Source organism: Sminthopsis crassicaudata, chromosome 4, assembly GCF_048593235.1.
Source record: "Sminthopsis crassicaudata isolate SCR6 chromosome 4, ASM4859323v1, whole genome shotgun sequence".
In the NCBI taxonomy this organism is placed as follows: Eukaryota; Metazoa; Chordata; class Mammalia; order Dasyuromorphia; family Dasyuridae; genus Sminthopsis; species Sminthopsis crassicaudata.
Window position 1 is genome coordinate 353,919,562 of NC_133620.1, and position 139,295 is coordinate 354,058,856.

General features: G+C 41.6%; 10 protein-coding genes across 25 annotated transcripts; 8 read left to right on the forward strand and 2 right to left on the reverse strand.

The window, feature by feature from the left end:
- The first annotated feature begins 12,630 nt into the window (after positions 1–12,630).
- Positions 12,631–15,438, forward strand: RAMP2 (receptor activity modifying protein 2). The gene is made up of 4 exons (XM_074261619.1): positions 12,631–13,306; positions 14,127–14,204; positions 14,584–14,698; positions 14,940–15,438. Exons 1-4 carry the CDS (start codon positions 13,213–13,215, stop codon positions 15,196–15,198), a joined length of 546 nt encoding a protein of 181 aa, XP_074117720.1. The 5' UTR covers positions 12,631–13,212; the 3' UTR covers positions 15,199–15,438.
- Positions 15,439–24,412: 8,974 nt separating this feature from the next.
- VPS25 (vacuolar protein sorting 25 homolog) lies at positions 24,413–28,226 on the forward strand. Its single transcript, XM_074261654.1, has 6 exons — positions 24,413–24,569; positions 24,899–25,044; positions 25,682–25,735; positions 26,139–26,227; positions 27,014–27,089; positions 27,597–28,226. The coding sequence occupies exons 1-6, from the start codon at positions 24,517–24,519 to the stop codon at positions 27,707–27,709; spliced, it is 531 nt and encodes a 176-aa protein (XP_074117755.1). The 5' UTR covers positions 24,413–24,516; the 3' UTR covers positions 27,710–28,226.
- Positions 28,227–29,346: 1,120 nt separating this feature from the next.
- On the forward strand, positions 29,347–44,047 carry WNK4 (WNK lysine deficient protein kinase 4). Of its 7 annotated transcripts, none has more exons than XM_074261638.1 (19): positions 29,354–30,156; positions 31,973–32,145; positions 32,376–32,596; positions 32,990–33,147; positions 33,533–33,621; positions 33,756–33,972; positions 34,557–34,821; positions 35,144–35,265; positions 35,525–35,583; positions 35,697–35,814; positions 36,035–36,151; positions 41,331–41,468; positions 41,639–41,693; positions 41,852–42,549; positions 42,628–42,685; positions 42,781–43,189; positions 43,290–43,489; positions 43,632–43,729; positions 43,842–44,047. In XM_074261638.1, exons 1-19 carry the CDS (start codon positions 29,536–29,538, stop codon positions 43,842–43,844), a joined length of 3,819 nt encoding a protein of 1,272 aa, XP_074117739.1. In that variant the 5' UTR covers positions 29,354–29,535; the 3' UTR covers positions 43,845–44,047. The 7 variants fall into 7 exon arrangements, with proteins under 7 accessions (XP_074117746.1, XP_074117739.1, XP_074117740.1 ...); XM_074261639.1 differs by having other exon boundaries at positions 41,642–41,693; XM_074261641.1 differs by having other exon boundaries at positions 29,354–30,150.
- Positions 44,048–45,034: 987 nt separating this feature from the next.
- COA3 (cytochrome c oxidase assembly factor 3) lies at positions 45,035–47,913 on the reverse strand. Its single transcript, XM_074261655.1, has 3 exons — positions 47,837–47,913; positions 47,007–47,443; positions 45,035–45,587 (listed from the first exon to the last, which is right to left on the reverse strand). The coding sequence occupies exons 2-3, from the start codon at positions 47,218–47,220 to the stop codon at positions 45,484–45,486; spliced, it is 318 nt and encodes a 105-aa protein (XP_074117756.1). The 5' UTR covers positions 47,221–47,443; positions 47,837–47,913; the 3' UTR covers positions 45,035–45,483.
- CNTD1 (cyclin N-terminal domain containing 1) lies at positions 47,476–53,653 on the forward strand. 5 transcript variants are annotated; one of them, XM_074261649.1, is made up of 7 exons: positions 47,476–47,730; positions 49,067–49,142; positions 49,376–49,550; positions 50,134–50,296; positions 50,783–50,924; positions 51,533–51,629; positions 52,310–53,653. In XM_074261649.1, exons 1-7 carry the CDS (start codon positions 47,559–47,561, stop codon positions 52,478–52,480), a joined length of 996 nt encoding a protein of 331 aa, XP_074117750.1. In that variant the 5' UTR covers positions 47,476–47,558; the 3' UTR covers positions 52,481–53,653. The 5 variants fall into 5 exon arrangements, with proteins under 5 accessions (XP_074117750.1, XP_074117754.1, XP_074117751.1 ...); XM_074261653.1 differs by having other exon boundaries at positions 47,476–47,678; XM_074261650.1 differs by having other exon boundaries at positions 47,479–47,730; positions 50,170–50,296.
- BECN1 (beclin 1) lies at positions 53,168–61,729 on the reverse strand. 3 transcript variants are annotated; one of them, XM_074261646.1, is made up of 12 exons: positions 61,551–61,729; positions 61,186–61,314; positions 60,669–60,736; positions 59,145–59,203; positions 58,427–58,517; positions 58,161–58,297; positions 57,773–57,967; positions 56,185–56,331; positions 55,684–55,833; positions 55,345–55,405; positions 54,712–54,854; positions 53,168–53,935 (listed from the first exon to the last, which is right to left on the reverse strand). In XM_074261646.1, exons 2-12 carry the CDS (start codon positions 61,310–61,312, stop codon positions 53,767–53,769), a joined length of 1,347 nt encoding a protein of 448 aa, XP_074117747.1. In that variant the 5' UTR covers positions 61,313–61,314; positions 61,551–61,729; the 3' UTR covers positions 53,168–53,766. The 3 variants fall into 3 exon arrangements, with proteins under 3 accessions (XP_074117747.1, XP_074117749.1, XP_074117748.1); XM_074261648.1 differs by lacking the exon at positions 61,186–61,314 and having other exon boundaries at positions 61,551–61,725; XM_074261647.1 differs by lacking the exon at positions 61,551–61,729 and having other exon boundaries at positions 61,186–61,451.
- A 2,921-nt stretch (positions 61,730–64,650) lies between these two features.
- On the forward strand, positions 64,651–71,006 carry PSME3 (proteasome activator subunit 3). 2 transcript variants are annotated; one of them, XM_074261658.1, is made up of 11 exons: positions 64,651–65,233; positions 65,996–66,028; positions 66,177–66,239; positions 66,611–66,715; positions 67,520–67,568; positions 67,895–68,007; positions 68,227–68,295; positions 68,579–68,646; positions 68,746–68,800; positions 68,945–69,031; positions 69,316–71,006. In XM_074261658.1, the coding sequence occupies exons 1-11, from the start codon at positions 65,192–65,194 to the stop codon at positions 69,394–69,396; spliced, it is 765 nt and encodes a 254-aa protein (XP_074117759.1). In that variant the 5' UTR covers positions 64,651–65,191; the 3' UTR covers positions 69,397–71,006. The 2 variants fall into 2 exon arrangements, with proteins under 2 accessions (XP_074117759.1, XP_074117758.1); XM_074261657.1 differs by lacking the exon at positions 64,651–65,233 and adding an exon at positions 65,705–65,855.
- A 1,842-nt stretch (positions 71,007–72,848) lies between these two features.
- Positions 72,849–80,336, forward strand: AOC2 (amine oxidase copper containing 2). Its single transcript, XM_074261656.1, has 4 exons — positions 72,849–74,570; positions 77,727–78,012; positions 78,196–78,325; positions 80,052–80,336. Exons 1-4 carry the CDS (start codon positions 72,983–72,985, stop codon positions 80,316–80,318), a joined length of 2,271 nt encoding a protein of 756 aa, XP_074117757.1. The 5' UTR covers positions 72,849–72,982; the 3' UTR covers positions 80,319–80,336.
- Positions 80,337–81,003: 667 nt separating this feature from the next.
- On the forward strand, positions 81,004–88,831 carry LOC141539231 (amine oxidase [copper-containing] 3-like). Of its 3 annotated transcripts, XR_012481225.1 has the most exons (5): positions 81,004–82,774; positions 84,973–85,258; positions 85,679–85,808; positions 87,425–88,308; positions 88,458–88,831. XR_012481225.1 is itself a non-coding variant. In XM_074261659.1 (4 exons), exons 1-4 carry the CDS (start codon positions 81,052–81,054, stop codon positions 87,701–87,703), a joined length of 2,418 nt encoding a protein of 805 aa, XP_074117760.1. In that variant the 5' UTR covers positions 81,004–81,051; the 3' UTR covers positions 87,704–88,831. The 3 variants fall into 3 exon arrangements, 2 of the variants coding, with proteins under 2 accessions (XP_074117760.1, XP_074117761.1); XM_074261659.1 differs by having other exon boundaries at positions 87,425–88,831; XM_074261660.1 differs by lacking the exon at positions 81,004–82,774 and adding an exon at positions 84,714–84,837 and having other exon boundaries at positions 87,425–88,831.
- Positions 88,832–122,487: 33,656 nt separating this feature from the next.
- G6PC1 (glucose-6-phosphatase catalytic subunit 1) lies at positions 122,488–132,851 on the forward strand. The gene is made up of 5 exons (XM_074261661.1): positions 122,488–122,803; positions 124,221–124,330; positions 126,580–126,685; positions 128,192–128,307; positions 130,896–132,851. Exons 1-5 carry the CDS (start codon positions 122,574–122,576, stop codon positions 131,405–131,407), a joined length of 1,074 nt encoding a protein of 357 aa, XP_074117762.1. The 5' UTR covers positions 122,488–122,573; the 3' UTR covers positions 131,408–132,851.
- The last annotated feature ends 6,444 nt before the right edge of the window (positions 132,852–139,295 follow it).

Below are 139,295 nucleotides of genomic sequence, written 5' to 3' on the forward strand. Positions count from 1 at the left end.
AGAGCACTTGGATCCCAAAAACAGATTAGAGATTTGGAATTAACAGAAAGTCATCAATTCACCATCAGCTGAGAAATCAATAGTCTTGAGTTAACCGTTCTGCATAAGTCTAGCACATTTGCCAAGCCATCACTTTTGTCCATTATATTCCTGCAGTGGCTAACCCTTTGCAGGACTGCTCATCCACTTTGGTGTCTACCTAACTCTCACCTGTGGTCCCAAGAAGTTGTAGCATATTCAGGGGCCATATCCTGGTAAAATTATCTAGGCAGATGAGTTAAACCAGGCTGAGAGTAAATAATAGCTTTCAAAACCATTGGTGAGTTAATGGGATGTCTACCCCAAGCAAGTAAAGACTTTCCCCTGTAAAAAATGGGCAGATGAAAACAGTTTGTTCCAACAGCCATGAAGGAGATTGAAGCAGGTGTTCTGAAGCACTTAGAGCTTGGAGAGACATTGAAGATCCCCAAGGTCATCTACTATATCCCTGGACAACATCAGTCATTTTGATTTTTGTCTTGTGCTAGACTTCCCTGATTCTGGAAAAGAGAATGAAACCGATAACTTTGTGCAATTCTGCCTCACTTAAATCCAATCCACTCATAAGTTGACATTACCCCATGATGTCATTGATCTTCTGAAAATAAAGGATAAACAAATGAGGAGCTAGGTGGTACAGTGGATAAAGTGGTGGCCCTGATGTTAGGAGGAGTTGAGTACAAATCCAACCTCTAATACTTGCTGGCTATGTTTAGAATTTTGCAAAAATGAACAAATTTCTGTATTTTTATATGAAATTATGTTAAGTATACTTCAAATCTGCTTAACTGTAATAATTGATTTTTGTTAGATGTTTCAATAATCCCTTTGTTCTCAATACTTGGATTTTTATTTCAAAGTTTGTCTTTTAAGTCTTTTTGAGTATAGATTTGGAAAAAGGGGAAACCATTAAGCTCCAGCAGTGTACATTAGAGATAGATTTTTTTTCTTTATAGGAGGAGAAAGCTGGGAAGTGTTTTTCTTCTGTCATCCTTTAATTGGGTCCAAATGTTGTGTTTTACACTGTTTGACTTAGGACATGGGATTCCCATAGGTCAATGGGGATAGTACTAACTCTCTAACAGTGAAGAATTAAGAACTAGCTATTGTATTCTTAGCCTCATCATCTATTCTGGGCTAGGTCTGATTCATACATACCTCTGGTAGTTTGGTTCTGATATTGAAATGAAATGAGGCAGCCATAGCATGTTCAATAATAAAAGAAGACTTATTTATCGATAACGAAGTTCCTCTGCCTATAGGCTAAATACTGTGGTCCACTAGCCAAGTACCAGAGAGAAACCAAAGTACCTAGTTTTTACTGGGAATCAGGAAATAATTATGTCTCTATGCCAATTAAGTCTGGGGGATAGTTTTAAACAATTTAAGAAAAAAATTACCCTAATTTGCATGAGAAAGACAGAATTAGATATTGCTCCTACTACATTATCCATAACAAGATTGTTTTAAGCTGTAAATATAAATTTAATTCTAGATACATGAATTCTGTGCATTTGTCAGTAATTTACCATGAAATTATTCACTTAGAAAATATTAACTATAAATGGTAGGAAAAGTGTACAAGAGAGTCTGATTGAATCTGCTACCTGTAGAAAGCCCTGAAAACCCCAATATTAAGTCAGTTTATCACCTGCTTTCTGCTTAGTTTGTGATGATACATTTTTCTGGTTCTTCTAACTCTCTAACTGCTCTTTTTCTGTTTTGTGGTTTTTGGCTTTTCACTTTCTTTCCAAAGCATTGAAATTTCCCAGGATTTGTCCTTGGTTCTCTGTGGTGACTGTTAGCACCCTGGGTACTTTAGAATCAGCTTGAGTCAGGATAAGGAAGTCTTTATTCTTGGTCTTTAGCAGTAGAAGTGAAGAGAGTGGACGAGTAGGATCTCTGCGACCTTATTTCGTCATCCTCTAGAAGAAGTGACCCTGGCTAGTCTCCCTGCACTTCCTAGTCCCTCCCACAATTGTCTGTATACACCAAACGATTGAGCCAGCACAGGATAGTGGGAAGGGCCATTTTCCAAGCATATTCTTATAGAGTATTGTCCAATCAGTAATTAGCCTCAAGTGCTCGATTGTCCAACTGCACTAACTCAAGAGTGTTAGCCCTTTACATCTCCCGCTTTTTTTTCGTTTTAGAACACAGATGATCATGCCCCCCTTGACATCTCAGGAAGGGAGATGAAAAGCACCAAAGGAAAGTGGGGATTGCTAGTGGATTTGTGGGCTGAAGGATCCCATTAAAAACAGGTATGCACAAACTCATCAGCATGGGAGGTATTTCACAAGCACATAGCAATAACGCAGAGGCTATTAGTGATGATTCCCCCACAGCCAGTGCAGACTCGATGTGGTGTAACAAACAGGAATTGTACATGCAAGTAGTGATATAACAAAGAATATAAATCTACATGGTGTTGTAAAGGATTTCCAGAAGTCCTAGAAGGAGGGTATGTAAACAACAGTCACACATACACCTTCTTCAGCAGCCAAGAGATAGTCCAAAACCAATCTATTGTCCATTGCTTCACATGTCAGGGAATTCAATGATCCTCACAAGTTTTTGAAGTCCTGCAAGAGTCTTTTTATGTGTTAGGGAATCCAATGATTCCTGAAGATTTTGAAGTCCTGCAACAGTTTTATCATGTCTCAGAGAATTCAATGATTCCTAAGGGTTTAGAAGTCCTACAATAGTCTTATGATGTCTCAGAGAATCCAATGATTCCTGAGGGTTTTGAAGTCCTACAATTCTTGATGTCCAGGAGTCAAACGCCATAACTGCCAGGTTCTTTTAGTGGTGGGCACAATCAGCAATGGAACCATCCGATGTTTCTTGGGTCTTCTTCTTCACTTCAAGGGTCTGTTCCTTCTCTCTCCAATGGACAAGGTGAATACGGCTCATTGGCACCCATCTGATTCCTTCTCCATCTCTAGAGATACAAGCAAACCCTCTCCCCCAAACAGTTAACCTATCTGGTCCCTTCCATTCACCCCTTTCTGGGTCTCTCCACATCGTCTGGTGATTATCTAAAGATAGTGGAGCTGCAAGCACTGGACACTGCCCTTCTGATGGGTTATAAAACCTGTCTGCTGGAGCCAGTGCATCTTTGTCAAAAATCGAGAAGTTAATAGTATAAAAAGCTAGATTTAGAAGTTCTCTAGGGTTACCTGTGGCTCCCCCTTTCTTTTGTTTTTGGAAGATCATCTTAATGTCTCTGTTTCTCCTCTTCTACTATTGCCTGTCCTTGAGGATTTAAAGGTTTACCAGTGGTGTGTAAAATCTTATACTGTGCACAAAGTACAAAATGTTTAGAAGTATATGTAGGTCCATTGTCTATTTTTATTGCTTGTGGCACACCCATAATTGCAAATGCTTGTATGAGGAATTCAGTGACCACTCCGGCTGTCTCTTTTGCTGCTGGTACTGCAAAAGTGAATCCTGAAAAGGTGTCTACCACAACATGGATAAAAGACAGATAGACGATCAAAAGATTTATAATGGGTCATATCCCTTTGCCAAATTTCATTAGGTCTCGAACCATGAGGGTTCTTCCCTGAAGGGAATGTAGGAGCGTGGAAAGGAATGCAAGCTATGCTCCTAGCTTCCTCTCTTGTTATTCCAAATTGTAAGCGTAAAGCTCGAGCAGTCTGATGATATTTAGAATGAGATTCTTGGGCTTCTTGAAACAAAGGAGTACTGCTCAACATAGTTAGAAGGCTATCTGCCTTTGAATTACCATCAAAATAGGACCTGGAAGTTCACTATGAGAGTGGACATGCAAGGTATAAATCTTACCTGGATGCTTTCTCACTTGCTCTTGAAGTTCCTTAAAGAGTTGAGTATATATATGTATTATTTGGGCTGTGGCAATTCTTTGTACCACACCTACTGAATAGGCCAAATCAAATATTATATTTATATCTCCTGGATAATAAGTAAGAGCTAGAATGATTGCATACAATTCATTCTGCTGAGTGGACTGAAAAGGAGTTTTGTCTGCTCTCTTTATAATTAAGTCATGAGAGTATACAGCACAAATATTATGTTTGGATGCATCTGTAAAGATAGTCCTTTAAGAGGAACTTTAGAAATCTTTTCTTCAAGAATCCATTGCCAATTATGTAATAGTCTAGTTATCTTTAATGGAAACCCGTGTGTAAAATTTGGAGCCATGGCTAATAAAATTTGCCACTCTGGGATGGCTTCACAGCATACATTAATTTGTGCATTGGTATAAAAGGTGTACATCTTATCAGGTCTTATCCCATATAATTGTACTGCTCGCTTAATGGCCTTTAATAAAATTCTAGCCACAAGCACTGGGTAAGGAATAAGACTTTGTTCTGGTTGTTCTGGGAGGTTCGCCCACTCTATCACACTGTCTCCTTGATGAAGGACTGCTGTGGATGCCTCTTGTGTAGCAAAAACTGATATTTCCAAGGGTTTTTGAGTGACTCTTTTAACCACATTGGATAAAGCCAGTTAAACTTCTCTCAAAGCCTCTTGAGCTTCTTTTGTAAGCTGGCATGGTGAATTTAAAGCACTGTCTCTCTTTAAAATGTCATATAATGGTTGCAATTGATAGGTAGTCAAGCCTAACACTGGATGCATCCATTGGATATCTCCTATCAATTTCTGAAAGTCATTTAAGGTATTTAGCTTCTCTTTTCTTAAGGAAAGTTTTTGTACTGTAAGTACCTTAGGGTATACTTCATATCCTAAATATTGAAAAGGAGCATGTCTTTGAATTTTTTCTGGAGTTATGTGCAATTTGTAGTTCCTTAGTGTTTCCATGGTCTTTTGTAGACATGCTTCTAACATTGATTCCTCAGGTGCACATCCTAATATATCATCTATGTAATGTAATAACATTACTTTTGGAAATGCTTTTCTTACTGGAGTAAGAGCAGCAGCAGCAACATACATTTGGCACATAGTAGGGCTGTTTTTCATTCCTTGTGGCAAAACTGTCCATTCCTATCTTTTATAAGGCTCAGCTAAGTTAACTCTGGGCACTGAAAAGGCAAAACTTTTCATATCCTCCTTATCTAGAGGGATAGAATAGAAACAATCCTTAATGTCTATAACCAACAGAGGCCATTCTCTAGGCAACTGAGTAGGAGATGGAAGTCCAGGTTGAAGAATTCCCATAGTTTCCATCTGTTCCTTTACCTTTTTTAAATCAGTCAACATCCTCCATTTTCCAGATTTCTTCTTTACAACAAATACTGGGGAATTCCAAGGACTTAGAGAAGGTTGTAAGTGTCCTTGGTCAAGTTGCTCCTGAATTTTATCACTACCTAAGGGCCACTGTTCTCTCCACACTAGTGTATCAGTTTTCCATTGGATAGGAACAGGTGAAAGTGTTGGCAGGCCTTCAATAGCAGCCCTGCCTAAAAAATTGAAGTACTCATTTTTAATCCTAATTGTTGTAAAATGTGCCTTCCCCACAGATTGATAGGGATTTTTTTCAACTATAAAAGGAGTAAAAACTCATTTCATCTTTAAATATCCATCTCAAAGGGGTAGCACTAACTTCAGCTGCTATTGATCCTCCTACACCAGACATGCAGGTGTCTGCCTTAATCTTTGGCCAGTGACTAGGCCAGTTGGCACCTCTAATGACGATCTGCACCAGTGTCTACCAAACCTTCTAATGGTATGCTATTTATATAGATAATGAGCATAGATCAGTCAGCTGTCATAGCTGCTGTCCAGTATATTCCTGGATTTTGCTGCTTGGAGTCAGAATCTGGGCAACTATCATCAGATTGCTTATTAGGAGTCTGTATCAGTAAACCTGATGCAACTACTTCTCCTGGTTGATAAGTCACACATTGTCTACCTGTATTAGTGACTGGGATATTATCTACACATTCCCCAGTTTCCCACATCAGTGTATGGATGGTCACTGTTTTGTAAGCACACTCAAGAGGTGAAATGGTCAAGCCTACTGTGCCTGGAGGCAAGGGATCCATAGGCTGGAAAGGAACAGATTTCACCTCTCCAGGGGGTATCTCAGTTGTCCCAGCTGCAAACAACTCTATTCTCACCAATTGTAATCCCTTTCTCCCATCAGGTTGCTTTCTGCCTGATTGGTTGTATAACCCCTTTCTCCCATCAGATGGCTTCCTGGCTTATTGGTTATGTCGAGATACTGAACTTCTAGGCACTCTCTGGGTATAGCATCAGCTGCCATCATGCCCCAAGTATTTTTTGCCTTGGGCTCTGGAGCTGGGCCCCTCATCCCGTTTCCCTGAATCATTCTACATTCTAATGCCCAATGGAAGCCTCTGTTGCATTTTGGACATGGGGTATTGGGTCTTGTTCTCCCACCCTGTTTTCTCATTCTGTCTCTATGACAACATTGAGCTTTCAGATGCCCTACTTTACCACATTGAAAACATTGACAAGTCTCTCTGGAAGTCCCTTGCCAAAAGGGACCCTCACTTCCCATGTTGGGATGTTGGGAAGTCTGTATCATAGCCTGGCTATAAAAGATATTTGTGCCCACTGTGCCGCAGCATCTTATGGGCTCCTCTAAAGGAGCATCCTGGCATAGTCCTAATATAATCCTTCTACAAACCTCATTAGCATTTTCTTTAGCAAATTGCGTTATCATAATGTCTGTTACTACATTTTTACCATTAGTTCCTATGACAGCTGTCTGCAAACATCCCACAAAATCAGCAAAGGGTTCATTTGGCCCTTGTGTTATTTTTGTGAAGGCCTCACCCTTGTCGTTTTTACCAGGGAGAAAAGCCCATGCTTTGATAGCAGCAGTAGCAATTTGCTCATATGCTGCTATGGAGCAATTAATCTGTACTGAAATGTCTGCATAAGAACCTACACCTGATAGTTGGTCATAGGTGATTGGAGGATTAACTCCACTATGACTATTTTGTTGGGTTTGTATCCTACAGAGCTCACTATATTCAGAAAGCCACAAGTTTTGTCCTTGCTATAGATTTCCAGTCCCTAGGGGTTAAGATTTCATAAGCCAAATTCTGTAACAACATCTTAACATAAGCTGCTGTAGCCCCATAAAGAGAGCAAGTCTTTTTCAGGTCTTTGAGGATTTCTATATCAAAAAGAGTGTATGTTCTACTTTCTTGACCTGAAGAGGTAAACTGTTGAATCATGGGATACATACTGATTTTCAAATCAGCTAAATACTGCCCTTCTTCTGTGGCTTTAAGTAATGTGTTTTGCAATTTAGTCATGGGAGGGGGTGATTGCTGGGGGGGAGGTTCTGGTGATATCACTGCCCCTCCCACTACTCCTTCTCCCTCCATTCCTGAAGGTGAAGTTGATCTGGGCATGTCAAGAACCAGTTCTGGTTTAGGTAGGGTTGAAGCTGCCTGGTCAGAAGGAGAATCACCACATCCTTCAATACACCTTTCATCCCCACTTAACTCCACATGCCCTCTAGTGATATTGGTATTAATCCATTCATTGTCTTCCTCTTTTTCTTCACACTTCCTTATCTGGCTATTCTTAAAACTTTTCTTTTTTCTATAATTTGCAGAATTCTTTAAGGCCAATTGTATTATGTTGTATATATAGAATGTTTCCTTGGAAATTGAATGAGGACCTTTATCATTGTAGTATTCATAAAGTTATTGTCCTTCCAGCTTCCAATTATCTAGCTCTATTTTTCCTTCCTTTAAGAACCAAGGGGATGTGTTTCTAATGTACCCAAGAGTCTAGTGATCTTCAACAAAGTTATAATTAAGCCTTGTCCCTTGATCATCTTAAGCATGCTTTCTATAGCGTCCCCTTGGGGTGGGGGTGGGGCTGTGGCTGTGACTGGGGAGAATCTTTTCCTAATATCTGTCCCATTTCAGCTAGAAAAGGTTATTAGTTTAGTCCTTAACAAAGCAAGTTCCCTGTTTGTCTATTAAAATATTCACTCTATTTTCCGAGGGCTTCTTCAGTGAAATTAGGATCCTTGGACCTGCGTTGGGCACCAAACGTGGTGACTGTGTTAGCTCCCTGGGTACCTTAGAATCAGCTGGAGTCAAGATAAGCAAAAGTCTTTATTTTTGGTCTTCAGTGTTAGAAGTGAAGAGAATGGATGCTTGGTAGCAGCTTGCTCTGCTACCTCACCTCGGTGTCCTCTTAAAGAAGTGAACCTAGCTAGTCTCCCGGAACCTCCTAGTCCCTCTCACAATTCTCTGTATATACCAAATGATTGGGCTAGCACAGGATAGTGGGAAGGGCCATTTTCCAATCATATTCTTAGAGAGTATTGTCCAATCAATAATTAGCCTCAAGTGCTCGATTGTCTGACCCCAGAGTTTCAGCCCTTCACAGTTCTCTTCTTTTCTCTCTGTGTTACTTCCCTTTTTACCTCATTCACTCCTATAACTTCAGAAGTTGTTTGGTTGATTGTTGTCCTTGTTCTTAAAAAGGACCAAAATGACATCATTGTGTTGGGATCAAGGTAGAGTGTGTACAGCTGTGACTTATCAGACTAATAAGAATATGGAAGGCTCTACCTCAGGTTGAGCATAAGTAGTCCATGTGAACTTTTGGAGTTGAAAGATCTCTAAATGTGTGCATTTCAAGTTTCCTTTGAGCTATTGCAATTTTGCTTTGCTCATAGAGCACATTGTCTTCTATGATGTGGGCATGCAATGTGTTTTTTGCCAATATCTCCCATGTCATACAATCTATTCCACAATTCTTCAGAAAGATCTTGAGATTGTTCTTGTATGAATTCCTCTGACCTCTGGGTGGACACTTGCCTTGTGTGAATTCTCCATAAAAAAAAATAGTCTTTTAGGCAAAGTAATTTTAGCATTTGAACAACATAGTCAGTCTATTGTATTTGCATTCTCTGTAGTAGAGTTTGAATGCTGGGCAATTCAGTTCTAGAAAGGAGCTCAATCTCCAGAACCTTATATTGCCCGATGAGCTTCAGAATCTTTCTACGACAATTCAAATGGAAGTGATTTCATTTCTTGGCATGGTGCTGGTATGTTGTCCAGGTTTTACAGGCATATAATAATGAAATCAGCACGACAGCTTTGTAGACTTTCAGTTTGGTAGGCAGCCTAATACCTCTTCTCTTTTACACTTTTCTTCAGAGCCACTGAACTAGTTCTGGCAGTGCATACCTCCACCACAGCATCTATGAGCACATCCCTGGAAAGTATGCTGCCAAGGTAAGTGAATTTATCTACAGCATTCGTAATTTCTCTATTTTCTGTAACTGATGGCTCCATGCATCAATGGTGTGGTGCTGGATGGTGAAGAACCTGTGTTTTCTTTGAGTTAATTGTCAGGCCAAAATTAGAACAAATAGTAGAAAACCAATCCATACTTTTGTATCTCAGCCTGGGAGTACAGCAACTTTTTTGTTTTGATTTGTGGTCTTTTCAAGTTAAGTTTACCTTCAGTGCGGTAGCTGATCTTGATTCCATTTTTGTCCTCTTTGAAAGCATCTGAAAATGCTACTGAAAATATCATGCTGAAAAACCCAGGAGGAAGCCCATAGCCCTTGCTTCCTTCTCTTGTTGAATAAGAAAATATGAAAGTATTTGTCCTTTATCCAGAACCCCTGCAAGCAGTCATCATTGAACCGGAGTACAATACTGATGAAATTCTCTGAGCAACCAAAATTTGCCATGATCCTCCACAAGCCCTCACAGCTGATGATATCAAAGATGGCCAGATCGAGAAATGTGTGCAGACCTTTGTTCTGCTCCTGGCATTTCTCCTGGAGTTGTCAGATTGTCAGGTAACATATTGACCATTTCTGGACCCTTTCAGAAGCCACACTTCAAGGTGCCAAAAGAGGACAAGCTTCAACTATTACTTTTGTGCTGATGATTCTCAGATCTGTAGCTTTAGTCTTTTTTTTTTGTATAGCTTTTTATTTACCAGATATATGCATGGGTAATTTTACAACATTGACAATTGCCAAACCTTTTGTTCTAATTTTTTCCCTTCTTCTCCCCACCCCCACAGATGGCAGGTTGACTAATACATGTTAAATATGTTAAAATATAAGTTAAATACAATATATGTATACATGTCCAAACAGTTATTTTGCTGTACAAAAAGAATCAGACTTTGAAATGTTTGTACCTTTAGTCTTAATCTCTCTTCTAAATTCCAGAAGAATATATAATCTTCACCAGGATGTCCTACTTCTTTTTAAACTCATATTCAACATTTCTAAAACTAAGCTATCTTTTCCTTTTAATGCTCCCCCCAGCCTCTAGGGCTGCTTTCTAAACTCCTGATGGAATTTAAAGAATAGGTTTCTAAAGAGAGCTCTCTAGGGAAACCTGAAGGAGTGTATTTCTTATACTAGTATGGATGAGACCCATGTTCTTCACAATGATAATCAGTCAGATGTAATTAGTTGTGATTTTGGGTATACTTTTTATAAAGAATAGTTTAATTAGTAAGGTAGTTTAATAAGAACATTTGGTACATAAAAACCTGTACAGATACACAGAATCCAGAGGAAGAGTGGACTGGTTGTAAGGAAAATAGGATATATATGGGGCAAAGGTGTAAATTCACACCACCTGACTTTTGGATTACATAGACAGCATTATTTTTTGATACAAGGGGTCTAGGTTCCTTTTAGTTGCTTCCTTGAGTGGTTATCTTTCAGTAGCTATGTCCATTTTTATCCTTAGCTTGTTTCTTTCTGCTCTTAGCTAGATGCCTTGTCTCTTCTCTCCAGTGACATGATTAATGGGGATGGGAGCGGGGGTAGGGAGTACGAGGATGGGGGGTAAGGGAGTGGGTAAGAGGGAAAAGGAAGAAATTCTCTCCTTATTTGAAAGAGTGATTCCCTCTGAATCTGCAATGACTCTTTGAGAGATGACTAGCCTTGGTCTACTACTGGAAATCCTTTGTTATATAAATTCTCCAGGGATGTAGTTAAGCTTGTTTGATTAGCCTATTGGCTGTTTCCTTCTTGATCCAATTTGCACTTTGTAGAGAAATCACAATACTAAACTATCTTATTCAGACATTTAGAACTTTATCACTGTGACTCTTATACTGAACATCTTGTAATTAATTGGAATAATTGGAGTAGAGATGTAACCCTATCCTTACATTCTTCTGACTTTTCTTATATATGGCACAACTGTTCATCCACTGTCCCATGTTCAAAACTCTAATATTATCTTTGACCGTACACTTTACTTCACCTTCCAGATACAGTTGCCAATTTTGTCAATTTTATTTCTGTATTTATTTCCAGATCCTGTCTTTTCCTATTTTGTTCTCTTTTAGTGAAAGTCTTTATATCTTACTTACCGTTATTGAAATGAGCACCAAAACAGACTTTTTACATCCAATTCAACATCAATCTTTCTCTAATCCTTCACATTACTTTCAGACTAATCTTTATGCATATAAAAGAGTCAATCATATCATTCCCACCTAAATTATAGTATACTATGATCTGTCCAAAAAATTATTAATAATGCATTCTTATGTTTTAAGTAAAACCCTGTCAGAAACCATTTTTATTAACATAACATTATTTTCCTCTTCCTTTTGATGTTGGTTGTAATGCTAGTAATAATATAAGACTTGGATATGTAAAATGAATCCCTTTGTTCCCTGAACTGCCTCAGGAGATACAACTCCTCAACTCCAATTCTGAATTCCCTAAACCTCAAACCAAAACCATTATTCATCTGAGTATTTTCATCAGCAAATATAGTAGAATCTAGAAAAGAGGTGTGGGAGGGGAAAGGTCTGAAAGAAGGAGGGAAAATTACTAACTCATGGACCCATTAAGTGGACTTCCAAGAGTAAAGATATTGAGAGTAAACATTCAGACACATAGATGTCCATAGTAATAAATTACAACTTCACCAGTCCCAGGTATGTAAATTGAACCTCAATGATGGAGGTGAGTTAATCCTAACTTTCACTTCAACCCTATTATAATACATAATCCAGAACGCCAATCCTAATTCCAATCCACATCCTAGAGAAGTAGATCCAGTGGCTAAAGATTTAGTAAATCTGAGAAGAGAACCCAGACTTATTCATAGCTTACATTGAAGCAAGAGGATGCTTGTATCTACTAAGTCGTTGAGTAACAGTAAAATCAGGAAACTTGTTGGGGTAATGGGAACAATTTAGGGTCATTTTCAGGGGGAGATGATTTTTGCTTTGACAGCCATTATCCAGATTGGGTCAGCACCTCTAACCTTACTTCCTTCCCTACAGGTTTTGTTTAACTTCACAGAGCTTCAAGGATTTGTTCTATCTGTTCCTATCTGTCATGTTGGGTCTTGGACACTATCCTGAGAATCCATTCATATTCCTTTCTTTGATGCTCTTAAGTGCCAAAAGCTGATCCCAGTCGGAGCTCTCACCTTCCTTTCTACTAACCCACAACACATCCTCCCAAGAGCCAGACGCCCTAGATAGGGAGGATAACAAGTCTCCAGTCCCCCCTTGCCCAGGCCCTTTCCCCGCCCAAAGAGGCCCCTTTCCCTCCCCTTCTCTCCAGTTAGACTGGGCTGACATCAGAGGGTGTTCCCCTGGAAAAGAAATTCTGAGTTACCCGGCCCAAGGCCCAGCTCCAGGCAGCCCCTAGCTAGTCCCTGTTCCCCACCCCAGTCTGCTCAAGTGCCCAGATCTATACATTAGTTTGCTGAGACCAGCGGCCTTAGCCTGAGCCCCCCAAACTCCGGGCACCGAAACCAAATTCCCTGTTCTCAGACCCACTAAGGCAGCTCCAGTTCCCCCACTTCCAAGGAGGAAACGGGGTGACCAGGGACAGAGCAACGAGGAGTCCGGGAACCTGCGAGGCAACGGCTAGATAGTACAAGGGTCCAGGGCTGCTGAGACTGGGGAACTGATTACAATTTCCAGGCTTCCAGGGGGAGCTGTCCAGCGAGTCGGGGTGCCTCGCCTTGAAGGGGGTCAAAGTTTTGGCGGGGCAGGAAGAGAAGAAGAGGCCACGGGGTGGGGAGGGGAAGCTGACTCCCCTCTAGCCGTCCGGTCCAGGGCGTCCCCCGCCCCCCACGTGTCCGCAGCTGCCCCAGCCCCTCGGAGGAAACGGCGCCGCTTCCTGCGGCTCCGGCCGGGGATATAGGCGTCCAGCTCCCCCCGCCCTGGTCCCGGCTCTGGGTCCGCCAGCTGTCTCCCTGCTTCGGCTACACCATGGCCTCAATCGGGACCGGCCGCTCCGCTTCTCATCTCCCTGCGACCCCAGCCAGACTTCGAAGCCCGTTCTGGCTCCTCCTCCTGCTCTACTGTGAGTGAGATGCTTGTCGGGGCCAGGGGAAAGGGAGCCAGAAAGAAGGGCGAGGGAGAGAGGCAGGAGGAAGGATGGGTGTGAGGGACCGGGGTAGGGGAGAGAACACAACTTGGGGGGAGAAATGACTCTGGGTTGGGAGAACCATGTGTCTTGAATCCCTCCATCCAAGCCCCTCTCGAGGAAAGTCCTAGCACCGGACTGGAAAGTATAAGCAGATGTGCGGGCTGGAATGCCTATCAGAGGATGAATTTTGCGGGGGAGAAGTGGGGGTTCAAGGAAGCCACTGTGGCCTGACTTTTCCATGGGGCCTGTCCCAACCAATTCTTTCTTGGAGCTTGGAGAAACCATGTAAGAAGCAGTACTCTCCCCTACCCTAGCAAACTAGTCCCAAACCAGATTAACTTAGTCTTTCCAGAAGCTAAATAATGATAGCTTACACTTATATAACAGTTTGCCGAGTACTTGCTTTGAAGCAGCCCTTTTCAGGAAGGTATTGCCCCCATTTTGCGGAGAAAAAAAAAGGGGGGGGGTAAATGGAGGCTTTGAGAGTTTCAGTAACTTGGCCATTGCCAGCTAAGTGTTTGCCTTAGGTATCCATATCCTCCTTACGTGGAACTTCAACTTACCTAGGCATTCTGAAGTCAAGTCTACATCATATCACCCTTCACAGGTCCTCCCCTGTCATCCTTTCTCCTTTCCCTTCTCCACTCATTAATCCTTGCCCCTAACCTTTCTGCAGTCTCCCTTCGGGACTTGACTGAGGTTGATCCCCACGGTTTGCTCTCTCACTTCAGTTCATAGCTTCCTCTTCCCCCAGCTATTCTAAATACCCAAGGCTCTGATGCTCAGACAGTTCCTGATGTCAACAACACAGAAACCTCTAACTGGCAGAATGGTGAGTTGTCCAATGGAGTAAAGGGATCAATCCCAATCTATGCTTTCTGGGGGTATTCCTTTCAGATTCTAAATTGTTCTCTCTTTCTAGCTGCCCCACTTCCCTTCCCCAGTAAACATAATTATTGCTCTTCTACTTTGTTTCTCTTTCTCTCTGTGCTTTTTGTTATTTTAAGCTTTCTAACTTCCCAGCTATAATTGACTTAAGGAGTTCCTAAATTGACTTAAGGATTTTGAGATAATCCTGGGCTTCCATAGCATTTTGATGTTTGAAAAGAGGGAGAAGAGATACCCTTGGTGGGGAAAATGTTTATGTTTGTAAGAGAGGAAAAACACAAAGGTACACAGGTGTAAGAGACCTTTTGCATTTGTGCTTATAGAGGTGACCCCAGAACAGTCATATGCACTAACAGCCAGACAATGCTGGCTTTTCTATGAGGAACACATGGGAAACATCAGCAGAGAGGACTGGTGTGAATGGGACATGATCAGCAGGTAGGAGGCAGAGGTTGGGCTGGGAACTAGGCCATGGACCAGGGTTAATGGACCAGAACCTAAGGGGTGGGACCTACTCCTAAGGGCTGAATATTGTCTTAAGGAATATAAATGAGGGCAGGGCCCTGGGTCTGGGGTGGGACTGTGGCACAGGAGATGGCCTTTCCTCAACCCTTCATCCTTCTGATTCTTTTTTTTTTTTTTTTTTTTTTTTTTTTAAACCCATTTCCCACTCCTACAGGCCATACAGCGACTTACAATACTGCCTGGAGAAATTGGCAGAAATTTTCAAACAGGGTTTCCCCAATCCCTGGGCTGAGCAGATCATCTTCCAGAGCCACCAGATGTACTTTGCCAACTGCTCATTAGAGCGCCGGCCCCTCTTCTTTGACCCCCCAGAAGAGGTGCTGCTTGCACTGATCATTGCTCCCATCTGTCTCATTCCTTTCCTTGTCACTCTGGTGGTATGGCGGAGTAAGGACAGTGAGGTCCAAACATAAAATATCCCCATTCCTCATCAAAATATCTCTTCCAATTTACAATTCCTTCCCTTCCTTTGGACTCTATTCCATCACCCCCACCCCATCCTGCCCTCAACCACCCCCTGGGTAAGATCAATCTGAACTGCTGGTGGGAATGGGAGCAGAAAGGGAAAGACAGGTGGGGAAATGGGCTCTAGAATTACCATAATAAATAAATCAATTGTTGGGGGGGGTTTCCCTCTCGAAGTTCTCCATAAAGCTATGTGTCTTCTCTCTGTCTCTCTGGCATGGGGTAGCAAGGATGAAAGGAACCAGATGAAATCCACAGCTCTCTCATAAAGATTTTCCTGATACTTTCCTCTATTCCTGCTCCTTCCTCTGAGAGTAGAGCCTTTCCTGACACTGCTCCTAACCCAGCTCCAGGAAACATTCAGGAAACAACTCCCATCCGCCCTGGATAGGGAGATATGGTGGGGAGGGGGAAGGGAGAGTATAACATCCTTGCTTTCTTGGTCTTAGTTTCCTTTTTAGGACCTAAAGAGCCAGCCATCTTGAGATGACTCCAAGGAGATTCATCCAAAGAGGTCTCAGGACAGAGCACAGTATGTAATCGAGGCTCTCTCCCAATTACACTGAACTCCCTCCTGGTCTCTGTTCTTCTGTCCCCCTCTAAGCCAGAGGTATTGTCTACAATTCTGCACACCAAACTGCAGCCCGGCAACATGCTGCCCTCTGGTGTCCACACAAATCAAGGACACACAAAGGTGGACAGGACCAATGAAATAGCCCAAAGACGGTAGATCTGACTCTCATGTGCCTCATTTCGTAGTTTCCTCAGAATGGAATTACTGACTTTTTATGACCTGACATCCTCCCCACGAAGACACCTGTCCAATTCTTTGAACATGGGCCCTCCTTCAGGTATACATCTGCCCTTGGACACTCCTATTTGACACCCTGGGAGTCATCCAGTCCCCTCAAAATACACACTTTTCCTCTTTATGAGCAATATCTGTGCGCCCCAGGTATATTCCCTGGGACACACCTATTTGTACTGTAGGGCATACCTGTCCTTCCCATATTTGTCTCTGTTCTCATGGATGTACATCTCCTAAGACACACCCTCTCTTTTCCATAAACATGTCTTTCTGATATCTGGAATACATTTAGACTCCTTCAAGCATTCTCCTTTCTTCTTCATTAACATACATGTATTCAAATAACCTTTAAGAGTTATGAGACAGAGTCTTACAAAACAAAACAAAACAAACAACAACCAAAAAAAAACAAAACAAAAAAAAAAAACCCAAAAACCTTCAAGATGCCTGGGGAAAGAAACAGAGCACACTCTCCCCTCTTAGTCTCTTTGCCAATCAGTTCTCAAGGGAAAAAACACAAAGATACAAGCACTGGAGACATTCCTGGGACCTTTTAGACAATGCAGCATGCCTTTCCCGAGCTCTAGAGGCTTACCTAAATTTGACTTTTTCTTTGCAAACCATACATGGCAGAGATACACCTAAACAAGACTGAGGGCAGGGCAGCCCAGTTATCTGCAAGTAACCCAATATTCCTTTTTAAATTTCCTCTATACACTATTGCTAGGGCAGCACTATTACTTCCAATTTCATCTTGGACTTCTTTGGTAACTAGAGGGCAGCTTGGTGGCTCAGTGGATAGAGTGCTGGATCTGGAGTCAGGAAAACCTGAGGTTAATACCTCCTAGCTATGTGACCCTAAGAAAATCACTTAACTGCTGCCTGAATTCAATTTCCTTAACTGTAGAATAGGGATAAGCTATTGGATTATGATGGATTGGATAATGAAATAAAAAATTTGTTGTGAGGATAGAATGAAATAATATTTGTAAAGAGCTTTGCAAACCTTAAAGAGCTATATAAGTGCTTGCTATTATTAGTACAGTACTGGAAATGTCTGCGGTTCAAAATCCCATCTCTTTAACTTCTTTATAAGAGATATGTTTGGTTTCCTCTGGATGGGGGAAGAGTGGAGTGTGTGTGTATGTGGGGAATTTGTTCACACTAACAAGGACATGAACATCCTTTATCTCTATTTAGTTGCCACATTATTTATATCTATCTGTTGTCAACTGGCTATCTTTCCTCATATTATTCTGTCTCTATTTTTCATGTCTCAATGTTCCATAATCTTTTTTCTTCTTCCCAGAAAGGCTGGCTGAATGGTTGGTCATAATGATAAATTATTCCATTATTCCCTCAGCTCCTTTTTGTATTTTTAGGCTTCAGAGATGATACTTTGGGATCCTGCCCTTTTTTTGCTTGTATCTTTCCCACCCGGTGTAGAGGCTTGACTTTTAAGAGTCTTGCTTGCCAAGGGCTTTTCCTACTCCTTAGAAACAAAGTTCCTTGAATTGCTGTGTACTCATAATGAGAAGGCTGTTGTTAGTTGGCCCTTCCCCAATCCAGTCCAATCCAATCCAATAACCTTTTTTTAAAAAAAAATTTAAGGATACATTTTGTTTTTGCAGCAACTTCATTTCCAAATATATCCCTTTCCCCTCCCAGCAACTCATCACAAGGAATCTTTTATTAAAGAGAAAAAGAAAAAAAAATTTAGTGAAGTAAACTAAACAACATATCAACAGAACCTGACATTATATGCAATGTTCCAAACACATCATCTCTCATCTTTGCAAAGAAGTGGAGAAGGACATTTTCACATCTTTTCTCCAGTGCCAGACTTAGTATAATCTTGCAATGTCAAATTTGTTTGGGTTTGTATATTGTTTTATTCTTTCCATTTTCATTGTTGTTGCTGGGGTTCTGCTAATGTCATCCTATCTCAGTTCTTCATCTTCTCATAACAATGTAATATTCTGCCATCTTCTCATGACATAATATTTTATTATATTCCTGGACCATTCTTTGTTTAGACATTCCCAATGGAGGGATATCTACATTGTTTCCAGTTCTCTGCTAAAACAAAAATCCTTCTATGAAAACATGGTTATATATGAAAGTTTTCTATTTTAGACTTGGGGGGGGGACATATGACAGCAGTGGGATCTCTGCATCAAAGGATATGAACATTTTGGTCAATTTTAACATAATTCTAAATTCCTTTCCAGAAGGAATTCATCACTCCATCTGAAGTCTCTTCAGAATTGTTTCCATCTTTTTCATCTTTTTAATAAAGAGTATGAATGAAACCTTGAAAAAGTTTTGATTACAATTCTCTTAAACGATTTAGGGCTATCTTTCATATGATTGCTAATATTTTGCAATTCTTCTCGTGAGAATTGTTTGTTCATATCCTTTTGTTTATCCACTGGGATCAGGATCACAGTTTTAGAACTGAAAAGCAATCTAAGAGAATATTAAGTACAAGCCTCTTATTTTATAGATGAGGAAACTAGGTGCCAGAAATGTAAAGTGTCTTTGCCCAAGGTAAGTGGTATTGACAGGATTTAAACAGAAATACAGTTCCTCTTAATCCAAATCCTATGACATTTGCACTGTATGTACTATGTTGTCTGCATACTAATGAATGCCTCTTAGTCATATATCTATTGTCTGTGTATATTAGCTATTTTCTACTTTATATGCTGAATATTAGACCCTTGTCAGAGATATTTGATTCAAAGTTTTTTTTTCCAGTTAACCACATTTTATTCTATTGCATTGATTTTGTTAATGCAAAAGCTTTTAAAATTCTTTTTTAATGTTTTATCATCTCCATCCTTCTTTGATTAAAAACCCTCTACTCTTCTTTCTCCTAAACATTATTGTGAAGATTTCTGATCTCATTCTCTTCTAAATTTATTATATGATTATATCAGGTCACATATCTTTTTTGAGTTTATTGTGGTTTCTTCTTTGACTATGGTTAAACTCTTTCTAATTTCCCTGGAATTCTTATCAAATATGGAACTCTTCTCCAAGTTATTTATGTTCTAGATTTATTGAACAAACTAAATTATGGGATTCATTTTTTATGTCTTTTTTTAAAATAAAATTTACATTCCTATTTTCTAATCCGTACCAACTAATTGTGATAATTATTGCTTTTATAAAATGTAATTTCAGTTCTGGAAATCCTAGTCACCTTTCATTACAATTTGATCACTTTCTATGGGAAGTCTTTCTTGATTCCCTCAACTCAGAGTCTGACTTTCCTAAATTTTGTTGTTTCCTATGCTCAGTCAGTCATGTCAACTCTTTGTTGAACACCATTTGTGGTTTCCTTGGCACAGTTACCAGAGTGCTTTACCATTTTCTTCTCCAGTTAATTTTACACATGAGAAAATTGAAGTAAACAGGGTTCAGTAACTTGTCTAGGTCAAATAACTTTGTGTCCCAGGCCAGATTTAAACTCAGGAAGGTGAGTTTTCCTGACTCCAGACATTCTATCCAGCTAGCTATCTTGTAGTTATTCTGAATAAATTTATTATATGATGTACAGGTCTCAAACAATGTTTCTTCATAGTGTTTTTGCCACTTACTGCTCCTGTCTCCTTAGGTAAATTGCTTTACCTCTATGGATCTTACTTTCTTTATAACATAAAGAGTATTTGACTTAATAACTTCCGATGACTTCTGAGGCAAATCCCAATGTTAAATCCATGATCCTATAATTTCAAAAGATAAGTGGAAGAACAAAAGATCCAAAAATCTGAAAAGAAGAATTACAAACTATCAGACGCTCCTTGAAAGCTTAAGTAGTTTTATTTTTTTTCATTCACATTCTCAGCAACCCAGTACTGTGTGGCACAGGAGAAGCTCTTAAATGGCTGTTGGATTGATTTGACTGATTGATTTTTTCATTATTCTCTTTAAGATTTTGGACCTTTTGTTCCTTCAAACAAATTTTGTTATTTTTGGTTAGCTCTATGAAGCTCCACCTTAGTAGTTTGATTGGTCTAGTATTAAATTTGTAAATTCATTAGGTAGTATGGTCATACTTAACCAAGGCAATGAGTATTCTTCTAGTTATTTAGGTCATTCTTTCTTTTTAATTTTTTTTTTTTTTTTTACTGAAGCAGTTGGAGTTAAGTGATTTGCCCAGGGTCACAGAGCTAGGAAGTGTTGTGTCTGAGGCCAGATTTGAACTCAGGTCCTCCTGACTTCAGGGCAGGTGCTCTATCCACTGTGCCACCTAGTTCCCCAATTCTTCATTTCTTAAAGAGTATTTCCAACAAATAATTATAAAGCATCTACTAAGTACCAAGTACAGGTCTGAGTTATGGAAATCCAAAAGCAAAACCAAAATATTCCTTGAACTTTAAGAGTCTACTGGGGAACAGCTAAGTGGCACAGTGGATAGAGCACCAGCCCTAAAGTCAGGAGGACCTGAGTTCAAATGTGATCTCAGTGTGAAGACTATTAATCTATAACAGCAGTAATAATGGCTAACATTTAAGTATCAGTTTCTATGTGCTAGGCATTGTCCTAAGCATTTTACAATTATTATCTTATTTGATCCTTACAACAACCCTAGGAGGTTAGTACTAATGTTATCCCCATTTTTCAGATGGGGGAAACTGAGGCAAATGGAGGTCAAATGACTTCCCTAGGATCACACAGGTAATATGGCCAACCTGCATTTAGGCCTAGCATTTCATCCTATGTACCCAAGCAATAAATCTAGAAAGGCAGGTTATGACTAATATATGTTAAGCTTGTTTATATTTTTCCTGTAAATAATAGCAGCAGCAAATCTAGAAAAGAAGCTTATGGCTTAAGTATGCCAAGCTCAGTTTGTATTTTTCTTATGAAAAATAGGAAGTTATTGAAGCTCCTTGAGTAGAGCAGTGACATATATATGTATTTTAGGAATATTAATTTGGAAGTATAAACCATCCTCAAAACCACCTGATCTAACCTGTCAATCCAATTAAATATACAGGGATAAAATATCAACCATGTGCTAGCACCAGGAGAAACAAAGACAAAAATGAACCAATTCCTGCCTTCAAAGAGTTTATACTCTACCAAGAGACGCAAAGTAAAAACAAGTAAATATAAGGTGATTTGAGGAAGGAAAAAAACATTAAATAAGTGGAGCAGATAGGGGCACAAGGTGTGGGAAAGAAGGCCTCAGGTAAAAGGTGGCATTTAACATGGACCTTGAAGGAAGGCTAAGATTCTGAGAAGTGGTGATGAGGAGGGAACTGTGGGGAGGGACCCCAAAGATGGATTGTGGAGTTTGTGGAATGCCTTCTAGTCTGGTTTGGTTGGAACGTAGAATTCCTGAAGGAGAATATCATGAAATAAGAACAGAAAGCTAAGTAGGAGCCATCGTGTGGAGACTTTTTCATGCCTAGTAATATCTTACCTTCCTATTTTAATTAATATGGGAAAGAACCATTGAACCATAGGAAACAATAATACTGAACCTCCTCCAGAGGCTAGGGTCCAGAAAAGGCAATAATGACGTCCCCAGGTCAGTAGACTGGCTTCCTGCCATAGGAACAATTACGAAGCACTGCAAAAGCCACAAGACACTTGGGGAAGAGACATAGCCAACGTATCACAGTCCTCCATCCTAGGTAACTTGATTTCTATTCTAATTTATAAATCTATGTTCCTTTGACACTCTGTCCCCCAAAAGTGACCCCAGATAAAAATACAAATCTCTGAGATTGCACCTCATTTTAGTGTGTGTATTTATATAGTATGTACGTAGCTGTTTTCATGTCGTATCCTTTGTTTTCACCTTCTTAGTAACCTCTACCCTTGGCATAGTGCCTGGCATGTAGTAAACACTTAATATATTTTATTGATTGACTAGCTGACAAACATATCAAGGAAACACATTCCAGGCTCTCAGACAACACAACTGTGTCTTTCCTGAATTCTAGGTCTGACTTGCTCTGTGAAAAATTCAGCCCACCTAAATGCACCAAGATTGCAGCTAAATTAATAATCCACCAACAACTGATGCTATCTCTTCTGCTCCTTAAATGTCTCCTCTAATAACAATGTAGAATAATTGTTTAAAATACATTTCACCTGACCTTTATTCAACTTCTCTAATTATAGCATTAATAGCACATTCCCTGAGACGTACCTGCCCTTACTATGAACCTATCTCTTCTATCCATGGACACAGTCATCTTTTATCAATAGATACAACACTTGGCTGCTCAAGCTCCCAGTATTCTCTCCCAAGGATTTACTTTTTTTTTTTTTTTTTTTTTTCCCATTAACACATATGCTCTTTTCAGGTACTTTCCTGAGAGCAGTATTTGACTGCTCTGTCTTATATATCTATTCCTTCCATGAACATAACACATATCCAACTTCACACCCATTCTCTCCCATAAATATTCCTGGGGTACACTCAGGCTTAATCATTTCTTTTTTTTTTTAATTTAATTTTTTTTATTAATTTTTATAATTATAACATTTTCTTTGACAGTACATATTCATAGGTATTTTTTTACAACATTATTAATGTTGTAATAGCCTTAATCATTTCAATGAAATTATATTAAGTGTTCAAAAATGTAGGCCAGTGTATTTGCACTGGGGAGGTACAAAACTGGGTATTTATACTATGTTACCCTCTGCATCTGCATGAATTTTAACTCCTGTACAATTCAGTGGAGAGTCTTTGAGTCTGTTGCCAAAACTTCATCACTCTATGGCTTACCTAGATATGAGCCTCTCTAAATTCAGCTGGCCTGGTCCTCAACTGGCAGACATAAAGTTTGCCATTAATCCCTTTCTCCGGTTTGGTAGGGCTTCCCAGAACTAAGCAGAAGCACAATTCACAGGCTCTTTGAAGGTCTTGGATGTGAAAGACAGGGAGATTACTGTTGTATTTGCAAAAAAAAGAATAAAGCCAGGAGGGGCTGATTTGGGGATAAAGAGGATGGATTTAGTTTCAGACACAATGAATTTAGATGTCTTCTAGGTGGGGATATCTTGTGGGTGGTAGGAAATATGGGAGTAAACTACAAAGGGACAAGAGAAAAGGACATCAGAGGACCTAAACAAATAGGTATAATTTTTTTTAAAATGGTGTTTCCTTATTCAAATTATTTGCTAGGCACTGGCCTGGGCTCTGAGATTCAAAGATAAATAGAGCACAATTCATTCTTTTAGATGGGGGACAGTGTTCCGAGGACACAAAACAGCTCGGTTTGGTGGAGTCAAAAGTGGGCCAAAGAGGAGGAGGAGGAGGTGCTTAGGGTGGTGGTGGGCTCGGAGCGGGGTCTTTGACACCAGGGAAGGGAAAGCTTTGCTCCGTAGTGTGACTGAGCGGAGCAGTGACCCCCGCCAGGGCCGAGTGGAAGCTTGGCCTGGCTGTGGAGAACACAGGAGGCGGAGAAGAGTGGAGGCCCGTTCCTTTGGGGAGGCCATGGTGATGTGGCGGCCGGCAGTGCCGGCCTGTGGGAGGCTGGGGATGGTAGGAACAAAGCGAGAGGGCCGGGTGTGGGAGTGCACAGGGAGCCCTGGACAGGAGAAGTGAAGGAGGGAAAGCAGGAGATAACCGCCAGTCTCCCACGTGGGAGGCGGAGAAACTATTGTTGCGCTAGTAAAAAAATAAAGTGGGGAGGGGCAGGGAGGGAGGGGGTGAACTTGGTTTCGAAACCACAAGCCCGAGACGCGTCCAGGGGAGGTGGGATTTCCCACGGGGCGGTGGGAAGCTGCCGGGAGAGGGCAGGGCTGGAGATAGCACCAGGGGAGTCGGCGGCTGAGAGACTGCCCGGAGTCCCAGAAAAGAAGGCCAAGGACGCGGGGAGACGTCCGGGTTCTGGGGGAGGGCGCCCTGCGCAGCCCGCAAAGGCCAGCTTGGGAAACGAGGAGCCCGAGCCCGGCGGCATCGGGGTGAGAAGGAAGGCGGCCCAGGTTGGCCGGAGCACACGCTGGCCCCGCGGGGAGGCCAGCCGCCAGCCTCCTGCTCCAGCTTCGAGGCCCCGTCCCTTCCCTGCGATTTACCCCGCCGAGAGCCGTATGCCCGGATGTCGCTTAGAGAGCGGGGGCTGGCTTTTGGCTTGGTTTTTCTGCTTGGGCCGGGCCCCTAGCAGGCACTTTATAAAGGCCTGTTTTCTCCTCTGGTTAAAGGGTTTTTCTCAGCTCTAGGAGGTTTGGAGGCTCCGGCCGGCCCCGGTTCACTTGGCTTGGCTGCTTGGGTACACAGTGAGATCCCCGACAGTTCCAGGGTTCACCCCTCTTCTGCACCCCAACATATTAAGGGCGCCCGCCCACTCTCTCCCTCATGGCTCAGCCCCGCCCTGCTCGCGAGTTTCTCTAAGTACCCGGAACCTCCTGCCCGAGCTCGGTTCCGGAAGTGCTGCGCCGGGCCCCGGAAGTCCGTTCAGAGCGATTCCGGTTTCCCCGGGTGACGATGGCGACTAGTTTCGAGTGGCCGTGGCAATACCGCTTCCCTCCCTTCTTCACGTGAGCCTCGGACCCGCTTAGGGACCCCCCACTCCTTTTTGAGGGACTTCTCCCAACTTTCTCCTAAAGATCTCTCTCCATCCCCCCGACTCAGCATCTTGAATTCGGATGCCCCTCCCCCCGGGTGGGGGCACGAGGACCCTGCTGACCCCCCCACGCTTTCGTCCCTCCCCCACTCCCCTAGCCTTTCCATTCCCCTGCGCTCTTCCCAGGGGCCCCCCTCCCTCGCGCTGGGCACGCCTGTCTCGGCCCCACTCCCATTCTCCCCTCTGCTGCGTATACTGATCCCTCCCCATCCCCCTCGTCCGCCCGGGCTCTCCCCTCTCTAGGTTGCAGCCCAATGTGGACACCCGGCAGAAGCAGCTGGCGGCCTGGTGCTCTCTGGTCTTGTCCTTTTGCCGCCTGCACCGACAATCCAGCATGACGGTAATGGAGGCACAGGAAAGCCCTCTGTTCAACAATAACAAGCTGCAGAGTATCCTCCCTAAGGAGCCCCGCCCCCTCCTTTACTGCCCCAGCACAGCTACCCCCCACCTCCGTCCCCTCCGCCCCCTCCAGGTGGGCCCAGGGTTAGACTCAGGACAGACTTGTTAGCAGGCCAGAGAGGGGGAGTGTCACTCGGTGACGCCCCAAGGACTGCTTGCCCAGCTCGTTGTGGAGGAGACTTCTGGGTGCGCTTCTGCAGGAATGCCTAGGGAGGGTCTCAGACCTAGGCCATCAACAAAAACAAACAAACAAAAAAAATTGGAGCTCGGGGCTCAGTAAGTAGGTCTGGAGAACATCTGGGGAAATAGAATGACAAAGACAGAGGCCAGAACATGTATGTTACTTGTTCATGTCACACGTGGCACTGCGCTGGTGCTGGAGAAAGACAGACAGAAAACATCCCTGCCCCTTGAGGAACTTATGTTCGTTGCTGAAAATAACACGGAGTTAAATGGATACAAAGTAAATGTGAGCCCTCCTCCAAACTCTGGAGAATCTAACCTGATGCCATTTGGATATTCAGAATAATGCGGGTGGCGGTTTACCAGGGAGCTACCCCTGGGGGTTATTCCTTGTTAGGAGTAAAGTCACCTCTCAGGTCTGTCATTCCCTTAACCCTGAGTCAGGGAAACTCCCCATGGAATCCATCCAGATTGTGTTGGAGGAACTGAGAAAGAAAGGTGGGTCCCTGTCCTCCTTATGCGCTCTCTTCCATGATAGTTTTGCTTTCAAGCAGATTTTCTTGTGCCTTCCTTCTTTTTCTTTGTCGTTGTCCCGTTTTAAACTCTCCTTTCCCCCTTCTATGGCGAGAGTCCAGAGTGACTGACGCATTAATAGCTGTTTCCTTGATCAGTAGCCTTCCATCTGCCTCTAAAAGTGGAATTTTCCTACCCATCTTTTCATGCCTGGTGTATTTAAGTGGGAATAAGGCTGGAATAGTCTTTGATATAGGCAACAGTGGCTTTGGGGTGGGAGCTGGGTGTGGGAAGGAGTTAATCTTTCAGTATCCTGAAAGTAGAACTTCCTCCAGTGTTTTCCACCTCATTAACCTCTTAGCATCTCCTATGCATGATTGCTTTCTAGGGAACCTGGAGTGGCTGGATAAGAACAAGTCCAGCTTCTTGATCATGTGGCGGAGACCAGAAGAATGGGGGAAACTTATCTACCAGTGGGTGAGACACAGCAATAGTACAGAGAAAGCACCTCACCTGGGAGTAGAAAGGAATTAGGGTTCAACACTGAGTGTGCACATGTACTCCACTATGCAGACCTCCATACCAAGCACATTGGGATGGATTATAGAAGAAAGCTACATCTTGGGCATGGCTTTCCCAGTGCCTCAGTTTCTCTGGCCAAGTAATGCCTCCCTCTCTTTCCCTTCTCACCACCAGGAGCCAAGGGACTAGGCAAGGCCATATTTTCAGACCATAGTGGGAGAAACCACAGGCTGCTTTGTTGACCAGAGGCTCTGACCACAGGAGATAAATGAGGAAAGGGCAAAAAAATAACTTGAGTGCTCCTCCTTACACATATACTCACAGGGTCTGCCTCAAACTCACAGAATGCCAGTGAATTTCTTTGAGCCATTGTAGAGTCAGAACAGGCTCTCCTGAAACTTCCAGCCACAAACCCCAACCCCCACCAAAAAGGGAAGCATCCTTGGTAGCAATACAACATGTCCAAGACATCCAGCCCCCACCTTCATTCCTGAATAGAGACCTCACCAGGACAAGAGGTCCCTCATTAGACATGTGTGACCTTGTGGTTTGAATGCTGTGTATGCATTGTAAATATAGCTTCCCTTAGGGAATGTGGCTATTCAGCCACTCTTCCTTGGAGGCTAAAATCAGTTCTGACACCTGATTCCTCGATTAGAGGGGTGGGGTCAATGAGTCAGTGAGGTGACAACCCCAAAGACTTCTTGGGCCTCACTTAGTCGTCCTTTTCTGTGTCTACAGGTTTCAAAGAGTGGCCAGAACAACTCTGTATTTACTTTTTATGAGCTAACCAATGGAGATGACACAGAGGATGAGGGTAATAACTTTGAGTTCTCCCCCAGTTTGAATTTTACATTTCCTATTTTCTTATCCATCTCATTCTTGACCCCTGGGCTGCAAATACTATGGAAAAGTGGAGTGAATGTTGGGGAGGAGAGACTTAGGGAGGTTATTGGGGGACAGTGGATAATAATTTTCATCACCTGATTTGTGTCAACATAAGTGAGTTGGGGGGAATGGACAACCTAGCTGTTTCAGGTATTTGGGCTTTTGTCAAGAATTGGGTTCATTTTGATTTCTGAATCATCTCATCTTTTTCCCTATAAACCCATTGGAGTTCACCCTTTGCCCCTCCTCTGCCAGATACTGAATTGACAGGTGAAGTCTTATGCCCAGCTTACCAAGCATCTTGAGTTCAACAGCCTGTACCAAGTCACTAACTAGCAATGACCCTATTCATTTCCCCTCCAGTTTTGTGTGAGCATGTATGAGAAGAGGGTCCCCTGTACAGAGAGGCTCCCTTACAACTCTGCTTTCCCCACAGAGTTCCATGGGCTGGATGAGGCCACACTTCTTCGAGCTCTGCAAGCCCTACAGCTGGAGCACAAGGCTGAGATCATCACAGTCAGCGATGGCCGAGGGGTCAAGTTTTTTTAGTGGACCCCTTCCTTCTCCCCCCCCCTTCCTCAGTTCTCTGAAGGAGATAGGCTCTGTTCCCACAGATTGGAGCTTAAACCCAAATGTAGCTTAAAGGAACTTTTCAACTTCCTCCCAATTGTGGGCTGGGAGAACCATGGGAGAATTTGGAAAAGAAAATTCCTTTGTTACCCCACTGTTCTGCTCCATGAGTGGGTTGAGGTAATAACGCCAGAGAGAAATATGTGCCTAGTTTCTCCTTATCTTTCTACTCCCTCATTCCAGACTTTGGCTGATCCAGGGTCAGTATACCCATAAAACATAGTGACACATATCTACAAGTACACAGTACCTACACACCTCTCCCTTCAGGTTTAGCCTGGATCCTCTAGTAGAGGGGTAGAGGTTACATGGAGGACCTGGCTGCAGGCAGCCCACCGGGCATCATAGGAATAGGAGATCAGAGAGGGAGAGCTGGCCATAAAGCGCCAAGTGTGGCTCTGATCTATGTTATTAAAGCTGGATTGTTCAGCTCTCAGTACTTTTGTCTGGGTGACTTGTGTGTGTGGGAGAAGGGGATGAACTGAAGATGGGGAGAGCGGAATGTGAACGAATGAATCTTAGTTTAGAGATTGGAGGGGGAGGAGTATGGAGATTTTCCAATGTGAATTAGAGAAAAAGGTCCTGTGATCTTTAAAATGTCCACAGAGAATTTCTGGAACAGTTTTCTCCAAATTCTAGTCCGTTCTACTGGGGTTTAGCTGTTAATGCTTTCTTGGCCAGTATTAAAAGAAGGACTTTGCAACTTGAAGAAATAACAGATTCAAGCCAAAATGCAGTGAGAGCCAGTCCCGCTTAAACCCCTACAGGTCCTAGACACTGGGTGGGGCTCTCTCGGGTAGGCGGAAGCTAAAGGGTTAAGGCGGATTTGGACTTTGCTTCTTTGGAGAGGTGGTCAAACAGGAAAGCGCAGATGGCTGCAGGGTAGCCAACTGGTCCAGGTTGTGGTCCCTTGGTTGGGAGGAGGGCGGGAGAGGGTTGGACGTGGAGACGAAGCTTTCAGCATTGGAGTGGGTGATGGAGAGAGGCGTGTCCTGACAGGATGGCTCCTCAGCTGGAGCAAACAGCTGAGTGACCAAGGTGGGCGGGGTCCTGGAAAAGAAACCCAAGCGTTCTGTAGTCTGTGCCCTCTGCCTTTGCTTTCGCCTCTGGAACTACTCAGGCCAGTTAGTGGACGGGGGTGGGGCTGTCTTATCAAGGGTGAGCAGGCGGGTGGCGGCGTTAGCCCGACCCTGGAACAAGAGCTGCTCACATTTGCTCCCCTCCTTAAGGCTGGTGCGTTAGCTCCTTGTATTGGGGAGAAGAACCTCTCTATTCAGAACAAGAGTTTATTTCTCGGAGAAAGCGGGGAGAGGTTGTCCGCGGTGAGGGGGAGGGCGAATAGCTGTGGCAGATGAGACGGAGCGGGTCTTAGGAGGTGGAGCCTGAAATGAAGCAGGTTTAGCTGCAGCAATAACCAATCCCTTCTTGGCTTGCGCAGGGGGAACGTGAGAGCACTGAAACCCCGAAGGGGCGGCCTGGGGTGGGTGGGAGAGGGGTGGAGAATAGGCGGAGGTTAGGGAGGGAGCCCCCCAACAGAGGGGCCTGTAGGAAGGGCCAGAGTGGAGAAGGCGGAGCTCCGGAGCAGGATTGCTGGGGGCCGGGGCTGAAGCCCATTGCAGGAGCTTGAGCCCAAACCCGAGTGAGACTCTCTGAGCTAGCGCAGTTCTCTAGATATAGAGCCCAAAGCAGAGAGTCCTGCCAACCTTGGCTCCTGGCCTCGGTGCCATCAAACCCTTTCCTTCCTCATGCTGGCTTCCCCTGCTCCGGAGCCCCCTGTTCCTATGTCTCAGACCGAGGCGGACCTGGCGCTGAGGTCCCCGCCGCCTCCAGCTCCTGCCGGGGCTCCCCGCCTCGGCCCGGCACCCCGGCGGATGCGTCGCTTCTCCGGGAAAGGGGAGCTCCGACCACGCTCCACGCGTTTCAGCCGCCGCAGTTCAGTGGACCTGGGGCTCCTAAGCACTTGGTCTGAGCCCGCCCCGCCCCTCCCTGATCCCCCGGGCCCTCCGGATTTAAGCTGCCCGGGCTCCCCCAAGTCTTTACAGCCTAACTCCGGGCAGCAGGCGGAGGGCGCACCGAGCGAGGGTCCTGCAGGGAAGCCGGGAGATCTAGGGCGTCCGGAACTCTCAGGGTCGGGGGGAGGCCTGGGATTCGGGGAGATGCTGCAGAGCCCCAGTGGTGTGGCGCCCGAAAGACTACGAGAGCAGGAGGAGAAGGAAGATACGGAAACGCAGGCTGTGGCCACGTCCCCGGACGGCCGCTATCTTAAGTTCGACATCGAGATCGGACGTGGCTCCTTTAAGACTGTCTACAGGGGTTTGGACACGGATACTACGGTGGAGGTTGCGTGGTGCGAGCTGCAGGTGAGAGTGGGGAGGCGGGAGAGATGGGACTTGAGTTGTGGCAGAGTTCAGAGGACGGTAGCAAATTGCTTACAATCCGGGGACACCGGCACTCCCCCTCCCCTCAGCCCCCGTGGGAGCTTCGTGGGCCAGCTTCTGCATCTAGGGAGTGCAGCGGGCAGAAGCCTAAGTTTGTCTCCCTGCCTCTATCCGACCCATGGTCCGCATAGGGGGACTGCTGGTCCGATCGCTCCGGCCAGACCATAGAGCCAGACCCACCGAGAGAAAAAGACGGGAACGTGCCATGGGAATTCCTTGTCCCTTAGCGGGATCCCCCCGATTTCCACTTGTGCTTTAGAGCAAGAGAAAGGACCAGAGGAGAGTTCGTCCCCCAGTCCCCGCTGCTGGCCAGAGCTGTCCACACACAGCGGGTTAGGACTGATCCCGGGAATCACTTGCTTACTCTCCCTCTCACCCCAGTCAAAGATCCCTTTTCCTCAGCGCCCTCCTTGGAGGTCACTGGAGGTCACGGATGCGGAGTTGGAAAAGTTCGAGACCCTGGAAGAGTCTTCTCAGCGCAGGGCATTTAGCTGGACCTCGGAACGATATCTCTGAGAGTTTTTAGGAGTAGTGAAGAAAGGGACTCTATGGGAACTTGTAGAACCCATCGCCTCTAGATTGCTTCTCTGGCAGCATGGACCCAGGGAACCCCCCCCAAAAAAAGATCCTTGAAGCTTTAAGCGAGAAACCAAGAACGGGGATGCCGTGTCTTGGGTTGGGCGTCGGAACACCTTCATTCTTTCTTCGCCCCACTGCCGTCCCTCACCCTCAGGTGCGGGTCTGGGCTGCAGAGTGGGAGTCCTGGAAGGGTGTGAAGTCGCTCGCGTCTCCTCCCCCGGTCCCCTTTCAGACTTCACTACAGGCTTGAAGAAGAGGACGCTGTAGTTCCCAGCCCCGGGGCCAGAGAGAGGCTGCCTAGCCCCCGATACCTCAAAGAGACTGTGGGGGAGGAGGCCGGGGAGGAGTGGGCACCTTGAGGGAAGGGTCCTCCCCTCGGGTCCTGGCACCGGGATGGTCTCTCACTCCTGCCAACGCCGCGCCCTGGGACTAGGGCCAGGAGGAGAGACGGCCAAAACGAGGGGGGTGGAGATGAGGGAGGAGAGACGTGGGGCTGGGGCGAAGAGTGGAGGGGAGGTTGGGGGAGAGACAGAGAGAGGCTCAGGCTCCAAGCAACCTAGCCCAGGAACTTCGCACTCCTCTCTATAATCCAGCCTTGACTCTGGTCTACCCAGTTCCTCTCGTTCTCCTACCTTTCCTCTTCTATCCTCTCCATGCCCACTTTTCCTCCAACGTGCTTCCCCTCCAGTTCCCCCTCTGGCCCCAGGTCGCCCCCTCCCACTCCCACCTCCGGAGTCAGGCACAAAGACGGCATTGAACTCTAGGCCCCTGGACCGTACCACATAAAGGCGCTTGTGTTCGTCTGTGGGGGTCCGAGTACCACGTCGGGTGCTTCTGCGGAGCCGGAGCGGGAGAGGGCGGGCCGGGTGGGACCGGGACTCGGGAGCCTATTGGGCAAGAGCCCCACCCGCCCCCACCCCAGCCCCCTCCCCACCCCTAGGGCCCAGACCTCCTAGAGTGTCCGGACTGCCCCCCCGAAGTCCCATCCCCTCAGCCGCCCCCATTCTGTTCCTCTTGGACTCTGTCGGCCTGCCCCCTCCCTTTCGCCCCGAAAAGGACCCCACAGTTCGCTGCTACTGCTTATCCATGCCTTCTCGGAGTCTGAGGGGCACCCCGTGGGTGTCGGGTTTCCAGCGCCGTTCATTGCCTCCTCCCCCGCCCCCAGACTCGGAAGCTGTCTCGGGCGGAGAGGCAGCGTTTCTCCGAAGAAGTGGAGATGTTGAAAGGGCTGCAACACCCCAATATCGTCCGCTTCTACGACTCGTGGAAATCCGTGCTGAAGGGGCAAGTCTGCATCGTACTAGTCACGGAACTTATGACTTCGGGCACGCTCAAGACGTGAGTTCTGGGACCCTGGGCCAGCAGGGCGCGAGGAAAAGGAGGGATTGAAAACCCCGGGAAACGGAGGTGGGGGAGGATGGGGTGGGAGTATGCTCAGGAGCAACCGGAGGCGATGGGGGACTCCAGAAAGACCTCTCCCAAGGCCTAGTACAACGGGCTCGAATTCTTAGGTGACCCCTAAGTGTATCCTCCCCTCGCCAGGCTCACGCCCTCTTTTCTCCTCCCAGATACCTGAGGCGATTCCGTGAAATGAAGCCTCGGGTACTCCAGCGCTGGAGCCGACAGATCCTGCGTGGGCTGCACTTCCTACACTCCCGGGACCCCCCTATCCTGCACCGGGATCTCAAGTGCGATAACGTCTTTATTACGGGTCCCACTGGTTCGGTCAAGATCGGGGACCTTGGCCTGGCCACATTGAAGCGTACCTCCTTTGCCAAGAGCGTCATCGGTGTGCTCCCACCCTCCCCCTTACTCTGACAATCCCACCTCACCCCCACCCCCCCTTGTCCACTTAACCCACTCTAGACTTAAAGATTGGAATGGTCCCAGAATGCCCCAGCCGGGGAGCCTCATTTCAGACTGAGGAGTTGAAAGGCACCTTGGAACTCCTTGGAAGCGTGGCCAGCTGCAGAGAAATCTAACTCCCGATAAGATTAGAGGAAGGAGGCAAAAGCCAGCCCAGGCCGGATACAGATATGGGGATCAGTCTTAAACTTGACTTTCTTTCCCCTCACTCTCACCCCAGCCCACCCAATCTAATTCTTGCCCTGGTTAGAACTCCATTAGAGGGCCGGGGAAAGAATAGGGACTACCTGTTGATCCCCATTTTGCCCGCACCTAGGGACCCCGGAGTTCATGGCCCCCGAGATGTACGAGGAGAAATACGATGAGGCGGTGGATGTGTACGCATTTGGCATGTGCATGCTGGAGATGGCCACTTCCGAGTACCCCTACTCTGAGTGCCAGAATGCCGCCCAAATCTACCGCAAGGTCACTTCGGTGAGGAAACGGGAGGAAAGGATCCCTCCAGTGCTGCTCATTTCTTACTGCCTCATACCGACAAAGAGATACCTTTCCCCCCCCCCCCTTGGGAAAACAAGGGATCTGATCTTTGTGGCAGTCCTCCATTCTGAAGCTTGTAAGACAATTTAGGAGATGGCGGGTGGGCAACAAGGTGCCGAAGCAGACAGGGTACTGCCCGGGGGGTCAGGAGGGTCTGAGTTCAAATGACCATGGGCAATTCACTTAAGCCTGCTTGCTTCAGTTTCCTCATCTGTCAAATGAACTGGAGAAGAAAATACAAGAATCTTTGAAAAGAAACTCCCCAGTTGCTTGTCTCAAGTTCAGGCATGACTGTCTCCATCCCTTTTCTTCTTCTGCCCAGGGCACAAAGCCTAATAGTTTTCACAAGGTGAAGGTACCAGAGCTGAAGGAAATAATCGAAGGTTGTATCCGCACGGATAAGAATGAGAGGTGGGAGCTGGGAATGAAATTGTGTGAGATACTGAGGGTGGGACAGGGAAAGGAAATCCAAGAAGGGGATAGTGGGGGTGGGGAGAGAAAGGAGATGGTCCCAGCCTCAGCTAACCTGTCCGCCTGCTTTCTAGGTTCACCATTCAGGATCTCCTTGCCCATGCCTTCTTCCGAGAAGAGCGAGGTGTACATGTGGAACTGGCAGAGGAAGACGATGGAGAAAAGCAAGGGCTGAAGTTGTGGTTGAGAATGGAAGATGCCAGGAGGGTTGGTCGTCCTCGAGACAACCAGGCCATTGAGTTTCTCTTCCAGCTGGGAAGGGATGCGGCTGAGGAGGTGGCTCAGGAAATGGTGAGGGGACTGGACCTAAGAAAGAGGGAGGATGGGGGGGGGCAGGGCTGTAGCATTACTGGAAGGCAGGGCAAGATGGGGAAAAGAAAATGTGGATGAGAAATAGGGAGAGGAACAGGAGAGCGGAAGCTGGTTCTAGTCAGTCCAGGAAAGGAAGCTGGGCGGAGGTGGCTGACACTAATTTGGGAAAAGTCCAGGTTAAAGGGAGAATTCAAACATATTCTTTGGTTTAAGTAATAACTCTTCCCCATACTCAATTAGGACTGAATACTCCTTTGGTAAAATTGATGGGAAATTAAAGATGAGAGTTCGAGGTGTTCTCATCCATTTTCTTCTTTTTTATGCTATTAAATATACAATAGCATCATTCATTTCAATACTTGTACATAAAATATATCTCTCTGGGCCAGATGATTTGATATAAAAATCAAACCTATCACATTTTCCCATTTCCACCCCCAGAAGTCCTTTCTACATCAAGAGAAATCAGAAATTTTTGTGACATGAATATCTTCTGAGAAATAATGGCTATGTAAACTTAGTCTTTGCCTACGTAGGCACTGTTATTTTCCGTCTCTTATCAGGTGGCCCTGGGACTAGTCTGTGAAGCAGATTACCAGCCCGTAGCTAGAGCTGTTCGAGAAAGAGTCGCTGCTATTCAACGAAAAAGGGAGAAGCTTCGAAGAGCTCGAGAGACAGAGGCAGCCCCTCCACCCCCAGGACCCCCTCCAGTGGCGGCCACCACAGCTCCTGGTCCTGAAGCTCCCTTCCCTCCTGAACCTGAGGAACCAGAGGCAGATCAGCACCAGCCTTTCCTTTTCCGTCATGCTAGCTACTCCTCTACCACCTGTACGTCCCTCCTGCTACCTGGCACTGGGTAGTCCCCTCTTCCTTTGATCCCTCAGGAAAGGAAGAAATGGAACTGCATTTGGAGACTTGCCACTCAGACGTACTCCTTCCCTGTCCAGCACCCTTCCCTTCACCTGGCCCTTTTCAGGGGAGGGGTGTGAGAATTGGGTTAAGTGACTTGCCTAGAAAGCATACAGCTAGTGAGAGCTAAGTGTCTGAGGCCAGATTTGAACTTCAGGACCAATATTCTATCCACTGAGCTATCTGGCTGCCGCATTCTTGGCCCTTTCTAATTCCCTTTTCCTTCACCTCTCTCCTGCAGCGGATTGTGAGACTGATGGTTATGTTAGCTCCTCTGGCTTCATAGAAACTCCAGACAGAGGGCCCCAGCCCCCTGGAAGGGAGCCATCCAGTCCTGCTGATCCCCAGATCAGCCTGCCTTCGGTGAGAGAGGCTGAGGTGGGGAAAGGGGATGGTAGTGGTTTAAATCTGACTCATCTGTGACTCATAAACCCATGAGCCTAAATGTTCACTCTTACCTGATGCTTCCTTGGAACTTCACCACCCTTGACTTCATCCGTTCCCAATCTAATTCCCTAAGATGTCAGGATCCTTGACTATGATTCCCCAGACCCAGAATCATAGAATGTCAGAATGGGAAGGGTCTGTCCAATTCTGACCGCAAGTACCTGCATCCTTTCAGGCCTTTGCCTTATCCATTCCCCGATCTGGTCCAGCCAGTGACTTCTCCCCTGGTGATAGGTAAGTTGCTGGGCTAGGATGGATGGAGGGTTCAGGGATGCAACTGGAGGAGGGAATTGGGATCAGGGTGCCCATAACTTTCCTATTCCTTCTGTTTCCTCTGCTCTCTCCAGTTATACTTCAGATGCAGCATCAGGACTCAGTGATGTTGGAGAAGGACCAGGAAGAATGAAGAGGCCTCCTGGGAGAAGCCCAAAGCGTAGACCCCGATCCCGCCTACGTGTGACCAGTGTGAGAAAGGGATGATGGGGCAGCTGGACCATGGGAAGGACCAGGAGGGAACAATGGGAGTGATGGTGGGAAGGGGCTGAGCTCCCAGATTATAGATGGAAATGCTTGTTTCTCTCATCTGGCTTTATGGTGTGAGCTGTCACTCTTTCCCCAAATTTCCCAACTGTCACTTAGGGGGTGGGACAGTGAGCTCCATCCCACACTGATTCTGTACCCCAAGGTGTCGGACCAAAATGATCGAGTCGTTGAGTGTCAGTTGCAAACGCACAACAGCAAGATGGTGACCTTCCGATTCGACCTGGATGGAGACAGTCCTGAGGAGATCGCAGCTGCCATGGTTAGGAAGAAGGGAAAGAGGCTTTCATGAATGGACCCAGGATGGGTCGGTCCCTCTATCTCTCTCTCTCTGTCTCTCTGTCTGTGTCTCTCTGTCTCTCTCTCTAGTGTTTTTCAGCAGTATTATAGGCATGGTGGTAGAGAATATTAAGGAATTAGAAGGCATGATCTCTGTCCCTTGGAGGTCACTTGGGGGGGGGGGAATCCTGAAATCCACAAAATAAGGAAAAACATTAGGTAAAATTTAGTGAAGTCATTAGAATGGTAGGGACCTGATGACAATTTAAAGACACGGAAAGGTAGCATGAAAGAGTGGAAAGAGCTCTTGTTTTGGAGTCAATAAGTCAATTAACATTATTCCCTACTGTTAACACTCATTGTGTTAAGTGCTGGGAGTCAGAGGACCCAGTTAAAGTCTCACCTCAGATGCACATTTCCTGTGTATCACTTGTTCTCCTTGGGCCTCATAAACTGATCTAATGAATGATGACTTTTATAGCAAAGGCTGGATTTTTATTTGATCTAATCAGCATTTATTAAGTACTTTCTGCAGGCAGAGCACTAAGCTAAATCCTGGGAGAGATAAAAAGTGTCTCTTTCAAGCTGAGTTTCTCAGCTTCATATGATAGCTGCCTAATAAGGACTGAATTGCTGAATTGAATTTATTGGTATGTTACACAGAGAAAATAATATGCATAAGTACATTAGAGAATTAAACATAAAGGCTTTATGAAGTCTGAGAAATAGACTTTTTTTGTGGTTAAAGGCGGTGAGGAGATATCCAGGGAAGGCTCGGAGGAAGTACAAAATCTGGGCTGAGTAGGAGGAAGGAGGAATAATATTTCAAGTAGGAGGAAGAACATTAATAAAGGTAGAAATGAAGAATGGTAAAGAGGGTGGCTTAACTGTAGCACAAAGCATAATATTGGCCAACAGTGGGAGATAAGGTTGGGGCCGGCTGATTTTGGACTTGGGGTGCCAGGTTCAGGATGTAAGCTGATCAGTAATAATTTTTTTTTTCATGAATCACAGCACCCAGCATTCTATTTTACTTCATCCTGTGGGACGTGCAAAGGAAATATAGGTCATACTCTCTGTCCTAAAGCTTTTACATTCTAATTTGGAAAAATTAATTTTAGAAAAATTTGGATGAACACATAAGGGAGAAGGGAATAGGCATTTATATAGATCTTACTGTATGCCAAATAATTTTTTTGGATCCTTATAACCTATGTAGGTAAATGCTGTTATTTCCCCCATTTTACAGATGAGAAAGCTGAGGCAAACAAAATTAAGTGGATTGAGATCACACAGTTAGTGTCTGAGACCAAATTTGAATTCAGAAATTCTTGACTCCAGGTCCAGCCCCCTATCAACTACAGTACATCGATACCTCAAATGTAAGCCACCGAGAAAAGAGAATTAGTCCGAATCTATTTAGAATGAGCAGTTCTAAGTTTTTGGTAGATTGTAGTGTGGTCGTTCAGAAAAGGAAGAAAGAAGAGAAAAGAGAAGAATCTTCACAAAGAAGAGGAGAGATTAAAGCTCAAAATAGCTTTCTGGATTTGTTTAGGTGAAGGAGAGTGGGAGGCAAGGAGAGAGCAATCCATCTAAAACTGACATGAACAAAGGCACATAGAAATTAAACATAGGGTGTGTTCATGTGCTGAGGGACAGGGAGAAACTAGGACTAGAGGAAAGAGTTGCTGTTAGCATGGATTGGGAAATGGCATTTACATAAATCAGGGACAACCTATGGCAGGTTTTAAAAGCCAGCCAGAGAGCTCTGGAGTTTTTTTGTATTGATATGATCAGCAATAGGGAGTTAATGCAGATTCTTGAATAGGAAAATATCGTGATAGAAGCAATATTTTAGGGGATTTAGTCAGTTATGTGTGGAATATATTAGAAAAAAAAAAGACCAGTGGCAGAGAACTTAACTAAAAAGCTGTTGCCGTATCTAGGCATGAGATGAGTTGAATTTCACGGACATTTTAAAAGAACTGACAACTCAGTGGCAATTTGGATATAGTTCTTTGTACATAGGGCCAAGGAGAGTTGAAAAAAGGAAGGGAAGGAAGAAGAAAAGGGAAGAGGAAAAGAGAGAGGTAGATGATTAGACACATATAAACATACCTATGTGATGTGTATGTATGTGTGTGTGTGTATATATATAAAAAATGTTGAATATTGGGCACACAATAAGGGGAAGAATCAAGGATTAGTCTAGAATTTCTACCCTAGGTGACTGGAATAAAAAAAACTGCCATTAAAGGAAGAGAATTGGATCTCTAGGGAGAAGATTGAGAGGCTTGAGATTTATAGAGACTGAGGTTACATAGTGGAAAGAGGATTGACTGGACCTATAATTTCATTGATAAAAAGGGATTCCCAGAAGGGAAAAATCCCTTTACCAATAAAGATCAGCACCTTTGCAGACACTGAAAATCTTAGAGAGTTGCCTAGGGAACTGAGAGGTCAAGTGACTTGTCTAGGGACACAAAGTCAATAGCAGAGGCAGGGATTTGGGTTTCTCTGACTGTAAAGCACTCTCTGTTGTAAAGTGGAAAGACCACGGGATCTGGAGCTTAGCACAGGGCCTAACACACAGTAATCGCTTAATAAGTGTTCTATTTATCCATCTACCTATTTATATTCATTCGATCAACCTATCGAGCTATGTCCATCTGCCTATTAATGAATCTATTTATTCATCTTTTAATCTATTATCTCTTCATCATCTATAATCATCTATCTATTCATCCATCTATTTATCTACCCATTTATATTCATCTATTAATCCAGCTATTTATGTATCTATCTATCTATATTTTTATCCAAGCTCCTTACTGCCTCTGTGACTTTGCCCAAGTCACTTCAGTTCTTCCACCTCGGTTTCCTCAACTGTAAAATCAAAGGGTTGGATTAGATGAATGCCAAGTTTTCTTCCAGCTCTATGATGAGCTCATTCAATTAAGAATGCATTACATTTGAGGTAATATTTTTGAATAGAGAGAGTCTGGGAATTTACTGGGAGTCACCAGATTAGTTAAAGCTTTGCAAATGGACAAGAGATGGGGTGTAGAGGAAGAGGAGCAGAGAGCCAAAAATTGGGTTTTGGAAGATGCTGATGGTCTGGGAATGGGAAGAGGAATCACTGAAGGAAACAGATCAGGAATAGCTCAAGAGGCAGGAGATCTAGAAGCCGGTCCTATTGAGCCTAAAGGAGAAAGTGATTGAGAAAATTAGGCTGCCGCTAGCAGCTGACCAAGTTGAATAGGATCATCCTTGAGGAAAAATCATTTGTATTTCGCTGCAAGGTTGTTGACAGTGTATTGGAGGTGGTAATGGAGTGAAAGTCAGATTGCTAGGAGCTAAAGAGGAAATTTGTGGCAGAGGGACTAGAGTTTGCCTTGGAGGAGCTTGGGGTGAAAATACTTCTTGAATTGGGTCACTATCCATCCACCCCCAGTCCTTTTCCTCTTAAAACTCTTTAGTGGCCTCTTACTACTGCTTGCATGATAAAAGACAACTCCCTCACCTAGACTTTCCTGACTCTCCCCCTTCTGGCCCCAACTTTCCTTCCCACTCTTCTCTTTTACTATTTCCTCCCTTCCACGTATCCTGTACTCCAGCCAGACTGGGCCATTTCCCTGAACTGACCGAGTGAGTTCCCAACTGCATTCATGATGTCACCCCCAAGTAGAAAGCCCTCCTTTCTCCTTTCCACCTATCCAGAGGAATGAACGGGTGAATTCATCCATCCACATCTGAGCCATGCTTCCAGACGTATTTAAATGCCACTAGTTCTAATCTCAAACCTGCCTCCTTCAGGGACCATTCGTGCGTGCCATTTCTGAAGCATTTCCTGCCTTCCGATCTTTTTGTGCGGGTGTGTCTTGTAATCTTGTGTATCTCTATCTTCCCCCTCATCTGGCATTGGCATCTTATATAGAATAAGACCGGCTGAAATGAGAGTAGTACTGTGCTTGGAAGTAATATTAGGGTGACGCCCAATGCCGGAAGTGTGGGGTGGCAGACGGAATTGTGGATGCAAACTGTGGATGCACTGTGTGACCATAGGCTAGTCATTTCAATATATCAATTTTGTTGTTGCTGGTCAGTCTTTTCAGTCATCTCTCTCAGTGATCCCTTTTGGCATTTTTTTGGCGAAGATACTGGAGTAGTTTTCCATTTCCTCCTTCAGTTCATTTTACAGATGAGGAAACTGAGACTAGTAGGGTGAAGGGATTTGCCAGTGTCTGAGGTTGGATTTGAACTTAGATTTTCCTGACTCCAGGTCCAAAGCTCTATCCACTTCCCCACCCACCTACCCATCAATCAATTAACCATCCTTTGTTAAGGACCCTCAACAGTGCCAGGCACTGGGAATTTGATGACCAAAAGGTAATAGGCAACAACTGGCATTTATTGGATAGAAATGAGGGGATCAGATCTGTGTTTCAGGAATATCTCTGTCAGCTTTGTGGAAGATGGATCAGAAAAGGGAAAGACTTCAGGCAGGGAGCCCAATTAGGAAGCGGTTGCAGTAATACAGTGGAAAGCTGAAGTGAAAGCTTCAAATAAGGTGGTGTCTGTGTGAGTAGACAAACTTAAATTTCCTCATCTGTAGGGCATATCTCAAAATGAGCATCTATGAGTTTATGAATGTAAAAGGTTTTGCAAACCTTAAGAAATCATTTGAATAATAGCTAATAGCTATATTATCACAGCTATTGGTGATATTATGACTATTTATCAGTTCATAGGGTCATAGACTTTGGAACAGAAAGCTCATTTAGTCCAACTATATTAGAACCAGAGAGGTTTCTTTCTGCTCAGATAGTAACTGAGCAAATATTTGAATCTGTGACTCCTGATTCCATCATTCTTTCTCGTGCACCATTATTAAGGTATTGAAGGACGTTGGAAGTGATGTAAGAGGGAGAAGGGATGTGTATTGGGGAACACGTTTGCTCAGGAACAGGGAATGGTATTTGTTGGAGAGATCGGAGCAAGGGTTAGCTACCGAGAGCATAAGAAGTAACGTCCCATACCTGCTAGGCACTCGCGATTGCAGCAAGATGCTTATCACTCAGAGATTTGGAGAAATTTGAAATTTGGTGAGGGGGAGAGGGAGGAGCCCATTCCTCACTCTAATCCATGTTGAATCTCCCCAGGTATATAATGAGTTCATTCTACCATCGGAACAGAATGGATTTCTAGGTCGAATTCGGGAAATTATTCAGCGTGTGGAGACCTTGCTAAGGAGAGAAGGGGGCCCTGTGGAGGCCACTGGAGATGCCCCAGCTTCACAGGTCAGAATTCTTGCCACATCCATAACAGACACCTCATTACCCCCTTCCCTTGCCCCACTCAAGACACATTACAACCCCAAACCCTTTACTCCACAACCCCTTGACTTCTTGAGTCCCCTATTTCAAAGACTGGAGATCTTCCGCTTTGTGACTGAGCTCCCTGTTTCCAGCAGGAGGAGCCCATGATACCGGCTCTCCCTGGCCCCCTCTCACTCCCAGTCAGTGGTATGTACTGAGTCTTCCCTCTGCCCTTGCTGATCCCTATCGAAGGAAGGGGTGTCTCAAGGGAATCGCTTTGGGAAGGTGACCTAACAGGAGTCTGTGGTGGAAGGGAGGCCAGGGATTGAGGGCTGCAGTCTCAACCCTCCCCTTCTCCCTCACAGAGACCAAGAACAGCCCCTCTCTGGAACAGAGAAACTGGACATCCTTTCCTTCCTCCCCCTTGTCACCAGGGTATCCCCTGTCTCCTGGGAGCCCCTTTACTCCAGGCCCTTCCTTCCCCATCCCGCCCCCTCATTTACCTATTACTTCCTCTCCATATCCCCTCCCTTCCTCCCAGTTTGCTTCCAGTCCTTCCCAGTTTCCTATCACATCTTCCCAACTCCCAGGTCTCTCTCCTTTTCCTCTTAGTTCTCCATCCCCATTTCCCCCTAGCCTCTCCCAATTCCCTATCCCCTCCTCTCCATTTCCAAGTCCCTCTTCCTTTTCTTCTGCTTCACCTTCATTCTCCCCTAATTCCTCCCAATCCCCCATCATTTCCTCCCAGTTTCCCCCAAACACTTCATTTTTGCCCAGTTCTCCACCTCCATTTCTGCCTAGCTGCTCCCAGTTCACTCTTACTACTTCTTCCTTTCCTCCAAGTCCATCCTCTCCTCTTCCTCCACCCCCTTCAACTCCCCTCCTTTCTCTGGCTGGTGCCTTCTCTCTGGCTGTGATGACTGTGGCTCAGTCCCTGCTAACTCCTCAACCTGAGCTCCTTCCTCGCCCTTCAAGTCCTCCTGCCCCTCCAGCCAGTCCCCCAGACCCCCTTGTACCGTGTGCCTTGGAGAGTCCACTATCCAAAGTTGAGGAGCCAACTGAGGTGAGTGTGAAAGGGAGGACCCAGGGAGGCTTGGTGACCCTAATCAAGACATTCTTTTAACTGTCCCAATCTTTTTAGGCCCCGTCTAGTTCTCAGTCACTCCAGGGGGAAGCCAGGCTGTCACCCATCACAGAAGGTGAGACCTCTAATCTCTAATGACTTTGCCCTGTCTTGGTCAGCATCGAATTAATTCCTCCTCTTTCCCTCTCTGGACCTTCCCATTCACAACAGAAGGGAAACCACAGCTTGTTGGGCGTTTCCAAGTGACTTCATCAAAGGAGCCAACTGAACCTCTTCTCCAACAGCCCATAGTTCCACCTCCGGATTCCCCAGAACCTTCCACCCCTCTGTTGGCCCCTGAGAGTTCAGACACCGAGGACAGTGCCGGAGGAGGGCCAGAGACAGGGGAGGCTCTAGCTGAAAGTGATCGGGCGGCAGAGGGACTGGGGCCTGGAGCTGAGGGAGAGGACGGGGAGGAGAGGGAGCCATGGATGGGCACCAGCCCTACTCCTCCGAGCCAGCCCAGCCCAGTGTGGCTGAACTACACCTACAGCAGTAGCCATTGTCTGAGCAGCGGGGACTCGGAGAGCAGCGGGGAGGATGAAGAGATCTGGGCAGAGCTGCAGAATCTCCGTCAGAAGTGAGGGGAAATGAAAGAGAGGGAAGGACTAATGGCGGGGGGCAGAGTTTGGGATGGGGGTGAGCCTGCTCTCATCATCAACCCTCTTGCCCTGTTGTAGACACCTCTCTGAGGTGGAGACCTTGCAGATGATGCAGAAGAAAGAGATTGAAGACCTCTACAACAGGCTAGGGAAGCAGCCCCCACCCGGCATAGTGGCCCCTGCTACCATGCTCTCTAGCCGGCAGCGTCGCATCTCCAAGGGCAGTTTCCCCGCCTCTCGTAGAAACAGCTTGCAGCGGCCCGAGCCCCCGCCCCCTGGTAAGGCACCCCAGCTCCTGCTTCATCAACAAGAGTCTCTTCCCCAGTTTCTTTCAGGCCCTGAGCGTCCACCTGGGTTTGAATGGCATTCCCCATCTCCTCTCTCCTGGTTCCTCTCACTCAGTATCCATCCTTTCTCCAGGCATTATGAGAAGGAACTCTTTAAGTGGCAGCAGCACTGGCTCTCAAGAACAGCGACCAAGCAAGGGGGTGACATTCGCTGGGGATTTTGGCAGGATGGTGAGGGGGAGCTAGGGACTGAGGGCAGAAGGGGGGAAGATACTGGGGGAAACTTCTACCCGAAGATTTTTCCTCTCCCAAGTCTCTTCAGTCCTTTCTCTTTTCCCTTTAGTGAGTCCTGAACCGAAGCAATGTGGAACCAGGGTAGAGCTGATGCCCTCAGGACCTGATTCTTGATCACTCTAACTCAGAATGCTACTCTCCAAGATGGACTGGTGATGTTTTGGCAAAGACTTCAGCATTTGTTATCCCAAGTTACTTGGATTTGAATCCTCCATCTAATACTATGTGACCACCTGCAAGTCACTTTTAACTCTCTGTGCCTGTTTTTTTCATCCGCAATAATAAGGGTTATATATGTCCCTACCTCACAGGGTTGTTGTGAGGACCAAATGAAATGCCTGCATAATGCTTTGCAAATCTTAAAAGTGCTATATAAATATATAATTGTCAGCTATTACAATTATCACATCCCAGGAATAGGGAGAGAAAACCAGGGGAAGAATTTCTTTACCCTGTCAAAAGAGGCAAAAATTTGTAAAGCATTTTGCAAGCCTTAAAGCACTATATACATGCTAATTATTACTATTAAAAAAAAAAAAAAAGGCAGAGGAAGAGACTGTTCAGCAGTATAGAGTGTGAGCCCTAGGACTTTCAAGCACCAACCACTAAAACTACACAAGGTTGCTTGTGGAGAACTTCCCTAGCCGATCCCCCCACCCCCATCTCCCCAAGCCAAGGGCTAGGCACACTCATGTCAGACTTGTAAAGAAGCCAATAAAAATATTGGAAATGAGTCTATTGGTCTGTCAGCCCTGCAGGGGATAGAGGGTGGGTGGAAGGGCCTAGCCTTACCAGTGAGGCAGGGGGGAATTAAAAAATCTTCTCACAATGGGGAGCAGAGGTGGACACCCAGCCTCTTGGCATTATGCCATCAGCAGCTTAATTTCAAGGTCAACCATCCACTCCATCAATCTAACCTCTCTTCCAGCTCCCACCCTGGGCCTGCACAGGCAAGCTCAGAAAACTCTTGAGGGCTGGATGACCCCCATTCACCCTTCCATCCAGGGGTGGGGAAAAGGCTATTGTGAAGGCCCCAGGCAATGGAGGGAAAATGGAAATGAGGAGTGTGTTTGTGCATGAAGGATAGCTTAGCCACACACAGCCCAATGATTTCCATGATCTTTACCTGCTAATCAGGTGAAGAGATCGCAGGAAAAGCCATTCTAGTTAAACATTCAAGTTTCCTTAGGGCAACGCGATTGGTAAACCTTTCTGTTCTTCCCCCCCATTAAATTCACAGAGTTCTAGTACAAGAAGGATGATTCACTTTATTGTGAATCGGCCCTTGACCATCATTGCCAGTTTCAACAAAGAAAAGAGTTACTTTTCTTATCTTCCTCTCTTCTCCCAACAACAGCTTTAAATCTTAGACAGAAAGAAGTTATGAAGACATGAAAAAGCTGGAGGTGACTTAAACTGCACCTCCTTTCTATTTTAACAATGGCTCAATTTGGGAGGGAAAGGAGAAAGAAGGAATAGGTGTCTCTATCAAATTGGCTGGACACACAATTCCCAAAGCAGGGTGGAACTCCAAAACCAAATCACATCCCAAAGTCAGGCTGGCCCAAACACTCCTCATTCCCGTGGGAGTCTCCTTCTTGAAGGGGTGGGGAAGGAGAGAAGGTGGAAGCATCCCATTCTCATTTTGAAGAAGTTCCATCCAGAGTGGAGAGTCTGAGCACTCATTGGGTTTAGGGGGTACTGGTCCCAGCAGTTTTCACTCTAGCAGCTTTGGCCTTGTCTTCCAAGTCATCCAGGAAGCGCTCTTGGGACACTGAGTAGAATGTATAGCCATCTGGGAGTCGTGGCTCAGGAAAACCATGAGGAAATCAGAGCATGCCCCTCAATTTTCTTTCCCCAGCTTGTCCCAACTCCTCCTCCCAGTAGTCTTATGCTTTTTTTTTTTTTTTTTTTTTGCCTCCTTCAAGTGGTTCCCACACCATCCTGGAATTCAAACCACACCCCCACCCTGACCCTCAACATTCATACATGTTCGGTGTATTTGTTCTCTACCTGCAACCCTGATCCTAGCTCTTTTCTAGCTGTTCTCCTCTGTATATTAGTGGAAAAGAATAGCTTCTAACTCAGGAAAAGCTGGGCTCAAGCCTGGCAACAAACACACTGGCTTGTTAGCACAACAACAGTGTCTTGAGGTAGTACTGCATAATGGAGGGCAAGGCAGCCTCGGAGCCAGGGAGATATATGGGTTCAAGATTTGCTTGGCAAGTCACAGTCTCTGCACCGTAGAGCTCTAAGTGCTGACCTGCACTGGGAGTCTCCCCATCAGGGAATTCCCTAGACTCCAGCTGCTTTTTTTTCCCTCCTGAATTCAGTAGTATTTTATTTTTTCAATTACATGTAAAGATAGTTTTCAACATTCATTTTTTTTAAGATTTTGAGTTTCAATTTCTTTCTTCCTGCCTAAGACAGCAATTTGATGTTATACATGTATAATCATTTAAAACATTTCTATAGTAGTCATTTTGTGGAAAAACAAAAAATCTGAACAAAAGGGAAAAACCAGAAAAAGAAAAAAAGCAAACAAAAAAGGTTAAAAAATTACGTTTCAATTCACATTCTGTTTCCATAGTTGTTTCTCTGGATGCTGGTTAGACCCCAGCTTCTTATACAGTGGGTCATGATCCCATAAAGGGTCTCAACTGAATATGGGGATCAGTAAAATTATGATTTACTATCAATAAATATTTGATTTGTTCACCTATTTTATTATACCAATACACTCCATACAAACCAAAGGTGCCTGTAGCACCTGTTCTCCATGTATTCCTGGCGAGCAGAAAGCTCTATCTGGGGACTGAAGAATTCAAATTCATCTTCGGAATTTGTGTGCTATTAGGCAATCAAACCTGTTGGCAAACAGATTTGCCTCAGTCTCCTCATCTATAAAATGGGGGCAATACTTGATCAAATGAGGTATTTGGGGGAAAGTTTTTAGCACTGTGTCAAGACACAAGGAAGGCGCTATAAAAATGTTAAGTTACCGCTATTAACAAATTAGGTAATAATTGTTAATTATTATTAGGCAAGGCTAGGCTACTGTCTTGCACTGTGACCTTGGACAAATCATTGGCTCCCTCCGGAAGTTAAATGTGTCTGTTCGAATTCTAAGGCTCCCCCCGCTCCCTCTCTCTCCTTCCCCAGCCTCGGTTCTCTTTCTCCCCTCCCCTCCCCCAGCCTCCGTGACGGCGGATACAAATGGCCAACACGAGGGCCCCGATGCTCAGTCCGGTCAGGATGTTGCGACCTCGCCGCTGCGGAAGCGTTTTCTGCCACTGGGAGAGCTCCACCTGCCTCATAAAGTGCAGCTGGGCCGGGCTCAGTTTGTCTCGCGCCGGGTCAATGCGCTGCGCTACGGGGGCCTTTCCGACCTCTGATCCCGCAGCTCCGCCAGCACTGGTATCGGCCATCTCGCTCCTGGACCTATTCAAGAGCGGGTCAGAAACACGGCGCACGCCGGAAAGGACGGTAGCCCCTAGGTCGTCGTCGTCGCTGAGGATTCTGGTACTTGTAGTCTGGCTGACCTTTTCTTCGGAAGAATCCGAGATGAGGCGGAAGAGGGGCGGAGTGTGCTAGGCGCGCCCTCTGATTGGCTGAAGCTCCCGTGGAGCCCGCGAGCTCGGCAGTTGAGACCTAGAAAAGCCGTTGGGAGCACGAGGCCGTTCATAAGCTGCGAAGTTTCTGAGAGTCTGGGGGGGAGGGGGGAAGGGGGTCGTTGTCGTCTGGAGGGTCTGCAGGGCAGCTGACTATGGCTGGGGCCGCGGGGCCCAGAGCGTCGGCTTCCCTCTGCGACTTTAAGTTTGGCGCTGTGGACACGCAGACGATTGAAGACGCCCTGCTCCACCTAGCCCAAGAGAATGAGAGGGCGGTGCGGGAAGCCCGGGGGCAGGCGGGCAGCTTCAGGGAGACCCGGATCGTGGGTGTGGGCCCAGGACTGGGGGGAATGGGGTGTGTTGCGCACCCGAGGCACCAAAACACCCAACCTTGCCTCGAGGGCCTCAGCTCCTCCCCTTTTCCTTCTCTTACCCTCCTTTCCTCTCCCCCTCTTCTTCCGTTAGTCAGCAGAAAACCGAAGCCATTGCTCAGATCCTTAAGGTCCCAAAGCAAACTAGAAAACACAGTAGCGTTTTATTTTGGTTAAAATCTAGACATAATGTCTGAATTTTCATAGTCCACCAAGTCAAGATACATTTAACTGCATATGCCAAGCAATAGGGATACAGGAGATAATTGAATTAGTTTTCCACTGTCGGTAGCGATACCTGCGTGCTGCTGGTGGGATTTTGTGTGCTTGCCAGGATATTTTATGCAGGTGTGTTTATGTGCTAGAGGGTTGTGGGCTTGTCTTGGATTTACCACTGCACATTAGTCAAGAGAGATGGATTTCAGTGACGAGAGAGGTTTGGCTGCCGTACAGTTCTCTCTGCATGTATCTGACCATCTGCAGTCCCATGCTGATGGTCTTTTATGTATAACCCAGGGGTCCTGGAAAGCTCCTCTGTTGAGAACTGAGATTTTTCCTGGTTCCCACCCTATAATGGAATTGCAAGTTAAACAATTCCAACTGGGACTTTCCACTCAAAGGGAAATATTGGAGGCTGTTAGGACTAGTCTTTACCAATTTATTAGTGAAGTTTTCAAAATCTGTCTATTTAACAACCCTACAATGAAAAACACACAATAAAACTTGGTGGGAGAGGGGCAGGAAGGAGGGAGGCAAGGAATTCAGTCATCTTAGTTCCACTTAACAGACTAGAGGAATCATGCCCATTATAAAGGGGGTGGAGTTAAGCTATGCATGCATGGGAAATCTCTAGAGGAAAGTTGCTGAAAAAAAATTGTCATCAGCAAGATTAAAATTCAAGAAAGCGGTTTTGGTTTTATATTAAACTATAGGAATTGGGATTTCTTATCTATTCCAGAATTTCCCAGCAGTCAAGAATATGAGCAGGTAGAGGGTGGGAAGGGGGTAATGTGTATTGGTACCAAGCAAGAGTTCTTATCTGCTGAACCCTTGTCACCAAGGAGCTTGATCAGCTCTTGCTCTTGGCACACAAATCAGACTTCCCTTTTGTGCCTCTGATCAGTTTGTTGGCAGCAAAAGAAATTAGGCTCTGCCTTAGTTATTCTAGTCTCATCTTTCTCACCTTCTGACCCCCTAACTTGAGTCGCATCATGGTTTTTACACAACACTGATAGTTCAGGGTGGTTAGGATTGCATCTTGTGATTCAGGCTTTTCTTTTCTATTTTGGCAGAGTTCATTTTTCTTCTGTCTGAACAATGGTGCCTGGAAAAATCCGTGAGCTACCAGGCAGTAGAAATCCTAGAAAGGTAAAGTCCTGGGCATGAGGGCTTTGCAACTAGGTAGCTCTGATTAACTAATGTGCTCACCACTGTTGAAATGGTACCTTGGCATTGCTCCTGAGTTCCTTTACTTTAGTGTTAACCAAGTCTTAAATTGATATTGGTGAGACTAAGATGCAGCAATCTAAGGAACAAATGCTCCCTCTGGAATGTGTGGAAGACTAGATTGTTTACTCCTGTCCTCCCTCCCACTCCTGTAGGTTCATGGTTAAGCAAGCAGAAAGCATCTGCAACCAAGCAGCACCTGTGGTGAGAGGGAATGAGAAAGCAGAGCCCTGGAGCTGGAGGGCCCAGAAAGAACAGCTCTGTAATACATTTGTACTTCGACTTGTGTCATGTGTTCAGCTGGCAAGCAAACTTTCCTTCCACTACAAAGTAAGGAATTGGTCTTATTCTTTCCACCTTCACAGCACTGTGCTCAAAAGCTGACCTGTGGGCAACTAGATAGGAATAAATTAAAGTTTTCTACCAGGCAGCTCTGAGACACCCACCCCTAGCCTCGGTGATTCTATTCATATGGAAACTCCAGAGTACAATTACACCTCCTAAGCACCTCTACTAAACACAGCTGTTATAACTGGCAATCTTGTTCTTAAGAGTATAATAGCTGGATTAATGCCATCATATAAGTATACAGACAGGTCACCTTTCCTCCCTTTTGGACTCAAGGACAGTTTGCATAAGGTGCCTGAATAGTCAACATACTTAAATTATCATTAAAGGTAAGATTTATAAAAAGGAAAGTAGCTCTGGGCATTAGATTTGGAATTGGAAAGAGTTCAGATTCTATCTCAATTGCTCTCTGAACTCTAAACTGATTTCCTCATCTCAAATTTTTCTAGCTCCAAATCTATGATCTTATGCTGGTATTACTCTCCCCACCCCCAGTGTTTGTAACAAACCCCCAACTTATTAGAAAATCCTTTTTCTGTCCCCTCTCCCTCTTTTCTTTATTCAGATAGTCAGCAATGTTACAGTCCTTAATTTCCTCCAGGCTCTGGGGTACCTTTATACTAAAGAAGAACTACTGGAGTCAGAACTTGCCATTCTGAAGTCTTTAAACTTCCAAATCAATCTACCTACTCCTTTGGCGTATGTGGAGATGCTCCTAGAAGTTTTAGGTATATCATTCAAGAGATATCTTGGTGAAAATTAGACAAGCACAGTAGCCATGAAAGGCCAAATATAACTTGAAACTTCTCTACTAGAAGCATTTGTGCCTTCCAGGGCTCTCGATTGACTGAACAAAGGAGAAAAGCAACATCTTGAGTGCTATGCTTAGTAGTTTGGCAGCCAGGAAGGGGAGGGGGCAGTAATTGGCTTGGTGGGTTTTGGCTTTTTTTCTTGGAGTGCAATTCTGGAAGGACATTAGTCCTTATAGCTAACTTCTACTTAGAACCACTAAAAAACCCCAATTTTACCTTTGACAAATATCCAATCCACTGAAACAAGTCTACAGAAGAACTTAGTTACTAGGAAGAGTGGTAGCCTAATAACTTAAAACGTACTACCCTGATTTGTTAGGGATATGACCACATCCCTGGTAAACTATTTCCTTTGATGGAGGGACAAATGTAGAGACTTAACACTCTCCATACCCCATGCAGGGTATAATGGCTGTTTGGTCTCAGCCAAACAGCTGCATGGAACCTGCCTGACATTGCTTGACTTGGTCTATCTCCTGCATGAGCCTATCTATGAAAGTCTGCTGAGGGCAACAATTGAGAACTCTACTCCTATGGAGCAGGGGTAAGGTACTTCTTAAGGATTTACAAATAATGTGAGCAGTGTTCTGACAAGGACTTGAGTGGGTGAGACTCGGTAAAGCCAACTAATTTGTCCCCTCACTTTGGTATATAGTCATAATGAATTTGTTCACATAAACTTGTAATTTATGATCTTAAAATGTTTTGATGTAGCAAGTTTAACCCAATCAAAACCCAAAAGACTTTGAAGATTTTAAAATATTTAAATGAACTTGTCATTAACTAACTCGTGATCACATGTTGGGGTGCTTGGGCTGTTTTCAGAAAGAGAAAACATACAAAACAAACCAGTCATAAGGTTGCAGGTTTGACATAAGTGCCTGATTACTGTAAAGGCAGATGAGAGAAGCCCCACAAATGTGTGGTTGTAACAGACGGGAACACAAAAGGCCAGTAAATCAAATAACACATGAAGTTCATGTTTCATCCTGGTTGGGAGGAAGCTACCTCCGAGATAACCAGCTAGCTGGTTCCATCATTTCTTTCCATGAGAGTAATCTTATCAAATAATATAAATAAATTTCCACAACCAAATAACTTGGGCAACTCTCACCTTAGTTATAAAACTGAACTGTGATTTTAATTTTTCAGGGGAAAATTTTTATCAGTGAAAGAAGACTTCATGCTTTTGGCAGTTGGGATCATTGCAGCCAGTGCTTTCATCCAAAACCAGGAGTGGTGGGTCCAGGTATGCATTACTATGTGACATCATTATCAAATTCAACTAATAAAAAGCATTCCACAGTCAATTAAAGGGAAAGGCAGATTTAACTTCACCAGAAATAAGTGCCAAAGCCTAGCACAAGACAGATCAGTGTGCCAAGACAAATGGGCAGTAGAGAACTACATTTGGGGTTAGGTTGCTGATTAAAGCATTTTTAACTTTTTAACAAAGCAAAGTTGAAAATGCTTTGAAAAGGTACGTACTCTGGTCAAATATCTTGAGTATTCTTCTAAAAATGGGGGAAATTTATACCCTGGATGAGGCATGGAGTGAGTTAAGTCTCTACATTTGTCCCTCCCATCAAAAGAAATACTTTATCAGGGATATGATCATTTCCCTATCAGGAGTTATTAGTTATTAGGCTACCACTCTTCCTAGTAATTAATGTTCCTCAGACTAATATCTTTAAAAGTCAATCATATACCAAGTTTGAAGTGCTAAGTGTTAAGAACTATCTCAATTTTTAGCTCTGATAAATATAATTTGGATCCAACCTTCCAAAAAAAAAAAAAAAAAAAAATCAGAGGAACAGAAAGATTTAATTAGCATTTGATTCTAGAGGCTGTCCAGAAAAATTTACACTTGTATAATCTGTCAAGATGATTCAGAAAAACTTGCTGCTTCTATGTCTCTCTTTCTCTGAGGTTGTGGAGTACTTACACAGTATCACTGGCATTGCTACTGAAAGTATTGCTGAGTTTTCATATGCAATCCTGACTCACTCTGTAGGAGCCAGCACCCCAGTTCGACAGCAACCTGACCTGCACCATCTGGCAGTCAGACCACTGAGAGCTGCTGCCACCTGCAACATGTGAGCCTGACTGTGAGTTTCTAGAATATCATCAGACTCTCGGGTCATGACCACTTTTACCCCCAAATCTATTTAAGGTCAAAACCTAGTCAAGACTCTAGGCCATGACTTTTTCCATCCCCAATTTATTTAATCTAATAATCTAGTACAGAAAAAAAGCTCAGAAATATCTTAGGTCTTGCAAGTTTGATTTTATGTTACCATTTTTTGTTTGCTAATCTAAAGAGAAAAAGGGTTAATGTGGATATATTTTAACTTGGTAAAAATAAATGGGGAAGGAGGGAGAAGAAGAATGCTAGGATGAAATGTTTTCTCTTCAGATGTGATTTCTTGGTAAAAATAAAATGAATCCAAAACAAAGAATATGACTAGGAAGAAAAAAAGACTCCAAACTCAGGTGACCTTGACTTACAGGCCATTAACATGTTTTTGTCCCAAATATCTCAGTCCAAGTACATTCTCATTTGAGGATGGGACCTTTGCCCACTCCTTTGAAATAAGCAAACACACACACTAGCTCCCCAGAATTAGCTATTTTCAGTCTACTTTAAATGACTAAAAATACAAAATTTTTGACATGTCCCAACCTTTTTTTACATAGCTACATGTGTTTGGTTTTTTTCTAGAATACCAAGTATTTTATTTATAGGATAGTTTTTTTTTAAACAATCAGTGCACCTCAGCACAGTAATAGACTGCAGCAAATCTTTTATTAAGAATTATATATCTTCATAATGCCCCAAACATTATTAAAGTCTGTTCCATGTCTCTCTCTCTTCTGCCTTGTGTGTGTTGGCACACAGCAGATAGGCAATAAGCACTAAACTTTGAGAAAGAATTAAGTTTCAAGCTTCCAATCACATCATGTGGCCTCTGGGCCACATGTGACATTTTCCCATGTTACTTAACATTACATACAATTCATTCCTCTTAATATTCATATTTAAAAAACTATGCTGAATATGACTATAAGGGAAAGAGAATCCGTTGATAATCACTCAACTTAGGCTTTTTATGAAAGCAATCTTTTTTTGTTTTGAAGGACATTAGAAAGTTGTGAAATGGACTAGTGGAGAGTTATTTATACACATTGTTACTGCTCTGTACACTACTGCAATAGAATGTTATTCTTTTAAAATAAAGTGGCTTTGTGGATTTTCCTTTTTGGTACTGTAAACATGTTGTACTGTTTAATATTGAATGAATTTATAACATTTCTGCCAATAAAACATTCCAAAGCCATTAAGGCAGAAGACTCCCTCACTCTCATGGAGGAAAAAAATGAAAAAGTCATTTGTTATAAAATTGTGAAGAGACCCAAGCAAGACCCCACTTCAGATTTGTCAACATAAACTTGAGTGCCTTTGTCCACTGCTCCTCAGAGTTGAACTGGGTTTTGATGGAATAGGAGCCGCCACTGCCTCCTGTGTCTTCAATCTTACCTTTCTCCACATCCATCCTACAGAGGAGACACATCAGAGCTCATTAGTAATTGAGAATCAAGTCAGCTCAGGCAAACGGGCAGGGCCATGGTCATGGGACCATTCACGTCATTTTCTCCATTAAAGCACCCTTGTCAGGGAAGGGTGGTGTACTTTGGATTTGCTTCGAAAGCCAAATATCATGCTGGCTGTCACAAGAGCCCCATTGTCACAGCTGAATGCAGAGAGCATAGAAGCAAATGAAAGGATGGGAGCAGAGAGTGGGTGGTTGTGGGAGATGAGGGTTAGAGTATCCTTCACTAACCTCTAGAGCATCCCTATATCTGTGGAAAAGAAAGGTGAGAGGAAAGGAAATGCTTTGTTTTCATGGCCAGGAAAGAGAACTCTGCTCCACTGATGGAGAAATCTCCTGCCTGTTAACTAAGGGTGGTGCCAACATCTGATCAGAATGCTTATTTCCAGGAGCTTCTGGAAAAACCCTCTTGAAACTAAAGAAGACAGAGCTCCTTGCCAAGATAATCCCCAAACTCATTTAGTAACATCCTCCCTCCCTCCCTCCTCCCCCCTCTCTCTCCAGGGACTGGGGATCGCATCCTGCTCCATTCATAAGATCAAGGGACCTGAGCAAAAGATTCAGAGAGAGCAATACTCAAAAGTCCCTAACAATCAAAGCCAAGAGACCTAGCACTTTTTTCCAGCTCTTTCAGCCCTTTCAAGTCCTTGACACTATTCTGACTTCCTGGACTGTGAATTCTTTCCAAGTTGGCTCGGTCTGGTGTCACTGTACACTAACCTGTAAGGTAGGCAGAAGCGTGTCTCGCCTTTCTCCACCTCTTCTTTGAACTGCTGCACACAATCTAGGAAAGCTACCATTGCATGATCAAACTTGTTGTCCCAGAAAAACCGCAAACCTCCAGAACAGTATAATGGCAGTTCCTGCTCAAGAGGAGAGATTTATTAATTAGTACATGTGACTCCAAAACATACAGAATGGTTTCAGTCCTGCTGATTTTTCAATCCATGCTCTTATCTGAATTCCACTGAAAACAGGCAAGTCCTGGTGGCTTTCTTCCTGACGTAGAGCAGCTATGTTACTTTGGGCACTGACTAACTTCTTTGGGTCTGGTCTTTTCGTGCAGAAAATAAGAAAAATCTCCCTCATAGCTATTCCTTTCCCATGCCAATTTATACAACCTTCTCTAGCCCTCCCAAATAGATAAAACCTTAGGGACCTCTCATTCAGAATTTTCTAGCTGATTTTGAAAAACATTTAGTTTTAACTGCATCTTTAGATATTCACATTTTAGAGACCACCTGAGGCTGGCACAGAAGCTGAAGTGCAATATTAGAACGATATTCAGCTGTCTCGTTAGAAAATACCAGGATTATTCTATAATGCAGTTGAACTAGAGATACCCCAGAGCACCTTGGATTTGTCTGTAAGAGACTCCAGATATGAGTGATTTCCATAAGGAACAAGGCGATACCTAAAAAAAGAAAAAAAAAAAATTTTAAAGAAAGTGGATAACAGGGCTGCTTAAGAGGATACTCTTTTCTAATAAAAATGAAGCCATGTAGTTTATCAATTAATTATCCATGGATTCAAGAGCTTCTTCTCTCCTATAGATAAAACGCTATACAGAGTGAAAATGTCCAGGAAAGAGATGTAATCCTCACCCAGAAAACATCTATCAAATAGAGTGGGGTATTACTGAAAATGTGCTGCTAATCTATGGAGACAAAACAAAAAAGTTGATTATCCTACCTCTGAAATCTCAGGCCCATTTTGTTGGCTAGGGCATGGAGCAGCAACACTGTCTGTCCCCATGCAGCATTGATCTCATTCCACTCCACAGGGACACTAGGGAGCCGCCCAAGCCTAAAGTTATTAATTGTGCCAAACTGTCCACTATGCCTGTGGAAGAAAATAGGAAAAAAGAGAAAAATTTGTGACTCCAGGGGATCTTTGCCATAACCATGGGGAAATATTGATGTGGGAGCAGGGGGGCAAGAATCAGTACTCTGTGACAGGACTTAGGTGCCTAGAAGACTTTGCCTAATTATTCTTTTCCCCTTCAATGTTGGATAATTTTATGCCCTAGAATTAGGTGAATTCATACCCACCCCATTAGCACCGAATTAAAACAAAATATGATGCAACACTTAGTTCCTGTTTTGTTGGGGAGAGTGTCTTTGGAGCTCTGTAGCTAAAATCCAGATGTGTCTTGTTCCCCACCCTCTCTTCCCATACCACAGTCCATATTACCAGATGTGGAATGTTGCATTAAAAACATTTGTTTTCTTCAGTTTGTCCAGTTGAATCTGAGCATAACGCATCTGGTTGTCCACACTCTTTAGCTCATCATCTAGCTCCAACTGTTGTCGTTTAAATTCACTATATTCCCTCTGGTATCTGTTGAATAAGGCAAACAAGCTGGTGTCACTTGTGGATAAAGCTCTAAATTTTATCATTCCAATCAATCAATGAATTATTTTGGCTTTGAAGCTGTTAGGGCCTTATGAATTTGGTTTAGGGTCACCAAGTAGGACACAACATTGAGTGTCATTCCTCTTTCCCAGTGAGAGGAGGAAAAGAATGTAAAGTTCCATCTGTTTGGGGCTGGGCATGCCCTTCAAAAAAGGACAAAACACAAATCTTTTCAAAAGGGCAATTATGGGAGACTTGACTCCCTAAGACCATATTGGACATATACACTATCCTGGGTTGGCTCATTTGACCTGTCCTGAGTATTTACACTAGTATAAATTTGTTACTTTATAAAATCCCTGGCTCAATTTCTACCGGCTGAAACAGTTAAACACCCAATGTGTACTTTCCTTCATGGAACATAAATTATTCTTTGTTTTAATATTCCCAAAGCCTAGCCACAGTTAATGGTAAAACTTAAAATGGCTTACTTTACACATCTTCCTAACTATAAGTGCCAAAAAAGGTTAACTTTCCCCCATCAGATGGAAAACTCTTCTAGCTTCATATAACAGGTACCTAATAAGAATGGGTTTTTCCTTCACTATTATGTAATTATAAAATTCTAAGTCAGGAAAGGACTTTTAGAGATCTTAGCAATTACTGAGTAATAGTGAAATCATTGGATTTGAAATCATATGTGGCTGTGAGATGACGACTAGCAAAATCATTACAGGTAAACCATTTTATTCCCTAAGCCTCAGTTTCCTCATTTCTAAAATGATATCTGCATATTCTAGGATTGTTATGAGGACTAAATGAGAATGTATATAATTTATTTTAAAACAAGTAAATACCATTATTTTACAGGTGAAACTGAGGCTCAGTGAGTTTATAAATATTCAGTGATTCCTTACTGCCTCTTAAGATAAAATGCAAACTTTCTTCCATTCCTGGTATTCAAAGCCCTTCATAATCTGGCTCCAACCAATGTAACCAGACTTATGTTAGTCCCTTTTTTGTTCTCTGATCCAGCCAAACTAATCCATTAGTTATTTCTTGAACTTCTATCTCCTGATTTTCTTCCTATGCATAGGCTAAACCCCATCTTTTACCATCTTCCTTTGAGGCTTGGCTCAAGATCCAACCTCCAAATGATTTTTTATGACATATTTGTGACCTTAGCAAAAACTGAACTTTAAAACAGGGCCTGTTTGGGTTTTGTCTTTGTACTCCCAGTGCCATAGAAGGCACAGTAGAGAAAATGCTTGGCTTGAAGTTGGGCAGACAAGGATTCAAATTTCGATTGTGACTCCTAGACAGTCATTTAATCTGTGCCTAAGAACTCTCCAAGGTACATTCAAGCTTTATTTGTTCTCCTCAGTCTTGAAGGAAGGGGGTATGCACTGAGATAGGAATTACTTACTGAGCTTCCTCCTGATCTAGTCGCTCAGTCTCTGCCTGGACTTTCTCAAGATTTTCTGCCACAATTTTTCGGTTTTTTTCTACATCTTCCAGTTCTTGGATCAGCCTCTCTTCCTCAAGTGCCAACTCCTTCAACTCCAACTTTAACTTCTCCTCATCATCTTCATTCATTTGCTCCAAGATCTCCAAACATCGCCTGTTGAAGACACCATATTTAATCTGAGGGAATCTGCCATTTATACTACAGTATTTCAGCTAGACTCAAGGAAAACCTGTAAGAAATTAATCTGGGATTCCTTCATCCAAGCCGCACTTTGGACCAGCAGAAAGCACCCAGTTGTTTGGCTCTGATTCAGAATCTCATTTATCAGATTCTGACAAGAACTCACTTGTAGTTCTGACATTCGTTTTCTGTAATGTTGAGCTGGGTATCCAGCTGATCCAACAAGGTATCTGTACATTCCTCACATAAAGGGTGATCCACATCTGTCTGGCCTGACATGATATCAAAAAGGTCTCCAGTGACCTGAGGAATAAGAAGAAATGAGTGAGCTATGAAGTTCATTGTGAGGAGTCAGTGAGAGTCATCCTCACACTGACTGATCACATACTCCTCCACCAGTTCAAACCATACCCCCTTGATGGGCAGACTTGCCTTTAGTCTTCGGCTGAGGTTCTCCATGGTACCTCCATCGGATGCCTCCCCAATCAGAGTGAAGCTGTTGGCACTTTCTGTGGACATCATCCTATAGACAGTCCCCCACCCACCAGCCACATGAGGGAGCAGAGAGGTTCTCCCTCCACCTCCTAACGTGCCAGAGGCAAGACTCTTAGGTAGCAAAGCCATAAAAACTCTTTTGAGAGCCAAATCTATTCCCCCAACTCTGGGTTTCTTTAAAGTCATTCTGATCTCTTCTCTTGGTAATATATAAGCTAGTATTATTGAATTGAGAGAACAACCCATGTCATCAACCTGAGGCTTATGCCACAGAAATTTCAGTAGGTAGAGTAGCCAAGAAAGAGTACTTCCTATATATACCCCCTATAAAAAAATCCAATTTAATAAATACCAATTAAAGGATAGTCATTTTCAGATTTCTTTTTCTGTTCCCTCCACTCCAGTGAATTAGATTAATTTTTCCCAGTTAAGTACTACTTAATTTGCCCTCTCCACCCTAATAGTTGCCAGAGGGAAATTTTGGATTCACTCCACAACTGTAAAGAACTATGGGAGAAGGGAGACAGGAGACCTTGATTGTTGGAGGGATTATGTGGTTGTTCACTGGCATCTGATCCTAAGACCTTACACAGAGAAAGCCACCCTAATTCTATGTGCCTCTAGTATGGAATAGGGACTAAGGCATAATAAGTACCTGGCTGGAGGGATGTATCTTCGGGAGACACCATCCTGACGAGTTTCAGCAAATGGCTCCTGAAAATAAGAGAGGACAATATTATCTTGCTACCTTGACTATGGTACCAGTTAGTGTCCCAAACAATAGCCCTGCTCCCCTGAGTATAACTGCTTGTCCTAGACAAGTATTTTCAATAAAGCTCTAGTTACTATGTTAATCTTTATTCTTCTCCTCTGGCCAAATCCTTCACAACCTCAGAAAGACTAATTACCACTGTGCTAGTACCCTTTTCTCGATCTCCTCCAATTCTGGAACCAAGAACCATATGTCAACACAAGTTATTTTTCCTAAATTGGGTGATCAGCTCCCAAATAGGTCAAGCTTCTCATTCTAGTAACACTACAAACCACCAAAGTGTTTCTTTATCCCAACTACTCTTCTAAATGTAAAGTCAGCTCCATTAGAATGTGAATTCCTAGAGGGCAGGGATTGGTTTTGCTTTAGTAATTAAATCATCAGCATTAACAGAACTAAAGCTGGTATATGGAAATACAGGCAACCACTGATTAACAGCACTAACAGATCAGAGAATTTTAAAAATCCTATTTGGCTTTAAATATCCTTATTTGAAAGGTGAAATGTTTGTTTCCCCCCCAAGGGAAGGAGCAAATTTACCTAATTATAGGTCAGATCTAGATATATTTCCATAACACATGTTTATATAAGTTGTAATATAGTAAAAAGCTGGTTTTCAAAACAAGACCTGACTTTTAAATTTTGTCACTGAAATACATTGGCTGCATGAACCCAAGGAAGCCACTTAACCTACTGACTTGTAGAGAAGGTGGCCCAGCCTCCCCCTCTCCCCTCAACCTCTAGTCCTCATGTGGCAGTTTCCTATACCAATGAAACCATAGTTACTGAAAAGTTTGCCTAGAATTGGGCTGGCAGTGGGACAGCTAGTCAGTGTAGTGGCTGGAGCGCCAGTCCTGAAGTCAGGAGGACCTGAGTTCCAATGTGGCCTCAGACACTTAACACTTTCTAGCTGTGTGACCCTGGGCAAGTCACTTAACTCCATCTGCCTCAGCCAAAAAAAAAAAAAAAAAAAAAAAAGCTGGCAAGATCAAGCCAGCCTAGGATTAACAATAATATAGTAAGCCATAAAATAAATAATTCGTGTGTTTATGACAAAAACATATTCATACATTACTGCTTTTTATATTAAAAGCTAATACTAACAGTGCCATTCACCATTTATGTTAGAAATCAGTGATCAAGTAACAATCTTCTCCAAAGTGTTATTGTTGCTTCAATGAGCTCCCCACCATAGGCTAATACTTGTGGACCCTCAAATTGTCTTCTACTTCTCTGTAACTATAGAGATAAAGATGCATTTGTTTCACAGACACCTGAAGTAGAATATTTCTCACCTATAAATAAAGCCTGGGTAAGTTCAAGGGAACACTATAGTAGAGCAGAAGCTCTGAATATTTTTCTTAGGCTGGATTCTATCTTTGAGAAGTACAAATTGTATTCTATTACCTCTCCTGAGTTAGCTTCTTCCTCCTGGGTCTCTCCAGGTTTTGTCTGAGCTGTGCTGAGTAGTGGAGCTAGAGGAAGAAGAAATTGCTCCAATCAGTGAAAGTTTCCTACTCCAGCTGTGAAGTTAGCCTTGTGCCCCTCCCCCTCTTTTAGAGAATTTGCCGTTTACATTAGTTGGAATTGTTTTCTTTCACTTTACACATCTTTACATACAAAACAAGCATCAATTTTAGGTCATTTTCATTTTTTTTTCTCATTACTTTCACTCCACTCCTCTCCTATTTTTACCCAATCACACCTCCACTTTATATTCAACACGAATGAAAATGAAGTGGAAAAACTCAATAGAATTCCAGAACTTACACAGCATTAAAACTGCAAGGAGCCTTAGCCATCTCAACCTCTTTTACTCAAAACGAAAAAAATAATCCTTAGGCAAAGCCCTGCGGCTTGCAATCAGTCACTGGTCCACTTCTAAGGGCAATGGCCCTCCCCCAACCCTTAGAACGGAGCAGACCTGTGAGCTCCCGGATGGTGACTTGGTCTAGGATCTTGAAGGACGTGTCCAGTTTCAGGGGCTGGCTGCAGCGCTGGCACACGAAGCTCACCTGCATGGTGCTGCTCGATGACTTCGACCCCTCCATCCCTGAGGGGACCCGGCTGTAGATCAGCGTGGGGTAGGGGTTCCCGGGGGCGCTTCTCTGGCCTAGGATTCTCACTCCAGCCCTCTACCCCAGGATTCCAAGGAGTTTCCAGTCCCAGGGCCCGGGAGCCCACTCTTGGCCGAGGTGCAGAAACACGAACTAGGCGACGGCGGGGTCGAGGCCGGTCTCGCCCCAGGGTCAGGGCCCCAGACTAGGACCACCGCCGCCGCCTCCTCACCTCTGCGTTCCAGAATCTGCTGACCAGGCCAGGACGAGTAGGGCCTACCGCGGCGGCACCTTCACACCTCCAGCGCTCTCCAAGATTCCGGTCTCCCCGACCCCCATCGCCCACAGCCCAGATATCTCGGCCCTCTCTTACTTCCCGGTTCACTGGGCGGGACTTCCGCCCTTCAAAGGATGTGACGGAGGACTCGAAGACCAATCTCAGGCTTCGGCTCTTCGTTAACAGAGAGAGGAGCGCGACAGCGGCCTCCACAGCTAGATTTAAGAACTGCAGTTAAGTCCATAGACCAGCCCAAGAGTTGCGGGAAAGCACAAGAGCCGGAGGGTAGGAAAATGGAGCAATTGAAAATTCCTGAATTCTTCTGATGCAGATGCTGAATCCCAGCATCTTCAACCTTAAATGAACCAAATTCCTTCAGACTTTCCTGAGATGTCAGGGTTGAAGTCAGAGGAATAGATTTTGGAGCCACAGAATCTGAGTTGGAATACTGCTTCTGCTATTCATGACCTGTGTGACCTTGGGTAAATCACACCCTTTCTGGACCTTTTCATCAATTATAAACTGAGAGATTTTGGCCTGGATAGTCACTGAGGACCTAAATTCATGATTCTGGGAGAGCAGGAAAATAAAGTTTAACTTTTCAACAATGAATGCTTGAAAAAAGAAAAAAAACTACAAGCTATTTAGGAAGATAGAAAGTGAGTTTAGGTCTGAGTATAAGCAGTTGTATTATTGAAAGGATTATTAGATATGTATTGGACTAGATGCAGTCCATTCCAATTTAGATTCTATGATCTGAAACTCCCTGGCAGAAAAGAGCATAAAACAGATCTAAAAATTTTGAACTATTCCAACCATTCTGTAAAGCAAATTTGGAACAATAGCTATAAAACTGTGCTGTTCCCTTTGATCCAGCAGTGTTACTGCTGGGTTTGTATTCCAAAGAGGTCATAAAAAGGAGAAAAAGGACTCACACATGCAAATGTTTGTAGCAGTTCTTTCTGTAGTGGCAAAGAATTGGAAATTGAGGAGATACCCAATAATTGGGAATGGCTGAACAAATTGTGGTATGTGATTGTGATGAAATACTATAAGAAATTTCTGTGAACTGATGCTGACTGAGGTGAGCAGAACCAGAACAAGGAAACAGCAACATTGTGCAATAATCAACTACATGTGGACTTAGCTCTTCTCAACAATACAATGATCCAAGACAATTCCAAAAGACTCATGATGGAAGAATTTCAAAGAAAGAACTATGGAGTCTGAATGCAGAACAAAGCATATTTTTCTTCTTTCTTGTAGTTTTCCCTTTTTGTTCCAATTCTTCCTTCACAAAATGATTAATGTGGAAATGTTTAACCTATATCAGATTGCTTTCTCTCTTAAGGAGAGTGGAAGGGAGAGAGGGAAGGAGAAAGATTTTGAACTCAAAATCTCATAAGAATTAATTTATATGTAATTGGGAAAACACTATTAAGCAGGGGGAAAAAATCTACAGTGTTAGTACTTTGGGCATAGTAGTCTGTCTTCTATGAGAGACCCTTAATGAAAGTAGTCCTACACCTTTACTCCCAGTGACATACTCTTTTATCCAGTGACTTTAGCCTCTTTGTCATCCAACAAAAAAGACACTCTCAGCTTCAGGAATTTTCTTTGCTCCCTTCCCTATGCTCAAATGTTCTCTCTCCTTATTTCTGCCACTAGTTTTAAGTACAACAAAAATCCTATCTTCTACAGGGAACCTTTCCCAACTTTTCTTAATTCTAGTGCCTTTTTTCTCAATTATTTCCTATTCTTCCTGCATATAGCTTGTTTGTACATATTTACCTGTTATCTTGTGTTACATTGTGAACTTTAGGGCAGGGACTGTTTTTTGTTTCTTTCTGTATCCCTAATATTTAGAACAATGCCTGACACATGGTAGGATTTGATAAATAGTTACTGACCAATTGACAAGAGCACTCAGGAATGAGTACCTTATGGGGTGTCAAGGAGGGCTGAATTTGACTGGGGGAAAAAACCCTAACAACCACCCTGGGTTCACATCCAGCTGAGAAACCCTGAACAATTAACTTTTTTCTAAACCTGTACCTTCACTCTTAAAATAGTATAATCATAGGGGTTGTATTCAACCGGCTATAAAATAAAGCTAACTCTTTACACCTTTCTTTCCGCTAAATATGAATAATAAGTTAACAGCAGCTGAATTTGAACTCACTTCCCTCACTCCAAATCTACTAAGAAAAGACAACATGGGTTGTAGAGTCAAACAGTGCAACTTCTCTGTCCTCAAAGAACTCTGAAGGTCCTTTGCATATATATATGTGTGTGTATATATATATATATATATATATATATATATATATATATATATATATATATATATATATATATATATATATATATATATATATATATATATATATATATATATATATATATATATATATATACATGACTCTAATTATTCCAACTCTCTTCTGACACAAGGTCTAGCTCAAAAACATTGAGGTTTCTCCAGTGCAAAGTAATCTGCTTCTAGGTGCTTGAGATTAAACAAAAAAAAAGAGAGAGAGAGAAGACCCTTGACACCCTCATAGAGGTTAGTCAAGTGGGGCGTAAGACCTAAATATCGATAACTGTACTAAACATTAAAGAAGGAAGTATATTTCAGAGTGACAGAATAAAGAGCTGAGGGAGAAATCCAAGGAGAATGACTTCGATGGCGGGGGCCCTACACTTGCTAGAGAGGGTGTGGTCTCGTTTGTGGCTCGACCCACTGCAGGCGTCAGTTTCTTTATCTGTAAAAGCAGCACGGCGGCGTAGGCATTGGACGAGATCATCTCCCACATTCCCTTTGTAATCCAACTTTCTCAATCTATTGGTGATGATGGGCCTATCGCTGTCTGCAAGAGGCTCCCGGATTAAGGTGAATGAAAGAGGACGAGACGAGAGCGATTACTCAACGCGCACCGGGAGATTGGCACCTGGGCGAGCATCCCGGGGCCCTGAGGTAGCCCGCCCCGGCCCGAGGCATGCACCTGCTGGCTTCCACTGACAGCCCAGGACCTGGCCCGCAGTATTGACGTCATTGGCACACGACAGCGCGCTGGCGCCCGGCCTCCCCCAGAGATGTGAAGACGGCCGAAGATGCCCGGGCCCCCCTGGCCTCCCTCATTAGCCACATAATGCTCTGGGGCGCAGAGGAGGAAGGCGCTATCTCTCGTTAGCCTCCCAGGTCGCCCCTGACTCCAACTGTTTACTCGGAGCACGTCCGGCGACTACCGACGAGAGAAACCACAACTGCTTGGCCTCCTGCCCCAGCCGGCGCCGCGCGTTAGGGCACGCGTGCGTAAGAGCGCGCGCCAGGCACGTGCCGCCCGAGAGCCTGCCGGCGATTGGCTGTGACGCGACTTCCGCTGTAAGCGGCGGAAGCCGGGCGGGCAAGCGAGTGAGCGAGCAGGGAGGCAGGCAGGAAGGCAGGCAGGCGCCCGGGAGGCAGGCAGCGAGGAAGCGAGGGAGCCAGACAGGCCGGCGGAGGCCCGAAGGAAGCCGAAGCCTGCCCCCGTGCCCAGGTCCTCCGGTTTCCCGTCCCGGAGCCCCCAGCGGAGCGGACGCGGCCCGCCCCGGCCATGGCCTCGCTGCTGAAGGTGGATCAGGAAGTGAAGCTCAAGGTAGCAGCCCCCGCCTCCTCCCCGCGACCCCGCCGGGCCGGTTCCTGACCCAGCGGCGGCCGCCTTTGTCTCCCGGGGGGACTTCCGATCCCGTCGCCCCCTCCCCCTGCCCCGGGCCCGCCCATCCTGCTAGCAGCCCCGGTTGGCTGTCGGCTCTTCCTGGAGGCGGGCGGAGCGTCGCTTCTCCCGGGGATGCTATTATTCCGGGGCCGCTGCAGTTTGTACCGGCGCCGGGCTCAGGGAGGAGAGGGGGAAGGCGCTGACGGACACGTGTTGGGCCGGGTTCAGATGGCAAGCCGCAGCGAAAACCAACCTTCCCTTTATCGATTGTGCGGCGCCAGCCCCTTCCCCCTCCGGGGGCCAGCCTCCCCCAGGGGCTGGGGGTTGCCCTCGCATCGTCACTGAGGGTTGGGGGGTGCGTTTGTGAGATCACAGCCCCCAAGTCTCCACTCTCCTACTACCCCCTTATCCCTGGGAGCAAGCTGACATAGGGAGGGAGGAAAAACCGACGAGTGTTGGCCCCTATTCCGTGGGTACCACCCCCAAGATGGAAAAATGGATCCTCAAAAAAATAAAATACTTAGAATCTGGGGGTCTCTCGTCTTCTCATTACAACTACAAGGTGAGCAGAGGTTCAGCCACAGTGTTGTGGTGTGTGTTTGTGGGGTTTGGGGTCTTTTGTTTTGTTGCTTCTGAGAACACCCGTTCCCCCTGCTCCCGGACCCTGGAAGAAGTTCTGATGTGTGTTCTTGCCTTTTGCAGGTTGATTCTTTCAGGGAGCGGATCACAAGTGAGGTGAGTGATGTAGGGATGCTGCTTGTTGGGTGGGAAGAGAAGACTGACTTAGTTGGGGATACCCAAAAGAGGTCACCTGGGGAGTGTGTAGATTGGATGCTAAGAGCCCTCAGCAAGCAGTAAGTCAACTTCACTGTGTCCCTTTCAGGCAGAAGACTTGGTGGCAAATTTTTTCCCAAAGAAGTTGTTAGAACTTGATAGTTTTTTGAAGGTGAGAGATACTTCCTTTCCCTCCCTTCCCTTCTCTAGCTACCTTTATCCCCAGTTCCCTCAGGATGCTGGACTCCATAGCAAATTGGAATTGTCTGCTTTGTGTTTGATTCTAGCACATACATTTTCCTTCCTTGCACCTCAAAAAAGAATTCTTATTCCTTTTCTTTTAACATTGAAGTCATTTCCAGATATAATTGTACCTCTGTTCCCCTGAGTCCTTCCTTATAATGAAGAAAAATAATTAAGCACAAGCAGCTAGCAGTGACCACGTCTGACAGTGACATTCCATACCCATAGCCCCTCACCTTTCCACTTAAATCATCTTTACACTTCTGTTTAACTTAGAAACATATTTTTTCCTCCTTCCAGGAGCCTATCTTAAACATCCATGATTTAACCCAGATCCACTCAGACATGAATCTCCCTGTCCCTGATCCTATCCTTCTTACCAATAGCCACGACGGATTGGATGGTGTAAGTTTCTCTTTACTACTCTCTGTTGTTGATCTATAGATGCACCTGAACCAGAGTTCTGTTTGTATTAAAGACCTGTTTCAGGGACTAGGAGCCACTTTCTGAGAGTTTAGCATAATCCATCTTGTTTCTGTATTTGTAATATGAGAAGACTCTTAACTATCCTGTTCCTAAAGCTGTTGTGACATCCAACAGTACTGAAATCAACATACGCATTCTCTAGAGGTTATAGGATATCTGGGCCTGGGTAAGACCTTTTTTTTTTTTTTTTTTTTTACCAGTTGGTATTTCATATTCTGTCAAAGATTAGGAAGTTGTTGCTGTCTAAGCTCACCCTTCCTTCTGACTTGTATTTTTGAATATAAAAACTTGATAATATGTGTGATGCACTTTGCAAATCTGAAAAGAGGCACTGTGTAACTATCAGCTATTTATAGAACTAGTATAGGTCTAAAGCAAGAATACCCGAATAAATTCAACACCCCCATTGATCATTTCTTTGTTTAGTGTTCATTAGCATTTATTTATATGAAGTCAATATCAAATCATCTCTATCATTTGCTTAATGAGTCTAGTCTTTTCAATTAAATTATTTCTTGAGAACAGATTGTTTACTTGTCTTTATCTGGGGTATTTTAGCACAGTGCCATTGACATAGGCACATAAATGTTTATTGAATTGAATGGAATCAACAATGAGGGACTTTCAATTTAGGTTTCAGGACTCTATGGGAAGAATAGGGTAAAGTAATTTAAAAATTGATGTCTTTGAGGAGGATAACACTTAACCTCTGCATGTCCTTAGCCCACTTTGAAGAAGAGGAAGTTGGATGAATGTGAGGAGGCCTTCCAGGGTGAGCACTATCTCTTTCCCCAAATCTATTCCTGTAAGCCCCATCTTGGTTGATTGGTATCCAGAATGCTACAGTCTGATTGTATTTTCTAGAATTGAATGAATCTGAATTTAGAATTCTGAGCCACACAAAAACTGCTTTTCATTGAGGCAAGGGAAGTCCTGACCTGACTTTAGGGTCAAGTTGTTGGGGGAAGTCCAGGGGTTGTGTGGGTGAGAATGTTGAGGAAAATAAGGGTGGCTTATGAGGCTTTGGGAAGAAGAGAGAGAAAAATGTCTATACCTGTTCTAGACCAAAAAAAATTTTTTTATTTCCTTTCCTACCAGGTACCAAGGTGTTTGTGATGCCTAATGGGATGTTAAAAAGCAACCAGCAGCTGGTGGACATTATTGAAAAGGTGAAACCTGAAATCCGGCTATTGATCGAGAAATGCAATACGGTAAGGCCAGAGTGGAAATGAAAATCATGGTGGATGGGGAAAAGTCTTAATGGGAAGAGGAAAGTGGTTTTGTATTTACTTATTTTTATTTTTGTGGTAGAAGGTCAGTTTCTTGCTTCTCTGCCAAGTTTGTGTTTAGTGATTCTTTTCCTTTCTTCCTTCACACAGTAGTAGTTTTCACATAAGTAATGTTCTCATGTTGCTCTGTTCTCTTTCCAGGTCAAAATGTGGGTTCAGCTCCTTATCCCCAGGATAGAAGATGGGAATAACTTTGGTGTATCCATCCAGGTAATGCCTTCCGATTAGATGATAAACTAAAGGATATGATCTCAAGGAGTTTATTTCATTTAGTGCAGAAATTTGGTGATCTTTACATCTGTACCTGACATGACTTAATACACTTTTGCAAAATACAGGTGTTTGGTTGATTGATAAAATCCTTAAATGAACATCTACTTATGTAGTCAAGCATTTTCTCATCTGCCTTTTTTGGGACTTATTAGCTGGTATCCTTTGGGGTGTCAGTAGGAATGGATTTGCTTTCACACATCCACCCTTTAATCCCTCATAGGAGGAGACTGTTGCAGAACTAAGGACTGTGGAGAGTGAAGCTGCATCTTATCTGGACCAGATTTCTAGGTAGGACTGTTGGGGACTGGCCCAGGGGACTGTGGGGGGAATAGGGTCAATTTTTGATTTCTCCTCATACTTGCTCTTTCCTCTTTTTTTTTCTTCCAGATATTACATTACAAGAGCCAAATTGGTTTCTAAAATAGCCAAATATCCCCATGTGGTAAGTGAGAAAATTTTGTTGGGTGGAGGTTGAGAAGTATGAAATTGGAGAAAAGCCTTGAATAAGCCCACCCTCCTCCTGGTCCTGAAAAACAGCCACTCCTTTTTCCTTTCCCTTTTCTTTCCTTGTTTTCCCATTCTTCAGGAAGACTATCGACGCACAGTGACAGAGATTGATGAGAAAGAATATATCAGCCTTCGGCTCATCATATCAGAACTGAGGAACCAATACGTGAGTGACCCCTTTACTACATAAGTCTCCATTTGCCCTGGCTTCTCTAAGCACTCATTTCCAGAGAATGGGGGTGGGGGGTAGGGGTAGGGGTGGTGGCGGTGGCAGGCTTAGGGTTAGGGTTAGATTCTGATTCTCATCTGAGAGCTCAGGGCCATAAAGTTGGTGCTTGATATCCAGTGATCCCATCTCCTGACCTGAAAACTGTTTGAAGTCCCTATGCCTAGGTTGGATGAGAGCCAGGTGGGTGATTTTCCTTCCCCCTCCCCCAACCTCTCTCTCAGGTCACTTTACATGACATGATCCTGAAAAACATTGAGAAGATCAAGCGGCCCCGGAGCAGCAATGCAGAGACGCTGTACTGAGGCCAGGGCCAGAGCCAGGGGACTCTGTGAGTCTGGCTCAAGACCGACATTGCCTTGGTTTGTTACATGACTATCGAGATGGGGAAACTGGCTGGAAATAGTAATCACACCTCTCTTCTGTTTTTAGTTAGAGTCTAATGAAGCTCTCATGTAGTTCTGTGACGTGTTTACCTCTTATTTCAGGCCTCAGGAACTCTCCTACCCTAGTGCCCATTCCCAACTTGCCCTGTCAAGACTCGTTTCTGGAGTGTTTGCATATGTGTGTTCATGCACACATGCACTTTCTCTTGAACTCTTTCCCTCACCCCAACCCATCTCTGGTATCTTGGTCTGTTTGTCTCCTTTTCATTTAGTTGGTTAGATATTGGGGGAGTCAGAAGTGAAAGAATTTAGTTTTTCTTTGAGGGAATTGGGGGGGGGGGGTTTGCTACCGTTGCCTCTCTGGCATAGAGGATCTTTGATTATGGGAATGGGGAGAGAAAGAGGGAGAGGTTGTATTTCCTAAATTGTATCTCTCCCTACCATGGGACCTTGGGAAATATACCTTCTACTGTCTTTCTCATTTTTTAAAAAATGTCTTTATTGTGAGGTTTTCAGTTTTTCATATATAGTTTTGCTCACCACACATACTCCTGACCTTATTACCCAGACGTCCCATCTTTTAAGAGTTCATCCTAGGTTCAAGAGTCAGGCGTTCAGACTAAAGGAAGAGGCTTCAGCTGAGAGGCACAGTCTGTTCACCTGAATAGAGAGATGGGAAGAAGGGGAGAGGGCAGCCACCAGTCCTGTGAACTCAAGTTTTGTTGGGAATTGTAACAAAGATTGCTGCCCCAACTGTTTGGTTCTTCTTAAATCAGTTAAATAATGGGAGGGGGGTGGTGTTTTTTGAAGCTTAGATCCAGATGCTACTTTTGGGCTTCTTCCTTTTGGAATGTTTTTATTTATATTTTTTCCCAAGAAAGATAAGGCATGTGTTGTGTGTGTGTGTGTGTGTACATGTGTGTATGTGTGCGTGTATATGTATGTGCATGCATGTGCGTGCATATGTGCACACACGCATGCGTGCGTAACTCTGGGATGGAGCAGAAACATGGAAGAGTTGCTGTCTTTCTCTTGAGAATTCTGGATATATTCCATTATTACAGGTTCTTCAGCCTCTCCCCTCCTCCCTCAGCTCTGTTACCTCTCAGAGAGAGTCTGCTTTTTTTCAGCCAATCAACCCTTTTCCTACGTGTATTTCCATCTTCCCTTCTGTTTTTCTCTCTCTTCACTTTCCTGCTGGTTTCCACCTGGGATGCATCACTGTCTGTTCCATTATGTTATAGTGAAGGAGTCAGGACATTGTCTTCCCATGAATAATATTCAGTAACAAACCAACTGTGTTTTAGTTGGGCCTCTCCTAGATCCTGTCCCTGTGCCAGCCTATCTTCTCCCTCTCCACCATGTGTTTCTTGGTGTTGTTTGCTTTTTTGTTTGTTGGATTGTTCTGATGTCCCCAACCCTGCTTCCCCAATCCTTATCCTATCCCAGCTTCCCTGGATCGTAATGTAAAATCCTTTTACCATGTCAAGAAATTATTAAAAATACAGGTACTTTGACCTTTTTTTAAAGTCACAGACCCCAGTGCGATCCTCAGACAACTGAGGCCAATCTCCATACACACACACACCTCCTCTTAGGCTGACTACAAATGAGGTGAGCAACCTCTACTCCCCCTTCAGTGATAAAAAGATTGACCTAACAGCTGTCTTCCAGTATTAGGGGGAAAGGTGGACCCTTTCTCTGATGGCCCCACCGTCTGTCTTGGTTTATGTTAAATAATGGCACTTCTAGGAGACTTGAGGGTCTCCTCCCAATCCCCCACCCCTTCTTTTTTGGCATCTGTGCTCACTCTCCCAATGATTCTCAGGAGCTGCCAGTAGGGGCTGCTGTGCTCTCATGCTGTTGGTGCAGAGCTTCCTTGGCATTGAACTTCAGAGGCCTACAGCGTTTGAGCTGGAAGGTCATCTGAACCCACACTCCTGTTTTATGGAGGAGCTGACACCCCAAGAAGCAGAATGACTTGTCCGAGGCCACGTTAGCTGGTTAGTGCCAAACCAAGACTCAGACAGCAGCAGTCCAAACTGGCTTGATTGGTGCTCTATCTGATGCACCACCATGCCCTTTGCTGTCCCTTTTTCCCTTGTGCAAGGGATGGGTCGGAAGAAAGCCAACCTAGTAGCATGCTATGCCTGTGATTTCGTTGGTGTGGGAGCGCCCAGCCAGGACCTTCATTTACCATTGTAGATCTTGAACTTCTCTGTCAACTCTAGTATTAGAGAGTTAACGAGAACACCAAGAAGACATTAAGTGACTGGCTCAGGGATATGTTGCCCAGGATATGATCTCTGATTTTCAGAAGGGTATTCTCAATTCCTTAAAAACTTTGTATATTGGTACTTAAGTCTATATATACTCACTTCTAGGAGTTTTGGGGTTTTTTTGTTTTTGGTATGTTGGCTGGAATTCCTTGACTTACATCTTGCAAGTATACCTTTCATTTTCCAGTCTGACCTTACTGCCACTGAAAAAAACAACAAAAACTGTTTTTAGTTAGGATTTGTTGTCTTCCACCTATCAGAATAAGTAAAAAAAAAAAAAATTATAGTGTGGGAAAATAGAGATTAGACAAAAGGGAGGGCTTCCTAGGATTGGGAGGCAGAGACACATGTGGGGAAGAGTACCTGTCTTTTGCACTGAATGGTCATGTTCTCTAGTCCCGGAGCTCAGGAGTTCCCTTTTCTTTGAAAGGCTTGCCAAGGATTTAGCTTATTTTTACTGAGGGAAATAGAAATGGGGATAGGAAAGAGGGGTGGTACAGATGCTGGCTCCCCTTAGATTATACTAAAATGGAAGCAATGAGAAAGGTGTAGTGTGTATATGTATACACACCTGTATGTATACAGCATCAGAATTAAGGAAACTTTGGAGATTTAACTATTCCAATTCTTATAGGGAACTGAGACAACCTCCCCATCTCCCTTAGCCTCACAAAGGTAGAGTGACTTGCCCTGTGACTTGAGGATATTAATATTTCCTGCAGATGCATCCTTTAGGTTCTCTCACTTGCAGTCCAGTGCTCTTTACCTCTGCACAAGGATGCCCTTGTAAGGAGACTTAAAGCAGGAATCTTATTTCCAGCACCTGTTTGGTTGTACTTCAAGATTCTAAAAATTTCTTTACCCTTGATCTATGCTATCCTTCAACTAAAGGAAACCCCTAAATTAAAAGTTTTTAACCAACAACATTGGTAGTGATGAAAAGTACCTACATTTTTTATTGTTGTTGGAGCCTGACTCACTGGTGTACTGGGGCTGGGGGTGGGGAGAATAGGGGAGCCGGGGATGGCAATTGGGAAAGCCAAACCACAGAAGAGGAAAATGGAGAGGGCAGGACCAAAGTATGGAGAAAATTACATATCTAGACCAGGGGGTGGAGAGCTTTAATCCTGTCCCAGGGAGTAGCTTTCTCCCCAGAGTTGGTTCCTGGAGCTGGGAAAAGCAACTGGGAGAGCTCTTCCCAGGACTTGATCTGTTTGGTATTCACTATGAATACAAGGGTGATTCTGATCCTCCTGGCTCTCTCCGTTGTCACCATTTTTGCTCTGGTTTGTGTTCTGTTGACTGGTAGGGGTGCCTCCAGCCAAACTCCTTACTGCCCCTCACGGACCCCTGTCAGTCAGTCTGGGCTGCATTCTAATAGGAGCCGGCTGTTCTCAGATCTGACTCGGGAGGAGTTGGCTGCAGTGATGAGTTTTCTGGCCCAGCAGCTGGGGACAGGGTTGGTAGATGCGAGCCATGCCAGCCCTTCAGACAACTGTGTCTACTCGGTGGAGTTGCAGCTGCCCCCCAAAGCCACAGCCCTGGCCCACTTGGACGGGGGAAAAGCGCCACCCCCCCGTGAAGCTCTAGTTGTGGTCTTCTTTGGCCGTCAGGCCCAGCCCAATGTGAGTGAGTTGGTGGTGGGGCCACTGCCAAGCCTTTCCTACCTTCGGGACGTGACCATAGAACGCTGGGGGGGTCCTCTCCCATATTATCGGCGCCCCATGCTGAAGTCTGAGTTTGCCCAAATGTGGAAGCACTTGAAGGAGGTAGAGCTGCCTAAGGCACCTGTCTTCCTGGCTTCGGTCTTCAATTATGATGGCTCTTCTTTGGCACCTGTGCCCTCACCTTCTCATGGCTTTGGATCAGGGGAGCGTACTACCTGGCTTGCCCTCCACCAGAATGTCTCAGGTGCTGGCTTTTTCCTGCATCCTGTGGGGCTGGAACTGCTGCTGGATCATGGGGACCTGGATCCAGCTCGATGGTCCCTCCAGAAGGTCTACTATCAAGGCTACTACTATGAGGACTTGGGCCAATTGGAGCAAAAGTTCAAGGCTGGCCAAGTGGATGTGGTTAGGATTGCTCCACCCTTGCCAGATGGGGCATCATCTTTGAGGCCTAAGGTACCTCCAGGTCCTCCTCCTCCTCTGCAGTTCTCACCCCAGGGTCCCCGTTATAGTGTCCAAGGGAGTCAAGTAGCATCTCCATTTTGGACGTTTACCTTTGGCCTTGGGGTTTTCAGTGGCATGAGGATTTTTGATGTATGGTTCCAGGGGGAGCGGGTGGCTTACGAGATCAGTGTCCAGGAATGTCTCTCCATCTATGGTGCTCATTCACCAAAGACAATGATGACCCACTACCTGGACAGCACTTACGGGATTGGTCGGCACAGTCGGGGGCTTGTACGGGGAGTGGATTGTCCCTATTTAGCCACTATGGTGGATGCCTATGTGCTGGTGGGCCAGGGGACAGCCCAGTTGCTCCCTGGAGCATTGTGTGTATTTGAAGAGGCACGGGGAATGCCTCTTCGAAGACACCATAACCAGGCACAGGGTCATTACTTTGGTGCTGTGACTGGTTCGGCTCTTGTTATCCGGTCAGTGTCATCTGTGGGCAACTATGACTACATCTGGGACTTTGTATTACACCCTCATGGAGCACTTGAGGGCCGGGTCCATGCCACAGGCTACATCAATACAGCCTTTCTAGGTGGGGGAGAGGATACTCTTCGCTTTGGGAACCGTATAGGGGGACAAGTCCTGGGAACACTGCACACTCATGCTTTTCACTTCAAGCTGGATCTGGATGTAGCAGGTAATTTGGGGTTGGATAACAAGGAATCTATAAGGAGAAAGATCCAAAATACCAATCTTTGGAAGGAGGTTAAAGGGATAAAGTTGGAGCACCACACAAGTAGAATAATGCACTTGGTGAGAGTGACATGAGCAATTGTCCACTTTATGAAGTATCAGGTACACAGTTTATCACATATCTGTACGGGGTGATGATCTTTGCTTCACATTCTCACATTAGTTGGAATTATTAAATTGTTTTAGGTTTTGTGTTTTCTGCATAAGCTCTGATCTCTGCTATTTGCAGCGTGCTCTGTGATCAGTGATTCAACATGGGAGATACAGGCAGCTACATAAACTTACAGGGGTCATGATGGTTTGGGTGAGTTGGGTGGTTACCTGCAGCTGGCTGTTGTGACCAAAGAGAAGGTATGAAAGAAGCCTGTGCCACCTTATAGCTAATGTTGTAGAGCCCTCAAAGACTATTGTTTCATCTGAACCTCTCAACAACCCTGTGAGATAAGAAAACGGACACTATTCCCCATTATACAGATGAGGAAACTTGAGGAGATTTGACTTTTCCCACGTGTCCATAATTTGAACCCAAGTTTTCCCAATTCTTAAAATCAGCACTTAAGAGCATGCATTTATTATGTAGCACCTTAAGATTTTGCCAAGTGCTTGAAATGTATTATCTCAAGGGATATCCACCTGAGCCTAACTATAAAGGCTACCAGTGTATAGCAAGGTTGAATGAAGATGAGGATTTGGGGAACATAGTACAGGATTTCTGTGGATCTAGGGTCTTCCCTTTAAGAGATCTCCTCAACAGTTATGTGAGAGAAAAGGCATCTCATTTTTTTAATAGAGATGAAATGACTTGTTTAGGGTCACATAGCTATAAGTGTGTGGGGAAGGGTTTGTGGATGGATATCCCAAACTCAGTCCAGGGTTCTGTACACTGAGCTATCTAGTTGCTTCCATGGATATTACACCATAAAGAGGGATGGATCTGTGATTTCACTGAACTAGAGAATTCCTGATGAGGAAACTCCCTTTGCTGATGCAGGTTGGCCCCTTCTCTGCAATTTGTAGTTTTAAAAAATTGCCTATAACTAAGAAATTCATTGACTTGCCATAGCCAAAGTTTAGAACTTGAACCCTAGTATTCCAAGGGTAGGGTCCCATAACATTTTCAGCCATTTAATTCTTGAATATATAGATGGGTTTCCTTTTTTTCTATTGCAAATAAAGCAATTATTAATATTTTAAATATAAGCATCCTTTTATAATATCTTAGGGCAAGGGTTCTATAAGAATTGTTAGAACAAAAATTAGCCAGTTTTCTGAGTTTCATTAAGTATTGACATATACCTCTGCAAAATGTTTGCACCAGTCTGCAGCTCTATCAACAATTTATTAAAAGCTCCTGTTTTCCTTGTAGTTGCATTAATTTTGATTTTGATTATATTTTGCTATTTTTCTCATTCTAGTTGGGTATGAAGTAGTAGCTTAAGGTTTCTTGGTTTGCATTTTTTATGGTTATTAATCTTGTTATTAGCAGTTTGTAATTATTTTGATTTGTTCATCTCTCTTGGTCATTGTTCCATTGGTCACGTGTGTGTGTATGTATAAAATTTTATATAGAGATGACAATATATACAGAAGATCGTTATAGATTTTATATGTTAGACATATAATTGCACTAAATGCTTTTCCTCTGATGTCACTAACCAGTCATACACATAGTAAGCAGTCTCAAGATTTGTGCCCACATTCTTTGATTCAAAATTCAGTGCCTAGTGTGGCTGGGTAGAATCCTTCAGAAAGATTTCTTGAATGAGATGGTGTTTGAATTGAATTTTTAAGAGATGACTAAGGATTCAGTAGGAAAACTCAAGAAGTGAGGGTATCTCCACAGAAAGCATTGCTTTTAAGGGCAAATTTATAACAGCATGAGCTGTGTGTGTGTGTATGTGTGTGTGTTTAGAAGACATAGAATATTTCAATTTGGCTATAAGCGTTCAAGGTGGGAGGAGGGAAGGAGAATAACAAGATAAGTCTGGGAAAGTATAATGGTTACAGAGAGTGGAGAGTGTTTTGAATATCAAGCAGACAAGTCAACTTGAGAAGACAAGAGGAGCCAATGATGATTCTTTGAACAGAGGAATGATATGACTAGAGTTGCTAATAAAATAATGCTGGCAGTAGTATGCAAGGTGAATTTGAGAGCTATAGGGCAGGAAGAATAGAAATTGGAGACCTATGAAGAAGTTATTACAATTGTCCAGGTAAGTGCTCCTCAGGGCCAATACTAAGGTGGTGATTATGGAATAGAGAGAGGGGAGAACAAATTGGAAGAGTATAGCTATGTAAACATTAAGTCTAGGTAACTGGTTATGAGAGGGAAAAGAGAAGGGAATGGTCAAAGGTAGCCTCAAGGCTATTATGAATGTGGGAAATTGATGGTAGGAAACAGTGGGTGTCACAAAGAGTGGTCAGAAGGGGAAGGAGCAGGTTAAGGGAGAAAAGTAATAAGCTTAATTTGGACATACTACATTTGAGAGTAAAAGAAGAAAGCCAAAAAGACAATAGCTTGATAAGTTGTAAGGAAAGGGAAGGTTTAATTAGGGTAAGGGAAACTTAAGCATGTCTACAAGCAAATGTGAAAGGGTCAAAAGATGGATATGAAGGAGCAAGTTCTGTGACTGGAAGACTGGGACAGAGGTAGAGGGATTTAGCCTTGACAAGAGTTGTAAAGGAAATATTACTCTGAAGACAAGGAAGGAAGGAGTGGATGAATATGTGGCATTTTGGAGTGTGGAAGTGAGATGAGAGGATTAGTTCACAAAAGAAGAGTCAGGGTTAAGAAAGGAGATGGAGAGGGGGTGGAATTGTGAGTTTAATAGAAAGATATGAAGTAGCCTTGTAGGGAATTTGATAGGGAGTCAGAGATGAGTTGTTCATTATATTGGGAGTCAATCAGAGATGAATCGTTCATTTTTTAAAATAGTATTTAATGTTGTTCTAATTACATGTAAATGTTTTCAGCATTCATCTTTGTAAGATTTTGAATCATTCACTTTTGTGTGTGTGTATGTGTGTGTATTATACAATTTGTCTGAATTGATCTCAAACGATGTGTAATCCCAATCCCTACCCTGCCTCACCCCTGCAGGGCTAGAAAATTGGGTGGTGGCAGAGGATGTGGTGTTTGAACCCATAGCTGTGCCTTGGAGTCCTGAACACCAGCTGCAGCGTCCACAGCTGACAAGGCAGATATTGGACAGAGAGAATAAGGCAGCCTTCCTTCTGGGAGATGACCTTCCCAGATATCTGTACCTTGCCAGCAACCATACCAATACCTGGGGTCACCGCCGTGGATATCGGCTGCAGATCCATAGTCCTGCTGGAGTGCATCTACCCCAGGAGACCAGCATGGAGAAGGCATTCAGCTGGGGAAGGTGAGGAAGGGAGGAAGGGATCTGGGTGGGAAGAATCAGGAAAAAAGGGTACAATTCGTTAGCTCCCCATCCTTTCCTCCAGACCAAAGGGCAAAATATCTCCCAGCATCTGGAGAAAAGACTATATATAAAATCCCTAACTAAGGCCCTCAGGCTTATCTGGAGCCCCCACCTCATGGATAGGTACCAGCTGGCAGTGACTCGCCGGAAAGAGGAAGAGCCACAGAGCAGCAGCATCTACAACCAGAATGATCCCTGGACACCAACTGTGGTTTTTGCCAACTTCATTGACAATGAGCTGCTCTCTGGGGAGGTCAGTTGCCCTAAAGATGGATGGGGGTGGGAGAGGAGTTACCAAGTCTCCAAGTTTGTTCAGTTTTTTTGACTAACTTGCCAGTCCTTAGACTTTGACTTTGGGTGTCTGAGGGGGGACTTCTTTGATATTCAACACCAGGGCCAAGAAACCACAGTTATTGTTTGCTATAAGCAAGATGCTGGGGTAGAGAAAGTAAGTGGCAAAGCTAGGATTCAAACCCACATGTCCTGAAGCAAAATCCAATTCTGTTTCTATTATTTAGATAATCACAGGTCAAAGTAATGCACAAGTACCCAAAAAGTGCACAAGAAATCATCAGGGAAATTGTTGAGATGACTAGAAGAATCAGAAGGTTTTATGGTAGAAATGGCTTTTGAACTGGGTTTTAAAGGCTACATTTATCAAGGTGCAGATTGAAAACAAAGTGTCCAAAACACCATAAACAAAAGTATGCAGGTAGCAGAGTACAGACAGATTCAGGAGAGAGGTCCAATTTGACTGGAGTGTAGTCTGTAGAGGAGAATAGTATGTGATAAGGTTGAAAAAATAGTGTTGCTATAGACCATGAATACCAGGGGAAGGAATATGAGTTTTACTTAGTAAACAATAAATAGCCTAAAAGACATTTGAATAGTGAAATTGATGACTGAATCAATGCATAAAGTTAAATTGTGGCAGCAATGAAAAAGAAACTTGAGAGTAGCAAAGGGTGAAGGCTGAAACTGTGGGAAACTTTTAATATTCCAGGTACATGGTAATGAAGGTTGGTATTAAAATGGTGAAAGTAGGATGAGAGAGATAATGACAACAGATGTGTGAAACAAACAACAGAATTTGGTAAGCTGATTGGATATGAGCAATAAGGGAGCTTTAATCAAGAAAACTGGATGTGTCAGTGACAGAAACGTTGAGGAAGAGTGTTGAATAAAATTCTATTTTGGACATGCTGAGCTTGAGAGGTTTGTCCAGCGAGAGACAACATAGTAGACACAGATGTGGAGCTTAGGTCAGGGCTGGAGACTTAGATGTCTGAATCCCTTGAATAGAGGGAGGGAAGGGAAGAGAGAAAGCGATAAGTATTTTTATATGCCAAACACTGTGCTAAGTGCCTTACACATATTATTTGAAGGTGTTAGAGGTTAAAGGAAAAGTATAGAGGAAGAAAACCAAGGATGGATGTGGAACCTTGATGTTGAGGTACCAGCAAAAAAGACTGGAGCTGTTGGAGTGGAGGGAGGAGAACCAGGGAGAAGGTGATGCCTCAGAAGTCAAGGAATGAGAGGACAAACAGGAGGATGTTGTCACTAATGTTAAAAAATAATGCAGAGTTTAAGGAAGATTGGGGAGGGGGGAAGACCCTTGAATTTGGCAATTGAGAGTTAGCCTCTGAGAGCAATTTCAGCAAAGTTGGTGGGGATAGATGCTACAAAGCCTGGGATAGAAAGGAAACGGAGGCCCCTCCTACCCTCCTGGGATGATTGCTCAGACGGGAGCACAAATCATCATACAGCTGGCTTACCAGGAGCAGCTAGAACAATGGATCCTGTGGGAGATGGGGAAGTACAGTTACATACTGGTTGATACACCCTGAGTTTTACTGTTAAGCTAAGTGTGGGAGACTGACAATATTGGGGGGGGAACTCCTCCTCCCTGCCAGGTGTGGGGAGGGTGGGCAAAGTCCATCCTCATAAGCGAGGCCCTCATTCTTTCCTCTTTTTCCCAGGACCTGGTTGCCTGGGTTACAGCAAGCTTTCTGCATATCCCCCATGCAGAGGACGTCCCCAACACAGTGACTCCGGGAAATGGCGTTGGTTTCTTCCTCAGGCCCTACAACTTCTTTGATGAGGACCCTTCTGCCTTCTCCCCTGATGCCATTTACTTTCGGGATAATCAGAATGCTGGGGTCTGCGATGTTAACCCCATTGCCTGCCTCCCGGATTTGGCTGCCTGTGTGCCCGATTTGCCTCCCTTTTCCTACTATGGCTTCTAATTCTACTTAAAACCCTGACATCTGGGTCATGTCTTTTGTAACTACCCCTGTCTCCAGTCATTCTTCTCCATCCTTTTCCTTTGTCGCAGCTGGTCCACTTACCTGGCGCATTCTTCAAGTCAGCCAGGAGTCATTTCATGCATCCCTTCTGAATCATCCCCACCCTGTTCTGTAATTCTTTCATGTTCTTTATTCTTTCTCATTTCCTCTCCACTTTGGTTCTTTAAGAACTTAACCTTTCTCTGCCCTCTCCCTAGATTTCATGGGGGGGAGGAAGCAGGGGACTTCAGGAGGAAGAAAGCTGGGGAGGGGAAGAGTCAGAATTTTGATTTAGGAGAAAGGGAAACTAGGAGGATGGGGGTGCATGAGGAATACATTTCCCTTGGAGGCTGAACAATATTTTGCAACTGAAGGAAAGGCCACCTCTGGATGTGGGAGGGAGGGGGAGAATAGGGTGGAAGAGGGGGAGAGGGAGGCTGGAAAAGGGGGGCTGGGAGGTAGAACAGAGGATATAGCACCCAGGCCCATCTCCCTCTTGTGTTCCTTTCATTTTCCTTCTCCATGTGTGACCCCCAGCTCTGCCTCTGGAAGCAGGACCCCATATGAAAGACAGATCCTTATATGGTTCAGCTCAAGCTCCCTCGGCCCCTGCTTCAGTTCCGCCTCTACCCCCGGAGGCCCGCCCTTGGTCCTCCCATCCCTCCGATCCTCCCCCCTGCTGTCTCGGCCCTACATGTTCTCTGGTATCTCTGCAGTCTGGCAGCTTTGCCCCGTGGCCAGGCACATAACCCCAAGCACTGCCCTTGCCTGGAGATATCCCCCTCCCCATCCCCCTTTCTATTTAGGTCTGACTGTCCATGTTGCCATGAACCTGAGGACAGCCCTGGTGCTTCTGGTCATCTCCATCATCACCATCTTTGCTCTGGTTTGTGTCCTGCTGACTGGCAGGGGTGGGGGGCAGCCCAGACCACCTCCCCAGTGCTCGCCCCTGAAGGCCCAGAAGAGCCAGCTCAGGCCGCACCCGGACCCCAGCCGGCTATTCTCAGACCTGAGCCAGGAGGAGCTGGTCTCTGTCATGGACTTCCTGACCCAGAGGCTGGGGTCGGGGCTGGTGGACGCAAACCTGGCCAAGCCTTCTGATAACTCTGTCTACTCAGTGCAGCTGCAGCTACCCACCAAGGCCGCAGCCTTGGCCCACCTGGACAGGGGGGGCCCTCCACCCCCCCGGGAGGCTCTAGCCATTGTCTTCTTTGGCCATCAGGCCCAGCCCAATGTGAGTGAGCTGGTGGTGGGGCCGCTGCCCAACCCTGCCTACCTCCGGGATGTGACTGTAGAACGTCACGGGGGCCCCCTCCCCTATTACAAGCGCCCACTGTCCTCAAAGGAGTTTGAAGAAGTGAGCAGGATGATCTCCGAGCATGCACTGCCTCAAGTCAGTGGACTCCTCCATCGCTGTTGCTACTACAAGGAGAAGAACCTGGTGTCCATGACCACTGCCCCCCGGGGCCTGCGCTCAGGGGACCGGGCCACCTGGTTTGGGATCTACTACAATGTCTCAGGGGCTGGCTTCTTCCTCCATCCTGTGGGGCTGGAGCTGCTGGTGGACCATGGGGCCCTGGACCCTGCTCAGTGGAGAGTTCAGCAGGCCTTCTACAATGGTCGGTACTATGAGAGCCTGGAGGCCCTCGAAAGAGAGTTTGAGGGAGGCCGGGTGGAAGTTGTAGAGATAGCACCCCCCGGCTCCAAGGCATTTTCATCCCTCAGGCCCCGAGTCTCCCCAGCTGCTTCTCCCCCCCTGCAGTTCTCTCCCCAGGGCCTCAGATACCATGTCCAAGGCAGCCAGGTGGCCTCCCCTCTCTGGACCTTCACCTTTAGCTTGGAGTTGTTCAATGGCCTGAGGATTTTTGACATCCGGTTCCAAGGGGAGCGCGTGGCCTATGAGGTGGGCCTCCAGGAGGCTTTGACCATCTATGGCGGCAACTCCCCAGCAGCCATGACAACTCGCTATTTAGATGGAAATTTTGGCATGGGCCTGTTCTCCACACCGTTGACTCGAGGAGTGGACTGTCCATACTTGGCCACCTATGTGGACTGGGACTTCCTCGCAGATTCTAGGACTCCAAGGACTGTCCGCGATGCTCTGTGCATATTTGAACAGAACCAGGGCATCCCCTTGCGGCGGCATTATTCTGATATTTTCTCCTACTACTATGGGGGTCTCCCAGCAACAGTGTTGATTGTCAGATCTGTGTCCACTCTACTCAACTATGATTACGTGTGGGACATGGCCTTCCACCCCAATGGAGCCATAGAAGTCAAGTTTCATGCCACCGGCTATATTAGCTCATCCTTTTTATTTGGCGCTGGCCGAAGATATGGGAACCAGGTTGGGGAGCACACCTTAGGGAACATCCATACCCATGCTGCTAACTTCAAAGTTGATCTGGATGTGGCAGGTGAGGGGGTCTTGTAGGCTTCTGGGGGAGAGGTGCTAAGGGAAAAGGGCATAGGTTTGAATTCTCATCTTCTGCTTTATGCTCGATAACTTGAAGTAATCAATCCATTAATTTTTTCATCAAGCGTTGGTCAAGCATTTACTGTGTGAAAAGAACAAAAACCAGGTAAAATGTCAGATAAATAGAAACCCTCTGGAAGCTTATGGTCTAATGGGGAGATAAGATGGGGACATAAAAATACCCATGATTGAAAGTAGAGGGTCACTTATGCTGTTGTGTAAAATGTTGCATAAATTCACTGAAGAGAGAGATCACTTCTAGCTGGAGAAATGAGAAAGTTTCATGGAGGTCAAAAGAATTTGAACTGGGTTTTAAATGTCAGGTGAAGTGAGGTGAAGAAGGAAAAAAGGACATTCCAGGAGAGAACAGTGAGCTAAGGCACAGAGTTAGGGAACACAGGGTGTGTAAGAAGAGTCGGGAACAGTGCAAAATCTAGTTTGACTGGAAGCATAGGATACAATTAGGGGAACTGTAGGAGATTTAAGTTGGGGAAAGTTGGTGTCAACTAGACTGTAAGGACCTTGAATGTCAGCATGAGAATATTATTTTGCTGGTTGCTCAAAGCTATATATTAGGAAAATTATTTTTTAAAAAACTATTTGAACTATGATTTAAGTATATTCTTTTGTTTCTCATGATCTTGGGGATCAAAGTTAGCTGGTGATTTTCTATTTGATTTCTTGTTCTTCAACCTCAGAGCACCTGAAAAGACTTCTTATATAAGACATTTTACATGTTAGAGTCATGGGAAATATTATGGCTTAGGAAACAGTCTAACCTGTGATCTCATTTTTCTTTCCTGGCTTCTCTGGAGGATTGTGAGTGTTTCCCAAGTCTAACAAGCCCCAAAACTCATGATTTTTGCTCCTATTGGCCCTGATTTCTGCAACCAGAGCAGAGTAGGGGTCACTGGCTTTGGATTTTGCTGGGTACTACATTCCAACAGCAATCTCCCAAGAGATTTGGCAAGGAGGCATATGTGGAGAAAAATTGGGCACAGAAAAAAGTCAATTTTTGTTACCAGGAAATATCTACCTTTCTCTCACTTATTCTTTCCCCTCCAATACAGTATATTTAGCTAAGAGGGGAGGTGTGATAAATGATAATGTGCACATTTGTACTTTGTAGAATCTAAAATTTCAAATTGGGAGAGATTTCAGGGGCTATCATGTTCACTCTCTCATTTTACATAAGAAGAGACTAAAACCCAGAGAAGTTAAGTGACTTGCCCATAAGGCTTTCTTAATTTGAATTCCACATATCTTCAAAGAAGTCTCTGGTAGTTGTCATCAATCTCTCCATGACTTTTCTAATGTATCTTGATTTCCTTGACTTTGGCTTCTGTATGTATAGCATAGTATATATGTATAACTGTATAAAAATGTCATTTCCCTATGAAGAATAGTCTTTTTTTTTCTTACATCTTTGATCTGTCATTTCTTGACTTCGTTGTAGACAAGTGGCTTTTAGCAAAATACATGGCACATAGTAGGCAAAAATGCTTATGGACTGACAGACTGAACATGCTATTGGTCACTACTTGTTAAAAATATCTTTTAAAAAGGGCTTTGTGATTCAGCTGTGTGTGTTGTCTCCACCTTACATGGGCAAATTCTTGAAAGAAAGATCAGGTACCAGATGAAGAGTAGTATTGGAGCATCTGGGATTATTACTGAGGTTAAGAATTACCGAGGAAAGAACACCTCCAAACTTTGGCACAATTTTGCCATTTTAGCAAAGGAATAGAGGAGGTTATAGGAAGGTATGAGATTTTGTTGGTTTTAGGTCATTTCAGTTGTATCCAGCTCTTCGTGACCTTATTTGGGGTTTACTTGGCAAAGATATTGGAGCGCTTTATTTACCATTTCTTTTTCCAGCTCATTTTTACAGATGAAGAGCTGAGGCAAATAGGGTTAAGTGATTTGCCTAGAAAGAAGAATCTTCATGAATTTAGGTCTAGCATATTATCTCTTGTGTCACCTAGCTGCCAAAGAAGGCATGAGGTATTTGTAATTTAATCCTGTATTAATCTTTGATTCTACCCCACTTTCTTCCCCAGCCTTGGGGTTATTGAACTGGGTAGTCCAGAAAATAACTATGTAGATGATTAACTACGATCCTTCTCCTTAACTTTGTAGGACAGGAGAACTGGCTGGTGGCAGAGGACATGGCATTTGAGCCTAGGCTGGTACCCTGGAGCCCAGAGCATGAGATACAGCTGATGCGGCTGACTCAAAAAACACTGGAAAGCGAAGACCAGGCCACTTTTCCCTTTGGGAGCACCACTCCTCGATACCTCTACCTGGCTAGCAATCGGACCAACTCCTGGGGTCACCGTCGGGGATACCGGATCCAGCCCATCAACTTCGCAGGGCAGCCACTGCCCCCGGAAAGCGACATAGAAAGAGCCTGCAGCTGGGGGAGGTCAGGGATTGGGCTAGCCTGTGGGGGGAAGGGTGCAGGTACTCTAGGTCTATACTATGGAGAAACTGGCTACATAAGCAGTACAGGATATGAGGATGGTAGATCTTGGGAAGATACAAAACTGGGTGAGTCAAAGAGCTCACCTCATCAGTTTTTCTAGAGATCCTTGGGTATATGAGAGAGATTTCTACCTGCCTGGAATGGGGATGGGGCCATCCTGCCAAGAGACAGGGGAACAATCCAGTAGAGTCTAGGAAAGCATTGTAAAATCCCAGGATAAGGTGAACAATTCTAGAGTAATAATGGAAAAGGGGAGAGGAAGAAGGGACAACCTGAAAATCCTTGTTCCTTTTTCATACTCCCTTCTGGTGGGATCATAGCATCTTCCACCTGGGAGCTCTGATCATAGTCCCTGATTAGGTACCAACTGGCAGTGACACAGAGGAAGGAGGAAGAACCTTCAAGTACCAGTATCTATAATCAGAATGATCCCTGGACTCCTACTCTGAACTTCACTGATTTCATCAACAATGAAACCATAGCAGGCAAGGTAGGCAACCTGTGGGGCAAGAGGAGAGGGTGGGAGAGCAAGGGTGGCTGAATCTCCTTCCCTATGGTTTTCTCTCTGTCAAACTAAATTCTCATAGAGGGTGTCCCCAAAGTGTTAATTATAATAAGTATAATACTTAAAAGAACAGTAAGATGTGGGATACTCTGATTAAATTTAGATAGAATAGTGGGTTCCCTAGAACAAAAGTGTCAAATCTGCCTACCTGTCTGGGCCACATGTGACTCACAGCATCCACTAGGCTGCTTCAATCAGATTAAAATGTCATTGAGAAATATTTAACAAAACAAATAAAAAACGACGGTACAGAAATAATGTTAATGTGTAGTTTTCTAAGTCAATATGCTGCCTATATGGTTCCTTATATTGGGGCCTTCTATTTGAGTTTTTCAGAGAGCCCCTCCTGACTATAGAATATAGCTGATTTTTGCCTTCCTTAAACTTCAGAGAAGTTCTTCATTAGCCCTTTATCTTCCCACACCCTGTCTTGAGCCAGTGTTTGGTAATAGCATGACCTTACTTATGAGACTGGTGTGCTGAGGGTAGTGAGTAGAATATATTTCCTTTCTTGGAAGTTCCCACTGGCTCTGCCATGATCTGGTGTACGCTCTCCTCCTAATGCATGCTTCTTTCCAGATACTCCCACTATACACAGCACTCTCTTTGACTTCCCTTGTCTTTCCTCAAATAGAAATGATTCTTAAGACAGAAATGCAGATGAGACTAAGCTTGGAGGTCCAGATCTGGGCTCACCAAGCAGATTCTCTGGATAAGTACAGTGGGGGAGAAGGGCATGAGTTCCTGTGATTTTTCCATAGGCCATTTGTTACCCACCCTCCAATCCCCCCCCCATGTCTGAAATGCACTCCCCACTCCCCTCTACCTCTAAGAGCCCTTCCCTCCCTTCAAAATATCTGCAGGGACCATCTCCTGGAGGTTTATTCACATATTCCCTATGTTTCCATTACTCTACATTTACTTTGTATACTTTATTTATACTGTATAATGCCCTTTCCTCCCCTAGAATGTAAACTCCTTGGGGGATTGGTCATTTTTGTCTTTATCTCCAACACCAAGGTCATAGTAAGTACATAAGTACCGTTGCAAGTCCTGCTTTGGAGGCAGCTAGGGGACAAAGTGCTGGAAGACCTAAATTCCACTTTTGCCTCAGGCACTGGCTAGCTGTGTGATCCTGGGCAAGTCACTGAAGCTGTTTGCCTTTATCCTCTGGAAAAAGAAATGGCAAACCCCATATGGAGGGAGGAGTTAGACACGACTAGACAACAGCTAGGGGAGAGGGACATAGGAAGCACTACCAGCTGATGGGGGGAGGCATCCGGGCCCCCCATGCCCATCACCACACCTATAGCACTGTCTGGGTGTCCCTTTAGAGCAAAAGCAGAGTGAGAGGCCATTTGTAAATACTGTTTACATATATACATAAATAGAGTTAGGTGGGGGTTCTTTGGGTTCATTGGGAAAGGGTGTTTGGCAGGATTGAGGTTCCCGAAAGGGGGAGTTACTTTGCCAGACTGGCTCCTCCCTTCCAGGGAATGGCTTCTTCATCTCTGGTTCCTTCCTCTTGTCTCCTCCTCCAGGACCTGGTCGCTTGGGTGACCGTTGGCTTTTTGCACATTCCTCATGCAGAGGACATTCCTAACACACTGACCGTGGGGAATGGCGTTGGCTTCTTCCTTCGACCCTATAACTTCTTTAACGAGGATCCCTCTGTCCAGTCTCCTGATGCCGTCTACTTTCAGAATGACCAGGATGCCGGGCTCTGCAAGGTCAACCCTGTTTCCTGCCTTTCAGAGACTGCTGCCTGTGCTCCTGACCTCCCTGGTTTCACCCACGGTGGCTTCAGAACAGAGTTTTAGAGCCTGGCTGCGAACCTGGGCATCCAGCTAGGGAGGAGAGCAGGAGCCCTGGATCCCGTGCAGCGATACCAGGCCCAGCTCTGTAGCTGCCCTCTCCACCGTTGCCAGGCTCCTTTTTCTTCCCTGAATGTGCCACTGCGTTTTTGCCAATCAGTGAAGACTCAGTCAGTCTCATTTTTTCTAAAACATGTTGAATTCCTGCTTCAGAGAGGAAAGAGAAGAGTATCCTCCCTGACCTTGAAGGGATGACCAAACTGTGACCTAAAACGCTTAATCTTTTCCCTCTTTTGACTTCTCCAGATTTGCTGCAATCACAAGGCTGTCCTGCTTCCTTCCTTATTCTGGGACATGAGGGATAAAGCTGTTCAGGGGCTGGGGGGGGAAGGGGAGCTATGCTGTGGAGGGGGATATGTATAAGGGAAGGAGTCTCCCCAGAACCAGGTATTTCTGTGGACTCCAGGGCAGTCTCATCTAAGCCTGTATTTACAGAGCTGTTGGAAATATCATTTGTCTCTTCTCCAGCTATAATTCTCCTTTTATTTTTCCAACTTCTTGGGATTTACATTTATTCAATCATCTTCTAGTATTTATTAAGCAGCTGCTATGTGTCAGGCACTGTGCTAGACAGAGAAAGAAATAATCCCTACTCTCAAGAATCCCAGACTCTGACATTTCATAAGATGTAAGATCCTTGAGGGGCAGGGATCATTTCCCCCCCCCTTTTTTTAGTCTGTATCCCTAGGGCCTAGCATAGTGCCTGGCTTTCAGTAAGTGCTTACAAATGCTTTCAGATTTTTCTGCCAGTGCCAGGAGGATGAGATTCTATGCCAGGGGTGCCCTTGCCATTTGTACTCCCCTCCCACCTCATCCCATCTCTCATCACCTTAATGTCTGTCCTCTTCTTCCTGTGGTTCTAAAAGTACAATGACTGGTGATGTTTTTGGTGAGAAGATAATTCTTATTTAGCCCTCTATAAAGATCCCCTCCCCATCATCTCTTTGTCCATATGTGTCAATATGAGGGGAGGGGGTTATGTAGAGATCTTTGTCACTCTCAGATGTAATAAAAATTCTCTAATGAATCTTATATTGTTTATACTATCCCAATAAATTCCTTCTGGGTCCTTAACTTTTCCAAGAATAGTGTGAATTTATTGGTATTTGTTTGTGAAATGATAAAAGAAAGTTCAGAGTAACAGCAGCAGCTTAAATCAGAAAATTTTGGATGGCAATAAGAAGGGTTTATTTGCTCTTAGTGCTGTGGAATTGAATGCTCTTTAGATCAACTGACGTAAACAAAAACCTATAATAAATAATTACTCTGACCTCAATATCTTGCTGTCCAATCTAGTGAAGGGATGCAAATGAGCTCAAGTTTTACCATGTTGGGATTGGTTTAGCTTCATCTGAGCTAACTCCCATCCACCTCCTCTTCCTCCCTCAATCTCCCCAGTGACCTCACATCACCTATAGCTTCTTGGAATGACTGCACATTTAAATTGGGTAATAAACAGGAACTGAGATATTTATTCTTGAGGGGGCAGATGGGCAAGAACCAGGAAAAATAATTTGTCCACATTCTTAGGAAACTCATGAGGCTTCTGGCACCTGCTACATGTACCTTCCTTTGGTTTCTATCTTGGAAAAATTTTAATTTTTGTTAGCAGATTTGTCCTGGGAATATACGCATGGGATGGATGCATAGAGGGGAGCCTTTCTCCATCCTTCAGTCTTAAGCTCTCACATACAGTAATATAGTCCCATGTGCTGTTTGTGTTGTGGGAGAGGGCACATCAATCAAAGTAGCAGAGAAGCTCCAGTGTATGAGCAGACACCATTCTGATCACAAACAGCATCCATCAATGTCCTGTTTTTATTTCCAATTCCCTTTTCTTAAAGGGAGGGTGTAAATAGAGAGCTGACCCAGGAATCAGGACCAGAGTTCAAATCCAGCTTCAGATACTAGCTGTGTGATCCTAGGCAAGTCATACAACCCTGCTTGCCTCAGTTTCCCCATTTGTAAAATGAGCTGGAGAAGGAAATGGCAAATCATCCCAGTTTCTCTGCCAAGAAAATCCCAAATGGGGTTATTAAGAGTTGGACAAGACTGAATAACTACAACTTCTGTTGAAATTTTACTACACTCTTATTTCTATCCTCAGTCCTAGAAAAGTGAAAGGAGACAAGAGGGCAAGCCATTGAGTTAGGGAGAGGAATTGGGGTTAATGTGATGAGATTTCAGGGAGAAAATGAAAGCAGGGGAAGCTCACTTATCATATATGTCTCTTAACCACAAAAAAGAGCAGGAGTGTTTTCTGTGGCAGATTTTCCACTTAAAGCTTTTTTCCTGGTCTTTTAGCTTCCTGTGCCATAGATAGAGGGCCTGAATAGATATATATATATAGATAGATAGATACACATATACACACATATATAATTTTTAACTTCCTATGCCTCCTTTATATGTCTTTATCTTTTGTTATCAACACATACAGATTTGTTACCATATTCATTCTCATCATCCTAAATTCTAAGGTAACATATAAGTGTTTAGAAATTCTTTCCTTAATGACAAATTGAAAACTTTCTCATTTATTTTTCAATTAGATCTGAATGTGCTTCTTCCACCACCAATTTAAAAGGATACCTCTTTTTAATTCCCATAAGCAGTTTCTCTCATTTCTATATATAAATACCAAACTTAACTAAATATTAAAATTGCAAGTTATATACATAGACCTAAATGATTACTTACAATGTTTTAACTATGAGAAAGATCACAGTTACCTCCATCATTACAGCCTCTGATAACTTCTTACTTCTGAAATAATAGTTCTATCATTCTATTCACTCTTGATACAAATTAACATCATCCTCTTCTCACCAGAAGAGTTCTTTTTATTTTCATTTCTCTTAAGCCATCACTTTTAACAGCCTCTCTAGAATAAGTAATTTTGTAATTCAAGATTCTTTTCTCTTAAAGATATAATAATAGTATCTCAAAGCTACAGTAGCAGCATAATCTCTGCGGGAAAAGCTATTGGAACTGACATTTCTCCAGACTCAGCTCAGGTGCCACTTCATACACAAAGTTTTCCTTCCTCTCCATACTCCAATAATTTTATATTTATTTTATCTGTTACAAGTACTTTAAAATGCTTTCAGGTTTCTGTTCTTTCAGATAATTCATATTTCTTTTATTCTCACATCTAGTAGAATACAGGCCTCTTGAGGGCACGAACTTTTTCTTGGTATCCTACAAAATCTAGCATAGTATCTTGCAAATATTTAATAGATACTTGATTAATTCCTGGTGAACTGCCTGAGAAGCCCTTCTTAGAGAGTTTTAGACATAGTACTTATCTAAATCCACCAGAAAAAGCAAACAGTTTCAGAAGAATCCATAATAGAAAGCGGGAAAGTAGTCAGATAAATTTGGCTAAAAGAAATATACAGAGGAATCTGTAAACCAAAGTCCTATAGACATGTGCATCTATCGTTGCACATGAGTATACAGAGGGATCTGCACTTTGTTCATATATACACGAGAAGCGCACACAAACACAATGATTTCCCTCAATATTAAGGGTCATCATTTTATCCTACTACCTAGAACTAATTACTCCCAAATCACCCTTTTTCCTATTTGTCCCTTCCACATTTTAATGCTTGGTTAGTGGACAAAATTTTAAGATGGTTATTTCTTTTTTTCCCCCATTTTTTTTTATTTAAGCTTTTTATTTACAAAACATATGCAATGGTAATTTTTCAACATTGACTCTTACAAAACTTTCTGTTCCATCTCCTCCCCTAGATGGCAGGTAATCCAATACATGTTAAATATGTTAAATACAATGTATGTATACATATTTGTACACTTATCTTGCTATATCTGAAAAATCGGATCTACAAAGAAAAAAAAAAAACCTGAGAAAGAAAAAATGCAAAGTATGAAAATGATATGTTGTGGTCCCTCGGTCTTCTGTCTGGATGTAGATGGTTCTTTTCATCACAAGATCATTGAAACTGGACTGAATAATCTCAATGTTGAAGAAACCCTCATCCATCAAATTGATCGTTGTATATTCTTGTTGCTGGTATAATGATCTCCTGGTCCTTCTCATTTCACTCAGCATCAGTTCATGTAAGTCTCTTCAGGCCTCTCTGAAATAATAATATTCCATAACATTCATATACCACAATTTATTCAGCCATTGTTCAATTGATGGGCATCCTCTCAGTTTCCTGTTTCTTGCCACTACAAAATTTTTGCACATGTGGGTCCCTTTCCCTCTTTTAAAATCTCTTTGGGATATAAACCCCAGTACAAACACTGCTGGGTCAAAGGGTATGCACAGCTTAATAACTTCTTGAGCATAGTTCCACATTGCTCTCCTGGATGGTTGGATCCCTTCTCAGTTCCACCAACAATATATCAGGGTCCTGGTTTTCCCACATCCCCTCCAACATTTGTTATCATAAGGTGGTTATTTCTGTAGAGGTGGGTTTCTGGAGATCCCTCCCTGTCTTTTTCATCAAGTGAAATTATTATGTTTAACAAGTACCTTAGCACATAGTAGGTGCTTAATAAATGCTTGCTACCTTCTCTTTCTCTCTGTTCCCCATCCACTTATGATATCTCTAAGAATTACATGAAACATCTAATTCTTTCTTCTGATGTCCCTGAGTTATGCTGGTCATCACTGCAGAATAACAGCTGTAATCATAGCAAAGAAGTCACCACCATCTAAGTGGCTTCCTCTGCTTCTTCATTGAGATCTCACTGATGCAATACTCTTAGGGCCCTTTCCTTGAAACAATCTCCAAATAGGGAGGAGAGGTAGCATCCTTCCCATTTAAGTCTGGAAAAACAGAGCTCACAGACGTGATGTATCTTGGATTCATCATACAGTGTTAGGAATAAGAAGAAGAAGAGTCTGAATCCAAGCAATCTCACTCCAGGAGTGGGGACTTATTCCAGCAAGTCACAGTGAGATTTTGGAACCATTTCGGCAGAATTTGGAACTGGTCTTTTTCTTTATAACATTTGTTACTGTAAAATGCTCAGTTACTGCAAAAGACAAACCTCCCTTCCTCCCTCTCTTTGTCTATCTATCTCTCACCAAAAAGGTCTGCTTGGTGGGCATTTGCTTTTTTAGACCAGGCTTGTCCATGGCAGTGTTGGAGGAGACACAGCTGAGACTTTGGGAGAATAAAAGAAGGAAGCTAATCTTCCCAATGCTATGACATGGACTGAGATAAGGAGGAGATAATTTACCTGACTAGCTTGCCAGAAAAGGAAATCATTTGCCACATGAGGAACTAGGGCAACAGGAACTCAATGAAGTGATATAAGCCCTTCCTTTCTTCTTCTTCTGGCTTTGAAATCAGGATGCTGAAAGCATTTTCCTTAAAAAAAAAAAAAAAAAAAAAAAAAAAAGTGTTCAGGTATATCTTTGGAAAAATAAGGTCAGAAAACAAAGATAAGGAGGGAAGAAATTTCAGAACCATCCAGAAAAGTAGCCTTGTTGCTCCAGAATTTTAGCATATTGGACCTTTTAGTTTCCATTTTGTTTCAGTAAATATATTTTAATGTAGATTTCAATTAGTAGGGTTTTTTTTTTTCAGTGACAATCAACAAAAATTTATTTATAATTTTTTTTCACAGTATATATGCATGAGTAATTTTTAAAATAATATTATCCCTTGTATTCATTTTTCCAAATTATCCCCTCCCTCCCTCTACTCCCTCCCCTTGATGACAGGCAATCTCATACATATTACATATGTTACAATATAACCTAGATATAATATATGTGTGTAAATGCCATTTTCTTGTTGCACATTAATTATTAGCTTCCGAAGGTATAAGTAACCTGGGTAGATAGACAGTAGTGCTAACAATTTACATCACTTCCCAGTGTTCCTTCTCTGGGTGTAGTTATTTCTGTCCATCATTGATCAACTGGAAGTGAGTTGGATCTTCTTTATGTTGAAGATATCCACTTCCATCAGAATACCTCTTCATACAGCATTGAAATGTACAGCCATCTTCTGGTTCTGCTTGTTTCACTCAGCATCAGTTGATGTAAGTCTCTCCAAGCCTCTCTGTATTCCTCCTGCTGGTCATTTCTTACAGAGCAATAATATTCCATAACATTCATATACATAATTTACCCAACCATTCTCCAATTGATGGACATCCATTCATTTTCCAGTTTCTAGCTACAACAAAAAGAGCTGCCACAAACATTTTGGCACATACAGGTCCCTTTCCCCTCCTCAGTATTTCTTTGGGATATAAGCCCAATAGCAGCAATGCTGGATCAAAGGGTATGCACTGTTTGATAACTTTTTGGGCATAGTTGCAAATTGCTCTCCAGAATGGCTGGATTCTTTCAATAAACATTTATTAAGGGGAAGGGAATAAGCATTTATTAAGCTTCTAGTTTGTGTCAGGCACTGTGCTATAAGTGCTTTACAAATATCTCATTTCACCTTCACAACAACCTTGTGAGATAGAGGCTTTTATTATTTCTTATTTTATAGTTGAATAAACTAAGACAGGTGGAGAATAAGTGACTTGCCAAGAATTATACAGCTAATTAAATATCTTAAGCTGGATTTGAACTCAGATCTTTTATCCATCCACTGCCACTTAGATGATCTACTAAGCACCTATTATGGCTCAGGAACTGTGCTAGGTGCTGGGGATACAAACACAGCGAATGAAACAATCTCTGCTCTTAAGAAGCAGCTTACATTCCAATAAGATACCCAACAAATATATGAATAAATATACAAAAAATAAAAAAGGAATACAAATAAACACTAGTTAAATACAGGATGGTTTGGGGAGGAGGTCATTAATAGTTTAGATCATCAAGAAAGGAACCATATATAACATGTAGTGCTTGAAATTCATCTTAAAGGAAGAGAAAGATGCTCTGGGGTGGAGATGATACAGGACTGCATTGCAAGCTTGGAAGACTGCTAGTGTAAAGGCATGAGTGACAGCTAGGTGGTGTCACGTGCACAGAGCACTGGGCCAAGAGTTCAAATTTGAATTCAGAAATTCACTAGCTGTGTGACCCTGGATAAGTCACTTAACCTTGTTTGCTTCAGTTTTCTCATCTATCATCTGGAGAAGGAAATGGCAAACCATTCCAGTATCTCTGCCACGAAAACCCCAAATGAGGTCATGTAGTATGAGACAACTGAAAAGACTGAACAACATAAAAGCATGGAGATAAGAAATGGAGTTTTTTTTAAATAATATTTTATTTTTCAAAATACATATAAAAGGAGATTGCCTGTCATCTAGGGGAGGGAGTAGAGGGAGGGAGGGGAAAATCTGGAAAAATGAATACAAGGGATGTTATAAAAAAATTACTCATGCATATATACTGCCAAAAAATGTATAATTATAAAATTAATAAAGAAAAAAAATACATATAAAAGATACTTTTCAACATACCTTTTTGTAATACTTTATATTCCAAATTTTTCTTCCTCCCTTATTGAGCCTCTCCCCAAGATAGAAAGCAATCTTGATATAGGTTAAATATATGTAATCCTTTCCCCCCACCTTTATAATGAGATTTTTTATTTTCAGTTTAATTTTTTTTTTCCTGAGGCAATTGGGGTTAAGTGACTTACCCAGGCAGCTAGGAAGTGTTAACTGTCTGAGACCAGATTTGAACTCAGTTTGTCTTGACTTCAGGACTGATGCTTTATGGATTGCACCATCTAACTCTCCCTATTGAAGTTTTTTTTTTTTTTTTTTTCAAAACATATGCAAGAATACTTTTTCAACATTGACCCTTGCAAAATATAGTTGTATCATAGTTGATCATCACATAATTTTGCTGTTACTACAATGTTTTCTTGGTTCTGCTCACTTCACTCAAGTCTTTCCAGGATTTTCTGAAATCAGCCTGTTCATCATTTCTTATATAACAATAATATTACATTATCTTCATATATCACAACTTATTCAGCCGTTCCCCAACTGATAGGCATCCACTCAATTTCCAGTTCCTTACCACTACAAAAAGCTGTTATAAACATTTTTGTACATGAGTCCTTTTCCCTTTTTTATTATCTTCTTAGAGATACAGGCTCAGTAGTAAGACTGCTGGATCAAAGGGTAAATAGCTCTTTGGACATGGTTCCAAATTGCTCTCCAGAATGGCTGGATAATTTTACAAGTCCACCAACACTATATTTAGTATTCTAGTTTTCCCACATCTTCTCCAACATTTATCATTTTTCCCTCTCATTTTAGCCAGAGTGTTAGTTTAATCAGTCTTATTTAATTAATTAAATAATTAAAAGTAATCTTATTAATTAAAATCTTAATCTAATCAATAGTGATTTAGAGAATTTTTAAATGGAGCCTTGTGTGTATGGAAGAGAAAAGCCCAGTTTGACTAGATTGCAGAGTGCTAAACAGGGAGTAATATACAATGAAAATGAGAAAATCAGTTAGAAATTGTTTGGAAAGGATTTTAAAAGCTACACAAAAAAGGTTATTATATTTGATTATAAGGTCAATGAGAAGCCACTGAAGTTGATTAAGAAAATCACCTGGTCAGGGTTTCAATTGACCTGGTTAGGTCAATTAAGGAAAATCACTTTGGTTACAGGACGAAAGACAGATTGGAATGACACTATAATTGAGGCAGAGAGAGCAATTTGAAAGTTATTGCAATAATACAAATAATTAATAGGGTCTGAACTAAGATGGTAGCAGAGTAGAGAAAAAGGGTTGTATGTAAGAGGTGTTGTAGAATTAGAAATGGGAAAATTTGAAAATTATTGGATACATGGGGTGAAAGAGAGAGTAAGGAATTAAGAATAATGACAAGATTATGAACCTAGGAGCCTGGAAGAATGTTGGTGCTTTTAACAAGATTTAGGCTTGAGGGAAAGGTAAGGGATTAATTTTGCATACATTGTTTGAGATCTCTGCAGCATATCCAGTTGCAAATATTCATTAGGCAATTTGTGGTATGGATTGGAGCTCAGGGAAGAAACTGGGGCTGGATATATAGATTTTGTTGGGTCATCTGCATGGAAAAAAATAATTAAATCCCTGGGAGCTGATGGTGGTCACCAAGGAAGAGTGGGGAGAGAGGAGAATCCAAGGCCAGAACCTTGGGGATTGGTGGTTAAGGATCATGATATGGATGATGAACCAGGAAAAGGGATTTAAAAAGAGTTGTTGACAGGGAGGAGGAGAATTGAGTGTATTATTCTTATTGTTATTCAGTCAATTCAACTCTTTTATCTCATGGACCACTCTATCCATGAGTTTTTCTTGGCAAAGATATTGGAGGGGTCTGCCATTTCCTTTTCTAGTGGATTAAGGCAAACAGAGGTTGCCCAGACTCACAAGGTTGGTAAATGTCTGAGGCTGGATTTGAATTCAGGTCTTCCTGATTCCAGGCTTAGTACAGTATCCATTGAGCCGCCTTGGAAGAGAGTACTGTCCAAAGAAGAGACAGTATCCAGGAGGAAAGAGGGTGACCAATAGTGTCAAGTATAACTGTTAGATTGAAAAGGAGGAAGACTCAGAATTGGCAATTAAGAGATGCTTAATGAAGCATCTTTGATTTTGAAGAGTAGTTTCCCTTTTGTGATGAAGTTGGAAACTATAGTGGAAAACTGAATGAGAGGGAGGTAAAAAATATAAACAGATTTTTCTAAAAGTTTGGCTGAGAAAGTAAGGCAAGATATAAGATCATAGTTTGAAGGGAAGGTCTAGATTAGTGAAGGTTTTTTGAGGATGGAAAAACCTGGAGAGGTTTAAAAGAGTGGAAGGAACCAGTAGGAAGGGAGAATCTGAAGATTAAACAGGAACATAGGTAAAATGATTGAGGTTGCAGGGAGTTGGAAAGAACAGAGGGGCTGAAATCAAACATGTAAAACTTAGGCACAAAGAGCCACTTCCTTGTGAGAACCTTGGGGAAAAAGCAGAGAAGATGCTATTGTCAATGGGATTGTGAAATCAAGGAAAGGCAAAAGAGGGAACTTAATTGACCAAAAAATACAGTCTCTACTGTCAAGGGGTTTACATTCTAATAGAAGAAAATAATACATAAAGGGAAGCTGAAAAGGAGGGATGGGGAGATAATCTGAACAGGGGCAAAGGAGCAAATGTGAAGGTAGAAACAGACTGGAAAGATAGCTGGAGGGGGAAGTAAGTAGCATGGCTGGGACTTATGATAATATATTAGTCCCAACCAATCACATCTGGGTAAGTGAAAATCAATTAGGGAGTAATAAAAGAATTGCCTTGCTGCAATTGAAGGCACAAATGTAGTTGGACAACATAAATTTTATAAAGGAGGCTGGTAGTGGGAATAATTCAGGACTGAGGTTTGGCAAGAAATCAACAGGGATTAGAAAGGGGAGCAAGAGATTTAAGAGAAGAGGACAGTATAGAGTTGAGGATGGGAAAAAGATTAGAATCTTTAGAATGATAACAAACGTGAAAGTTATGAATTATAATAGCAACTCATTTATACCTGTATACTACATAAGATCTCAGAGGGGAGATTAATAGAGGGGAAAATGCTCTTGTTCATGTATTTTCAGAATTAGGGATCAGGACTGGCACTACAGAGTAAAAAATGAATATAATCCTATAGGGAATAAATAAATTTTTAACAATAGATTTTCAAATGTTTCTGGTGAAAAAACCATAGATGAGTAGGAATTTTGAAATATGAGCACGAGTCAATAGAATTGTAAAAAGGTACATTTATTTGAGCAACTACAAGAAACTTTACGATGATGTGGTGCTAACATTCTAATTTAGCAAATGCTCCAACAGAACTAGTACAGAAAGGAGGAAGGCGGCAATATTTGGTACATGTGAGAAGAAAATACAAACAAGGAGGAAGGGGGATGGGTGAAGCAGGTATCAAATGTACCTCAGTTATATCTGAAGGTGAATACATACAATTTAGTATATTCTATACTATACTATTCAAAAGGGAAACTAGCAGTGGTATGCTGATAAATGTTTTAACAATCCGAACTGGCACAACACACTTAAATTTAATCTGAATTATTAACATTTTTACATCATTTCCTAAGTTTAAACAATCAAAATAACAATAAATGAAGCCCAGATTCATTGCTGTCAGTCATCTTAGAACAAGTAGGGTGATGGGGTGATTTAAAAGGGATAATAAGATTGAGAAGGGAACAGCCACAAGAAAAATTAACTCCCTGATCCTGAAGAGAAAATTAAAAAGGGAGGGGAGAAGAAAAGGAAAACTAGAATCTATCTAAACCTAAATTCTTCTAAACAATTGTAAACTGGCTGAATAGAATGAGGTATATGAATGTAATGGAATATTATTGTTCCATAAGAAATGAAGAAAGAAATAATTTCAGAGAAAATTGAGAAGTATGAACTGATTTAGAGTGAAGGGAGTAGAACCGGGAGGACAATTTGTACAAAGACAGCAATATTGTAAAAAAAACTTTGAAAGATTAAAGAACTCTGCTTATTGTACAATGAAATGATGTTAATGACCTCCTTGCAATAGTAGAATCTCTGGATAAAAAATATGGACATTTTAATTCCTTTATTTGCTTATTTCAAATTGTTTTTCAGGATGATCATAGTGTTTCATAGCTCCACCAACAATGTACTAGTTTGCCTGCAATTCTTTCACCTTTGACTATTATATTAAAGCTGAAGATATAAAATTAATGCTTTTTGCAATTAACATGAATTACCCAGAAAACCTAGTGATTCAGTTTTAAATGAATTAAAGCCATAACTTCAACAAAATTGTAGTAATACAAAATAAACCTATATAAACAGCCAGCCTTTATTACCAGCAAAATCTAGCAGGAAGAGATGAAAAAAGAAATAGCTACAGTGTTGTAAAGAAAAACAACTTTGAAAGAGTTCAGAACTTTGACCAAGGCAATTACCAACCTCAATTCAAGAGGACCAACTATGAAGCATATTTTGTACTTATTGATAGAGGTATTGGACTAGTCACTCTGCAAACTATTGTTCCAGGGTCAAGTGCTGCTGTCTAGAACAAGAGGGAGAGAATGAGACTTATATTTTCAGATATAGCTTATGTACAAACTTAGTTTTTGTTTGTTTGTTTTTTTTTTTGATTGCTTATTTAAAAAGGAAGCTTTTATGAAGTGATAATCTATCTGGGGTAGCAGGGAGCATTAATAGGCTTTGGTCTTAGTCCACTAAAAAAAATAAAAAATGGAAAAGAAATAAAGGAACATCAGTGAAGTATTTAAAAGAATGCCTAGCATAAGAAGGGAAAAGTTCAGAAGGAAACAACAGAGAGATTTATTTTGCTGCACAAGAAAAATCAGACTTTGAAATAATGTAAAATTAACTGAAAAGGAAATAAAAAATGCAAGTGGACAAAAACAGAGGGATTGGAAATGCTATGTTGTGGTTCACACTCATTTCCCAGAGTTCTTTCGCTGGGTGTGGTTGATTCTATTCATTATTGAACAAATGGAACTGATTTGGTTCATCTCATTCTTGAAGAGAGCCACATCCATCAGAATTGATCATCAATATTGTTGAAGTGTATAATGATCTCCTGGTCCTCCTCATTTCACTCACCATCAGTTCATGTAAGTCTCTCCAAGCCTCTCTATATTCATCCTGTTGGTCATTTCTAACAGAAAAATAATATTCCACAACATTCATATATCACAATTTACCCAACCATTCTCCAATAACCAAACATTTAAAGAATTAATACTATATAAAATATTTGAAAAAATAGGGAAAGAAGAACTTCTACCAAAGTCCTTTTATGACACAGACATGGTACTGATACCTAAGTCATATAGGACAGAGAAAGAAAATTATAGCCCAATTTCCCTAATGAATATTGATGCAAAATTTTTTAAATAAAATATTAGCAAAGAGATTACAGAAAGTCATCTCCAGGATAATACACCATGACCAAACAGGATTTATACCAGGAAGGTAGGGCTCATCCAATTGACCACTCAGTTTCCAGTTTCTTGCCACTACAAAAAGGGCTGCCACAAATACTTTTGCACATGTGGGTCCCTTTCCCTTCTTTAAGATCTCTTTGGGATACAGGCCCAGGAGAAACACTGCTGGATCCAAGGGTATACACAGTTTGATAACTTTTTGAGCATAGTTCCAAATTGCTCGCCAGAATGGCTGGATGTATTCACAATTTCACCATCAGTGTATCAGTGTCCCTGTTTTCCCACATCGCCTCCAACATTCCAAATTATCTTTTCCTGTCATTCTAGCCAATCTGACAGGTGTGTAGTGGTATCTCAGAGTTGTCTTGATTTGCATTTCTCTGATTAGTAATGTATTATCCTTCTTCTATGGAGAGGTTCTAAAAGAAAGGCAAGTCATCTAGGGGTGGGAGTGGGGGGAAGGAGAGGGAAAATTTGGAACAGAAGTTTTTACAAGGGTCAATGTTGAAAAATTGTGCATATGTTTTGTCAAGAAAAAGCTATAAAAAATAAATAAAAAGAAAGTCAGATCAAAGTGACAGCAGAATTTATTGTATTAGTAGTAGTAGTAACTGTAGTAGTTGTAGGCCATGACTTTTGTACCCCATTTGGGGTTTTCTTGGCAGAGATACTAGAGCGGTTTGCCATTTCCTTTTCCAGCTCGTTTTACAGATGAGGAAACTGAGACAGACAAACAAGGTGAAGTATCTTGCCCAGGATCACTCAGTAAGTGGCTGAGGTCAGATCTAAACTCATGAAGATTAGTCTTCCCGACTCCAGACCCACCACTCTATGTACTGCACTACCAAACTAAAATCAGAATACTAACCATGTAACATACACCCTGTCTCTTGTAAGAGGCAGGGAATTTTTTTTAAATATTATTTTATTTTCCCAAATACATGTAAAGAAAGTTTTCAAAATTCATTTTTGTAACACTTTGTCTTCTAAATTTTTCTTCCTCCCCAATCTGCAAGCAATCTGACATAGATTAAATATGTGTAATCCTTTTAAATATATTTCCATGTTTGTCATGTTGAATAAGAAAAATCAGACCAAAAGGGGGAAAAACACAAAAAAGAAAAAAAAAATGAAAATTCTATGCTTCAATTTACATTCAGTCTCCATAGGTCTCTCTCTGGATATGATTGGCATTTTCCATCTTAATCTATTAGAAATGCCTTGAATCACCACATTGGTGAGAAGAGCCAAGTCCATCACAGCTGATCATCACATAATCTTGTTACTGTGTACAATGTCCTGGTTCTGCTCACTTCACTCAGCATCAGTTCATGTAGATCTTTTCAGGCTTTTCTGCAATCAGCCTGAAACGGAATTATAAAGGCAGAGTGAGCGGTGTGTCATCAAAGGAAGCCAGTGCATTGATTTATTTGTCTCGGCTGTATTGTGATACTGAGATGAACATTTTTACCTTTGGAAGCAATATCACGAGACTGAGAGGTTAGGGCTCCAGTTCTCCCAACCCCAGCCAATTGGCAACAGCAGGAGTTTGCTGTAACCAAACTCTTCTCAGAAAAGATGACCACCAACAGAAAGATGTCCCAACTTGCCAAGAGATAACAGTCTTCCAGGGATTGAATTTTCCAGACAGTGTAGAACTAAGGTGAGAGTGAGATGGCTGTCCAACAAAAGAGGATAGTCATCCTAAGGATTGAATCAGGTCCCTGACTGAACCTGGAATTCAGGACTTTGGCAGGGGAAAGGAAAGCCCCAGTCCCTTAGGCCAGTGCAAGTCTATTATTTTTGCTCTCAACCACCTTACAAGAGAGGAAGTAAGAGTGTTAAAAGAAGTAACATTTATACTTTACAGATGAATCAAATGAATCTCATAGAGATTAAATTACTAGCATATGTTATTTAGAAGGGTCTGGAGGTGACAATTGCTTCCAGGTCTTTTGGAATCTTCCATCCATTGAGCTGAAACTCTGAATCTGAGACTGTAGAGCACTTAAGGCTAATTACCTGTTCGATGTGAGATCATGGTTCTTTATACATATATTTAGATGAGATAGTGATGTGATAGCTCTCCTCATCATTGGTGCTTGCTGAATGTGTGGTGGTGAGGTCATTGTAGGCAAGGATTGGAAGGCTGAGGGAGAGAGGTCAGGGTCACTCAGCTGAAGGACAGGAGGAGAGAGACTTCAGGCTCCGGACTCCAGAGTCCAGGATTGATTTTTGGCAAGTCTTGTGGCAGCTTGCCTTCCTCCTTCACTTCTCCCCCTAAAGACCAAGGACTTTGATTGATCCTGACTCTGACTGATCCTGAGACCCTCCAGAGATCTGGCTCAGACACTATAGGATTTCAAGCTCATCTTTTGAGTTTGTCTATCACTAGTTTCTGATTCTTGCTATTGGGAACTTTTTTTTTTTTTTTTTTTTTGCCTAACTAAGCATTTCTCAATAATTATAAGACCTATAACCCACTGGTAGTTGTTTACTCTTTGTTAGAGGACTAAATCCCATTACTGATTTTGCTATACTCTGATACTAATTACTGCACTTCCAAATCATTGCTTCCATAACTGATATTCTGCTCCTAGCATGCATTACTCTTCCCCCTTCCTATAACACTCAAGAATACAAATGCTTTTTATAAAGGTTAATAAGGAAAGACTTCATCCAGAGAAAATATGAAGAATTAGAAAACTATTTGAATCTCTAAAATGTAATCTGTCTCTAGAGCAATAGCTAAATAGTTATTGTGGCAACATTTTAAAGCCTTTTTAGTTCAGCTGAAAATATTAATAGATCCTTCTCTAACTACAATCTTGTCCCCTTAGGGAAGAATGTAAGAAGGAAAAAAAAAGCTAAACTTTAGACCCTCAGAAAATGGATTAGCCAAAATTAAAACTAGAGATATTGCCTGTTAAGATCAGGGCCTTCCCTATCCCCCGAGGGGACTAGATTTATGATTCAATCTTTCCCAGTTCTGAAGGGATTAGGATATCGATCTTAGTCAAAGAAAGAATTGAGTGGTTTGAGAAAAGATGGTGGTGTTTATTGTTGTTCAGTCTCATGTGGTGCTTTTTTTGAAAAGTACTGGTCTGTTTTTCTATTTCCTTCTCCAGTTCATTTTACAAATGAGGAAACTGAAACCAAGAGGGTTAAGTGACTTGCCCAGGATTGCATTCGAATTTAGATCTTTCTGATTCCAAGTCAAGAGCTCCTTCCATTGAGTCTAGTAGCTGCCTCAGGAAAAATTAAGTGACTATTATTCAATTAGATAGAATTAAAAGTTATTCCAATATTGTCTTTTATCCAATTATGACTTCCTTTAAATATTGCTTCAGGCCTGAGGGGACTCTGCCAATTTGGACATTTCTTTCTAAGCAGACTAATGTTTGAATTTAGAATAATAATGTTTATTAAAATGTTTCCTGTAGATTTAAGCCTATTATATTCCCTTCTTCTTCAGAGGGCATATCATGTAGGCAAGTGAACAAGCCTTAGTCCTATCCTTCATTTTGATATGGATCACCCTGAGTTCCTCCAAATGTTATGTCAGTGGAACCCAAACTCTGGCAGGCTTTACCAAGTGGGAAAGGTTTTGAGTATGTTTCCTTTTTTTTTTTTTTTTCCTGAGGCTGGGGTTAAGTGACTTGCCCAGGGTCACACAGCTAGGAAGTCGTAAGTGTCTGAGACCAGATTTGAACTCCTGAATTCAGGGTTGGTGCTCTATCCACTGCGCCATCTAGCTGCCCCTTGAGTATGTTTCTAATTAAATAAGTTCAAAGAGAGTAATTACCAGAAGGTTCACATCTAAATAATGACTTTTTTTTTATCCCAATAGCTTACAAAGTCATTTTCCAAGTGCATTTCCAAGACATGTAAGGGTTATGGTCTTTATTGTTTGAAGGAATAAAAGCACTGATGATATTATAAAGCTTTCAAAGTACTGAAATATTTTATTAATGATAATAGTTATATATTATATATCAGAATATATAATATATAAGTACAATCATACTTCTATATAGCACTCAAGATCTGCAAAGTACTTTTCTCATAAGTAGAAAGTATATGAAGTAGAAAGAATAAGAATTTTTTTTTTATAAAGAGATAAATAGTATAATCTATTTTCTTTTCTTTTTTTTTAATGGTTGGTTCTTTTTTTTTTAATTTTTATTTTATTTTATAATTATAACATTTTTTTGACAGTACATATGCATGGGTAATTTTTTACAACATTATCCCTTGCACTTACTTCTATTCAGATTTTTTCCCTTCCTCCCCCAACCCCCTCCCCAGATGGCAAGCAGTCTTATATATGTTAAATATATTACAGTATAATTTAGATACAATATATGTGTGTAGAACCGAATTTTTTGTTGCACAGGAAGAATTGGATTCAGAAGGTAAAAATAACAGTTTACATTCATTTCCCAGTGTTCCTTTTCTGGATGTAGCTGGTTCTGTAAGAATAAGAATTTTAATGTCCATTTTGTAGATAAGGAAACTAAAATTATAAGAAGTTAAGTGAATTTGTCTATCAACATGATGCTGTTCTGGTGGCAGTGAAGAGAGTTGTGGGAATCCCCTTTTGGTTGGAAGTGTAGGTCCTATGTGAAAGAATTCACGAACCCGAAATATTAGTGGCAAAAAAGGAAGTTTTATTGGTACTGAGAGGTCAGCTTTGCTAGGAAGACTGACTTCCGAGGGGCAAAGTCCTGTTAGGGAAATGGAGGCTGGCACTGAGAAGAGAATGTCTTCACAGCGGGCAGGAGTCCTGGTAGGCAAAGCATACCACTTTGGACTCCTATAAAAATAAGAAGTTTAGAATTGTCTTTTATAAAAGTCTGAGGCTAAAACTTCCAGTTGAAAAGAAAGCCAATGGATACCCCCAGGCCTAGATACTTACCAATACCAGGCCCAGATCTCCAATTGAATGAAAATCACTTTGAAGGCTTCCTGAATGAGAATCTGGCAACCAAAGGTGGAGATGATGATTTGCCTTAGAAAAGCCCAGCTGAATGACTCCACTTAACTTGTTTGGGGAGATATGCTTTCCCGGGAAGGCCTGAGATGCTGAATCTCCCTTCTTTACAGATCCACAGGGACCCAACTTCTGGAGTGATTATTTTACAGATTAAAGGGGACACGGTTTTCACCCCCCTCAATCACACACAGTTAATGTACTTAAGGAAAGATGTGAACCTAAATTCAACACTCTGATACAACCCACCTCCTCCTACTACCATGAGGACCTAAAAAACCAAGACATTATTTCTGCATCTTCCCAAAGTGAAAATTCTTAAGCAATGAGCCAGAGTATGTTACCAAAAATGATCTGAGGAATTCAGCTACACTCTAAAAGTTGTTCTCTAGCCAGATCAGATTGGGGGAGGAGAGAGGTCCCAGATTAACCCTTTTACATTATTATGCAACTTGAACTGTAACTCCCAGAGGCCTCAGACTTCCTGAGAGCTGAGTCCTACATAAAAAGGGCATTCAGATTAGATACAGATTCTCACCAAAGGGAGAAGATGATGTGAGTTGAGGGAAGACAAGTAATACTTTGGAATATTCCATCGTCTTAGATTTCTAATTCTCTACTAGATATCTGAGACAACTATGCAGCTCAATGGATAGATAGAGAGCTGGTCTAGGACTGAAGAAAATTCATCTTCCCGAGTTCAAATCTGGCCTCAGTCACTTACTAGCTGTGTGAGCCTGGACAAGTCACTCTACCTTGTTTGCCTCAGCTTCCTCATCTGTAAAATGAGCTGAAGGAGGAAATGGTAAACAACCAACTGTAGGACCCTGGCCAAGTCACTTCCTCATTTGTCCAATGAGCTGATTCTAAAATGATCTTTAGTGCAACCAAAGTGAGTAAGAATACCCCCCCCTTTTTTTTTTAAATAACATTCCTGATAGACAAATGATCATCCATCTGTTGTCTGAAAATCTCCGGTGAAGAACACACTAATCTCCCATCCTGCTTTTGAATAGCTTTGATTGTAAGAAATTTTTTTCCTCACATCAAGCTAAAATTTCCTCTCTTGCAGCTTCCAGCTATTGTTCTTACTTTTGACCTCTGGGACTAAAGAAAACAAGGGTAATCCCTTTTCTATGAGATTGTTCTTTATATACTTGACAGCAGCTATTATTATATTCCCTTGTCTTCTCTTTTTAGGCTAAATCTCCATAGCATGAACTTGACATGCTTCCCATCCTGATTGTGCTCTGCCCTCTATCCTTATCTACTATCCCATTCCTCATCTATGACTTCTAATGGACTTTTTTTTTTTTTTTTCCTGGAGCAGGTGGATTGATAGTCTGCTGTACCAACCTAATGTGTTACTTATTTATTAACCTTTTCCCTAAATCCAAACGCCCAGTTCTGTGTGCCCCATTTGTCTTGCTTCACCAACCCCATGCAGTGATGGCACAGGATTCAAGGGTCAGTGGTAATAACAGGATCAGCTTTTCCTAATGGATAGTGCTGAGATTTTCTAATCCTCTTGAAGATGAATTAGTCCTTGAGACTTTGGTAAATTTTGCAGACTCTGGAAAATGCTTCAACTGCCTCTTTTTTTTCTTCTGATAATATTTTATTTTTTCAAATTCATGTAAAGATAGTTTTCAACATTCATTTTTGTAAAATTTTGCATTTCACATTTTTTCTCCCTTCCTCCTTTACCTCTCCCTTAGCCAAGACAGCAAGCATTCTGATAAGTTATACATATAACAGTCCTTTTAAACATTTATCATGTTGTACAAGAAAAATCATATCAAAAGGAAAAGAAAAAAAATAAGAAAGAAAAAACAAGTAAATAAACAACAAGGTGAAAACAGCATGCTTTTATCTGTATTTGGTCTCCACAGTTCTCCCTCTAGATGAGGATGGCATTTTCCATCACAAGTCTACTGGAAATGTCTTGAATTCACTATATTGCTGGGAAAAGTTAATCCTATCATAGTTAATCATCACATAATCTTACTTCAACCACTTTTTAAAAATTTTATTTTTTTTTCAACCACTTCTTAATATATCAAAGAGAATCCTGCCTTGAGCTCTCAGAAAATAAGTGAAGTTCAGTGGGTGTTTTTTTATCATTATGATGAGGAAGAGAAAAATATGATAGTGGTAAATTCATTAAGAATGGAACAAAGGGAGGAAATTAGATTAGACATAAAGGAGGACTTCCTTAAGTGACAGGTTATATAAGACACCTGCTTTGAAAATTGCTTTTATTTTTATAATGTTATTATAGGATGTGGAAATGTGTTTAACAAGAATAAACATGCATAACCTATATCAGATTGCTTGCTGTTTGGGAGAGGGGAGAGGAAAAGGAGAGAGAGAAATTGAAACTCAAAATTTTATAAAAAATGAATGTTAAAAATATTATTATAGGATAGTGTGGTAGAAAGAGCAGTCCACCCCAGACATTCCAGGCAGTCAGTCAGTAAGCATTTATTATATGCCGACTATGTACCAAGCATTAAGCTCTGAGAATACAAAAAAAAAAAAAAAAAAAAAAAAAAAGGCAAAAACCAGTGTAACCCTCAAGGGATTCACAATACAAATGGAGAGAGAACGTGCAAGGAACCATGAACATACAACTATATACAGAGTGCTTGAAAGGTACCTCAGAGACAAACCCTAGCATCTGGCAGAGCTGGGGAAGTCTTCATACTCTGTACCATTTGAGCTGAGTCTAAGGGAAGCTAGGCAGACTGAGGCAGAGAGGAGAGAGCAATGTTATGCACAAGGAATAATAGACCATAGGCACTGAATCATAAAGTTATGATGCTACATTTTTTAGTTCTTCAAACCTCAACTTGTTTATACAATCACAAATTTAGAGTTAGAAGGAACCTTGTTGGACAATAAATCCAATCACTCCATTTTACAGATGAAAAAACGGACACAAAAGGAGATTCAGTGATTGGCCCAGAATCGTACAGCCTGTAAGGGTTTGAGACGAGTCTTCCTGACCAAATCCAGGTCTGCTTCCAACAGCATGAAAGCATGAAATGGGGACAACGAATAGCTGTTAGTCTAAAAAAAACTGTGGCATCTAAAAAGTTTGAGAGGCAGAATTTCTGGATAATTTAATCATCTGTAAAATATGCCAGCATTTTAAATAAAAAGACAGTGGTACTCTTGGATAACAAACACTCATGGTGATGGGCTCATGGCTTTTATGCCATTGGAAGAGGGGTGTGCTTGAGGGTGGTTCCACTCTGATTGGTACAATTAATGAGAGATGGGGGAACTGCTAGGTGGATAGAGCAGCAGCCCAGAAGTCAGGAGGACCTGAGATAAAATCTGGCCTCAGACACGTAACACTTCCTAGCTGTGTGACCCTGGGCAAGTCACTTAACCCCAATTGCCTCAGCAAAAAACCAACTCCCCCCAAAAAACAAAACAAACAAACCAACAAAAACAAAAAAACATGAATTAATGGGAGACAAACTTTACTTACAAAGACAAAGGGGCTCACTCCAATGAGGGGCTGAGAGTGACATCATGTAACTTCTGGCCAGACTATCCCTAAGACTACAGATCACCCCCCAGCATTGGGTAATCTAGACAAAGAATCTATAAATACCCCACACAAACCTGACCTAGTTGGATGGAGCAGCAACGCCCAGGATGAGAAGAATGTGAATCCTATCTTTCATCAGCCCTGTTCTTGAGAAATCAGACAAGTAGGACAGGGAAAAAGAGCTGGGGACTCCCCAGTTTTATAATTAACTGTTAACATGACTTCTCTCAAAACAAAGCTCCATTTCTGCTCTTAAGACTTCCTGAAATCTTTACTGGTATACCTGGTGAGCTTCAGAACCTATGCAAAGCCTTGCTGAACATAGGATCCAGAGACTCATAATGAAAAGGACTGTGGGAAGAGGTCCTATGAAATCTTTATGCTAGTGTGTGTGTGTGTGTGTGTGTGTGTGTGTGTGTGTGAGGAATTATAACTAATATCACCTCTAGCACAGTTGCCTCTCTTTATGCAGCAAATATGTAAATAAATTTTAGGGTTTTTTGTGAGCCAAATTCTATTTCTGAACATCTTTTTTTTTTTTTTTTTTTTTTTTTTCCCTGAGGCTGGGATTAAGTGACTTGCCCAGGGTCACACAGGTAGGAAGTGTTAAGTGTCTGAGGTCAGATTTGAACTCGGGTCTTCCTGAATTCAAGGCTGGTGCTCTATCTACTGAGCCACCTAGCTGCCCCCTATTTCTGAACATCTTAAAGAAGCATCTCTGAAGAAAATTTGCATTGAATTGTCTCAATTCTTAGCTTCCTTCAAGCTACATCCCTCAGAAAATCTTACTGAATTCTCCATTTATATGGTCTTTCCTGAATTTATCTGTACATGTTGTAACCTTCCCACTTCTCCCAGTATAAGCTTCTTAAGGTCAGAGAGTGTCATTCATTTTATCTTTTCATATCCAATTGACATAGTGCCTTGCTCCTGTTGATCTGCACATAAATGCTTTTTCTACTGAATTTTCTGCAGTGTCAGAACTCCATTGCTTATTTTCACTTTTTCCTTGTTTTGGACTTTCTTTTGGGCTATGAGAGAAATTGTGTTTACTGAGGAAAACAAAAACAAAAACAAAAAACAAAAAACAGGCACAGGAAAACTGCTGATTCACCAAGATGATTGGAATGAGTTATTGAGACTGAAAGATGGTGGGGGAAGTTTGGGGTTTCCTAGGATAAATCCATGTATCACTGCTAATGCATCCCCTTGAGTATTTCCTCTTGGAGAAGCAGCTTGTTTCCCAGCCAGGGTAGTGTCTGTATTGACTGATTCCAGGCTATTCTTACAAGAACAAAACTTTTCTGCTGGAATCTGGGGTCTGGAGTGGGAGATATTCGCTTCATATTTGTTCCTTATTCTTCCCCTTTAAAAGCCTCTTCTTCTTCATTGTCCAAGCTGTCTGATCCCAACCCGTCTTCTTTAGTGACTTCCAATGCCTCAGCCCAGAAAATAAGTTTTCTTAGCTAGACATTTGTTTTGCTTGACATTTGATTCCTCCTTCCTTTCTCTTTTTCCTCCTCTCCTCATTCCTCTCCCTCTTCCCCACCCTACTTTACTTTACAGACTGAATCTTCGGGCCCTTCGGGGGTCATTCTGTATAGGCTTCTGCCTTTGTGCTGGCCACTAGATAGGGGTATTTCCTTTTCTCATAGACTTCCAATGGAGGATATCCCATAACCTACTTACCTGCTATTTTTACCTTCATTTTCTTATTTTACATGTCTCATCCCTTCCCAAAATCTAACCTAAATCATCCTCTAGCTTAGGTCCTACTATACTCTTTTTCAGAAAAGAAACTGGAAGCTGGAAAATCTGAGACCATTCCCTAGAGGCCTGCACTCAATCATATGTTCTGCTTTTAGGAGAAGGGCAATATGTGAAGAAGCAAGCTGGACTACAGACTAAGCTTCCATTAGAGAATCCTCTCTAATTTAATTCATGGTGGAAGCACTTCTGGCTTAGAAATTCTTTCCCTAGTAATTATATCTCCATTTTTCTAATCTATCAATGATTCAAAACAATGTAATTTTTTCTTTTTGCACATAATAGTATTTTTTTCCAATTATATGTAAAGATGGTTTTCAACATTCATTTTTGTAAGATTTTGAGTTCCAGATTTTTCTCTCTTCCTTTCCCCCACCCCAAGACAATAAGCAATCTGATATAGGTTATACATGTACAATCATGTTAAACATTTTCCCATCTTAGTCATGTTGTGATAGAAGAGTCAGAACAAAGAGAAAAACCACCAGAAAGGAAAAGTCAACAACAAAAAATGAAAATAAAAATAGTGTGTGTTGATCTGCATTCAGATTCCATAGTTCTTTATCGGAATGTGGATAATCTTTTCCATCATGAGTCTTTCGGAATTGTCATGGTTATGGTTGGATCAGTTCACAACTCCACCAATAATACATTAGTATTTGAATTTTCCCAATCCTCGCCAACATTTATTATTTTCCTTTTCTGTCATATTAGCCAATTAATAGGTATAAGGTGGTACCTTAGAGTTAATTTGCATTTCTCTCATTGATAATGATTTAGAGAATTTTTTCATATAACCACAAATAGCTTTAATTTTTTCATCTGAAAACTGACTCTTCATATCCTTTGACCATTTATTAATTAGGAAATGATTTGTATTCTTATAAGTTTGATTCCATTTTCTTTCCATATGTATTCTTTTATATATCTTTATCAAAAAACGCTGGCTATAAAAATTGTTTCCCACCTTTCTGCCTTCCTTCCAATCTTGGCTGTATTGGTTTGTTTGTTTTTAATTAAATATAATCAAAATTATCCATTTTGCATTTCATAATGTTCTCTATTTCTTGTTTGATCATAAATTCTTCCCTTCTCCATAGATTTGACATGTAAACTGTTCCTTACTCTCCAAATTAAAGCATGTAATTGTTTTATATGATGACATAAGACATCAAATTCACTATATGACCTTAGTCAAGTTTTTATCCTTTCTGGACTTGTGTCTGTCTTTGTAAAATGAAGGGATTAGAGTAGACATCCTCCTAAGGATCCTTTCTAGCTCTGATACATTTAGCTGAGTTAAAATAAAAACTGGAGATGCCCAGATGAATTAAAAACCTGCTATTCTATTCTTCATTCTCCAAAATTCTGGATTTTCTACCTATTCTCTTACTTAATTCTGATTTCCACTTTAATGCCCATACTTAGTTTTTTCAATATACATTTTAAAAAACTATTCTATAGGTCCTTGCTATTGATCTATTATTTAGGGGAGTCCAGTAGACTATCTTGCTTTCTCTTTTATCTAGGACTTTTTAGTCATTTATCCTTTTCCTCATGATATTTATTTACCATATCATGTCCTTTTCTAGTCTGTTTACTCACTTTTTCTTTATCAGTTTCACCGTTGGTTTATTTGAGTGGGAGCTGGGCTTACATTCAGTCATTCTTTTAGCTTTTTTTATGGGGGCCCCTTCCCTTTTGTTCCAGATAACGTGTATCAGGTCCTGTACAGCTGAACTACTCTCATCCACTGTTCTGTTTTCCCCTTATGTTCCAGATAACAGTTTTAGGCCTTGTACAGTTGAACTTCTCTCTCAATCCACTGTCCCATTTCACTCTGCTAAAACTAGAAAAATTCAATTATCTTTTTCTAATAAAGAATAAGAAAAAATGGTTCAGATGGATTCCTGATTCATGAACACATATGGTTTTTTTATCCCTATCTTTTCTTTTAAATTATATTTTTTTTTTCATGAAGAAATTTTCTTTTCTTTCTCCTATCCTACCCTATCATTGAAAAAGAAAAACAAAAATTTTCATAGTATTCATAGTTAAGCAAAATTCCCACAGATTTCTATATTAGCCATGTTCAAAAAATGGTAGGTCTCATTCTGCTTTCAGTCATTTCTGGAATTAAGGTTGGTCATTGCACTGGTTTTTATAGTGGTTTATTTTGACACTGCTGTTATAGTACAAATTGTTTTCCTTGCTCCGTTCACTTCACTTTTCATCAGTTTATGCACATCTCTCCAGCTTTCACTGAAAACATCCCTTTCAGCACTTCTTACAGCTCCACAGTATTCCTTTACAACCCTGTGCCAGAGTCTGTTTAGCCATTCCTCAATTCTTCTGTTTTTGCTACTATGAAAAGAAGCATACTTTTGTACATAAGGGTTCTTTTCCTCTTTCTCTGATCTCTTTGGGATATGTCTACAGTCCCTCTCTTTCTGTCTGCTTTCTTATAGAAGTACCTTCCTCTATGGAAGAGCCTTTCCCTCTATAATCAGCTCTGAACTGCCAGAACTCTATCCCCATCTACAGTCGATAACTTTCTCTGAAACCCAGGCTAGCCAGGTTTCATTGATCAGCACCTATTGAGGTGTGGAAATTGACTCAGACTGGGTCATTGACAAGATGAAATTTTGAAGGGACGAAGGACAGATCAAATACTGGTTTCGCCAAAGCTCTAAACAGGGGGCCAATAAGTACGGGGTATATATAGAGAGGACGAGTAATATAACATTATAGGAAATAAGTGCAGAGGAGAGGTCTGTAGTGAAACCAGCAGAGGCCAATTAATCATTTGTCCAGGGCTTTTGTGTGCATTTGAGGTGGGGTAGATTTTAAAAGAGTTTCCTGTGAATTGGATGCATTTTTCTTTATACCCACCAACCCAAAGAATTTTTGGTGATGAGGCTTTAGTAACAGGGTTTAGCTTGAAGTACTCAGAGGAAAGAAAGTGGCCACTTTAGCCAGGAGACGAGGGAGGAAAGCTGATATCTTGCCATATGAGGGTCCCACTTGAACAATTACTCTGTGTTTTTTCTCACAACCATCCCAATGCCCCACTCCTTTCATCTGCCTCCAAATTTGCAGAAGCAAAAAGGTAATTAAAAAAGCAAATCAGTTCTTTCTGCTTTTTATTTTGAAAAGTGAGAGGAAAAAAGAAGGAGGTGAAGCATTTCTTCCTCCTTCTCTGGGCCTCTCCTGGTCTCCCTGGCCCTGCTGGCAAGAGAACAGAACTGTAAACAGGCCTCCTGTGTCCAGGGAGACGTGGAAACAGCAGGACACAGGCAGCTGTTTATTCCCAAGCTAACATTCTTTGAGTTTCCTGCTGTTTTTGTAGCTCAGAATAGTTCCTACATCCTCCCCCCAATCACCTTCATGTCCATTTTATTAAGAAGTCTCCCTTTCTTTGTCAGGTCACATAATTCTTAGGGGCTTTTGGTAACTCTGCAGGAGGACAGGGTATGAGCTGAGATCCTCAGGCATCTGGTTTCCTAATTATCACCCTCCTGCACCTACACACACACACACACACACACACACACACACACACACACACACACACACACACACATGGAGTTTCCACCCATTGGGCCCAGCTGTATAGCTTCTTCTTCTTTTTTTTTTTTTTAAATTAAACCTTCTAAAATTTCTACTTCTAGCTAGAAGAGGAAAATATGAGTTGAAGAGGAAGATAATGAGAAAGAAGGGGAACGAGGGGGATCTTCTAGCTCCTGATTGAACCTTAGTCTTTTAGGAAGAGGAATGAGCTTTCACCATAAGAGACACTTCTCAAAGCATGGGTCCTGGAAATGATGGGATTTTTGCTGATCAACAAGCTGATTCATTTGATGCTAATGTTTAGAATATGACAATGACTTACGTATGTTAGTTTTTAGGAAAAATGGACATCATCTCATTGCTAAAAACAGGATACAAATAGGAATGTGTGAGCCAGGTGGTCCCCTGCTAGAGAGTGTCTAAAAATTGAGGGAAAAACTTGAAAATAGCTAAGAAACAAATATTAAAGGCAAAAGATAATGCTGTAACAGTGGAGCCATAACTTGGGAAAGATGAGCTGGATTTTGTCCCTTCCCCTCCCACACTGATCCTGTGTCTTTCCATGCCTTCACCCTTTCACTGAGGTTTAGGAAGTTGGAAGTGAGGTGGCTGTTCATTGACCATGCCCTGAAGCAAGGGACAGCCTCTCTAACAGAACAGGACACTCCTACCAATGTAATCCACCCAGCCGGAGCACACTGCTCTCTGTCTACCACTCTCCTGTACTGAATGTGCAATGGACAAAAACTTCCTAGTTATAACTCTGGGTCCTAGGCCAAATGGACTTTTGCAGTTTTGTGAAGCTACTGAAGCAGAGGTATAGAATATCTCTTAAAAGAAGATTCATCTTTTCCTCCTTGCCCCCAGTCCCTTAAGGGACAGAGCACCTGGATTCATATTCCAGTTCTGCTGCTTATTACATGCATGACCTTAGATGGTCATGTCACTTCACTTTTCTGTGCCTCGGTTTCTCCATATGTAAAAGAAGAGGGTTGGATTATATGGCTTCGAAGTTCCCTTCCATCTCTAAGTTGAGTTTCTCTTTATCCTGCAATAACTTAGTCTTCTTACTTTATAGTTTAGTTTTTGTTATAAGGAGGGAACCTTTTTTTTTCCATTTTATTTTTTGTTTGGAGGGAATTTCTTAAATGACATACTGAATAGGTGCCATGATGAATATTAACTGGACTAAGTAGTTTAGGTAATCAGACACAAAGGGATGGGGACCACAGAAAGAGACCACCAAGCATCAGTAAGGGCTGATTGCTATCCAGGTGTAACCAGAAAGGGGGAACTTTGCCTAGTAGGGGATTTTCTTTCTTGTGCATCCTGGAGTTGGTACTGGGACATTCACCTCCTTCCCAGAACACTGGGTAGATGAGTGAGCATCTGGATGGAAATGATGGAAAGCAGGAGTTTGGGAGCGTCTCCTAGTGAGGGGTCAGAGATTATAAAATACATCCACAATAGTCAGATAAAGGCTGCTGGTAAAGCCTTTATCTAAAGAGGAAGAAGAAATTGGAAGGAACCAGGGAGAACTCTTTATTGATGACTCCAGAGAAAGACGGATCCTTAGGAAAAGTCAAGGTCGTGCTACTCTTTGGGAATACTACTTGAAAAAAGTGAATGTGTGACTGATCCGAAGCTGCTGCCAGCCACATTGATGGCTGATCATCTTTTATCTTGGGCAGCTTTTGGTAGTCTCAGTATTGGGTTCTTTTATCTTTCAGTTAAATATACTTCCCCATAACTTGAGTATGTTTTTTGGGTTACATGAAGCTGATAAAGAGATAAGACTCTTAATGGGGAATTCTATTTTTGTAAATCTCCCCAGATCTTAATCCCTATTACAAACTGATTTGTAATAGATACACACATTTGAAGTTGAAAAGACTTGAATTTGTAGCCAGCCTTAGACATTCCCTAGCTGAGTGACTCTGAGTAAATAATTTACTCTCTGTCTGCCCCTCATCTGTAAAATGGGAATAATAGTAGCACCTGTTTCTATACAGTCATTGTGAAAATCAAATGAGAGAATTATTGTAAAGCACTGGGCACAGTGACTGGCACCTAGGTAGGCACTGCATAAGTGTTATCTGTTACTATTAGCACATGCAAAGTACTTTGCAAACCTTAAAATGCTATATAAATTCTAGCTGTTGTTATTATAACTACTACATATACATATATAGTGTATATTATTATATGCTATTTATAGTATAGAATGTCATGTAGAATATATGTGTACTATACATAATATAATGATATATGGCATATGTCATCATTATATAATATGTACTATATGTAATTATTATAACTACTTTATGCAAATAATTCTTTTACATTTTAAAACCCTAGACCAAGCTTAGACGTAGCTCAGGTAAAATAAGACAGGAGAGGGAAATGTGTTTGATAAAATTAGGCCAATTTCCTAAGAAGTCTCTTAAATGACCAGGGTAAAATTAGGCCAATTTCCTAAGAAGTCTCTTAAATGACCAGGGTAAAATCTTTTATTTCCCTAGCTGTCTTTAATAATGAGTTTAAATCCTTCATCTTATGAGAGTCCAATCTTACCACTATATACATGGATGGTTCAGTTACCTCACACCACCTTTTATTTGCATTTAGATCAGCATCGATCCAGTAAGTAATGCTTCAAACAAGTCAGTTGAGTTAAATCAAATAAAGGTTTAAGCAGCTAGAGTTTCAGTTTCAGTCACAACTCCCCTTCTGAAATAGCTCTTGTTTTCCACAAGGGAGGATAAATCAGGCCAAATGAAAAAAAGAAAAAAGTTTCCATGAGTATTGAGCCTTTTCCAAATTATCCCAAGCAGTACCTTTAAGGTTTTCAGATGACTAAAGGATATCTTCTGTCTAGCTTAATTAAGAGAATCAAGAAAGTTTTAGCCCAAGGAGGTAGCTGGATATCCGGTAGATTCTTTCTCTCTCAAACTCCTGAGGGTAGTGTAGTCCTGCCAAGGGAGGCTAAAAAAAATCATTCACTAAATATCTTTCATTCAAAATCTACTTCTGCTTCTGACTGCTACTTTTATCTGTGTCATCATACAGTCTCCAAAGTTTAAAGTCTCCGTTTATCTCTGCTTCCTCCCTTATTTTTAATTTTTTTGTGTGAAGCAATTGGGGTTAAGTGACTTGCCCAGGGTCACACAGTTAGTATTATCTGAGATCACCTTTGAACTCAGGGCCCAGTGCTCTAATCACTTCAACATCTAGCTGTCCCTTTTCTTCTTGCCTTCAATAAACTAGCAAGTAGTGTCAATTTTATTTGGAATTTAGTTCTCACCCTTCTTTCCTCTGGTCCCATTGTCATCACTCTTGCACAAGTCTTTATTACTACCTGTCGGAACTAATGTTCTTTCCCACCTCTACTTTTCTACTCAACTACTTAATTCATAGTTCAAACCTTCCCTGGCACTAGACCAGATGGCGTTGGAGAAGGAAGTGAGGCTGGTGATTCCGCACAGCCCACCCTCACTTAAATCATGTCACAGCATCATCTCCCTGATAACATGATCTCCTTTCCAACAGTCTTCCCACTTTGGATTTTTAGGATACTCTGTAATGAAATGTGCTTTTATGTGCACAAATCCTAAGTACTTTTTGCAAAATACAACTAATTCAATTCAACTCAACAATAATTATAATTATCTGTTTATATGTCAAATGTCCTTATTAGACTCCAAATTCCATGAGGTAGAACTCTTTTCCATATTCCTACCCCCATGCCCCATCTCTAGCTTGTTCCCAGGAAATAGCACAATGTTTGAACCATAGTAAATACTTAATAAGCATTTACTGAATTGGATTGAATATCTTTTTTTTGGATATAAGGAACCAAGTGGTCTATTGTCCCATCAATCAAGAAGATTTCTGGAGTGCTGAACCAGACTATTTTTCCTCAAGGAAGAAGATTTGTTTGTGATTCCAATGGAGGTCACAAGGTTTATGAACTTAGAACTCGAAGAAATCTTAAGGTTCTTGATGATTCTGAAGCTTAGGGCTTTGTCTTATGTAATCTTATATTTCCATGGCTTCCTAACAATGCTTAGCACATAGTGGGTCCATAACGTATGCTTTTTGAATCTATTGATTCATTTAGCTTTTGTAGAAAAAAATCAATACTACCACTGAGATTGAAAAGTGGAGGGTTGAGAAAGAAGCAAGAGCTTTGACTATACAATTTTTTAAAATGACCACAACCGACTTCAGTGTGTATTTTTTTTTTCCTAAATGAACAGAGTGTTCACCCTATTCATCTAGAGTGACTAGGACCATGCTCCCTTCACCTGGTTAACAGATGAACAGTTCAAGGTCCTGGTGCTGAACTTTCTCACTGCGCCGTAAGATAAGTCAGTCATTTTCACTGCCTAACAATAATTAATCCATCTCTTTCCCCAACCTGTTTTTCCCAAAGTGTTTTTGTAGAAATGAGTAGGGTCATTTCAAAGATAACAGTTGTTTGTCTTATCAATTTCCATCTCCTCCTCTTAAATACTACACTTACCCATTCCCCACCAAGAAAATCCTCTGAAAGAGATTAGAATTTTTTTTTTTTAAGCTGTACTGTTTGGAATGGGAAAACTCAGATTCTGGACATGAATCTGCAGAGAAACCCACTTTTCTGCTACTCAGAGGGAGGTCGTCATTGATAATAAGGACTTCATCCTTGTATTATTCTGGAAAGGCATTAGTTAACACCATGGCAACAAGGAAACAAGGACAAAGCAGTTTCTCTCCTCCTTAGAGTTCTGGTCCCCAGCCCAGTCGATGCTGCTTAAATGAAAACAAAAGTCCTAGAATCCTTTTAATCATGTCAGTCCAAAATGTACTTTCTGGGAGACAGTTTTTCTCCATCTCTTCCCCCACGTAGAAACTACAGCCATGTAAAAGCTGTGTTGTTTTTTACTATGTCTTAACAGCGACCAACTGGCTGAAAGAGAGCCAGCCAAAGAGAACTCCACAAACTTTTCCATTTTAACTGCCTCTGGTCTCTGAGCAGACATTTCCCCAAAGGGCAGCTGACCAAGTCTGAACAAAAGGGAATGGAGTCAAAACTCCATTCAAAGGGGGAGATTGAAATTAAATTCAAACAAGAAACTCTTGAAAGAGAGAATTGTCATTTTGCTGGGAAAGGTGACTAAGGAAAGGTGAAATGAAATCTTTGAAGGCAGTAAAATAAATTTCCAAATTCTCAAATGTCTCTTGCAAAATACAACCAATTCAATAAGTATTTATTTGTTGTTTATTTTGCTAAGGCATTTGGAGTTAAGTGACTTTGCCTAGAGTCACCTAACTAGGAAATGTTAAGTGACTGAGGTAATATTTGAACCTTTTTTATTGAGCCTGTATTGAGCCTGGTCCTCCTGACTTTAGGACTGGTGCTCTATCCACTGAGCTATCTAAACAAGTGTTTATTAAAATAAAATTATGTGCAAGAGAAAACAAAGACTAGAAGGAGACAGATCTTGTCTTTTAGGGGCTGACTTTCTAACACAGAATGTTGGAAGACACACTAGAAGTCATCTAATTAAACTCCTTTTATTTTACAGGGGAGGAAACTAAAAGCTAGAAAAAAGTGACTTATCCAAAATCACAAAGGGAATAAATGGTACAGCTCAGATTCAAAACTAGCAAAATTGGAAGGAATCTCAGAGCTATCTAATCCCAAACTCCTTTTCCTTCCTTCGTTCCTTCTTTCCTTCCTTCTTCTCTCTACTCTTTCATCATGTGATAAATTTTTGCAGGAAGCAGCAGAAAAAGATTGCCACTGAGGCTAAGGGGAGAATGGGAAATGTTGGTAGGTGAGAAGCAGTTGGAAACCAGTAATAGCTTCATGATGTAATCCATGATTGTTCCAGCCAAGCTTGTCATCAAATCTGGCAGGCTGCCCCAAATCCCTCCTCTGCTTTTGCAGAAGGCAAATATCAGCCCCATAATGACTCCTTATCGAGAAGAGTTGAGCTCCCTGTTGTTCCCACCAGAAGATAGTGCCCTCCTCTTGCTCCCCACATGCTGGGCACATGACCAAAACTTGTGAGACTCAGAGAGAGAGACTCTGGCCCCTCGGAAGTTTAACCCTATGAGGGCCCCCGCTTTGTTATTGGGTAGTACGGAGACAGCGACTGCTCCATTTATACATAGATTCCCTTCATGCAATTGAAACCAGGGCAGGAGATAATTACTCAGAATTCGGAGAAGAAGGCTTATTTAGGAGAGAGAAAACTCCTTCCCAGAGGAGGACACTTATCAATAAGCCATTAAGATGAGCCTCCCCATATACAGGATTGTTTAGCTGACACATTTCATTATGAAATCCATCCTGACTACTACTTGTAGAAGAAAAACTTTCCAGGAAGAATCTGATCTGATGCACTGAGAAAATTTGACAAATCCTACTCCAGCTCCTTCTGTGATCATTTCCAGCATGGACCATCATTTGCATTGGCTCCAAACCCTTTCATTTTGGGTCTCTTCTTCATCCCTACGTCAGCCCACTTGCCCTTCTCTGCTCCATATATACTAAGCAGATAGACTATGCTTACTGAAGAGAAAGTTGCATTGGTTGGGGAAAAAAGAAAATATGGCTGTTTTAAAAGTTTTGCTCCCTTTATACACTATTATGACAAATGTCATAATTTTGTAAGTGTTAGTTCATCTTCTTTTTCAGGTATGTGCTACCTGTAATCAGGGTCTTTTTTCCAAAATTTCAGAGCTGGTGCAAGGTTTTATGCTCTACTCAATGTTACTGGCCATCCTGAAATTAAGGATTATAAGCATTTTATGCCTGTGGCCATTTGTTTTTTCATAGATAGGTATTCATTCAACTAAATTGAAAGTAACAGTTTTAATTTTTTAAGCCTTTTTTTTCTTTTCACACTGAATGGTTTTTAAAATTTTATTCCAATTACATGTAAAGATAGCCTTCAACATTATTTCTGTAAGATTTTGAACACCAAAATTTTCTCCCTCCTTCTCTTTCCACCTTCACTTGCCAAGACAGCAAATAATCTGATATAGGCTATACATGTACAATCATGTTAAACATATTTCAACATTAGTCAATGAAAGAAAGATTAGCACAAAAGTGAAAAACCATGAGAAAGAAAAAAAACAAATTTTTTAAAAAGTGAAAATAGTGTGCTTTGATCTGCATCCAGACTCCATAGTTCTTTCTCTGGATGTGGATGGCATTTTCCATCAAAAGTCTGTTGGATTTGTCTTGGATCCAAAGAAATGGTTTTTAAAGATCTGGAAAATTTTTTAAAGATTTGGAAGCTGCCAAATTAAGTAATTAGTCCATTTATAATAATATTGTTTCTCTCCAATGCTGAGAAAGGGAGTTGCCAAACCATCAACATTTCTGAAGACTGGATGCATCTGAAGACATAGACATTAAGCCAACAATTTCTCAAGAAATAGAACTGCCTGCTTTCTTTTAATTAACAACAAAAATGCAAATCACTAGAGAATGCAAAAAAGTGACTGAAAGGGATTTAAACTAAGGCATTTTCATTTTATTACGTCCCCCCAAACAAGCTGGTGAGTATACTACAGAGGGTACAAACTCCATATACAGCTCAGGGAGCTTTCCAAATGTAGCAAGAAGTAGTAAACGGTTTAAACTTGATCCTGTCTTTGGCCTAGTTTGAAAGGACAGGAGGGCAGTTATATGTAATAGCAAAGGTTAATAATTGTCCCTGCTGAGTCTCTGGCAGATCAGGTTGTTTTTGTGTGTCTGTTTTCCTATTTTACGTAAATCATCCCACATGTGTTTGCATCAACCTTCTGGTGATGCACCTTTGATCAATAGATTTTAGACAAAAGTGGTTTTTGAGTCCAAAGATCAGGGTTGAAATGACCTACAGCTGGGAGTAAGGGAGTATAAAACAGAGGAAAGGATCAATTTAAGAGCAGAACAATCACAGCGGAGCCTGAAATAACTTCACGTGCTTTGCTGAGGGCCAGAAGTGCCAAGAGGAAGTGAGGATGGAGGCAGGGATGAATGTCCTCCATGACTTTGGGATCCAATCGACTCACTACCTCCAAGTAAATTACAAGGACTTTAAGGACTGGTTCCTCTTGGTCTCAGTGCTTGCAGATCTTAGGAATGCCTTCTATGTCCTATTTCCCATTTGGTTCCATGTACGAGAGGCTGTGGGCATCAAACTACTTTGGGTAGCTGTGATTGGAGACTGGCTGAATTTGGTTTTTAAGTGGTAAGTAAGAATCTGGACAAGGAAGGAAAGTAACGGGAAATCAGGAAGGGGAAGAGCTCTGTCTCCCATTGATCCTCCAAAGGGAACCTGTTTTCCAATCCCTATCTGGATTCTTTGAGAGAACATCAACTGCTCTCCCTTTGCTTTTAATGTCTAATACAAGTATTGGAAGCAGAACTTTTACTGAGTTAGAGTATGGAATTAACTAACTCATTATGGAATGAAGGAAGGATAATCTAATTTAGGAAAAAGTCTGAATTTTGACAATTTTGAAAAAAGAAATGAAACTTTAAAAATTTTTGAAATATAGTACAAAATACAATGACTAGTAGAAAGAGATAGAAACAAGTAAAATGAGGTAAGACAATTAAAATAGAATAGTAACACAAACCCTTTAATGTTAATTATTAAGTACAGAAATTGAAAGAATATTGAAGAAATGTTTGAGTTCTTTATTAGAAAAGACTGCTAATTCTAAATGCTTGTTTTCTCTACTCTACTGTAAGACTACAGGAATTCATAGATGAAATCCTTTCAAACTTTGTACCTAATAAAGCCATGTAATAGATTGTATCTGATTGACTACTAGCTTAGTGGGATCTGAATTAATGGTGCTTTATTTTATTCAAGGCCTGGATTTTTGTCTATCAGTAGGGGAGAAAATGATTGCTCTTAAATCCAAAAGGAATCTATCATCTTCTAACCTTATAGTGACAAAGGACTCTTGACATGTCTTTAACTAAAATGAAAATTTAATTTTTTCTAGTCCATCTTTAAAATGAAAGGACAAACAAACATTTGTTCAGTTTTTTTATTCCAAAGTGGAAAGGATAAAGATATAGGTGCAAGGGATGCATTTTTGAGGTAGGCAATGTTCTTCAGTTCTTGGAAGATAGGAATTCTAGCGGGAATGGAAGGGTCATGTGCTTGTAGAAACTTGTGACTGTAGAAACTCAGGGCTCTCCTTAATTGAAGAGAAGAGAGAAAGGTAGATGCAATGGTTGAGCATTGATAGGTCTAAGTTGTTAACTTCAGTTGTTCAATTTTAAATTATCTTTTTGGGACGGTTAAGGATAGCTTGGAATTGTGATGAGAATTTAAGAGCCCTGAGCTGGGATCCAGGAGCCCTGGGTTTGAGACTAACTTGATTCATTAACTCTGCAAGTTACTTTATTTACTGGATCCAAGATTCCTCATCTGTAAAATTTTAGGATTGGATAGATTGGTGATGCTCAAGATCTCTTCCCACTCTGATATTCTGTGGTTCTAGAATCATAGTTAAACAAAGCTACCATCTTTAGATGGCCATTTAAAGATAGGAAAGTAAATGTGTGGTTTTTTTCACTTATATACTCTCTCATTCTCTGGGAAAGAAGACCCTGTAACCTTTTAGAGCTTTCTTCTTGCTCCCTGACAGGATTCTTTTTGGGCAGCGTCCATACTGGTGGGTACTAGACACTGACTACTACACAAACACTTCTGCGCCTGTGATAAAGCAATTCCCCATCACCTGTGAGACTGGACCAGGTGAGATTTCATTTAACATATCTCGTTATTGATTAACTTTGTATAGACATGAAATTCAAATGAAGCACTTGCTATATGTAGAGCTATTATTATGGTTGTTAAGGTTGCTATATTATAGGGAAGGTAGGTGGTGTAGTTGATAGTAGGGTTTGAAAACTTTAGTTCAGATTCAACCTCAGACACTTCCTAGATGATTGACCTCAGGAAAATTACTTTATCCTGTTTCTCTCAGTTGTCTCATCTGTAAAATGAGCTGGAGAAGGAATGACAAATCAATCCAGTATCTTTGCCAAGAAAATCCCAAATGGATTATGAAAGTCATATACAACTAAATAACAAATGGCAAAGAAGGGAAAAGAAAAATTCATTCTGGCCTGTAATATAATAAAGCAATGAGAGGAAGTGGGAGAGAGGTAGATTTAGGAATCTTATGTACGGAAAAGCTTCTTTATAATCGGAGCTTATTTTAAAGATGGATCTAGAAATAATGTAATGGATTTCCTCAGGGGATAGAGGTTTTTCTTTATTGGAACTCTTCAGATAGAGACTGGATGGCCACTTGAGGAGGACATCAAGGATGGATACAGATTATGTAAATAGCTTCTGAGGTGCCTTTAGAATTATTGGATTCTGTGATTTTTTTAAATTTTAATTTTATTTTTTTATTTTTACAAAAATTTTATGCATAGGTAATTTTCTAGCATTGACAATTGCAAAACCTTTTTTTCAATTTTCCCCCTTCTTTTCCCCACTCCTTCCCCCAGATGACAAGTTAACCAATACATGTTAAATATGTGAAAGTATAAGTTAAATATAATACACATATACATGTCCAGTTATTTTGCTGTACAAAAAGAATCCGACTTTTAAACAGTGTTCAATTAGCCTGTGAAGGAAGTAAAAAATGTAGGTGGACAAAAATAGAGGGATTGGGAATTCTATGTAGTGGTTCATAGTCAACTCCCAGAGTTCTTTCGCTGGGTGTAGCTGGTTCAGTTCATTACTGCTCTATTGGAGCTGATTTGGTTCATCTCATTGTTGAAGAGGGCCACGTCCATCAGAATTGATCATCATATAGTATTGTGGTTTAAGTATATAATGATCTCCTGGTCCTGCTCATTTCACTCAGCATCAGTTCATGTAAGTCTCTCCAGGCCTTTCTGAAATCATCCTGCTGGTCATTTCTTACAGAAAAATAATATTTCATAATATTCATATACCACAATTTATTCAGCCATTTTCCAATTAATGGGCATCCACTCAGTTTCCAGTTTCTCGCCAGTACAAAAAGGGCTGCCACAAGCATTCTTGCACATACAGGTCCCTTTCCCTTCTTTAAAGGATTCTGTGATTTTTCAAGAACTTCCATTTATTTCAGTTACAAATCAGCTCAGAGATTATTTACAGGTTAATGTATATTTGCCCATGTCATTTTGGAAATCCACTGAGTATAAAGCATATCACAGACCTTTTTGGAATAATATTTTGAAATAATTGAGGGAAACTATGATGGAGAAACTTGTACGTTGGCTGAGTATGTAGGAAAATATAGAAAAGTTTTCCATAGATGTGTTGTCACCTAGGTGCATCAGATTGGGGTCAAGTTGGGATTTTCCCATAGAGGAAATGGGCAGAAGCTCTGGATCTATAAAGGGTAGCCTAAATTTGTTTCTTCCAGGAAGGGAAGTAGCAATGGCCAGAGATTTTGGACATTCTCTACTCAGAAACGGCTTTGTAGATGAAACTAAGTTAGTGGTACATCTGTCACACCTTGCGGTTAACTTTATTCATTAAAACCACATTAGTATTTTTCAGTCAAATGATAGGAAATTCCTAGAATGAACCCTTGTGAGGGGAGATAGTAGAAGGGGTACATGGGATCTTTCCAAAGCTAGGGAAAGTCAGAAGCACTTTTCTTGGTTTTTTTTTTTTTTTTTCATTTCTCTCTCTCTCTCTCTCTCTCTCTCTCTCTCTCCTCTCTCTCTCTCTCTCTCTCTCTCTCTCTCTCTCTCCTCTCTCTCTCTCTCTCATCTCTCTCTCTCTCTCTCTCTCTCTCTCTCTCTCTCTCGTCTCTCTCTCTCTCTCTCTCTCTCTCTCTCTCTTCTCTCCTCTCCTCTCTCTCCCTCTCCTCTCCTCTCCTCTCTTCTCTCTCCTCTCCTCTCCTCTCCCCTCTCTCTGTCTCTTCCTTCCTTTCTTTTCCTCCCCTCCCTTCAGTTTTTGAGGCACTGTGTTTCCTTCTGGTCCTCCAGGTAGTCCTTCAGGCCATGCCATGGGGGCAGCAGGTGTATACTATGTAATTGTTACATCCATCCTCTCCCTTACTCGTGGAAAGAAGAAGACGACTCTCAAGTTTCGGTAAGAAAGCTTTCAGTGATTGGTTGAGAAACTAAGGGAATGAGAAAGGGATCAATTAGCTCTCTGGCTGAATAAATTATTTTCTCTCACTCTTACTCTTTCTCCCATAGTCTCATACATTAGAATGGGAATAATAAATTTGAGTGACTCCTATTAAACAGGAATCCTTTTCTGGTCATTATTCCCAGGCAGCCAAGTAACCACACATTGGATGGAATGCTGGACCCCATAGTCAAATCTGGCCTCAGACATTTCCTAGCTTTGTGATTCTGAGCAAGTACCAATCTCTGCTTGCCTCAGTTTCCTAACTCTGAGATAATAGCATTTCCTTCACAGGGTTTTTGTGAAGATCAAATGAAGTAATATTTGTAAAGCACTAGTATAATAATTGACACATAGTAGGTGCTATATTCTTATTCTCTTAATATTTCTATCAATGACCTCTATGGAAACATAGATGGGATTTATATCAAATTTACAAATGACCCAAAGCTGGGATGGAAGACTAATGTATTGGATGACTGAATCTAATAAAATAAATGTTTATTGGTTTATTTTTTTAATCTGATCTGAAATTTCTAGGTCTATGGAATGCCTGATAAGGGACTTCATCTATTAATACAAGTCATCACTATCTCTGAAACTTATAGTCTTAGAAAATTTCCTAAGGACACTGATATTTTAAGAGATTTGCTTAAAATCATCTAGAAAGTATGTGTTTCAGGAGGGACTTGGAATTCAAGTTTTCTTGACTCCAAGGCCAGCTTTTCATACACTAAGTCACAACTACCTCTTAAGATGAAATTTAACTCAGAAAAATGTAAAACCTGTCACTTAAATTCAAAAGTTAGTTACCCATATTCAGGATGTGGGAGATGTAACTGGACAATGACCTTAGGGTCTTAACAGATTGCAAGCTCAATTTGCAGCAAGGGTGATGTGGTCATTGAAAAGCTAATGGTCTCTTAGGTTGCATTAATCCACAATGAAAGAAATAGTAGCCCTGGTCAGACTCCATCTTTGGAGGATTATATTCAGTTCTGGACACCACTGGCAATCCAGAGTGTATCCAGAAGGCATGGTGAGGGATGATGATTACTAGAAGGAACTTGATAGGGTAAGCTAGAGAAATAAGACTGTGGGGATATGATCACTGCCTGCAACTGTATACATAATTATTTTATTACCCCTCAGTTGCAAAGACAGTGATTACTTGTGTTAGTAGAGAAGTTTCATAGACCTAGAAATCATAGGTCAGATAAAAAATAATGTATTAATAGACACTCTGCTCAGAACCCAGAGGGCAATAACCTGGACCAATGGGTGGAAGTAACAAGAGTTTGATTTCAACTCAACATACTAAAAATATCTGAAAATGGAATGCACTACTCTTAAAGTATCAGTAACTCTGTTCCTCAAAGTGTTTGTATAGAGGCTGTATGATATCATTGAATGGCATCTCTGCTCTGTCCCTCAGTCCTGCTGTGTTTGGGTTTCCTTTTGCAGGTGCCTGTATGTCCTTCTGTGGTTGGGGTTCTGGGCTGTGCAGCTCAATGTCTGTCTGTCCCGAATCTATCTCGCAGCCCATTTCCCTCATCAGGTTATTGCTGGGGTCCTCTCAGGTCAGTAATAATTACACCATCTTCTTCTGTCTCCTTAATCATAACAATGCAACATACCGCCCTTATTGTGAATGTACTTTTATGATTTCAAAGGTTTGCAAATCAAAGGAAGAGAGTTTATAGAGCTGCTATTTTTTTCTCTTTCTCTTTTTTCAGTTTTGTGGTTTACAGTTTTTATTTCCCCCAATTACATGTAAAACAATTCTTTTCACTTGTTTTTAAAATTTTGAGTTCCAGATTCTCTCCCTTCATCCCCACCCCTTACCCTCATTGAAATGGCACATGTGAAATTAAGCAAAACATTTCCATAAAAGTCATATTGCAAAAGAAAACATATATCTCCTCCCCCCTAAAAAAATCAAGAAAAAAAAGGTCTTTTAGACATTGTATTGCTGAGAATAGCAAAGTCATTCACAGCTGATCATCCCACTACATTGCTATTACTTTATGCGAAGTACATTTCACTTTGCTTGAACCCTTGGATAATTTCCAAGTTTTTCTGAGAACATCCTGCTCATTATTTCCCATAGAATATTAATATTCCATCATAATCATATACCACAATTTTTTCAGCTATTCTCCAACTGATGAGCATCCACTCAATTTCCAAATCCTATAAATAATTTTGTATATATTGGTCCTTTTCCTTTTAAATTTTTTTTGGGGGAGGGATTCATGCCTAGTAGTGGTTTTGCTAGGTCAAAAGATATGCATGATTTTATAGACCTTTGGGCATAATTCATATCTTTTAATCATTTATCACTTGGGGAATGGCTCTTATTTTTTATAAATTTGACTCAGTTCCCTATACATTGAGAAATGAGGCTTCAAATTTATTTTCATAATTACTATGGCTAACTGTATTTCCTCTTTGTTTATTCTATTCTCTTTCCTTTTATCCTATCCTTCCTCAAAAGTGTTTTGGAGAGCTATTATTTTTGATAGCAAGGTATGCTTTACTTTACATAATATGTAGATTTCTGAAAAGTGGTTTGGAAACCATAATTTTGTGAATGGAGTCATGGTCTCATTATACTCTTAAGAGTTTCTTAGAGGCTTAGCTTCAGGTTAATTTACCAAATCATAATAATCACAACAACAAAAGCTCTAAGAAAGCTCCATATATAAAGAAATCCTTTTCTAACACATATAGTCTTGTTAGTTCAAATTTTTGTTAATTTTTGTTAGTTCAGGTTTTCCTGAATTTTGGTTTTCTTAAAGTGAGGTAGGCTTTAGGGCAAACATAAAAAAGAATGTTGACTTTGGTAGAATACTTAGAATAGGAGACCTCGGAATGTGTGATAATAAGAGGGAGATTGTGGAATCTCCATTTGTTATGTCATTCCACTAATATGTATTAAGCAAGTTATCTTCTATATTCTGAAAAATGTCCTCAGTACTAGGGCAGTTGCTAAGTTTAGATAAAACAGAATTCTTGTTTTCATCATGCTTACAGATTTTCCCTTCCTTAGAGATCTTTAAGAACCGAATTCAACACAAGGGAAGGTTCATTTTTTTCCCCCATTGTTAAAATCCATGTTATTTTTCTAAAAATATTTTATGGATATCCTTTCTTTTTTCATTACTTTCATTTCCAAATATATTTGTTTCTTTTCCCTTGCCCAGCATGTTATTCCCTTTACAACACATTTTTTAAAGATAAGGAAAAAGAGTTAACCAATCTAGTCTATGTTTAATACCCTTAGTCCCCTACATCTTCAAAGGAATGGTTTAATTTACTGGGAGTAAGAGGAAGAAGAAGAAATAATACTTCTGAAAATTCCAATAATGTAAATAACCTGTATCCAAAAAAAACACACTTTGATTTTTTTTGGGGGGAAGGGCAGGATCTGTGACTTGTTATAAACATCTAAAATAAATTAAAAGGAGAGACAATATGCAATTAAGAATGAAGAGCAAAGGCAGCAAAACAAGCTAGTTAAAAGTTTCCTCAATCTAAATTATTCTATTGTTGTTCAGTCATGTCTGACTTTTCATGATCCCATTTGGAGTTTCCTTTGCAGAGATACTAGAGTGCTTTGCAACTTCCTTTTCCAGCTCATTTTATGGATGAGGAAACTGAGGCAAAAAGGGTGAAGTGATTTGCCCAGGGCCACACAGCTAGGAAATATCTGAGGCTGGATTTGAACTCACTCCAGACCCAGTGCTTTATCCACTGTACTTTACTGAAGTAAAATATCTAAGTAACCTCCATGGCAGCCTCAGTTATTCTAGACAGTTCAAAGCCCAAGACCTTTGGTCCAGGTCCTAGGGATAAGAGAGACCAGCACCAAAAGATTAGGTTGGAGAAAGCAGAAAAGGAAGAGCTGTCAGTTTGGGGATTTTTTTGCATTTTATTTTATAGATTTTTAAAAGGACCTTAATGATTATTTAATTATTTAGTGCAAGTTACTTATTAAGATCAAGCTGATGTCTCTTATGTTACCCTCTAAATCTGCTGTATATAATTTCATATATATAATATACATATATATAATATAATATATACTATACTATACTATAATATATATAATATAATATAATATAATTTAATATGCTAATGTCATTTTTGTCTAATAATTATTTAGGTATTGCTGTTGCTGAAACTTTCCAACACATCCAGAGCATCTACAATGCCAGTCTCAAGAAATATTTTATGGTCACCTTCTTCCTATTTAGTTTTGCTATTGGATTTTACCTGATGTTGAAAGGGATGGGAATTGACCTTCTATGGACTGTAGAGAAAGCCAAGAGGTGGTGTGAACGGCCAGAATGGGTCCATATTGACACTACCCCCTTTGCCAGTCTACTCAAGAACCTTGGGACCCTCTTTGGCCTGGGACTGGCCCTCAACTCCAGTATGTATAAGGAAAGTTGCAAAGGGAAGCAGAGCAAGCGGCTTTCCTTCCGCCTGTGTTGTATCGTGGTCTCTCTGGTCATCTTGCATCTTTTTGACGGTTTCAAACCCCCATCCCAGATGGAGATGCTTTTCTATGCCCTGTCTTTTTGCAAGAGTGCCGCAGTACCACTGACATCAGTTAGCCTTATCCCTTACTGCTTCTCCCGGATCCTGGGGCAGTCTGAGAAGAAATTTTTATAGTGGACCTGGAGACTTAAATATTCACTATAAATGAATTGTGCTACTTGGGGGTAGGTGGTGCTCTGACAGCCTACGGTTTGGCTAGTAGGTTCAGGAGTTGGACTACTGGCTCTCATGAAGGCATGTTACTTTTATTCTGTCCAATCCACAGTAGCAGAACTCCCAGATGGTACAGGCCTTACAAGTCCCTAGTACCAGAGTTCAGGTTGGGGATCACTTGTGAATTTTTCCAGGCTGTGTCTACTCATGCTGAGAAAAAGAAGAAGGAATAGGAGGGTGGGGAAAGAAGTAGAGATGGAGAAGAATTTTTGAGGATTCTGCGTATTATTTACAAAAAAAGAAATCATTTGATGATGAACATTACCTGAATAACACCAATTAGTTTGAATTTTCTAAGTGAAGGCATTTTCCCTCATCAGGACCAGCCTACAAGAATGATGCATAAGTAGTAAGATAAGTAATTGTTCTTATCTTTTTTTCCTGAATGAATGTATGGTTAACATACAACTACCAGTATTTTTTAAATGGCTGAGATGAGCCTACCTGGGTGATACCCTACCTGGGTCAGGATATCCGGCCACATTTTGTTTGCCTTGATTACACCTGTTAATATTATTTTTTTAAAAATAAATGTTCTATTGATGCTTTTTTTAAAAACAAATCTAGGTCACTTTCTAATGACTTCCTTCCTTCCTCCAGCTTCCACTTCCCCCCAACCCTTTCTTATTACAAAGAAGTTTAATTAAGCAAAACAAACCAACATACTGACCACAGATAACACAGATCTCATTCAATCTCTATAATCCATTCTAAGGAGGAGGAAAAGTATGTTTCACAATCTTCTGAAATGGAACGGCTCCTAACATTGATTGTTGAAGTCTTTTAATATTGTGCTTAAAAAAAAAAAACATTATAAGGGTCATCATATAAATCATATAAACTATCTCATACCCATTCTTTCTCTACATCACATCAGCTAACTTTTCCCACTGGCCCCAACTCCAGTCCATTATCTTATTCCCAGCTTTCTGAAAAAGCAAATCTATTCTGGTGCTTTTATGTTTTTAGGCTAAGCTCTAGGATATTGGGAAAAAATGGCAAGGGAAGGGCAGCTTTCTACCTTCCCAGAAGGTCACTCCAATGTTACTTTTGATTCCTAGAGCACAAATGTGACTCCTTCCTCTGGCCAAAGAGGAAAAGGGAAAAAAATGGGAGAAAAGGCCAAACTCCTCTTTTCCTGTTTTACAAAAGGACTTCTCAGATGAATTTGCTTACAAAGGAGATTCCCCCAAAAATTGTTGAAACCTATTTATTTGATAGTCCTTGTGTTTGCTATGATTACAATACAGTTCTATGATCCATATCAATGATCCTGGACATAATATCTGTATAAGAAAATATATAATATATGTGTAGTATTTTATTAAAACATTTTTAAGAAAAATAAGTTTATCTGATTATTCTATTTCAGGTATAACAAGACTCTGGGGTTTTATTCATGGTTTGGGTAATTCTTTCTTTCTCTGAGCAAGTAATTTAGCCTTTGTACCTAAATTTCCCTTTTAAAAAATGGAAATACTGGTGTCCTGGGCAGGTAGCAAACCCTGGTAGGAATGGTATATGTTTGAAGTAATGGCTTGGGCAGGGCTATCATTTTAACATGGATCAAGAAAAAGATAAACTTACTGGAAACAGAATCCATTAGGATAGTCATCATTTTAGGGGTGATGGTAGCTGTAAGCCACCAAGGTAAGCAGAGCTGTCAGTTACTCACACTTCCCTCCCCTTTTTGTAGTTTCAGCTCTTCAGGTATGATTTTCTTCATAGCCACTGCTAACATCCTTTTCCCACTAAAGGAGTTGTTTTCCCTTCATATCAAATCAAAGATAATGGTAGATGTCTGCCACAATGCCAGCCCAGTTAATTTTTTTTTTTTCAAAAGAAATCTATGAACTTCTCCCTGATCTGAGAAGTTGTTTAAAAACAAAACAAAATATGATAACTTTATCAGCTGTGAACCTCCAACCAGGAATCTTTTTTGGGGGGAGGGGGTGGCGAAGCAATTGGAGTTAAGTGACTTGCTGAGGAAGCATTAAATATTTTGAGACCAAATTTGAACTTGAGCCCTCATGAGTTGAGGGTCAGTGCTCTATCCATTGTGCCATCTAGCTATACCAAGGATATCCTGGGATCTTATTCTGATAAAATGCAGCAGTTTTAAATCTATCTCCCCTTCCCAGTAGTGCCCAATCACCTCACTGATCACTACATTCAAGCAACAACCCATGGTTTATCAATTATATTTATTTATTACGTATTAATTTTATTCATAATTGTCATTAGTTTTTATTTATATTATTTATCCATTCATAATAATTTATTATATTATTTTAATAGTATATATTTATTATATTTATATTTTATTATATTTTCCTAAAGAGAATATAATAAACTTTTAAGTACACAAGAGTAAGAATTTTCCCTCTCCAGAGAGAGGGAATTTACCCCTTTTCTATGATTTTTCCAAATTACCTCAGCTTCATATTATTTGTGTTGATGACCTCATGGGAGGAACTCTTCTACTACTTCTGCCTTTCACAAATTCTTTGCTTCTTTTTCCCCTAAGTTCAAAAATAGGCAAGTCTGCAAGGCTGAGTTAGAGCTTCTAAGAGTCCCACATTAAGGTCAAAACTATTAGGCTAGAGGGTTAAGAAGAGGAATCCTGGGAAATTTCTGATTAGTATGCATTGTCTCTAATATTTCCTTTGTGACATCTTCAGTAGGTATAACTAAGTTAAAGCTATATTAAAATAGAGATATCAATTTGGGCTTGTCAGAATAGGACAAATTTATGCAGAATATGTTCTCAGGAATTAGGGGCTAATAAAAATTATAGATAAGGAGGGTTGTACAGGTTAGGGTTCAAGAAAGATTTTATGTTGTGGTAAAGATTGTCATAGTTATAAACTATAAGTCAACATAGACCACTCTAGCAAAACAGGAATAGGAAAGATTCCAGGTGTGATAATATAATGACACTAAGATTTTAGATTTTAGACAGGATGACTAAAGTTCCAAGGAATAATCCCAAGGCTGCTACTGCTTCTGTAGCTTCTCTTGCTGAATAAGCTCTATCATCCTGGGTATCTGGAATTACCTGATATATTCTTCTCTATTCTTGCAATAGAAACTTAAATATTAAAAAGTGTTTACTAATTAGAGAAAATCTAGATCTCTTGAGGGAGAAGAATTGAGAGGTAGAAACTACCTTAGATATTGTTTAACTTTCTTCATTTTACAAATGTGGAACCTGAGGAACCTTTAGTATTTGTGAACAGAGAGTTTTGAGTTCTGAGAGGTCCAATTCCTGGTGGGTAGGATTGAGATAGAAGTAAAAGGGGAAGAGTTGGACTCTGTTGAAGGGTTACCACGCTTCTTTACACTAGACTTCTTTGTCAAGATCAAACACTTTGCAAATTTTAAAATATTATAAAACTATGCTATTATTTTTTTTCTTAGTGACTTGGTCATCTAAGTCAGTGATATCAAACTCAAAAGAAATGGGAGTCACTAAATCCAATGTAAGGCTCCCTATGGGCTACATTTTGATTTAGAGAAATCACATAATAACATTATCTCTGCTCTGTTGTATTTTTATTTATTTTGTTAAATTATATTTTAATTTAGTTCAGTTTAACACCTTGGATCTAAGGTCAGGGCAAAAAGCCCAGGCAAAAGGGTTTTTGGAAGTAATTTGTATCCTTACACTAAAGTGAAAACAGATATACTAATGTGATTTATAGTTGTTTTTTAATAGCACAATCTTAAATTAGTGATTGAGTACCATAGATACAAAGTTTATTTCACATTACTAAATCAAGTTTTATTGCTTTTGTTCAAAGGCCATTGTAGGATGTAGAAAACAAAGAGCATTATACAATGTCTTCAGAATTATAAATTGCTGGCAGGTTTCTAAGATTAGCACTTCTATTAGTGGGTATATGTGATTCTTGCAGTGTAGGGGATAGACAGTAATAAACAGTCTTTTGCTGACTCCCTCCTTTATATGGGCAGTACCACTCACTCCAACACAACCTTTCTCTTTAAGTATATATTTTTGGCCCTATCGCGTTTTGGGGGAGAAGGAAACTCTTTTAAACTTGTGTCTGAAGGTGCCTGTGAAGGCTTCAGAAGGGTTAATTCTAGCCCTTCCCTCAAAAAGACAGTTAAAGGTTGCATTGTGCTTACAATTCTTTTGGCTCTTGTCTGGTTTTGGCAAGTTATAAAAATATGAATTGATAAAATTTCTTTTGAATCTAGCTGAAAGTCTTTAGCCCAACACAAGCTTTACTGTATAATCCTAAATTCATTATCAGCATAGCATAATCCTCCTCCTTTTTTACACCTCAATCCCTGGGGAAGAGAAGGAGATTAGCTTCATAGTTTAGCTCGGTTCTTATAGAGCACAGTCTTGATTCAAAGTCCAAAACACCCCTCAAGCTTGAAGGTCAAGTTCCTTGGTTTCTCAGGGATTCAGCTTGAAAATGGCTGATTTTACCTTCTACCAAGGTCACTTCAGCCCAAATTCCCAAGACCCACCGGGCTCCATTTTTCCTGAAGAAATTTCAATATGACTTCCATGGTCTAAATGACTGTGTTTTTCATCACTGTAGTATGTGTTTTCCAAGAGAGTGTTTCAATAGCCTAGAGCTAGATACTTAATTCTTAACACTATTGTCGGATGATTTTGTAACCCATGGCAACTTGCTAGTTTCTTTCCCCAAAGCATCGCTGTAGTTGTAAAATAATTAATATTTAATGATTTTTCTTGCAGCAGTTGCTCAATTTAGATGATAGCTTTTAAAAGATCTATCTAAATAAATAATGGCAGAATAATATTGTCCTTATCTAGGAGAATGGAAATTTTTCAAGAACTAGGTGATGGAGGAAAAATTCTGAGTTTGATAATCTTTTGATTATTATATGTTGTTAAGACAAAGATTGAATGGTAGCTTGCTCAAGAGAAATCACCTTAAAAAACCAGAGATTTTTATTTTTATAACAGCTGTATATCTTCCTCCCTAGATAGTGGTTAACAGCAGGAATGGCTGTTCCTTCTGGTTTCTGGCTTTTCTCTCCTAGAACCCTCCAAAATCACCATCCCAGAATGTAAATTCAAGCATAGCATCAATTTATAATATTGATTTAGCATGAGTCTCAGGTGCTATAATCTCCATTTGATTTATGAATTTTCTAACATTAAAAATGTCTAAAGATTTTCTAACTCATGCTATATTTATTTCTTTTATCTCATTCTCTTTACTGAACTGCAAACTCCTTAAGGGCAAGGAATATTATTTTTCATATTTGCTTTCCTAACACTCAGGCACTAAGTACATGTATGTTGAATTAAATTACTAAAAATTTTATCATCTTTCTAGCCTCCTATCCATTCAGAAAAATAGAATTACTTGAGGGTCAGCAGAGCTCCTTTACTGACACCGTCACAAAACTGTAGACTTTATTCATTTATTGCTTTTTATTCTCTGAAGCAGGTAAAATAAAGATTTCCTCTGTTAACTATTTTTGATTGCTTAAAGAAAAGTTTCTGTAATCATAGAAACAATTTGGTACCAGAAAAACATAGAGAGCTCCATCACTAGAACAGATTAGGTACAAAACATGCTGAAGCAAGCAGACATAATAACCTAGTGTTTAATAAATCCAAATATCTGAGCTACTAGATTTAAGGTCACACTATTTAACAAACACTTCTGGGAAAACTGGAAATGAGTCTCTTAGAAATTAGGTTTAGAACAACATTTTATGTCATCAGCTAATTAGAGTTTTTCTGACAAAAGTCTCCTATCCAAGATATATAAATAATTGATTCAGATTTATAATAAGTGCCATTCTTCAATAGATAAATGTTTAAAAGATATAAACAAATAAACAGTTTTCAAAGAAGTCCAAGCTATCAATAACTATATATACATATGTATGTATGTATATATGTATGTATGTCTGTATATGTGGGGGTGTGTGTATGAAATGTGGGTGTGTGCTCCAAATCACTAGTAATTATTGGAATGATAATAAAAAAAACTCTGAGGTTTTGCCTCATACCTATCAGATTAGCAAAGATGACAAAAAAGGAAAATTGCAAATATTGGAGGAACAGTAGGAAAACTGGTACATGAGTGTACTGTGGGTGGAACTATGAACTGGTTCAGTCATTCTAGAAAGTAATTTCAAACTATGTCCAAGAGTCACTAGGCCCACACCCAGAGGTGAAAGAAAAAAACCTATATATACAAAATTATGTATATAGAAGTTTTTTATAGTGGCAAAGAACTGGAAACTAAGGAGGTATGGCTATATTTGGGATATGAATATAATGGAATATTATTGCACTTTAAGAAATGACAAAGGATATGATTTTAGTAAAATTTGAGAAGATTTATATAAACTGATACAGAATGAAGTGATACAGAACCAGGAGAACAATTTACACAATAATAACATTTTAAAATTAATTAACTAATTTTTTATTATTATCACTTCTTATTTACAAGATATATGCATGGGTAATTTTTCAGCATCGACCCTTGCAAAACATTCTGTTCCAATCATTCCCCTCCTTCCCCCCACCCTCCTCCCTTAGATGGCAGGTAGACCAATACATGTTAAATATGTTAAAGAATATGTTAAATACAATATATGTATACATATTTATACAGTGATTTTGCTGCACAAGAAAAATCAGAGTTAGAAATAAAGTAAAAATAACCTGAGAAGGAAAACAAAAATGCAGGTTGCCAAAAACAGAGGGAGTGAAATGCTATGTTGTAGTTCATACTTATTTCCCATAGTTCTTTTGCTGGGTGTAACTGGTTCTCTTCATCATTGAAGTTCTCTTCATCATGGAACTGATTTGGTTTATCTCATTGCTGAAGAGGGCCACGTCCATCAGAATTGATCATCATATAGTATTGTAAGTATAGATTTCCTGGTTCTGCTCACAATAATGACATTATAAGAAAAACAATTTGGAAAGTTTTTAGAAATCTCATCAATGAAATGACAAACTGTACAATGACATAATTCCAGAGTGCTCATGATGAAGCCTGCCACCCACTTCCTGACAGAGAGGTGATTGATTCAAAGTGCAGAATGAAATATACATTTTTGGACATGGTCAAATGCAGGAATTAGGTTTTTGTGACTATGCATGTTTGTTATGAGAATTTTCCTTTTTTGGTCATATAATTGAGGGAGGAGATGGAAGGGAAAAGAAAAAAAAGTTTTGTTATTGAAAAAATAATAAAACTAAATCTTAAAAAAAGGAATTCCTTCAGATTCTCCCATCTTTGCCCTACCTCCTCACCTTCAATCCCAGCCTAGGGATAAGCAAATGGCTGTCCCCATTTTGTTAAATTCTCAGCATTAGAAGAATAATGTTAATTGCTCAGGTAGTCCAAGTGAAATAAAAGACAATCATCAATTGTTGTTTTCAGCAAACAAAACCAATTGTTCTAGATGTAGTATGTGTGGTGAATACATGTTTAATTAATTAAATTATAATATCCTCAAAAAAAGTACTTATTAAGCACTTACTGTATGCAAAACACAGTGTTAAATTTAAAGTTTTTGTGGAGTATTGTTCTTTTACTCAAGAGCCTAATAATTGGATGATAATTACATTTTCTATCCTTGAAGAGAGGAAAAGCTGGGTGATACTATGGATAGATTATTGACTTGGGGTGATTCTGGGAAAGTCACTTAATCCTGTTTGTCTCATTTTCTTCATCTATGAAATGAGTTGGAGAAGGAAATGGCAAACCATTCTAATATCTTTGCCAAGAAAACCCAAATGGGGTCACAAGAA

Bases quoted from the DNA above. Each gene is read 5' to 3' on its own strand.
- RAMP2 (XM_074261619.1), top strand. From the start codon at position 13,213: ATGGCCTCAATCGGGACCGGCCGCTCCGCTTCTCATCTCCCTGCGACC. The intron at 13,307-14,126 runs GTGAGTGAGATG...CTCTTCCCCCAG, and splicing joins GCTCCTCCTCCTGCTCTACT to CTATTCTAAATACCCAAGGC. The intron at 14,205-14,583 runs GTGAGTTGTCCA...TTGTGCTTATAG, and splicing joins AACCTCTAACTGGCAGAATG to AGGTGACCCCAGAACAGTCA.
- VPS25 (XM_074261654.1), top strand. From the start codon at position 24,517: ATGGCGACTAGTTTCGAGTGGCCGTGGCAATACCGCTTCCCTCCCTTC. The intron at 25,045-25,681 runs GTATCCTCCCTA...ACCCTGAGTCAG, and splicing joins CAACAATAACAAGCTGCAGA to GGAAACTCCCCATGGAATCC. The intron at 25,736-26,138 runs GTGGGTCCCTGT...ATTGCTTTCTAG, and splicing joins GGAGGAACTGAGAAAGAAAG to GGAACCTGGAGTGGCTGGAT.
- WNK4 (XM_074261638.1), top strand. From the start codon at position 29,536: ATGCTGGCTTCCCCTGCTCCGGAGCCCCCTGTTCCTATGTCTCAGACC. The intron at 41,694-41,851 runs GTATGTACTGAG...TCTCCCTCACAG, and splicing joins CCTCTCACTCCCAGTCAGTG to AGACCAAGAACAGCCCCTCT. The intron at 43,190-43,289 runs GTGAGGGGAAAT...GCCCTGTTGTAG, and splicing joins CTGCAGAATCTCCGTCAGAA to ACACCTCTCTGAGGTGGAGA.
- COA3 (XM_074261655.1), bottom strand. From the start codon at position 47,220: ATGGCCGATACCAGTGCTGGCGGAGCTGCGGGATCAGAGGTCGGAAAG. The intron at 45,588-47,006 runs GTATCCGCCGTC...CACGACTCCCAG, and splicing joins GGCCCTCGTGTTGGCCATTT to ATGGCTATACATTCTACTCA.
- CNTD1 (XM_074261649.1), top strand. From the start codon at position 47,559: ATGGCTGGGGCCGCGGGGCCCAGAGCGTCGGCTTCCCTCTGCGACTTT. The intron at 49,551-50,133 runs GTAAGGAATTGG...TTCTTTATTCAG, and splicing joins AACTTTCCTTCCACTACAAA to ATAGTCAGCAATGTTACAGT. The intron at 50,297-50,782 runs GTATATCATTCA...TACCCCATGCAG, and splicing joins GATGCTCCTAGAAGTTTTAG to GGTATAATGGCTGTTTGGTC.
- BECN1 (XM_074261646.1), bottom strand. From the start codon at position 61,312: ATGGAGGGGTCGAAGTCATCGAGCAGCACCATGCAGGTGAGCTTCGTG. The intron at 57,968-58,160 runs GTGAGTTCTTGT...TGTCTTCAACAG, and splicing joins AACGAATGTCAGAACTACAA to GCGATGTTTGGAGATCTTGG. The intron at 55,834-56,184 runs GTAATATGGACT...TTTCTTCCACAG, and splicing joins AATGCAACATTCCACATCTG to GCATAGTGGACAGTTTGGCA.
- PSME3 (XM_074261657.1), top strand. From the start codon at position 65,781: ATGGAAAAATGGATCCTCAAAAAAATAAAATACTTAGAATCTGGGGGT. The intron at 66,029-66,176 runs GTGAGTGATGTA...TGTCCCTTTCAG, and splicing joins GGGAGCGGATCACAAGTGAG to GCAGAAGACTTGGTGGCAAA. The intron at 68,296-68,578 runs GTAATGCCTTCC...AATCCCTCATAG, and splicing joins ACTTTGGTGTATCCATCCAG to GAGGAGACTGTTGCAGAACT.
- AOC2 (XM_074261656.1), top strand. From the start codon at position 72,983: ATGAATACAAGGGTGATTCTGATCCTCCTGGCTCTCTCCGTTGTCACC. The intron at 74,571-77,726 runs GTAATTTGGGGT...TCACCCCTGCAG, and splicing joins GCTGGATCTGGATGTAGCAG to GGCTAGAAAATTGGGTGGTG. The intron at 78,013-78,195 runs GTGAGGAAGGGA...CCTCATGGATAG, and splicing joins AAGGCATTCAGCTGGGGAAG to GTACCAGCTGGCAGTGACTC.
- LOC141539231 (XM_074261659.1), top strand. From the start codon at position 81,052: ATGTTCTCTGGTATCTCTGCAGTCTGGCAGCTTTGCCCCGTGGCCAGG. The intron at 85,259-85,678 runs GTCAGGGATTGG...GTCCCTGATTAG, and splicing joins AGAGCCTGCAGCTGGGGGAG to GTACCAACTGGCAGTGACAC. The intron at 85,809-87,424 runs GTAGGCAACCTG...CTCCTCCTCCAG, and splicing joins ATGAAACCATAGCAGGCAAG to GACCTGGTCGCTTGGGTGAC.
- G6PC1 (XM_074261661.1), top strand. From the start codon at position 122,574: ATGGAGGCAGGGATGAATGTCCTCCATGACTTTGGGATCCAATCGACT. The intron at 122,804-124,220 runs GTAAGTAAGAAT...GCTCCCTGACAG, and splicing joins CTGAATTTGGTTTTTAAGTG to GATTCTTTTTGGGCAGCGTC. The intron at 124,331-126,579 runs GTGAGATTTCAT...CTGGTCCTCCAG, and splicing joins CACCTGTGAGACTGGACCAG to GTAGTCCTTCAGGCCATGCC.